We start from the raw sequence: 133264 nt of genomic DNA on the forward strand, positions 1-133264 counted from the left end.
CGAGGTCTGTGCTCTGTAGCACTGGGGAGCCAGAACCAGGACCCAAGGGAAGAGAAAATTCAGTTCTTTGCGACAATGCAACGGGAGGAAGTTCACACAGCAGCTGGGCCCACCGTGAAAGAAGACTTGGTGGAGATGAGTCTTGGAATAACTCATTCGGGACAGGTCGTCATTGAATTTCTTTGTGCTCTGGGATTGGTTAGTGTGCTGCTTCCGAGCCGAGGTCATGCCTCCTGCATGTGTTTTCCAGGCTCTGCTCTGATGTGTGTCATTTGTGTCTGATCCAGGGTAGGGGCATCAATACATCCTTTGTCTTCCTCCAACAGAGGTGTGAGCAGGAGATCGAAATACCCTGTTTTCCTTTAAGCGGGGGTGAAAATCAAGTATGTGTGCATCGGAAAAGAGAATATCCTGATCTGTCTCCGGGAAGAGAACTCCTGGTGGGCTCACAGGGCAGAATGTGTTTCCGTGAATACTTGTAGATTCTGATGGGTGTGACACCGTGAGACTTAATTTCTAGGAATGATGGCATCATAGCGTGTGAGCAGGACTCTGAACCACCTCTGTGCCGGTGGGGAGGCAGCCTGTCTTCAGTCGCTCCCACAGAGGTGTGGGACTGATGGGCAAATGTCTAGGACGGCAAATATATCCTCGTGTGGGCCCACCGCAGGAGGCCTTGCCAAATGCAGGGGGTATGTTCTCCGAGGTTGATGCTGTTAACAGTGATGAGGTCAAAGAAGTTATATATAACACATTTACAGGGGCCCTGACTTGGAAAGAGCTAATTAGATAAAATTCTTCAAAGTGTCCCCTCTAGGGATTCCTGGGTGGCTCTGTCATTAAGTATCTGACTTCAGCTCAGGTCATGATCCCAGAATCCTGGGATCAAGCCCTGCATCAGGCTCCCTGCTCAGCGAGAAGCCTGCTTCTCCCTCTCCCACTCCCCCTGCTTGTGTTCCCTTTCTCGCTGTATCTCTGTCACATAAATAAACAAAATCTTAAAAAACAAAAACAAGGGCGCCTTGGTGGCTCAGTGGGTTAAGCCGCTGCCTTCGGCTTGGGTCATGATCTCAGGGTCTTGGGATCGAGTCCCGCATCTGGCTCTCTGCTCAGCGGGGAGCCTGCTTCCCTTCCTCTCTCTCTGCCTGCCTCTTGCCTGCTTGTGATCTCTCTCTGTCAAATAAATAAATAAAATCTTTTAAAAAAATTAAAAAAAAACTTTTATTTTTACATAATGTCCTGATTAGAAAACAGTTGCAACCTTGATGTTTTGAAGACTAAGGTCAGTTAGTGTGACCCCACATTGTGTGGGGTGTCCCTCAAGTTGGGTTTGTCTGGGGTTTCCTTGCGTTTAGATTCAGGATGTACATTTTTGGCAGGAAAAGTAGACATGCTGCTGTGTTCCAGGGGCTTGGTGTCCCTGTAGAGGCACGTGCTGTTTGTCCTGTACTTGTGGTGTGAACTTTTGTGACTTGGTTAGGTTATGTTCTCTCCATCATGAAGTCACCATGAGTTTTAGCCTCCATTGAGGATTCTTGGTGAATCAATTACCAGGATGGTTGCAAAATTATTTTCTGTTATACAGAGGAAACCCTCTTTTCTCTCCTGTTAAAATAGTTTTTGTTCATTCAGTGATCAGGATAGACTTAGATTCTCATTTTAGTCTATGAACGTTGGAACTATTATTTAGTTTGATGTTCAGACTGTACCACACTTGGCCATTCTTAGTTCCTTCAAACTAGCTCCTGTATCCCCATCATTTTGAGGGTTCTTCCTTTCTGGCCCAAGATATTCCAGCCATCCTGTACTTTTCCTGCTGTAACCCTGGAATCAGCCTTTTAGCCAAGGAGGCCGAGAAGATACCACAAACGATGGGCCAAAACCAGGAAGTGAAACACCATCCTGACAATTAGACGGAATCTTTAGCCGTGCTCAGGCAAGCATAGTGTTCAAAGCAGATGCTGATGGCTGTGTTGTGAATGGCTGAGACTGCACCAGGGGGGCCATGCTAGGCTCAACTTCACTTAAAAACGATGCTAATCACAGTGGGTTGGTTCTGGAGCCCCACGGCCGTAACTGCACCTTGCAAAATTCTTGACAAGGGAGAAAGAGCTAATGGGATGAGCATGTTCGAATCGGGAGAAACTGCTTAGGGCTGGAACAGGTCTATCAGGGCCCATAGGAGCCTACTATGAGGTACCATTTGGAGAGGAGGCTTTCTTTGTGTTGGAAGGAATGGGCCCCAGGCTGCTGAGGACCAGGTAGGGCCATGTGCTATTCTAAGACACAATGCTGGCTTGTGTCTAGTCTGGCCACACCCTGTCCACCACTCCCTGTACTCAGGACCTCCTCAGGCCACTAGGGTAGGGGCCTCAACAGGATTTGGAGACCTGGACAAAGCTGTGTTGCTCTTTGTTGTGCTCGTACACTCACACCAGTAGGCATCAATGTTTGGGCCTAACTGGCCAGCAGGAAAGGCCAGGGAAGCCACAGTTTAAGCGGTTTGGGTGTGTGTGGGGGGGGCAGCTGAGACCTACTGGGTGCTGGGCCAGGATTAAGCCTTCACCTGTGACAACCCAGTGGAGGGGGACCCTTACTACTGCAGTCTGAAAGCAGTACCCTTGGAGAAACACAGTACCCTTGGAGAATCCTATCTTCAGATCTGTAATTGCTACCCAGAGAGCTGGGAGGTCCATCCTGAGATGCAGGACAGGACTCCTCCACTCTGCCTTTGCGCTCTCCCAGACACAGCCAGAGCACTGGAGTGGGTCTCGAGCAGTGACCAGGGTGGTGCGATGGTCTGCAAAGTGGCACATACAAGAGGAGGCCGGGAGCAGGGCAGCCCCAGCAGGCATACGGCTGCTGTCTGCAAATCTTTAGAGGGTTGTCACACAGGGAAGACGGTCCTCCAGAGGCTCCAGAAGGTAGAGATGCTGGGAGTGGGGGTGGGTTTATTTGTTCATCCATTCCTCCATTCATTCATCCATCTACCCACATATCCAACACTTAGTGAGTCTTGGTCTGTGCTGGGCGTAGAGGATCAACAGGGCTTGATTTCACAGGGCATGGGGTAGGGGATCAGACAAATCAACGGATTTTTGCAGTATGTAGGGTTCAGTGCCATCATGGGGTAACATGGGGAGAGGGGGACTACCGAGATTTGAAGGGATCAGGAATGGACTGATACTGAAGTAAGATCCTGAAATATGGGTATGGTTTAGCTAGGGAGATAGATTTTGGCTCACTTGAGGGGACAAAAGAAATTAGAACAGGTTCTCTTGGGCAGGTGTGGGCTGCTGTGTGGGATGGCTAGCCCCGCCCACTCGTGCAGGCCGCTGCAGGGCAGGCTCGCTCCCACACTGCTCTCCCCACCCCCGCCCCAGGGAAGAGCAAGGATGGGTGTCCCACCACCACATCACTTGGGAGGAGATGGCACCATGCGTGTCTCTGCTGTTCTTTTTTTTGTTGCCAAAGCTTTAGCTAACAGCTCTACCCACCCCTCTCCTGCCTACAAGCTCTGAACATTCAGCAGTGAACTTTTACCTGCTGGGCCTTAACAAGCATTACCATTCAGAGCCTTAGTTCCTTCGGTAAAAAATAGGGCAATGACCTCACCCAGTCAGCATCTGGCATGCTGTTGATACTTGATTTTTTTTCTAAAGATTTTATTTATTTGACAGACAGAGATCACAAGTAGGCAGAGAGGCAGGCAGAGAGAGGAGGAAGCAGGCTCCCCGCTGAGCAGAGAGCCCAATGTGGGGCTTAATCCCAGGACCCTGAGATCATGACCTAAGCTGAAGGCAGAGGTTTTAACCCACTGAGCCACCCGGGCGCCCCGATATTTGATATTTCAATGCATCAAAATACACGAGGTTTTGCCGGTTAGGATAAACTGCACTAACATATTTCCCCCAAATGTCTGGTTTCCATGGAGGTTTTTTTTTTCTTTTTTTTTTTTAAGACTTTATTTACTTATAGATTGATTTTCTGCTTGGATGATCTGTTACTGATGTGTTAAGATCTCCTACAATTAATGTATTCATATCAATATGACTCTTTATTTTGATTAACACTTGGCTTATGTAGTTGGGGGCTCCCATTATTTACAATTGTTAGATCTTCTTGGTGGAGAGTCCCTTTAAGAATGATGTAGTGTCCTTCTGTATCTCTGACTATAGTCTTTAGCTTAAAATCTAGTTTGTCTGATATGAGAATCACTACCCCAGCTTTCTTTTGAGGCCTGTTGACATAAAAGATGTTTCTCCATCCCTTTACTTTCAGTTTGGATGTAACTTTAGGCTCCAAATGGGTCTCTTGTAGACAGCATATGGACAGGTCCTGTCGTTTTATCCAGGCTGCGACCCTGTGCCGTTTCATGGGAGCATTTAGGCTGTTCACGGTGAGAGTGATTGAAAGAGAAGTTTTTACTGGTGTCATGTTGCCTGTGAAGTCCTTGTTTCTATAGATTGTCTCTGTAAATCTTTGTCCTTGGCCACTCTTGGGTTCTTTCTTCTTTTATAGAACTCCCCCGCCTTAATAATTTCTTGTAGTGCCTGGTTGGTGGTCACATACTCTTTTAAACCTTGCCAGTCTTGGAAGCTCGTTACATCTCCATCCATTTTGAATGTCAGCCTTGCTGGATGAAGTATTCTTGGCTGCATGTTCTTCTCATTTAGTGCCCTGAATATGTCTTGCCAGCCCTTTCTGGCTTGCCAGGTTTCTGTTAAGATTTTACTTACTTATTGAGAGAGAGTGAGAAAGAGCATGAGAGAGGAAAAGGTCAGGAGGAGGAGCAGACTCCCCGCGGAGCTGGGAGCCTGATGCTGGACTCGATCCCGAAACTCCAGGATCATGACTGGAGCTGAAGGCAGTTGCCCTCCATAAAGGTTTATTTGCTTGTGGCATTATATTTTCATTTTAATAGTTTGTTTTATGTGTGCATTAGAAAACAGTAACTTTGCATTTAATAGTGATGTAAACATTTTAGTTCAGCGAAGAAATTCTTGGCTAGGATCCTGGATGGGAAAAGGACATTAGGGAACAAGCACTTTAACTTCAGGTAATAACGAGTCCGTATCAGTTGATTTTGACAGACACCACGAGAGACTGTAAGATGGTAAAGCAGGGAAATGCCGGGTGGGGGAGGGTAATACGGGGACTCTGTACTACCTGTCTGCTCACTTGTTCTGTAAATCCAAAATTCTTCTAAAAAAGTTAATTTAAAAAGAGGATTTGAAGAAAAATATTAAGTACCACCTTTCCCCTTAGGTGGCATGCAGAGACGGGGAAAAAGGAGTTCATGATCTCAGAACGTTCTGTACGCTGTCAAGTTCTCTCCTCCAGGTACTGTTTCTGCTCATCTCCACACAGTCCACGGCACGGAGGGGCACAGTGCCATCCCTGACACGTGGCCATCCAGATCCTGGGACCCAGAAGCGTGGGCACGAGCTGAAGGGACAGGAGACCGTGGGCCTCGGTCTCCTTCAGCCACAGGAGCAGCGCCTCAGGAAGGCCGAGCAGGTGCCTGCACCCAGCCGCCCAGGAACTCTAGCACATACCCAGACCAAGAAAAGTCCCCGAGAGGGTTTCTTTTAAAATATAGAACTTTATTTTGGTTGCAGAGATTTTCATAAGCATAAGTTCACAGAAGAGTCATTACAAAATAACAAAGGCAGCATTTTGTACAGCCATTCACATTGGGGCCACCAGAGAAGTGCAAAGGACCGTGCTGGGACAGTGCGGGGATCGGTGCTCGCGTGCCCACAGTCCTCAGGGGGAAGCCAGTGCTTCTGGCTCCCTCCAGCCACCCCCCCCCCCCCACCCAGGAGAGCAGCACCGAGGGCCTGGCAGAACCAGCCTGGGAAGCCACTGGCAAGGTGCACAACAGTGCCCCCAGCAGGCTGGTGAAGGCCCCGCATGAAAGGCCGAGTGGGAGGGGGGTTGTTCCCTCTGAGCCAGTCCTGCAGTCAGTCCCCATCCTCAGGCAGGTGCCTTCTGAGCCCACCTGGCTCTGGAACCCTCACACATTCACAGTATGGTTCAGTAAAGCCCATCTGACTCAGGCTACTGACCCTACCCCAACCCTGGACTGGGAACCCTGATCCTACTCTCTGGGAGTTTACAGGCAAGTAGGTGGGACAGGGATGGACTTAGAAAACCCCGAAGCAAGGCAGAAAGTGCTCAGTACCTGAGAGGAGGGCAGAGAAAGGGCAACAGAGCCTCAGCAGGGAAGAGCATGGTCACTGCAGGGAGGGGGGCTCTGTGGAGGTAATGTCTCCGCTAAAGCTCAAAGACTAGGCAGGACGTGACATGTGCAGACGGCGAGAAGAGCATGCCAAGAAGAGGACAGTGTGTGGGCCAAGGCACAGAGTGGGGAACCGTAGTGGGGTCAGTAAAGGCAGACAGTTACCCATGTGAGAACACGGACACAGACAAGGGGCCCCAGTGAGGGTGTGCGCAGGACCTGAACCCTTGCACGGCACGCCCGGAGCCAGCATCCCCGAGTGTGGGAGCTCCCTGAGGGCAGAGTGGAGTCTCCTGCGTCCCCGCCCCGCCCAGCAGCAGTGCCTGGGCTGCTCAAAGGAAGCCTGTGTTTTCAGCATGTCCCTTGTCATCCCTGGGGCAGCTCTTCCAGAGAGGCTCCCTCCCCATCACAGTTCAAGTTGAAGGAAACCAAACTCAACTCCTGCAGCCTCTGCAGTCAGCTGGGAGGGTGTGGCCCAGCACAGATCAAGAGAGGCCTGGGAAAGGGGACAATTCTGGGGCTCTTTCCACCTCACTAGGCTCACCTCCTCCCTCAGGAGTCAATCTGCTCTTCCTTGACTCGAGTCAGGGTTTGGTGTGTAAAACCACACTTCCCTGTCAGTCACACAGAAAGACCTGACCGAAGCTTTAGTATCAATTTTCCCCAAACCTTCATCACCTCTATGAGAGCTCAAGTTACAGGAAGCCCACCAATCTGTATCTTTTTCTCAGTCCCCAGGAAGTCTGGAAGCCTGTTTTCTCTGGGCTATGGTGAGTAGGAGGACCGAGACGGGGCCCAGAGCCCCTCAGATGCTGCTTCTTCCATCCCAACGTTGCCTTTACCTCTCAGCTCAGCTGAACACCCATCGGAGCCTGAGCGCAGGGTACGGGGTTGCTGCTCTGGGAGTCTGGACAGCCCTCCAGCCGCCCCACGCCGCGGCTCCCATCCTTACAGAATGGTGCAGAAGACGCTGCGGTTGCTGTGGTAACCACCTTCCACGCGGGCTGTGATCCTAGTCGCCATGGCTGTCCCCTTCTGCCCACTGTGGGCTGCAGAGGGGCCTCGGAGAGAGCTCTCAAGGTGAGGCCGTGCCGGTGGGTTCACCAGGCGCCACGTGTCAGACCTGGAGGTGCAAAAGGACAGTCCATGAACTGAGGGCCTGGGGCGTTTGCTGAATGCCCCACACAATCTCACCTCTGGTTCAGGATCACTGGATCCAGGTGTAGGTGGTGGGACACGTGTGATGCTAAGAGACAAAAGTCCTGGATTCTAGTTCCAGCTATACTTGCGATTCTGCACAAGAGTCTGGAGCAGTTCCCTCTAGAAGCCTGAATTTCCCCATCTCTGTCAGGACGTAGAGAACATCAGTGACTTCTCTTCTTTTTCATACCAACCCCCTGCCCAAATGAATGACATGCATATATACAGAAGCTTTATTCCTAATCACCCAAAACTTCAGCTGGTGAGCAGATAAATGGTGTGGTACATCCACATAATGGAATGCCACTTGGCAACAAAAAGAGTGACATGTGACACCATAGGCACATGTCAGGTACACTAGGGTAAGTGAGAGAAGCCAGACCAGAAAGACCACATTCTGTATGATTTTTTTTTCCATGACATTCTGGAGCCTGTAAATCTATAGGGGACAGAAGCTGGTGAGTTTCCAGTCCCCCAAGTTCTTATGGAGATTATGAAGGGTCGGCGAAAGCTTTGCTCAGGGCTTCCTGTCATCTGAGTTACAAGGAACGACCTCTTAACACCATATTGTATTTGTTTTAGCCAGTGACCATGCCTTCTGTGCATTTTTATGACGATTTGCAATGAGCAGAACTGTAAAGGCATGGAGAGCTGGAAGCTGGCTGCTGTGGGTGAGCAAGAAGCCTGCAGGTGTGCTCCAGGAGCTGCTGGCATTGGAGTGCGGCCGCAGCCAGGAAGCCTGGAAAGAAAAATCAGGGCCCAACAGTGCCTGGGGGATAATGGCCGGCTGACAGCTCTGTGCTTTCTGTATCCTGGGGTCCCCAAAGGGGCAGGAGGAAGCAGACCTCAAGGAGTCCACAATATGATCTGCTGGGACATAGGTAAAAAAGATTAGAACTTCTATTTTTTTCCTACGTCATAAGTTAAGAATATATAAAACATACATATATGGTGTTTCCTCAAAAACTATTTTTATAGAAAATGTATAATTAAAAAAGGAACAGAGGAAAAAGGGGCTCCATCAGATGATTCTGACCATGGGCGTGGCAGGACCAGAGCGGACAGACAGAATAACCTGGTAGGATGCACAGGACAGCCTGCGGAGGCGGGGCAAGGACACAAGGCAGGAAGCTGGCGCTGCAGGCCAGGGCCATCAGAGTGCAGGAGTGAGGCCTACAGCAATGGCTGCCTTCTGAACCAGCACGGCAGCAAAGCAAGCAGAACACGGTCCATCCATAGACCAGTGCAACAGCACCCTGGCAGCAGGGCCACAGGGTCAGGGTGATGGGTGCTGAGATGGGAACAGGGGTGATGGCAGTTGGGAAGAGGAGGGGACCTAGTAACTGACTGAACTGAGATGTTAGGGAGAAGTTGGTCGCAGAGGTTTTGCTGCCAGAACAGAGTGGAGGGATGGTGAGGTCACTGAAATGGGTGCAGGGAAGGACAAGGAAGATTAGGGCAGAAGAGTGTGAAGAGTGCTACATGGAGGCAGAGGTATTAAAAATAAGTGACAGCAGTTAACATTTCGGGACTACCTCCAGGTATTAGGTCATGTGACCTGAGTTTCTCTCAATTTGGTGCTACACTGCAGACATTGCTAACTGGATTTTTTTTTTTTAAAGATTTTATTTATTCATTTGACAGACAGAGATCACAGAAAGGCAGAGAGGCAGGTAGAGAGAAAGGGGGAAGCAGGCTCCCCGCTGAGCAGAGAGCCCAATGCGGGACTTGATCCCAGGACCCTGAGATCACGACCTGAGCAAAGGTAGAGGCTTTAACCCACTGAGCCACCCAAGTGCCCCATAACTGGATTTTATTAAGGCTCCAGGTGCCGAGTAACTTGCCCAAGGTTCCACAGCCAGTGACCGGCGGAGCTGAGATCTGCACCCCCATACCCCGGACTCTTAAAGCCTCTTCCCTCCCAGGGAGGCGGGTGCGGGGCCTCAGCATCGGCCTGAATAACCCGACCAGGGCTGAGAGCTGGCGGGACTGAGGGGAGCAGGGGCTGCCACAGTCACGGGGCCTGGCTCCTTCCATGACCTCACTGTGGTTCTGGAAGATGGGTGTCGGCAGACGGCAGACACTTACTTTTTCTTGAACACCAAGAACTTGTTGTTTTGCAGGACACATTCCCTGTTGTTGGAGATCTGCTGAAAGATGGTCTTGCTGGTCTTGCCCTGGAAGATGATGTTCTCCTGCACCAGGGCCTTGGCGCGGCCCCGCACTGCAATGCCGTAGGCCCGGAATGAATGGATCCGGTTCTTGATTACCTGGGAGAGACCATCAGAGCCTGTCATACCTTGGGGACTCCCTGACTGGTGAGGGGGCCAGGTAAGGGCAACAGCAGTTCTAAAACGGAGTGGTAAGAGCATGCTCGGGCAGCACTGCGCCATGGGAGCTCAGGGAATGGCGATCGAGATCCAAGTGGGGAGAATCAGGAAGGCTTCCTGAAGGAGATAACAGGTAAGCTGTTGGAGCTTACCAGATGCAGAGCAGGGGACAGCTGTTCCAGGAAGAAGGAACAACATGCAAAGGCCTGGCACAGAGGGGAGGTTGTACCAGAGGCAAGAACCATTGGCAACCTGAAGCCACAGCGTGTCTCCCCCAACCCCTCTTCCTCTGTTTCCACAGTTTTCAGATGTAGAGCCAAGGAATTCTTTCCTCCTTGCCCAAGTCACTACTCAAGAAGCTGCAGAGCCAAAAAAAAAAAAGGCTTTGGGATGGTAATTTCATGAGTGCAGGGACTGAGTCAGTCCGGCTCAACACTGAAACCCTAGCACCCAGCGCAGTGCTTTGCAGACAATTCTGGGGGAGACAGATAGGCAGAAGAGCAGGTGCAAAGCATTGTGGGAAGTGCTCTGTGAGGTGGGGGTGAGCATAAGCACCCCTGATGTCCAGAAAAGGGGTACCTCAGACAGCCTGGGGGAATTAGGGGAAGCTTCCTGAAGGAAGTGATAGCCCAGGTGCAGGACTGAGGAGAGAAGGGGAGAATGGTATGCAGGATATACAGGAAATAGTGTGCACATAGGCTCTCCACATTAAGCACCTACTGCATACTCAGTCCTGTGAGAGGCAGTTCTGTGAGTGGAAGGGCTGAAAGAGCTCTAAGCTTGACCTGGAGACCACAAGATGCCCCCAGTGGCACCCCCACCCCAGCTTTTGGCTGGCAGCTCCTGTCCCTCCTTCAGGGTTCAGTCCACCTGCCCCCTCCCGTGGGAAGCCTCACTTGTGTCTGGGCAGGAGGAAGGATGTCCCTGATGGTACCGAATGCTTTGGGCTTCTCAGTGGACAGAGTGTGAGGACTGTCCTAGGGTTGAGCCCTGTGCGGCCACCATGAGTCAGACACACGTACACATACACACCTTCGTGTCGGACCTGGGCAAGAGCTGCAGCCCGCTGCCCCGGTTGCCAATGATGTCATTTTCGATGACGACGCTGCTGTCACCCTTGGTGATGATGCCATGGCCTCTGTTGTCATAGATACCATTGCCCCGGAGCTCCACCTTGCACTGGGCCTCGACCTTGACCCCACTCTGGCGGTTGCAGGAGATGCTATTGTTGGCTACACGGGTGAGCTGGCTGCTCTGGGCCACCGTGATACCTCTGTCCCCATTAGCATGGATCACGTTGGTGAGGACGTGCAGCGCCTCACTGCTCTGGACGTAGAGGCCTGAGGCTACGGGTAGAGGGGTTGGGAGTAGGGTCAGCCCTGACAACACCAGTCAGGAAAAACCTCCATGCAACTGTGCTGTGCACCCTGGGAGAGAGGTGAGGAAGAAGAGGCACCCACACTCAGAACCACCTCTTGGGAGTTCCATCTTTTAAGATGTAGACAAACTGAGTAGGCGGAAACCCAGGAACATCAAGGAAGCTCTGTTCCTTCTAAACTAAGTGCTCAGTAAACAGGGAAAGGTGACACAAGACTCCCTGAGCTCAGGGGCTCACAAGACCCAGGCTCTCCTTCCCTGCTCACATGTGTCCCCTGTCACCATCTTACTGCTGTGCATACCTCCTGTGACAGGGTGCACACTACCTGTTACACCTGCCCATTCCACCTCCACACAGAGCTACCAGCTGGACAGTTGCTCAGTTTTTCTAAGCCTCTCTATTGTTTTGGGACATTTCCTTCACAAGGGAAATCCCGTAATTTTTGAATAGAAAAATTTACAAGCTAAATATCTAAAATATGTTAGAAATTTTGGAAAAAAAATAGTGTTTGGGGTTGTATATACTTAGAGACACTACATACTTTTAGAAAAAAAGTATAAAACTCAGCAGGTGTAGAGCCACATGACTTGGTCAGGAAGAGATAGCAGGGCAGGGGGACCTGGGGATGATGAGGAGAGGACCCCCCAGTGGTGACATCTGCCCACCACAAGAGCAAGAGACACCAGCAGTGCAGGGAGGAGGGTGGGCGGAGGCCAACAGAGGCCACAGTGGGCCGGGAGTCTGCAGGTTCCAGCTTCTTGGTGCCACATGCCTGCTGCTTCTCCTGGCCTGGTGGGAAGGGCGAACATAAATCAAGGATCTGTGAATTTATGTGGCTTTGCCTGTCCTACAGACAGCAGGGCCACATGGAGAAAGCCCTGAACTGGGAGGGGACAGAACTCATTTTTGGTTGGCTCCCACTCTCCTTGCCCTCTGCTAGTCCCAGGGCGAGAGCTCGCCTGTGCCCAGGAGCCTCCTTTTAACAAGACTGCCTCCATCAGCCACTACAGTGGTCCTGACGGTCAGCCAGGTTTGGGAACCCTGGACTTATATCAACTTCATATGCTTCTTAATTCAATAAACACTGAGTATTTATCAGTTGTTATCCAGTTTAAGATAACCAGTGGATTTAAAACACACTTATTCTCGACGTAAGAAAGAAAAATCAACAATTAAACCATGATATGCCATCAACTACAAATGCATGTCCTTAGATGTTAAAATGTGGATAATGTATCTCGGAACGGATTAGAAACCTGATGCCGGGTGTGGGATTTGGTGGGGCAGCGGTGCTGACAGGAGTGGGGTTTGGCTCCTTGTCTCACATTCATACCCTGTCCTAGTTGCTGCAACAGCCACAGAAACAGATCCCATCCGAGGCCCTGTAAGTGCCAGTGGGACGAGAGTAAGGGAGAGAGAGCACATTCAGAGTGGGCTTTGAACTTCAAGTTCTTTGGGATGTGTGGATAAGGGGAAAGGGAATTTCAGGGAAGAGAAACAGCATGAGTTAGTGGAGCTAGGGGCAGGACAGAATGGATTTAAGTTCAGGGAAGATGATGTCCCGAGGGCTGGGGGAGTGGCTGAAAGTAGGCCACAAAGCGAGAAGAGTGCCTCCTAAGGCAGGCGGTGGGAGCACGGAAGGCTCTGGAGCGGGCAGGCACTCACCTCCATTGTGATTAATACTGTTAGACTCAACAAGAGCTGTGGTGACCGGCCGGCGCAGGGGGTCTTCATCCTTCTCCAGCTCCGTCTCCCAAAGGACGGCATCTCCGTCCTCGCTGAAGTTCTCCTGCGCCCCGTGCCCTCCAGGCAACTCCCCAGAACCGTCCTTCTGGCTAAACACTGCCACTCCGTACAGGCCGTTGTAGCTGACGTGGTTGCTGGTGACGTGGGGCAGGCTGGATGACATCATCCACACGCCACAGCCCTTATTAGCTGGGACAGGGAAAGGAGCTGGTCACGGACACTGAGCCGCAGAGAGGCAGCACCCAGTGTCTCCCCGAGGGGGGGAAGTACTGGCCTGGGAGACGGAGGCCCTGATGTGCTAATGACCTCAGACAAGCTTCTGTATGGCTGGAGGCCTTTCCTTCATACAAGAGGGATAACTATCAGGTCAGTTTCACAACCAGGATCATACCATAGGGTTTAAAAGTGCTTGGGGCACCTGGGTGGCTCAGTGGGTTAAAGCCTCTGCCTTCAGCTCAGGTCATAATCCCAGGGTCCTGGGATCGAGCCCCATATTGGGCCCTCTGCTCAGCAGGGAGCCTGCTCCCCCCACCCCGCTTTGCCTGCCTCTCTGCCTACTTGTGATCGCTGTCAAATAAATAAATAAAATCTTAAAAAAAAAAAAGTGCTCTGAGAACTGTGTAGGCCACACTTCCAGGTTGGAAGACACAAACCCAGAGGGACAGCACCAAAGGGTCCTCAGAGTTCATCCAGCACAACCCTGTCCTGCAGAGAGAGGGAGGTGGCCTCTGTCTGAGTCCCAGCCGTACCCCTTCCTAGCTGCGTAACCTTGAGTGGGTTACTAAACCTCTCTGTGTCTCGGTTTCCTCATCTTTAAAATGGAGTTAATAACCGTATCTACCTCAGCAGGCAGTCATGATGACGGAATGTGCAGCTAAAGCACCTGGCCGAGAACCCACGTTAGCTCTCGTGACTATTAGAGATGCAGTCCAGAGAGTAAGGTTTGCTCAAAGGCACAGCATGAGTGAGAACAGTTTCCTTTCCAGGGCTATCCTAGTTCTCCCATTAGATTTCTAGTTCTCGGGAGCAGAACAAAGGGTAAGAGGTAGATGCCCACGTGTCAGAGCCTACATGGCCCTGTCCTCACACAACCCCTACCTTTTGCTATTTTAAATCAAGATGAAGCTCCCTGCTTGGCTGACCCCATGCGTCACAAGGGGGCTTAGGAGAGGCTTCTGCATTCTGGGAGGGGCTGTGTGTCTGTGGCCTGAGACTGACACTGTCCTTCAGGGCGTCTTTGAGGCCCAGGGACAGGCAGTGACTTTCTCAGGATCCACCAGCTAGAGATGGAACCTGGGCTTCCTGCCTCCCTGCCTGGGCCGGACTCCGGACCCCACCCCCCGGGAACGTGCCTCACCATAGATGGTGTTTCCTTCTATTAGTCCTTTGCCTTCATCCCCCACGACCACACCGTCTGAGTAGCCAAAGCAGATGAGGTTGCTCCTGAGGACCGGGACTCCTCCGCGGCGAATGTCTACGCCTCCCCACTGGTTCTCACGGATGACGTTTTCTAGGAGAGGCAGAAGAGAGATCAAGACCAAGGGCCACCCACACTGGCCAGGAAGACTGGGACAGCTGAGAGAAAGGACCTTCTGAACCAGGACACCCAGGCTGCACTGTCAGCAGTCACCACTCTGAATCTTGCCTGTTGTGTGACTTTTCAGGGACCCAAGCGCTATGGGCTTTCCTCAAGGGCAACGTCTCTAACTATCTTGTGCTCTCTTATATCTCTAGGTTCCACTGTATCTAGTGGCCTTCAGGACCAATGACTAAAAATAAACTGGCTTTAGAGCCCCTGGACCAAGGCCAGGCAGGGTTGCCTGTCCTGGGGGCTGTTTCTGGGAGGGCTGAGGCAGACTCCAGCCATTTCCCCCACCAGCCTGGGGAGGCACAAGCTGGTCCTTCTCAGTCTCAGCTCTGGACTGACCACAGCTTTCTTCTCCTCTCCTCATCCACCACTTCTCTGGGAGTCACAAGTCGGGGGGCTTATGCTGGGACCTTGATGCCCCTGACACGATGGCTGGGCAGACTCTCAGGCTCTTGGGACTGGAGTGCAATGGCCCAGGAGACCCTGTGTGACTGGTCCCTTCCTGCCTCTGTGACCCCATCCCACCCCTTGCCCCCTTCACCATACCCAGTCACACGAGCGATCTCCCTGCTCCCCAGGCGTGCTGACGGTGTTCCACAGGCAGCCCTGCATGGAATTCTGATTCTCTCCCTAGGCTTTGTCCCATCACTCAGGTCTGGCTTACATGTCACCTTCTCAGGTCAGGCCTGCCCTGACCACACAATCTTAAATACCCACATCACCTTATTTTAATTAATTTCAATAAATTATATATAGCTTACATATTATATATTTATAAATAAAATATATATAACATAGATTTATGTAAATATATAAAGTTAATTATATAGAGATTTAATCTCTAAAGCACTTATCACTCAGATATGTTTCTTTTGTGTGTGTATGTGTGTGTTGTTTTGTTTGTTTTCCCCTCCTAAAATATCAGTTCCTGACAACAGGAACCCAAAGGCAGCAGTTTCACAGATTCTGTTTTGTTCATTGCTGTATCCCCAGCTCCTGCATACAGTGTGTGCTCAATGAATGTCTGATGAATGAAGGACATGTGGGTGCAGTCAGAGGGATTCACTGGACCGGTCTCTCATGCCCCAGGTATGCCTATGCTCTGTGCGGAGCCTATGGTCATGTACCACATAGACCTGATCCTGGTCATAGAGAATTTGCTGCCTTACAGAAGAGGAGACTGACCTTACACAGACCACAAATAAAGTAAGATGTCCTACAGAGCATGCCTGCTGGGTACAGTGAGTGTGTGCGCAACAGGAGGGCAGGGCAGGTTTCCTCGAGGAAGGGACATGTAGGCTGAGACCTGAAGGAGTTAGCCCGGCAGTGGGGAAAAGGGGCTGGGGCTCCAGAGCAGGCACAAGTCCATAGAAAAGACAAGAAGAAGGGTTCGGTCTGTGTGTCCTAAGTGTTTCTGACAGTGTTATGTGAGCCATCCAGGGAGATCTGTAAGCAGTGGGCCTGACAAAGAGCAGACAGATACCCCCTCTCTGGGACAAGTGGGGCCAGTGCATGGGGCCAGCGTCCCAGAGTGCTCGTTCACTAGCCAGAGGCAGCGGCCAGTCTGTCAAGGGGAAGGACTGGCTGGCAGCAAGGTCAGGGATGTTGGCTTGGCTGTTGGTTGCTCAGCTGGCTACAGCTCTAGGCAGTTCCCACTCCTACCTGTGATGAGGCCTTTGCCGTTCTCATTCACTGCTATGCCAGCTGCACGGCCCTTGAAAATGTGGTTCCCACTAAAATGGAAGAAGAAGAAGAGAGTAAGGCCAGATCGATGTCATGTGTCAAAGCCAATGCCTGCCCAAGGGGACTTCTCTCTCTTTTTTATTAAAGGTTTTATTTATTTGATTGACAGAGAGAGAGCACAAGTAGGCAGAGTGGCAGGCAGAGGGAGAGGGAGAAGCAGGCTCCCGCTGAGCAGAGAGCGTAATGCGGGACTTGATCCCACTGGGATCATGATCTGAGCCGAAGGCAGAGGCTTAACTGACTGAGCCACCCAGGCAACCCTAAGGTGACTTCTTTCTTTTGTGGCTTTCCCCAGATGACTCAAGTCCACAGGGGCATAAAGCATTTTCTCAAGTCCTAAAAGCCAGGCATTTAAAAAATTGTCAGTTATCCTAGAGACAACCTGATCCAGAACTAAACCTACAACTAGGCGATACAAGCACAATGATATTCACGTTTCTGTGGCCTCTCCTGACTATCACTCACATTTAAACACCAGTTGAAACACAGGTCATTGTGGTGCACAGGCGACAAGTCATGGTAGTGTCATCAAAAATTCCTAGGAGACTGTGTTAAGCTTCTCTGGGCATGATTTGTGTCCAAAGCCTGAATCTGTTCTCTGCGTATAGTGACCCTACCATCTTCTGTTTGTATCCACCAGCTACTTGTGACCTTTCCCGTTACCTTAACCATCACCTCTATGCACCAAATGACAACATAAAATGATGACATGCCTTAAAAGAAGAAAAGCAGGATTTAAAAAAATGGGGTTTTAAGAATACTGGACAATGTGCGAAAATAAAAAAATAAAAAAGAATGTGTAACCAACATGAAACCTCATGGGCTGGCTCCACATGAGGAAGATACAGGAAAACACGCTCCTGTTCAGAGAAACGCACAGCCCTCACTGCCATGGAAAGGCCTTGTGAATGAAAAACCCGAGCATCTGAAGGACATGCACTGCTTCCCAGTCTCTGCAACTTGAGTTTCCTATTAAAACAAGGCCGGTCACACCCAGACATCAGCACAGTTGGGTTATCCTTGGAGAACACACATTTGCTGTTATTTTTACTGACAGGAATGCTGTGACCTCTTTTCTTCCTGGAAGGGTACCTGCCTCCTATCTTGGGAGGCAACCCTCCCAACTCCTGTCATGTGGCTGGATTTAGGTCCAAGAATTCACCTGGCTCTTTAGAGCCTGATACAGGGCCTGGCACCCCACAGAACTTCATGGAGCAGGATTTAGCTAAGCTTTCCATTTCTGAGGGCAGAATCCAAATGGTTTATGTCCTTGGAAAAATACCCAGCAAATTATGTTGATGCTGGGTAAGCCAAATGTCAACTGTGCCCACACCATGCATTTGAGTTGAACAAGTGAAATCCTCTGTTAAAAACATCGCCATTTTTGCCCTTAGATCTGGAGTGTACTTTGATCTGGTTACAATTCAATCAGCAGATGGTTACTGTGGGCTTCTGGAATTCATAGTCAGAGACTGTCCCTAGGGTAGGGCATGCCTCATCCATATTTCTGCAAGCTGTGCCTTAGAAGCAAATGCATGGGCAGTGGGTTCTCACTATAACTCTCACTTACCTTCAGAAAGACCCCATGGCCACTTGGAGAAACAGGTATGTGTGTGTACACAGGGAGGACAAAATAAAGATAAAAGAGGTATCAGAAAACGTTTAGGAAAAGGGGACAGATGATTGTTCTAAGAACCAAGGATGGGATATTTACTGAGGATGAGCCCTACTGAGCCCTGAGCTTCCTTGCAGCCAAAGCAAAAAGAGAAACATAAGAGGTAACACAACTCTCGCAGGCAAAGAAACTCCTGTGGTTTGCCTTATCCAGGCCACTTCAGGGATCTCAAACTTGATTCTTACCCTCCCCCAGACCCCCACCCTCTATCACAAAAAAACAAACGTATTCTCTCAAAAAGATTCTGTCATTGTTGCTGTTATTTTTTTAAAAGATCTCATTTTTACTTTTAAGTGTTCTCTATACCCAGGGTGGGGCTGGAGCTCACAGCTGTAAGACTGAGATCACACTCTCCCACCATCCCGCCAGCCAGGCGCCCCTCACACAGATTCTGTCTGAAAAACCAGGACACCAATCTGACTGTAACCAGTCCTTACTCAAAATTCTTCAACTGTTACCAGCACCCACAAGGTCAAGTCCAAACTCCCCAGATTGGTGTAGGGATGCTATAACAAATTACCACAAATGTAGTGTCTTAAAACAACACTGATTCATTACCTTCTTGTTTAGGAGGTCAGAAGTCCAAAATGGGTCCTACAGGGCTAAATCAAGGTGTCAGCAGATGTGTGTTCCTTCTGGAAGGTCTAGGGAAATCCATTTCTCATCTTTCCCAGCTTTCTTGGCCTCAAGCCTCATCCCTCTGACTTCTGCTTCTGTTGTCCCACCTCCTCCTCCCAGCTCATTCTCCTGCTTCCCTCTAAGGATCCTGAGGATTACGCTGGGCCCACCTGGATAATCCACGATACGCTCCTGATTTCAAGGTCCTTGATGAACACATTTGCAACCTCTCTTTTACCACGTAAGAGCACATGTTCACAGGCTCCACGGATCAGGAAATGGATGATCTGGAAAGCCATTATGCTGCATATCCTACTCGATATCTGAGGTTCTGTGTTCCAGGAGGAGCCTGTTTTGTAGGCTGATCTACTCACCCCCACCCCCACCGCTGCATCTTGTGGAAGACACACATTTGTTCCCATTTTTCCAGGACACACGCTAAATTTCACTGCCGCTGGGCCCAGAATACCATCTCCCTGGCCACAAAATCCGACTTACCCACAGCTCAGTGTCAGCTCCCCTCATGCCCTTCCCCGACTCGCCTAGCTGGAATTGTGCCGGGTTCCTCTGGTACTTACACGAAGGCCTAGTGAAGCACCCATTTTAGTGAGTCTCCCCTCCTGGTTATTCGTATGTTTGTCTTCAGCATGAGACTAAATTCTATGGAGCAGAGACTGTTCTTACACACTACGTCACTGTCCCCTTACATAGAGAGTAAACACTTAAATGTGTGTTAAAGGAATAACAACGGACAAACACACCTACACATGCAAAGATGGAAAAAGGGCTCTGGGACCACTAACTGTTTTTAGAAGCTGCTGTAACAGTGGTGAAAATAGCTGCCTAACAGTACTAGGACTGGTCCAAAAAATAATGGAATATCAAAACAATGGAATGTTCTGAAACTTTCTAAAACTGATGGAGCCCACACAATAATATGGAAGAATGCATATGGAATAATCAAGGGAAAAAAACCCACTTCAGAATATATTTGCTGCACACCTGAGCCAGTTATTTTCCTAAAGCAAGACCTAACACGTCGTGTCAGACGTGTTCTCAAGCCACAGTGGACGGTTAGCTAAGCCCTGAATCTGGTCTCATTGCTTGTGTGGTTTACTTTAGTAGGAATGTCCACTCCCCACTTCCGTGACGGTCCATGTGCTACCCAGATGTCAGAGTCCAACTCTCATGCACTCCTGGAAACGAGGCCAGCCCACACCCCCAGGTAGAAGGATTCCCTTGATAGCATCTGTCACAGTCTGCCGCATGCGAGAGCTGGGATGGCAGCTCCCTGGTGCCGGCGGTGCCCCTGCCCCTCGCACCTACAGCTCACCCCACTGATCAGTCACAGCATGCTTCTGTGCTGAGGCCAGATCCTAACAAAACATCCTAGGTGGCCACTTTCAACCCAACAGACTTGTCAGTCTGAAAGCTCAAACCTTTATGCCATCTCTATCTTAGAGTTATGTCTGGTCCCACGTGTCCCCCATGCTAGAGTAAGCTCCGGGGGAGGGGGACACCTTCGTTACCATTATCAGAGGTGCTCAGTAATGTCTGCTGAATGGAATGGCTACACCATGAACTGGAAAGGAATGCAAATGAAAGCACTTGCGTTACTACAGTGGGATGAGGGTGGGGTCTGGTCTTCGCTTGTTCTCCTAGACAGCCATGTTCGTAAACAGAAATGTTTTCAAATGGAGGAAAGCCAGGGAGCAGGAAAGAGAGAGACAGGAGAGGAAAGAAGGGACCACGGGTGAGGATGGCCCAGGTACAGCACACATACCTCACGACTGGATTTCCATGGTACAGGATATAAATGCCAGCCTCCTTATTTGAAAAGATTTGATTGTTCCGGATGATACCTTTCCCATTGCCGAGGACGACAATGCCAGAACGAAGGCCGTGGTGGATCTGGTTACACTGCAAGGGAACACGAGACAGCAGAGAAGACAGATCAGACAAGTCGGCAAGAAGCTGAGTGCCCAAGCGCCGCCCCTCAGCTGGGCCAGGGTGAACACACACTACAGAGAGGACAGCGCCGCTGAAGACCCCTCGTTAACGTGGGACTAAGTGAACGGACCATGCTGCTGGCCCCTGCACACACGCACAGCTGTAAGGGACAATCTGGACACAGGCGCCTTCAACAACAAGCCCCTTGCTCTGTACCCGCAAAGCATGCCACTGAACGCTGCTGAGCCTCCAGAGCACCCTCCACCAGCATCGCCTCCTCCCATCATCTGGCCAGCCTGGACCACCCCGGGGCCAGGGAGCCCACCTCTCAGGGAAGGGAGCACCCCACTACACGACAATGTTGGCCATGTGTCATCCCAAGTAGGCCACCTTCAAGGAAAGGGGAGAGCCATGGCTCCTATGCCTCACTTCCCATTCAGGGAGCCTGTGGAATGGTGCGGCTCTGGGGAGCTGACTGTTCCACGGGGCATGAGATCACAGAAGGTGTATGCACTACAAAGACCCTTAGATTTATTTCAAATATTTCTTTGTACGAATGGGGAAGCAGGCCCGGGGTCACACAGTGCGCAGCAGAACCAGATATGAGACTTAGCTTCCCAGTTACCTGCTTCTGCACAGGGACAAAATTTTAGATCATAAAAAATAACAAAATGCTAATTTACAGCCTAAATACATTCCTGTACTTAAACCAGGAAGTTAGCGGTTTCTCTTCCAAAATGATTTCACAAAAACATAGTTCTAGCTTGCTTGAAAACGTTCCACACCGTAAGCTCTCCTATTCTTAATCACTTTCCAGATTTTCTCCTGAAGGATTTGGCAGACTCAACCCAGGCAACCACTGTCTAACAGAACTCCCTCACAGGGTTGGAAAGCTCGGAGAGGGAAGCGTAAGCAGTGGCATTTCCATCCCCCACACCCTTTCTCTTTCTCGAAGCCAGGGCAGAAACAAAACGCCCCCTCCCCCTGGCTAAACCTGCCTGTCCCCTCTGTCCCTAGGAGGCAAGCTCCTCTCATCTCTCTGGCAACAGTGGCAATAATTTCCTCAGCCAAGGCTGTGCATCAGACGTCAGCTGCACAGCAGAAGCGCAGTGAGAGGAGGGGCTGAAAGAGGACACTGGCTAGGCATGTCTTTAAATATAGTTAGGAATTTCCTTCATCTGCATTTTGCAAGGGCAGTCTGATACAATGGGTCAAGAACATCAGCCCTGAGTCAGACCGACTGTCAGCTCTGTCATTTGTTGTATGATTTGGGGCAACATCCTTAGTCTCTTTGTGCCTCAGTATCTTCATTTGTAAGGTGGGGATAACAGCAATTCTACCACAAGGCGTTGTGAAAAGATTAAGCCATAAATAAGTAAATATATACAAAGTGCTTAGAGCAGTATATGGCAAACAATAAGCACTACGCATAGGGTGGCTATTATTTTTTCAAGCCCATGAGAAGTAGGACACATCTCCTAGTTCCTAGGAAATGTGTCTCTCAGGGAAGCCCAGAGTAGAAAAAGGGGCTGTTCTCTCATTTCACTGGCCCCATATTCTACCATCTTAAGTGGCTTTCGCGATGGTGTAAAATCAAACTTATATGACCTCACAGTACCCATGAAACAAAGAATCTTCAGAACTAAGTATCTTAAATGTCCTTCTTATAATGAAAAATGACCTAACTTGGTGCTTGACTTTTGATCCAGATGTCTGGTGGGGCAGATATATCTTTATTTTCATCAAACTCAAAGCCAACCAGAGCCTGTCAGGGCTGAGAACGTGCTCTGTGAAATTTCCCTGTCTACCCAGTCCTGTTTCTTACTGACAAGGAGACTGAAGAGAGGTGACATATTCAAAGCCATTCCTAATACAGAAAGAGCGAGGCACAGAGTCACAAGGACACATAGAGAAAAAGGTATGAGCCACTTGCAAAGAGGAAGCAATATAAATTCAAGATAGTGGGGCCCCAGGTGGCTCAGTCAGTTGAGCATCTGCCTTCGGCTCAGGTCACAGTTCCAGAGTCCGGGCATCAGGCTCCCTGCGCTCCCTGCTCAGCGGGGAGTCTGCATCCCGCTCTGACCCTCGCCCCTTTTGCACTCTCTCAAAGTCTTTAAAAATAAATAAGCTCAAGATGGCAACATTTATTTAAATAATTTTAGAAAAGGTTTGAGAACCAAGCGCCACTCCGAAAAGAGCATGAAGACAGAGAGGAGTACCAGTATGAGTGGGTTGGACTTTTTCCGGATGTCTACGCCTGCCTCCGCATTGTGGTAAATGTTGTTCCCAGCGATCAAGCCTCCGCCCTCCAAGCGAAGAAAGATGCCTGACGCTCGGCAGCGGTGAATGTCATTCCTGAGCATGACGATCTAAGCAGAAACGAGAAAGTCATTTGTTTTCTTGTCATAGGTTTTTTAAAAAAAAACACTTGGGGAACACTTGAGTCCTTTTCTTACCATCTGCTGTTCTGCCCGCAGGCAAGGACTGCCTCTTCCCACCTTGTGTGTTCCCAGGAGCAGAGTGAGCTCTGTGCCCTGCTTAGCTTTGCCCGGCAGGCTCCTTACCAACCAGAGCTGTGTGCTTGTTTGTTTTTTAGGAAAACCTGGACTGAAGGTTGGCCTGTGCCCTGTATTCACAACTTGCAAGCAGAATAACTGAATGATGGGATGGAAGGGGCCCTCAGAGAAGAAGGAATTTGGTGGTCTTCAAACTCTATGTGGATTGGGGTTACATGAAGATCTCCCCAGTTTCCAAGGGCACAGCTACAATGAATGGAATCAAGTTCCCACATGTGTCTTTCCTGAAACTCACGTGCCTGAGAAAGCACCGAGAATAACCTCCTACCTTCTCTTCCACTCTGTAAGACAGAGTCCTACTCTTGTCCACTCTGAATCTTTCTTGGGTGTATGATCCAGGGGTGGAAAAACCACCGATACTCTAAACTACAGGACATTAGGAGTACTGGTATAGAGAGGCCTCCCTTAAATAAAGTACCACAACCCAGCATACAGCTCATTTAAGGGCATGTACTGCCACTTGCATTTCCTTGCCCTATTTAATAAGCATATTAAAAGAATAAATTTGTATTATTTTAAGCAACTGTGTATTCATAGTAAAAATATATCATATTAGGATAAACCGTGTGCTACTAACGATAGATTACACTAGAATAAAAGACTGGGAGAGATAAAGTAGAACGGAAGTGTGATTCAAGAGAAGCCTTCTGTTTAGGATAGAGAAAGGCGGTAGAGCATTCACTGCTCCCACACTTCCAAGGATAGAATCAGATAATGTACAACAGCACATACTTTCTGGAACCCATCAGAGAACTGAGGTGGCAGGACAACCAACGAGCCTGAAATCCAAGGACCACAGGCCCCTCCTGGGAGACTGTGAGCCCGTGCTCGCCTTCGCAGATGCAGGTGCCCCAGGAACCAGTAAGAATCCAGCCACGCGTCTTAGCGAACTAGACCAAGTGTGAACTAGAGTGAGGGTGCGGAAACTCTGCGAGAAGGTAGGTCTGTTCACTTCTCCAAGGGGTCTTGCTAGGTGCTCACGGGGAAAGACTGGGGACAGCCTCCCTCATGGTGCAGGCATGGGGAAAGCTAGCACAGCCACTGTGGAAAGAGCACTAAGCCCCCCTTGAAGTTTTCTCCCCAAGCTTCCTGCCCAACAAGGCTGAAGCGGCTGGGGGAAGGGCACCAAACCCTGCTACTCTCAAAGAAGGGAAAGAAAAAACCCCCACCTCGGCCCTTATCATTAGAGGCCCCTTCACGCTGGGGGTGAGGTAGCTACTTCCAAGACTCACTAGACATAGCACAGCAGTACAGGACAGCAAACCTACCACTGGCATAGAGCCACAACTGAAAGCAGTCTGCTGCAGGGGGGCAAGGCCATGGAGGCGGCCCTCTCTGAGGAGCAGAGCAAAGCCTCCTGGCAAACTGGCAGAAGATGAAGAACATGAAGCCTATGGTAGGCGGAGGATAATGAAAGCAAAACATAAACCAGTGCAATCCTCACTAGACTGACCCCAAACCTGGTCCTCTGAAGGCCTGGCAAAAGAAGAGGTATGTTCATCTCCACATATAAGTGCTACTGACTTCAGTCTCTATACAGGACACACAAAACAGCAAGAAAAACATTAGGTTTCTTTTTGGTGCCAGAAGCAACCGGGCTCTTTCTGCCAGTCTTACTCTTAAACCAGAGATGCATGAATTTTTCGTCAAAAATTCTGAATATCAGTTTCTTAGGTGCTTTTCTAGAAACTCACTAGGAATTTATAGGCTGCACAATTCCTGCCAAAAGCCGCTGGAGACAATAGTTTAAAAATGCTACCAGTAAGGCTCTAACTTTGCATTTCTCCTTTTCGATGACTTCCAACTACCATCTGCTCCCAATTCTGCCTGGCATGGCATTTCCCTCCCCAAAGCTCCAGAACCAGGTAACCAGACAGCATCTCTGCTAGATGCTGGAAATGCCCCAAACTCAGCATCTCTGTCTCCATACCCTAACCTCCTATGTTCCTGCTGTTGCCTCTGCCACACAGGCCAGAAACCTAGGCCTCATGCCTTTGACCACTCCCTCCTAAAACCCTCGTTTCTACCTTTCCAGAATGTCCCGTCCCTTCCTCTCCATCTCTGGACCACAATTTTCCACTGCCTCTCACCGATCTTGCCCCCGGTCTCGTTCTCCTCCATTCCGTCCCCCAGAAAGCTGACAGATAAGCTTTCCAAATACAGATCTGACCACAGATCTCCTCTGCCTAAAACCTGTGGGCTTCCCTTGCCTTCACGGCAGACTCCAGTCTCTGTGGCGAGAAGTCAGTGCTTCAGCTGGCTGACCCTGCTGGCTCCCCGGTCTCCTGCAGCAGCCCTCAGCTCATGCTGCGGCTGCGTGAACGTGTGGTGTCCTTTCCTTCGTCTGGCCTTCAGGCACACCTCCGCTGTCTCACAGCCTCACCTTGCCCAGGCACTGCTCCTCCAGGAAACCTTTCCTTGAGGCTGGGCTCCTACACCACCCACAGCACCTCTCACACGGGACTGTAATAACGCTTTTAAAAAACAAACAGAAACATCTGTTGAGCACTTGCTCTGTGCCAGAAACACTTTCTGTGACCCCAGTTAATCCCTACCCCTCCGTGAAGGCAGATAGTACCGTTCGTCCGAAGGACACACAGCTAACAAGGGGCAGAGCCAGAATTTGACTTGGAAGCCACACTCCTAGTAACTATGTAAGAGGGAAGACCCTTCTGGGGGCTCAGACCAGATCCTATCATAGTGGTACCTGAGGGCAAAACGGTCACCCGTCCTCTGATCTGACCGTTCTCTTTATTTTCCAAGTAGCACTCCACTGTTCTTTCAGGGCAACACCTCCTCAGACCCTCTTTGGAAGCGGCTGGGCAAACGCAATGAAATGTGATTGCTGTTAGCCGTTCCAGCCACCGGAGATCTGCAAGCCTCCCGTGACACGCGTCCGACGCCCTGGAGCTTACTAGGCGCTTCACCAGTATTACGGTATTGGACCCTCACAATGCCCCAGCGAGAGACGCAAGACTGAGAGGCTTCTTTCCATTTGACAGAAGAGGATGGTGATGCTCGTGGTGAGTCAGTGGAGAGGTAAGACTCAAACCCAGGAGATGACCATGCTTTCTTCTAAAAGGCCATGTCTTTCCTTCCAGAAGCCTTTCCTGTGTCGACTGTCCTGCAGCACTCCAAAGAGCCCGCAGGATCATGATGGCACCAGCGGCAGCACGGACCGCTCTCAGCATCAAGTCCCAGTGCCTCTCAAATGGGCTTTCCAGGCCCGGGGCAAGGTGGGTTCTGCTCACCTCCCCTGCCTCATTTTCAACCACTCCTTCATCCTCAGCATACAGCCGTACACCCAGGCCCCAGCACAGAACGTTCTGGCTGCCTGGAATGCCCGCACTCCACATCCTCTCGCCCCATGCACACTATTGTCCTCAGCCATCCTCTACTCATCCTACAAAGCTTCTCCAGTGCGGATCAAAGCCCGTGATCATGTGCCCCTCAATTTTCTCTCACCCAGGCTCAAGAGTCCTTGTTCCTTCTACGAGGCCTTGGGGACACATTTGAGAAGCATCATGACATAGTGAAAGGAGCTGGAAGACCTGAGTTCTAGTCCCAATTCTGCTACTAACTAGCTACGTGACCCTGACTGAGTCACATTTCCCCTCTGGGCCCGTTTCCTTTTCTGTAAAATGGGTAGAATAGTTTCTGCTCTGTCCAAATCAAAAGACGGCTGGAAGGTAAGAATGTGTTGTAGAATGAAGAAGACTTAAAAAAATGCAAAACAGGGCGCCTGGGTGGCTCAGTGGGTTAAGCCGCTGCCTTTGGCTCAGGTCATGATCTCGGGGTCCTGGGATGGAGTCCCGCATCGGGTTCTCTGCTCAGCAGGGAGTCTGCTTCCCTCTCTCTCTCTCTGCCTGCCTCTTTGCCTCCTTGTGATCTCTGTCTGTCAAATAAATAAATAAAATCTTTAAAAAAAAATGCGAAACAGCCCCACCAAAGCCTTCCTCTGTATAGCCACAGGAACCTTCTCTCATTAATCAAAATCATATTCCTAGTGACCCAGGAAGGCCTCACGGTCTGTAGAGTAAACCTTAGGATGGCACCTTGCTGTTATGTATACACCGCACTGCATAAGTCAGGTTCCGGAAGACGTTCCCTTCCATCTTGGCTCGGCCATAGGAGCAAACGAAGACGCCTCCCTTTCCGTCCCGGAACAGGCACTTGCGGATGAGGCAGCCCTGCACAGAGCTGGCCAGTGCCATGGCCTCCTTGTCCTTCTGCAGCTCCTGCTGCAGTGAGTTCAGCACGAGGCAGCTGGGCAGCTGAATGGATGCCCCTGGAAGTGGTGGGCCGAGAAAGGAGCCCCCCAGTACAGGGCGTGGGCCCTGTACTTGGTAGGACAGTCTGTATGTGAGCTGGTCCTCGTCCTCATCCTCACCACTAGGACTCAGGCCTCCATCGCTGCTGTCTGGAGTCTGGGCCACCCTTTCCCCATCACTGCCCACCTCTGCCTCCTGTGAGCCAGCCTTGGAGCCTGGCTTTGGGGAGGTAGAAGCTGGGCTGGTCGGGCTTTGGCTGCCCTCAATGACAATGTCACAGGTCCTTGGACTCCAAGCCTGGTCCCTGCTCTCCAGGTCTAGGGACATTAAAGAGTCCGAGTCCTCTGTGGGGAGTATGCTGGGGGAGGACTTGATAAGCCCTACTAGATACTTGTAGGCCCAGTTCTTGTCTGCAGATGGGTGGCCCTCAACAGTCACAGAGTTGTTTTCACTGCCCACAAATTCACAGTTTTCCAGGACACACAGAGGCACATTGTGCAGGAAAACATGGGTGTTTTTGAAGGTGCAAAACTTCACTTGGCAGGTACCTGGGCCATGGACCTGGATGTGCCCATTCTCGAAGTTGCAGTTGTCAAACTGGACATGACCCGAGGTTGTCTGAGGAATAGAAAAGAGAAAGCAGATGAAACAGGGTAAGAACTGTTTTGCTAGTCAGTACTCTGTGCTTTAAGGAGGGTGGAGCCTGGAGAGGCCATTCATCTGGCTGATCCTGTTCTCCTCCTCCCTAAGGGCATCTGTCAGCCCAGGCATAGTGGGACAGGGACAGGAAGCCGCTCAGAATCAGAGGGAGGAGAATTAGGAGTTGCCTGTTTTTCCCTCCTTCCAATCGCAAAGGGGCTGGAAATAGATAAAGGCAGGAAAGTTCACGCTCTGCAACAGGGCCCTTCCTAAAGACCTCAAGTCTCAGGTAAATTCCCCTAATATTCAGTGAGTGTCTTGTGAGAATATAAGCTTTGAGGGGTGAAGATGGGGAGGAGGGAAGAAGCTGAATGCTCAGAGGGATGCTGGGTGAGATGGAGTTAACACGGTAACACAGGAGGTGAACCAGCAGAGCAAGCATCACTCAAGGGAGATCAGGAAGGACAGGAACTGGCTGGAATTGAGCGCAACTTTCCTGTGTCCCATGAAGGGCGAGGGAGTCCCGGTTTGGTGTCTTGGTTACATGAAGAAGTGTGAGATCGTGAGGGCCCTCACCAGGTCTCACCTCTTCAGCACAGCTTCCCTTCACCACCCTCTCTCAGCCCTGCAGCACCCCACAGAACACCAGCTGGGCATCTGAAAACTCAGGACAGGGCCAGGAAGAAGCCTGAGAGCTGATAGGAGACAGACCACAAGGAGCTGAGCCCTACCTGGGCTGGGGCAGGCAGGTGGGGAAGTCCACCCACAGGTTCTGGGAAAAAGTCCTGCCTGTGTGGCAATTGGCCCATATGTGTATGGGGGAGGGGCAGAACAAAGGAAGCAGGCTGTGTCCCTAAAGATGGGGACAAGGTGTGCTGCCACAGCCGGGCAGTACTGAGCAGTAGGTAAGACGGGCTCTGGAGTCTGGCTGCACAGGAGAACTCCTAGCTCGGCTTCTTTCAAGTGTGTTACTTCTGACAGAACTTCATCTCTCTGAGGCTGTTTGTATGTAATACGGGGCTTGGCGGCTAACACAGAGCGAGGGAGAGAGCCAGGTGACCGAACATTAGCTACCGGGACCTGGGGTCAGAGACACAAAGAGCAGAGACTCAGCTGAAGTGGGGAGGTGCTGAATCCCACGCACCACTCAGCCGGGCCCCTTAGCTCCCAAGCCTGGCTGAGAAGCCCAGTTACTCTATATTCCTAAAAAAGAACTGTTTCCAGATTTCACCCTAAATTCCATCAGAAGGATATGAACCATAAAATGAGGGAGTGTTTTCTGATCCCACTGAGTAATCCAGACACATCCGCCCCTGAACCGTTTTTACATTCTCTAGCAGTGAGCACCCTGGAGAGCTTGGCCCAGAACTTACTCATCTCAACCCCTATAAGCTTCCTTATGGCTGACTTAATTTTTTCCTGCTGCAATTTAAATCCATTTTCCTCTTACTGGGTCCTCTTTGTAGATGAACACCAGCTCTCTGGAGATGCAGAGCCATTGCTGGGGTTTTCCTCAGAAGTCCCTGAAAACCGCTGTGAAATCACCCTGGCCTTTGAGTTCTACAGGCAAGGTCATCCTAGCCCCTTGTCCTGTTTTCAGTTAAAAGATGATCACGGACGGAGCACTACTGTATGCCAGGCCCCACCCCCGAGCATCTGCAACTGTGATTCTGAGGGAGGAGAGGCTGAACCAAACATATTCCTCTAAGAGTGAATGTCGTAGGAAAATCGAAGGGTCTTGAATCAAACTCTTCTTCAGGGTCTGCAGACCAGCGCAGGAGTTGTTCATCAGTCCTTCTGAACATTCTAGGCCTAAAAAACAGGCTTTTAAGTTTCCAAGGAACCCAGCATTATGTTAATTTCAAAAGTACTTAGAATTTGAGTTCTAACCTCACTAATTATCCACCTGAGAAAGTTACTTAGCGTCTCTGATCTTTAGTGCCCTGATCAGCAAAATGGGGATACCAAGTGTACTGTCTACCACCACTGTTTGTTGTGGGGAACAATAGAGGTCACAGATGGAAAGTCACCTAGATTATGAGTATAGGCTTGGGTCCTAGTTCTGTCCCTTACTAAGTCTGAGACCCGGGTATGTCACTTCGTTGTGCTGAGCCTCAGTTTGCTCATCTAGAAAACCAGATGGCATGACCCCTCTCTCTCATGGCTGGAAAGCAGACATCAGGCACATGGTAAGTGCACCGTGGTCATATGATCATATGATGATTACTAACCCGAGAGACCATGTGTTGTGACTGGTAGTCATAGTGGCAATATACTTATTATAACAGGTTAGAAGTCCAGATGCTATAATGTTTCCAGTCAATGTAAAGCTGTAGACTATTCTGCTGGGATCTACCCACATGTCAATACATACTTGGCTTTGAATACAGCTATGCTCTGTGTTCCTAGAAGATAAGTGTAGGCTGGTATTTCCTGACCCTCTCCCCAGTCACCCCTGGTAAGTCTGACCTTCCCTAACCTTCCTTCACAGGGTGGGGCCAACGGGCTAAAGGTCACTGGTCCTGCATAGCCTCCCCTGGCTTTGGGCGTCTCTGGGCACGAAGTGTTCTCTGCTTCCTGTCACCATGTGGCACACTCGAGGACCTGGATTTCCCACCTAGCTACTCCACCCGCGGAGCCAGTTTGTCCAGTGTGGAAGGAAAGAAGTACAAAGCAGTTTGGGTCTTGAGTCCTTGGCTTATTTTTTAATACAGTTTTTCCAAAAATAAAGCAGAATGTTGATCATTACTGATCCCTTACCCATTTCTCATCTGGTGCAGAACTCAGAGGAGTGCGTTATAGGAACAATAACAAAACCCTCAATTCCAAAAAAATGGGGTCATAAACCCATGTGAAGAGGCCCAAGTCAGGCCCAGAGAGGCCACCCATCTGGATGCGGGCACCCACCTTAAACATGAAGGGGGAGAACCAGGCCGGCATGAAGACAAGGTTGCACAGGCGTGTGGTGGAGCAGTGCTGATCGATGCTGGCGAGCAGGGCCACCTCTCCCAGCTTGCCGTGCCCTATGATCTCCACAGGCACCTTCAGGATGATTTCACCCTGCTCTTCGTACACACCTGGAAACAGCACGATTCGGTCATACAGGCTGGCCATGGCCAAGGCACTGCCCAGGCTGTCAAACTCATGGCCTGGCCCAACGCTCAGGGTACGGCGTTCCCTCCTCCGGCGAAATAGAGAAAAGCAGACGGAGGACTCCAAGTCCAAGGCGTTCTTGGTCCAGGTCTTGGAGGCAAGGTAATGCTGCTTGAAGGCCTCCCTCCAAGACTCAGGCTCCACGTCAGGCTGATTGGGCCAGTTGGGGTGGCGGCATTCGGTGCATCCCAGACACAGTTGCCGCCAGCGGGTGCTGTCAAGACTGAGGATCAGCTCATACCAGGCCCTGCACACCAGGCTGCAGCGGCCCAGGTCAGGCAGGTGCAGGTAGGCTAGGATCATGCGCCACAGCTCCAGGGGGAGGCCACCGGCCTCCATGATCACCTGGGAGACAGACACAAAACAAAAGAGGTTTTTGCTGACCCTGCTTATAGCTCTCTTTCTTATAATATTCCCTGCCTTCTCCTGACCCCAAGGGTATGCAAGGGAAAAAGGCTTAGCCAGTCATAGGACTCCAACCCCTCAAACAGAATTCTCCCCTGGGATTTTTCTAGCTGGAGTGAACAGGGAAGACTCTCTTTTCTCTTGGCCAGACACTCTGTTGGTATGACCCTGACCTGCTGTCAGCCATGTTCCCCACTTGTGGAGAAAACTTTGTGGTACTAGAGCCAAGTAGAAATGAGGAGATGAAAGATGAAACGTGAAAAAGATAAAGAAAAATGTGACCACAAGTGAACACAAATCACAAGATCTGGTGGTACAGATTCCAGATTCCTGAAGCTGCCCTGGAATCTTCAGTTCTTTCTTCAATTCTGAGGTATCTAATGACCTTCTAATAAATACCCTTTTTTGCTTAAGCTGGTTTTATTTGGGTTTCTATAACTCGTCACTAAGATTTTGGACTAATACAGAGGGAACCCACCTTTGGCTGTTACAGTCCTAGAGCTCTGGATTTCCTAGACTCTCAAGGAAGGGATCTCTATTTTTTCACACCAATAGGAATAAGAACTGAGCAGTGAATGTCCATCTGTCTGCCTCTCCTGTTACCAGATCAAATAATTTCCACTGTCAATAAAAAAAAAAAAAATTCCACTGCCTCCCATGTAAGGCAGCCTTAGGAAAGACTGATGCTGGATCACAGGCTGTGGGTTTTGGTCTTGGCTCTGCTATTAGAAACTGATGCAACTCTACTGTCAGCATCTAAACACCTACCCTACTGGCTGCCCAGCCATCTGCCCCCTTGCTCTCTCCCCCTTCCAACCAATAATTCACCCCACATATTTGGAGATGCAGGGCTCCCTGGGCTATGTCTGTAGAATACTATACCCCAGACCCTTGGCAGCAAATAGCTGGACTCTGGTTGACTCCAAATGGGCCACTGAGGTCTCCAGGGGAATAGGAGTTGCAATTTTAGAATCAAGTCAACTTCTGGGGCACCTGGATGGCTCAATAGTTAAGTGCCTTCAGCTCAGGGCATGATCCCAGAGTCCTGAGATTGAGCCCTGCATCAAGTTCCTTGAAGCAGAGGCCTGCTTCTCTCTCTCCCAATCTCCCTGATTGTGTTCCTGCTCCCGCTGTTCCTCTCTCTGTCAAATAAATAAATAAAATCTTAAAAAAAAAGAAAAAAGAATCAGGTTGTCTTCTTTCCTGAATAGAAGAGAATGAATGACTTCTTTTCTAAGCTATAAACTCAGGAAAAGTTGCTAGTGACCATTCTCTCTGCCAGGGTGAGAGTGGGGGTGGGGCAGAAGTTAGTCTACATTGAGAGAAGAATGAATCAGAGACAGTAGCAGAGAAAAGGGCAGAAACCAGGGGCATCCCAGTTTCTCTTCAGCACTCCATGTCATGGCTCCAGCCTCTGCCCAAAACTCAGCTTTAGCTTTGCCTTTTGAATTCCATCAGCTAGCTCCGTATTCGTTTGTTTTTTTTTTTTAAGATTTTATTTATTTATTTGTCAGAGACAGAGGGGGAGAGAGCGAGCGAGTACAGGCAGATAAAGAGGCAGGCAGAGGCAGAGGGAGAAGCAGGCTCCCCGCCGAGCAAGGAGCCCGATGTGGGACTCAATCCCAGGACCCTGTGATCATGACCCGAGCTGAAGGCAGCTGCCTAACCAACCGAGCCACCCAGGTGTCCCTAGCTCCGTATTCTTGTGATAAATTCTTTTTGCTCAAGTTGGCTTCTTTGAATTCCTGTTATTTAAACCTAGCCAAAGCCCCTCTAATTTATGAGTGTCCATTTCCCCACCTAAACACAAGGGGACTGTGTTAGATGACCTAGAGCAACTTCCAAGTATGAAACCCTATAAAGTCTCTAGACAAGTAGGAACTAAACTTGGAAATAGGCAGACTTCACAACAGACTGTAATCAAGTTGTTAACCTCTTAAAGGCCTTGGTTTTCCTCTCCGTTTTATGAACATGATGATCATAACTGTCAGCTATCTAGGCTCAGGAAAGCTGGAAGCACAAATGTGTGACTATGTCTACAAGAATTCTGAGCTTCATTGTAACAGGTCTGGCTTTAACTCTACAGATTAGTATTAGGGCCTGGGTATGTAGGTTTCTCTATAATGATCACCTAGTAAGACTTCCCAAAGTCCTTGACAGTGCTGAAGAAAAGCCTCGTTCTGGACTGGTAAACATCACAGAACAAAGGCTGGGCTTCTGGTAGCTGTGACTTCCTCACACGAACACTGCTTTATTCACAGCAGTCTCTGTGATACCCGTGTCTCCTGTTCTTCACCTCCTTCTTTAGCCATACCTTTTCAGGCTTTTTCAGAGAAAACTTGTGGGATCGAGCCCCAGATCAGACTCTATGCCCAGCAGGGAGTCTGCTTGAGATTCTCCCTTTCCCTTTGCCCCTCCCCTTCCCCGGGGAGACACAAACTCTCTCTAAAATAAATAAATGAATCTTAAAAAAAGAAAAAAAAAAAAAAAAGAAAACCTAAGAAAATATGCAACCTCAGGATAGGCAAAGATTTCTGAGAACACAAAAGGTACTAATCATAAAAGACAAAAAATAATGAATTGGTCTCTCAAAATTAAAATTTTCTGCTCATCAAAAGATACCATTAAGAAAATGAAAAGGCATTTGAAAGAATGGGAGTAAATCTTTGCAATGTACATACAAGACAGAGGGCTCATATTCAGAATGTATCAAGAAATCCTACAACTTAGTAATTTAAAAAACCCAACAAAAAATAGGCAAAGGTTTGAACAGAAACCACACACACAAACACATACAAACAAGCAGGCAACAAGTTCAAGAGATGTTCAAGATCATTAGTATTCATTACCTGATTTGTATCAAAACCATAACAAGAGGGATGTGTGTCACACTCACTACAATGGCTGAAACAAAGAACACTGAAGGCATCAAAGCATCAAGATGTTCATGAAGCACCCAGAATTCTCATACATTGTTGGTAGGAGCATAAAACACCACAATCACTTTAGAAAACTGTTCAGTAGCTTCTTCTGCAATTAAACACACACCTATGCTATGACCCACTCCTAGGTGATTCCACTCCTAGGTGATTCCACTCCTAGGTATTTACCCAAGATAAATGAAAATAGACATCTACACAATGGTTTATATGAGAATGTTTACAGAGGCTTTATTCTTAATAGTAAAACAAACAAAAAATGTGAAACCACCCAAATGTCCATCACCAGAAGAACGGATAAATAAAGCATGGTGTACACATGCAATGCTACATTATTCGGCAGTAAAAGGGGATGAACTACTGATATATATAACAGACAGCTAAGCCACAACAATAATGTTAAGCAAAAGAAACCAGTTGCAGAAGACAACATATTGTATGATTCCATACAGGTGAAGTTCAAAAAGAGACAAAATCATCTACACTGAGAAAAATGAGAACAGCACTTCAAGGGGTCACATGGAAACTTCAGGAGTGAAGGAAATGTTCACATCTTCACTGCTGTGTTAGTCACACACATGCAAATATCTGAAAAAACTCACTGGACTGCATGCTTCTGTTCTGTGCATCTTATTGTATGTAAACTGTATCTCAGTTTACAAAATAGTATAGATTATCATCTCTCCAGGCCTGCTCTACATGTCCCAGTTAATGGGACCATCACCTTCCACCTTGCCACCCCAGTCAGTAACTAGGGAAACCTCCCTGATTTCTTCTGTCTACTTCTCTCCTGCTCTCTCCCAGATATTCTCTCACATTATGTGTTCCCACCTCCTTAAGCACTCTCAAATTAGTCCTTTCCTTTCTCCTTTCTCTGTCACAGAGTTGTTGCTGGCCTCACCGTCTTTGGTTTGGATTCTCAGCCAGTCTCCCTGCAACGAGTCCTGCCTCGTCCATCCAATCCACTTCACATCCAGCCACCAAGGGAAGCTTTCTCAAATGTAAATATGGGTACGCCACTTGTCAGCCTAGAATTCCTCAATAGCTCCCCATGGCTTCCAGGATAAAAGCTAGCACAGACGACAGCTATGAGCTGGTCTATTTCTCTAGTTTCATCACTAATCTTCATCCCACCTACCATCACTCTCCCAACAGCGCCTTGCTCACAGGGCCTTTCTTCATCCTCTCTCCTTGGACATCAAGTGCCACTTTTGGCCTCCCAGAGCTACCTGAGAATAGTTCTACCACAGCCTTCTTAAAGTGTGAATCAAAAAGAGTACATGGTGATTTGTATAGTGATTGGTTTTATGAGGGAAACATCCTGCTAACCACTACCGAAATCAGAAAACAGAATTTTGTCAGCTACTCTAGCAGCTTCCCCGTGTGCCTCATTCCAGTTCTCCCCACAAAGGTAAACATGCTCCTGATTCCATAGTATCACTTCCTTAGGTCTTTGTGGTTTCACCACCTAAGTATACATCTTTAGTCTCTAGAGTTTTACTTTTGTCCTCAGGTTTTTAGTTCAGTATGTGTTTGGTTCTCATTCCACCCACAGGGTCCCCTTCCATCCCTTTCTTTTCAAGTTGCCTGTTGAAGCTCAACCATCTGACCACTCTCCGTCTTAATTTTGCTGACTGCATGCTTTCTCATGGGGGAGTTCACCTTGTTGCCCTGGCTTCTGTATTCTCTGCACATTGGCAGATGGATCCAGAGGCTTGATCAGACTCAGGTGCAATCCCTTTAGCAAGGGTACAAGTGGTATTGCATGTTCTTATCATCAAATGTCCACAAGTCTGGCTGCTCTTTTTTTTGATGTTAGGTGTCCACTGATGCTCAATACCTAGATCCATGAATTCCCTGGAGGTAACAAAATGGTGAGAATTCTAACTGTATCATTTGGTTGATTTCTTTGGTGAAGCAATTATATTAGGAGATGCTTCTCCTCAAATACCATTTGGTTACCCCACTGTACTGTACCCTTAGGAAAGGCCTCTTTCATTTTCCAGGTGTCAAGACAATGAATTGGTTCCATGCATCCATTTTCTTTGAAGGTAACCAATCTCTGTGTGTTTAAACTATTATGATGAATTCATGGATTTAAACCCATTTTACAGGTTTAAAGTCTTTGAAACTGCTATATCATACTGAAGCTCAAACTGAGACATCTTTGGCCTCAATTTGGTTCCTCAGTCATTTTGACACAACCTCAGTAATCTTTGATAGCTTCCTTCCCATGTGGTATGTCAAGATACTCCTGGCTCAGGTTTTACATTTCCTCCCCAGACATGGTATTAGACATTTCTCTAAGAAAAAAAAAAAATTAAGGTTTTATTTACTTATTTGTCAGAGAGACAGAGAAAGTACAATGAGGGGGAGTGGCAGGCAGAGGGAGAGGGAGAAGAGGGCTCCCTGCTTAGCAGGGAGCCTGAGGTAGGGACTCCATCCTGGGACCCTGGGATCATGACCTGAGCTGAAGGCAGATTTTTTTTTTTTTTTTAAGATTTTATTCATTTATTTGACAGAGATCACAAGTAGGCAGAGAGGCAGGCAGAGAGAGAGAGGAGGAAGCAGGTTCCCTGCTGAGCAGAGAGCCCGATGCGGGACTCGATCCCAGGACCCTGAGATCATGACCTGAGCCGAAGGCAGCGGCTTAACCCACTGAGCCATCCAGGCGCCCCCTGAAGGCAGATGTTTAACCGATTGAAGGCAGACGCCCTACCCAGGTGTCCCTCTAAGAAATATTTTTAATTGAAATTTTTATTGAGGTAATTATAGATAATTACAGATTCATGTGCAGTTATAAGAAATAATATAGAGAGATCTCTTATATACTTTCTCAGTTGCCCACAGTGGCAACACTTTCCAAAACTATAATCACAACCAGCATAGTGACATTGAGACAACCTACTACCTTATTTGGATTTCTCCAGTTTCACTTGGAGTCATTTGTGTCCGTTTGCATTACATTCTATACAATTTTATCACCTGTGTAGATTTGGGTATCCACTACCACAGTCAAGGCACTAAAAAGCCCTGATACCATAAGATCCATCACATTACTCTTTTATAACCACACCTACCATCCTGATGCCTCTTCCCTGTTCTTTACTTTTATTTTTTTAAAATATTTTATTTATTTTTATTATTTGACAGAGACAGACATAGCGAGAGAGGGTACACAAGTAGGGGGAGTGGGAGAGGGATAACAGGATTCCCATGTTGTTGGGAGTTAGATACGGGGCTCTATCCCAGAACTCTGGGATCATGACCTGAGCCGAAGGCAGATGCTTAACCGACTGAATTTTGTCAGCTACTCTAGAAGCTATTCTAGAAGCTGACACTTCTACTCTAGAAGGGCCACCCAGGTGCCTCTCCTCTTCCCTGTTCTTAATCCTTTACAACCACTAATCTGTCTTCCATTTCTTTTCTTTTTTAAAAAAGATCTTAGGGGCGCCTGTGTTGTTCAGTGGGTTAAGCCTCTGCCTTCGGCTCAGGTCATGATCTCAGGGTCCTGGGATCGAGTCCTGCATCGGGTTCTCTGCTCAGCAGGGAGCCTGCTTCCTCCTCTCTCTGACTGCCTCTCTGCCTACTTGTGATCTCTGTCAAATAAATAAATAAAATCTTTTTTTTAAAAAAGGATCTTATTTATTAATTTGTCAGAGAGAGAAAGCACAAGCAGGCAGAGTGGCAGGCAGAGGCAAAGAGAAAAGCAGGCTCCCTGCTGGGCACGGAGCCTCATGCAGGACTTGATCCCAAGGACCCTCGGACCATGACCTAAGCCAAAGGCAGCCGCTAAATCAACTGAGCCACCCAGGCATCCCCTGTCTTCCATTTCTAAAACACTGTCACTTCCAAGATGTCACATAAATGGAATCATACAGTAAGTACATAATCTCTTGGGACTGGCTTTTTTTTTTTTTTTTGCTCAGCATAGTTCCTTAGAGATTCATTCAAGTTGTGCGCATCACTAGTCCTTTTCTTTATAAAGCTGAGGAGCATTCCATGGTACAGATGTGCCACAGTGTGCATCTGCAGAATCTCAACAAAGGCATTCACACGTGTAACTCCAACCCATATCAAAAATAGGATATTACCATCACCCCAGAAGATTCCCTCATGACTTTTCTGTCAATTCCTACCCCAAATCCCAAAGGGCAAACACTGTTGTGAATTTTCCAGCATACGTTAGTTTTGTTTGTTCCAGAATTTCATATAAATGGAAACATGCAGTACGTATTCTTTTGTGCTAAGGCATCCTTCACTTAGTATTACCTTTCTGAGATTCATCTATTTTGTTGCATGTATCAGTAGTTCATCCCTTTTTATTGCTGAGCAATTATTTCATTGTATACTATATTGATATATTGCAGGCTTAAAAATCAATTCTCCTACAGACAGAAGACTGAACTGTTTCCAATTTGGGGCTATTATGAATACTGCTGCTAGGAGTATTCTTACACAAATGCTTTGTGCACATATATTTCAATTTCCCTTTGAGTGTGTTCACATCTTCTATTTTTTTTTAATTGGGTAATCTTTTTACTATTCAATATAGGACTTTCTAATACATCCTTTGCCAAATATATGTTCTGTGAATATTTTCTCCCAGTCTGTAGCTTATCTTTTCATTTTCTTGATGGTGTCTTTTGATGAGAAGTTTTAAATATTGCTGAAGTCTAACTCACCTTTTTCAAATGACTGAGCCCTTTTAACCGAGAAGGTTTTGCTAAATTCCCTTGTTGTAAAGATATTCTCCTATATTTTCTTCTAAACGTGTTGTGATTTAACTTTTATATTTTGATCTATGATCCATCATGATTTAATTTTTGTTATGGTATGAAGCAGTGGTTGAAATTAAGTTATTCCAGCACCATTTGTGGAAAAGAATCTCCTCTCCCCAGTTGGGTTGCTTTGGTGTCTTTGTTCAAAATCGAATGACAGTAGTGTGAGTCTATTTCTGGATGATTTATTCAATTTCATGGATTGATTTGTTAATCCTTATGCTAGCACCAAATTAGCACTACATTTCTGAAACTTTTCCTTTCATGAGTTGTACTTCTGGTGTCAAGTCTAAGAACTCTACCTCATTCTGGATCCTGAAGACTCTCTCCTATGTTTTTTTCTTAAAGTTTTATAATTTTACATGCAGGTCTGTGACCACATGTTAATGTGGTCATGTTAACTGCGGCCACACAGTTAATTTTTGATTAAGGTGCAAGGCTTAGTTTGAAGTTCATTTTTGGGGGCTTATGGTTGTCCAAAAGTCCCAGCACCATTTGTAGAAAAGCCTATCCTTTCTCCATTGAATTGCTTTTGCACTTTTGTCAAAAATCAGTTGAGTGATAGTACTTGGCAAGATGATGGAAGAGTAGGAGACCTAAATATTATTAGGTCTCAGGAGTTCAGCTAGAGAGTTATCAAACCATTCTGAACACCTACAAACTCAATAGGAGATAGAAAAGAAGAGCAGCAATTCTAGGAACAGAAAATCGACCACTTTCTGGAAGGTAGGACGGATGGAGAAGTGATTCCGAGGCAATACATAAGAAGATAGAATGTTGGGGGAAGGGGTAGGCTCCTGGCAAGTGAGAGAGCTGCAAAACACAAAATCGGAGCTTTTAGAAGTGAGGGATGTTGTTCCAGAGGCTAACTAGGGGGCGGAGCCCTCATGGGGACAATGTGGTCTCAGGACCTATGGGGTCACAAAAAGACCAGGGGTGTCTGAGTGTGGCAGAGCTCCCAGGCATTGGAGCAGGGAGGCCGGCTACAGAGACTGAGCCAAGGAGGGTCTCTCGGCTCGGGGTTACCTTAAACCATGATCTGAGGCACAGTCGGGCCACTACTCTCGAGCAGGGACCCCACAAGTGGCAGATCCAGAGAGACCCCCTCCTTCTCCTCCAGGAGGAGCGACGCGGGAGTGCGTGGGGCATCTGTTTGGAGGGCTGTGCGCCAGAGATAGAAACGCTTGGTCACAGGCCAGGTGAGCATGGAGTGCAGCCAGAGATCAGGGAAACAGGATTGACTGACTGCTTTTCTCTGAGGGTGCATTGAGGGGTGGGGCCCTGAGCTCTCAGTTCCTGTGTGGGGTGGGAGATTTGGAGGCCGCCATTTTCATTCCTGTCCTCCAAAGCTCTACAGAAAGCATTCAGGAAAAAAGCTCTCGAGAATGAACCCAAGCAGATTACTTAGCCTGGCCCCTGGCAAGGGTGGTGCAATTCTGCCTCCTGCAAAGACATTTGAGAATCATGGGGCAAGAGGACCCTCCCCCAGAAGATTAGCAAGAATATCCACACAAGACCAAGTTCACCAATCAATGAGAACTGCGGAACTCCAGAGTTAGGGGAAAGCAACACATAGAATTCATGGCTTTTCCCCCATGATTCTTTAGTTTTTCTTTAAGATTTTATTTATTTATTTGACAGAGAGGGATCACAAGTAGGCAGAGAGAGAGAGAGAGAGAGGAGGAAGTAGGCTCCCCACTGAGCAGAAAGCCCGATGCGGGGCTCGATCCCAGGACCTCGGGATCATGACCTGAGCCAAAGGCAGAGGCTTTAACCCACTGAGCCACCCAGGTGCCCTGATTCTTTAGTTTTTCAAAGTTAAATTTTTTTAATTTTGTTTTCTTTTTCTTATTCTATTTTTTTAAAATCTTGCTCTTTCCTATTTTAATGTTTTTAAACTATTTTATCTTATCAATATCTTTTTTTTTTTTTTTAAAGATTTTATTTATTTATTTGACAGAGAGAAATTACAAGTACACTGAGAGGCAGGCAGAGAGAGAGAAGGAAGCAGGCTCCCTGCTGAGCAGAGAGCCCGATGTGGGACTCGATCCCAGGACCCTGAGATCATGACCTGAGCCGAAGGCAGCGGCTTAACCCACTGAGCCACCCAGGCGCCCCTCTTATCAATATTTTTTAAAAAATTTTTCATTGTTATAGTCATATTTTATCCCTTCATTGCACTTAACCTTATTTTTGAATAGATATAGGTTTTTTTTTCTTTAAAAACTTGAGATACAGTTTCTTCTAATAGATCAAAATATACCTGAAATATAGCACATGGCTTTTAGTCTCCAGCCTGATCACATTTTTTCCTCTTTTTTCAACCAACTTATCAATTCCTTTTTAAGCATCTTTTTAAAATTTTCATCTTTATAGTCATATTCCATCCCTTCATCATGTTTACCCTTATTTTTGTATATACATAATTTTTCTTTCTTTAAAATTTTGGGAGGTATGATCTCAGGGTCCTGGGATTGAGTCCTGCATCGGGCTCTCTGCTCAGCAGGGAGCCTGCTTCCCTCTCACTCTCTCTGCCTGCCTCTCTGCCTACTTGTGATCTCTGTCAAATAAATAAATAAATTTTAGGAGGTAGTTTCTTCTAACAGACCAAAATACACTCAAAATCAAGTGTGTGGGGGCACCTGGGTGGCTCAGTGGGTTAAAGCCTCTGCCTTCGGCTCAGGACATGATCCCAGGATCCTGGGATAGAGCCCCACATCGGGCTCTCTGCTCAGCGGGGAGCCTGCTTCCCCTCCTCTCTCTCTGCCTCTTGCTCTGCTTGCTTGTACTCTCTTTCTCTGTCAAATAAATAAATAAAATCTTTAAAAAAAAAATAAAGTGTGTGGCTCTGTTCTATTCATCAGTCTAAAATATATATTGTTTTTCTTTTTTTTTTTTCTTTTTCTTCCCCCTTTCTTCTCTCCCTGGTATTGGGTCTCTTCAGATTTGGTTAGTGTATATTTTTCTGGGCTCATTGTTACCTTTTTAGTATTCTGTTCTCTCATTCATCTATTCTTATCTGGATAAAATGACAAGGCAGAAAAACTCACCACAGAAAACCCCCCAAACAAACAAACAAGAAAACACCAAGAGATAATACCAATGGCTAGGGACCTAATCAATATGGACATTAGTGATATGTCAGAACCAGAGTTCAGAATGATGATTACCAAGGTGCTATCTGGGCTCAAGAAAAGCATGGAAAATACTAGAGAATCCCCTTCAGTAGAAAAAAGATCCCTTTCTGGAGAAATAAAAGAACAAAAATCTAACCAAGTTGATATTTAAAAAGCTATTAATGAGGTGTGATGGAAAATGGAGGCTCTTACTGCTATGATAAATGAAGCAGAAGAGAGAATTAGTGATATAGAAGACTAAATGTTGGAGAATAAAGAAGCTGAGCAAGAGAGACAAACAACTAATGGACCACAAGGGGATAATTTGAGAGATAAGTGATACCGTAAAATGAAACAATATTAGAATAATTGGGATCTCAGAAGAAAAAGAAAGAGAGAGGGGGCAGAAGGTATATTGGAGCAAATTATAGCAGAGGATTACCCTAATTTGGTGAAGGGAACAAGCATCAAAATCCAGGAGGCACAGAGAATGCCCCCTCAAAATCAATAAAAATAGGTCCACAACCCATCATCTAATAGTAAAACTTACAAGTCTCAGTGACAAAAGGAAAATCTTGAAAGCAGCTCAGGACAAGAGTCTGTAACATACAATGGTAGAAATATTAGATTGGCAGCAAACCTATCCACAGAGACCCAGGAGGCCAGAATGGCATGATACATTCAGAGCACTAAACGAGAAAAACATGCAGCCAAGAATACTATATCCAGCTAGACTGTCTTTGAAAATAGAAGGAGAGATAAAGCTTCCAGGACAAGCAGAAACTAAATGAATTTGCAAACACAAACAACCCCTACAGGATATAGTGAAAGGAGTCCTCTAAGGAAAGAAAGAGCCTAAAAGTAACACACCAGAAAGGAACAGAGACAATATACAATAACAGTCACCTTACAGGCAATGCAATGGTACTAAATTAATATCTTTCAATAGTTACCCTGAATGTAAATGAGCTAAATGCCCCAATCAAAAGATACAGGGTATCAGAAGGGATAAAAAAAAAAAAAAAGACCCAGTGATATGTTGTCTACAAGAAATTCATTTTTAGACCCAAAGACACCTCCAGATTTAAAGTGAGGGGGTGGAAAACAATTTATCATGCTAGTGGACATCAAAAGCAAGCTGGGGTGGCAATCCTTATGTCAGATAAATTAGATTTTTAAGCCAAAGACCATAATAAGAGATAAGGAAGGATACTATATCATACTTAAAGGGTCTGTCCAACAAGAAGATCTAACAACATTAAATATTTTTGCCCCTAACATGAGAACAGCCAATTATATAAACCAATTAATAAAAAAAAATCAAAGAAACACATCGACAATAATACAATAATAGTAGGGGACTTTAACACCCCCCTCACTGAAAATAGACAGATCATCTATGAAATAAAAGGCTTTAAATAACACACAGGACCAGATTAACATCACAGATATATTCAGAACATTTCATCCCAAAGCAACAGAATACACATTCTTCTCCAGTGCACATGGAACATTCTCCAGAACATATCACATCCTGGGTCACAAACCAGGTCCCAACCAGTACCAAAAGACTGGGATCATTCCCTGCATATTTTCAGACCACAATGCTCTGAAACTACAACTCAATCACAAGAGGAAAGTTGGAAAGAACTCAAATACATGAAGACTAAAGAGCATCCTACTAAGAATGAATGGGTCAAACAGGAAATGAAAGAAGAATTTAAAAAATTCATAGAAACAAATGAAAATGAAAACACAACTGTTCAAAATCTTTGGGATACAGCAAAGGCAGTCCTGAGAGGAAAATATATAGCAATACAAGCCTTCCTCAAGAAACAAGAAAGGCCTCAAGTATACCACCTAACTCTATACCTAAAGGAGCTGGAGAAAGAACAGCAAAGAAAGTCTGAACTCAGAAGAAGAGAAATAACAAAGATGAGAGCAGAAATCAATGAAATAGAAGCCAAAAGAATAGAACAGAACAGCAAAACTAGGAACTGGTTCTTTGAAATAATTAATAAGATTGATAAGCTCCTGGCCAGATTTATCAAAAAGAAAAGAGAAAGGACCCAAATTAATAAAATCATGAATGAAAGAGGAGAGATCACAACTAACAACAAACAACTATAAGAACATATTAGGAAGAACTATACACCAGCAAATTTGACAATCTGGAAGAAATGGAAGCAATCCTAGAGTCATACAAACTACCAAAACTCAACCAGGAAGAAATACAATACCTGAACAGACCCATAACCATTAAGGAGATTAAAGCAGTCATTAAAAATCTACAATCAAAAAAACAAGAGCCCAGGGCCAGAGAGCTTCCCAGGGGAATTTTACCAAACATTTAAAGAAGAATTGATACCTCTTCTCCTTAAACTGTTCCAAAAACTAGAAATAGAAGGAAAACTTCTAAACTCATTTTATAAGGCCAGCATTATCTTGATCCCAAAACCAGATAAAGACCCCATCAAAAAGGAGAATTACATTGTAATATCCTTGATGAACATGGATGCAAAAATTCTCACCAAAATACTAGCCAACAGGATCCAACAGTACATTAAAATGATTATTCACCACAACCAAGTGAGATTTATTCCTGGGCTGCAAGGCTGGCTCAACATCCGCCAAACAATCAATGTGATCAAACACATTAATAAAAGAAAGAACAAGAACCATATGATACTCTCAGTTGCTGAAAAAGCATTTGACAAAATACAGCATCCTTTCTTGATCAAAACTCTTCACAGTGTAGGGAAAGAGAGTACATACCTCATTATCATCAAAGCCATCTATGAAAAACCCACAGCGAGTATCATTCTCAACAGGGAAAAACTGAGAGCTTTTCCCCTAAAGTAGGAACAAGGCAGTATGTCCACTATCACCACTGCTGTTCAACATAGTACTAGAAGTCCCAGCCTCAGCAATCAGACAACAAAAAGAAATAAAAGGGATCCGAAAAGGCAAAGAAGAAGTCGAACTCTCACTCTTTGCAGATGATATGATACTTTAAATGGAAAACCCAAAAGGCTCCACTCCAAAACTGCTAGAACTCATACAGGAATTCAGGAAAGTGTCAAGATATAAAATCAATGCGCAGGAATCAGTTGCATTTCCATACACCAACAGCAAGACAGAAGAAAGAGAAATTAAGGAGTTGATCCCATTTACAATTACACCCACAACCATAAAATACCTAGGAATAAATCTAACCAAAGAGGCAAAGAATCTGTACTCATTAAACTATAAAGTACTCATGAAAGGAATTGAGGAAGACACAAAGAAATGGGAAAATGTTCCATGCTCATGGATTGGAAGAATATCATGAAAATGTCTGTGCTACCTAGAGCAATCTACATGTTTAATGCAATTCCTATCAAAATACCATCAACTTTTTTCAAAGAAATGGAACAAATAATCCTAAAATTTATATGGAACCAGAAAAGACCCTGACTAGCCAGAAGGATGTAGAAAAAGAAAGCCAAAGTTGGTGGCATCACAATTCCAGACTTCAAGCTCTATTACAAAGCTGTTATCATCAAGACAGTATGGTATTGGCACAAAAACAGACACATAGATCAATGAAACAGAATAGAGAGCCCAGAAATGGACCCTCAACTCCATGGTCAACTAATCTTTGACAAAGCAGGAAAGAATGTCCAATGGAAAAAAAACAAATGATGTTGGGAAAATTGGACAGCTCACATGCAGAAGAGTGAAACTGGACCATTTCCTTATACCACACACAAAAATAAACTCAAAATGGATGAAAGACCTCAATGTGAAACAGGAATCCATCAAAATCCTTGAGGAGCAACCTCTTCGACTTCAGCTGCAGCAACAGAAATATAGCCACAGGCAAGGGAAGCAAGGGCAAAAATCAACTATTGGGACTTCATCAAGATCAAAAGCTTTTGCAGAGCAAAGGAAACAGTCAACAAAACCAAAAGAGAACTAACAGAATGGGAAAAGATATTTGCAAATGACATATCATTTGGCTAGTATCCAAAGGGCTAGTATCCAAAATCTATAATGAACTTATCAAACTCAACACCCCGAGACCAAATAATCTAATCAAGAAACGGGCAGAAGACATGAACAGACATTTCTGCAAAGAAGACATCCAGATGGTCAACAGACACAAGAAAAAGTGCTCAACATAACTCGATCAAGATCATCCAGAGTTCTGTTTTTCTCGGGCAGCACAACTGGCAACATTTGAGACCATGGCTACTTTGGGAGGACAACCAGCACCACCATGCTAACCTGAAACAGACACACATCATGCATAAAACATAATCCTCTGTTTTGGGTTAAGACACTGAGAATTTAGGGACTGTTACCACAATATAACAAAGGCCTTCCTGACAGAGCATGTGAAACTCTGAACAGCACTAGTAGGAAGCTCCCAGATACCCTGAGATGCCCATTCCATGGTTTGTCTGAAGCTACTTTTAGTGAACTTCCCAAGACTGAGCCAAAACCTAGCTCTTAGTTACTCCTTCAGGTGGTCTCAGTTCTGTTCCCCTGGAGCCACTGGAGTTCTGCTCTCTTATACATGTTGCATGTTGGTATAGGCCTTGGATGCCAAACCTGGAAGCTTGTACTCTGTCTACTATAGGTTCCTCAGGAGAAGAGTGGCCTGATCAGAGCTCTAGTTCAAGGAGATCCATCCATGAGAGGTAGGTCGGATAGAACAGTGATAGCAGAAATTTACAACTTAGCAAATACTAAATGATGGTTTCTTTCTTTCAGGATTATATGAGGGCCTCCAGAGGATTTGGGGCAAAGCTGCCTGGCATGGAAACTACTGGAGCTTCAGTTTTCTTAGGATTCCAAGAAGCCCACCCCACAGTGAAAGCTATGGGTCTTGCAGCAGGCCTGTCAAGGGAAGGAAGATATGCCAGCAGAGGATTTCCCACCCTTCAGTACATGCCTTCCTCTAAACTTGGCCATGTCCCCAACTCTAGCAACACCCTACAGGCTGAATCTAAAATGAGGCTGATAATTCTACCCTGAATACCTCTGAACTCAAAGAGGATTTCCCTTTATTCAGCTGTCACACTCCCTATTGTTTCATTGGCTTTATTTACTGTACCTTTACACTAATCCGTGGGGATCCATGCAGCAACAGGGATTTCTATAACCAGGTAACAGTTAAAAAAAATGTATTCAAGTTTTGCCCTTCCTTTTTGCCAGTGGGGCCTCTGAGCTATGGAATTAAAAGTAACGAATGTCCCCTAGGGCTTGTGTACCTGGAGTGTGAGCCTGGAAAGAGCTGGAGAAACAACAGTGGGAACTTGTTTGGGATGGGAGGGAACAAGGCCTGAGGTAAGCCTCAAGTTGTTCCCTTTGCGTGTTCCCAAGAGTGTGAGAACTCAGGGCTTCTATGTGACATCCTCCTAACTCTCTGAGTCACCGGGTGCCCCCAGCCTCAGCGGGTGGGGCAGAGTGTACCCTCTTGGGATGTGAGCCCCATAAGACTTGGCTCTCAACAAGCAAGCTCTACTGCTTCCCAGTGTTGTGACTTGAGCAAATCCTTTAATCTCTCCGAACCTCTGTCCTCATCTGTAAACAGGCTCATGACGGCTGTCCTACTACACTTCATGAGCATTTTGAGAATTTCCAAAGAAAATCATTTATTCAACGAAGATTCATATATTGCTCACTGTCTCATTAGGCATTGTTCTAAGCACTGACAAGCAGTAAACAAGTTGAAGCCCTACCTTTAGACATAGACAATAAATTTAAAAAACAGTAACAAATGCTATGAGGAGAAAATAAAGCAGACTAAGGGGCATGCGTGTGTGTGCCATTTTAGATACAGTTGTCAAGGAACAGGTCCCTGAGGAAGTGACTTTTGAAGAGAGACCTGAATGACATTTGAAGTCATGGGATGGGATGAGCTCACTAGAGAGAAAGAGAGAGAAGTCTGATGACCGAGTCCTTGCCAGGCTAACATCTAAAGGGCATGTAATGGAAAAGGACTCTCTGCAAAGGAGAAATCGGGAGTGAATACGCTTACAGAAGCGTGCAGGACTCTGGTCAACAGCAGGCACTGGAAAAGAAGCTTTGCTTTGTTCTGTTGTCTAGGCTCCCACTGCTTTCGAGAGAATGGGTCTGTCGGCCAGTCTGCTGAGCATCATGATGCACAGGCAAGGTAGGGTCAGGACTAAAACCTCTTACATCTTACTAGATGTCTAGTGACATCTCCATAGTTCACTTGGGTTTGTGTGGGTGGGTTTGTGCGGCGTGTGGGAGGGACATGCAGAAGTGCCCAGTTACAAGGACTGCTCATGTGACTCGTGAGACAGTGTGTGCAGATGTACAGTGATACCTACTATGAGGAAATTCATGGTGATGAATTATACACATTCCCTGCCCTCAAGAAGCTTATCTTTCTATAAATAATGTTTTTTTTCTTTATTTATTGCCTGGCTCCACGAGCAAGTCCCGAAAAGCAGAAACTTCCTATCATTGCTTTGTATTATGTGTAGAACTCTGCCTTGTCCATGGTAGGTGTTCCATAAACATTTATCAAAGGAATGAATCATCATCATCATCATCACTATTTGGTATATTAGAATAGCTGAGACTGTTTAATCCATTAGCCACGGAATTTGTACTGTGACAAAGATCCCTGTGGAATAAAAAAAGAAACCTGAGTATGTAGTCCACACTATAAGGGAATCAGGAATAAGACGAAGACCCTATCCTCAAGTCTGGTAGGAGACAAATCTATCTCTACTTCCCCAAAGTCCCCAAATCATAATATATCTTTAAGTGAAAAAGTGCTTAGGAGTGCCATAAGAGGGAAAGCCTTTGTTTAAAGACTATAAATGGCACCTCCAGGTAGGGAAATCAGCCCATATTAATAGAAGACAACAAAACCAGCAGCAGCTACCACTTACTCAGCACAAATATCTGAAAGACACCATATTGAGCACTTTTCATGCATAATTTCATTCTATTCTCTCAAAATCCCTCCACAAAGCTTTGCAACTCAGAGTGCTGTTCCTAGAACCAAGGAGTTGGTTAGAAACATCAGTTCTTGGGCACCACCCCATACCCAGTGGATCAGAATTGGCATTTTAACAAGATCACCAGGGATCTTGTGTGTTTGTATGTTTGAAAAGCACCTATCTAAAGTATCCCTGTCTTCATTTTACAAATGAAGAAACTAAGTCTGGGAGAAACTAATGTGGCAAATGACTTACCCCAAGTCACTCTGCTGTGAACCAGGTCTGACCCCAAAGACTAGGTTTTTGTTTGTTTTTTTAAAAGATTTTATTTATTTATTTGACAGAGATTACAAGTAGGCAGAGAGGCAGGCAAAGAGAGGGAAGGAAGGGAAGCAGGCTCCCTGCTGAGCAGACAGCCCGATGTGGGGCTCCATCCCAGAACCCTAGGATCACAACCCGAGCTGAAGGCAGAGGATTCAACCCACTGAGCCACCCAGGCACCCCCACCAAAGACTAGGTTTTTTAACCATTAACCCAAGCTTCATGGACAAGCATGCCTCTCAAGAGTGGCACTCTGAGATATGGGTGGGGCTGGGGCATGCAGAGAATCCAGGAAAGGGGACTGCAGACAGAGGAGAGTGTCAGCAAAATCACAGGGTAAAGAAACCTCTAGTCAGGTTGAGGACACAGTAAGAAGCTCAGTCTGGCAGCAGCTCCAGGAGTTTGAAAGGGTCAGGAAGAAAGGCCAGCTGGATTGATTCACAGAGCTCTCATTAATTTTGCAGGCAGGGGGAACTGCCTTGAATCCCAGTATAAAAAGGCCCTACCCCTTATCTGAGAGGACTCAGATGAAAGGGATTCAGCAGGCTTTTAGTCTGGGTTCTGCCTCTCCCTCACTGGGTAATCTTGAGGGCGGGGCACTTCATAACTGCTGTGTACATTATACAATGAGCTGCCATGTTCTTCATTGTTTACTAAAGAAAATACACGTACATCCTACTTATGGGAGGCCACATCAGTATCAAAGTGGCAGGAATTTTAATTTAAAAAAAAAAAGGGGGGGTAGGGGAGATTCTAGGACAGCTCAGAACCCTATCTAGAGGGGCCCTTGGGTGGCTCGGCCATTAAGCATCTGCCTTTGGCTCAAGTCATAATCCCAGCATCCTGGGATCAAGCCCCGAATCTGGCTCCCTGCTCAGCCCGTAGCCTGCTTCTCCCTCTCCCTCTTCCCCTGCTTGTGTTCCCTTTCTGGCTGTGTTTCCCTCTGTCATATAAACAAATAAAATCTTAAAAAAAAAAAAAACCCTCTATTTAGAATTGATGAAGGGAAAAAAAAATACAACCTCCCATGTTATGAAGCACACTAAACACCAGTGTAAATTACTACAAACTGAATTAATGAAGCAACTGTAACAGGTTAATTTTAGATCTTTCTTCAAATCAAAGTAAATGTCTCTCAAGTTTTGTGGATTTTATTTTGAAAGTACACAGAATAAATTACTGTAAATCAAGAAAGAGCCCTGGGGGCACCTGGGTGGCTCAGTGGGTTAAAGCCTCTGCCTTCAGCTCGGGTCATGATCCCGGGGTCCTGGGATCGAACCCCGAGTCGGGCTCTCTGCTCAGCAGGGAGCCTGTTTCCCCCTCTCTCTGCTGCCTCTGCCTACTTGTGATCTGTCAAATAAATAAACCTTAAAAAGAAAGAAAGGAAGAAAGAAAGAACCCTGTATACATACCTACACACATACTATTGGAAATGAGACAAAATTTAAAACTTTGAAAATGACAAAAATCTCAGCTGGGCTTTTCATAATTTCTTTAAGGCTCAGCCCTCCTCAGCCTGAAAAATAACTAGCTGTTTCTTATTTTAGCTTTGAAATTTGATGGCATAGACCAGAAGGCTGTGTTCTGATGCATGTTTAGTGCCGAGTGTGGTCGGGAGCAGTGAGGGCTTTCTCTCCCTCCTTCAACACCCTGACCATTCATAGTAGTTTACCTATAGAGTGCACTGGGTTGGGAATTCCAAAACCTGGGTTTTAGTCCAGATTCTCATCAACTGGGTGACCTGGAGAGGGCAGGGAATGGTGTGTTGAGGGCTTACTAAATGTCAAGTACCTCTTATATGTCATCTCAGTGAGCAATTACAGCAATGTAAGAGGCAGGAGTCTTCTTATCCCCAATTCCAGGAATAAAGTTACTCCTTTTATTGAGTTAGTAAGCTGTGGTTCCTCACCTGGACTGAGTGTGGAGCCTCTGTTCTTTCTGCTGCAGCAGCCTCCCTCTCAGCTCCCTTCCTGAGCTTCTGAGGTTCCTAAACTTGTGAAAAGATGGAGGAGGACCTTCTAACCTCACCACACAGACACATAAACTCACAGATCATGAAATAAGGATGAATTTAATCCTGCAATTATGCATTAGTGCATGAGATTGCTGGGGCTCCTCCCAGGCATGGTCTGTGGAGAGAACACCTGATCAGAACCTTTCCCACTACCTCCTGACTCCCACGCCACCACACACGGCTCTCATATTTCTCCTTAATTGCTCTCAGCTTGAGGCAATTCCACACCAAGTGATTGTTATTTTACACCCAAAATTACACATTCAATGGAGTTAGACCATCCTGTGTCTGAGCTTATCTATAAAAGTGGGGATAATAATACCTTAGGGAGTTGTTGTGAGGCTGAAATGAGAGAATGGATGGAAATCACTTAACATTGCGCCTGACACATAGTAAACACACAATAAATGGTGATGAATTTCTTCTCTCCTAGGACCTTTCCCTGTCCCTAGGTTCCTTTCTTTCATTGTAATGCATTTGAACCAAACCTCCAATATCTCAGAAAAAAAATTAATTATAGGCAATAATTTAGGGTTTTCTGTTGTGAGGTAAGAACAAGGAGACCACAGAGGGAAAGGAGCTCACTGCCAAGCCCACTGCCCTGCTCCATGGCCAACAATGCAGATACTGACAGCCGGCCAAGCAGTGGGTGTATTATTTATTGTCCTCAAGCCGACAAGTTTTGTAGCTGCTGACCATCCAATGACAAGAAGAGTGAGATTTCTTTTCACAGCAGTCATTAGCAGTAACAGAAATTCACCCACGTGGGCACTGACCCCAAGTTCTGAATATCTGTTCTAGTGAGTCTTCTGATCTCAGCAAGTGCAAAGGAAGGGCTTAGCATATAAACCTATGTGGGCTAGTGAGGATATTATGGAATAGGATCACAGTAGGTTTGGATCTTCCAGAGTGTAGGATGAAAGGTTTGGATCCACAGCAGCCCCATGGGGTTGCCTGTGGGGGCTCATCACGTGACTCAGCCATCCCTCATGGGTCAGCTCCATTCTCCTTTTACCTGGAGTCTATAAACACTTTTCTCTTTCTCAGTGCTTCTGTTTCCCCATAACACCAGCTAGCCAGAACTCTTCAAAAGCCTGACTTTACATATCATTTCAGCCTCAATTTCTGTAGTTAAGCGCTCTTCCACAATCCCCAGTTCAAATTTCTACAAACATGCATCTTTGTTTTCCAGTAGTTCATATCACAGGTCGTTGGTAAGCCTATGAATTGGCTGTTCTTGGGTCTGACATTTGGCTCTGGCCCACGAAATTCTGACTAGGGAGTAGGAATAGAGCAAGATCTTATGGGAGAAAACATGGTTATGTGGGACTGACATGAACAGGAGTTGTGGAAGTAGAAGCTGCTCTGAGAAAGGCCTGTGGGAATAACCAGCACCACAGCTGACATGCTGAATACACGCCCACATACTAGACAGCCCATACTAGCTTTCCCTTTTCTCTGCTACTGTGGACCAAAAACAATGACAAAGCACTGCCATTGGCATTGGTTGGTGGGTGAAGGAACTGCCTGGCCAGATTCCTCCTTCCCTATCAATGGGCTCATGAAGAGGTGATGTCTTCTCCCTTTTTCTTGTACAGATTAACTGAGTTAATTCCAATCCCTCTTCCTTCTGTGTGTTACTCTTCCAAGTCACTACTCGGCACAGTGGACTGAGGTAGCTATTATTTTTGTCTGTCCAGCACACCTTTCCTCTTCTGGTTCCTCATAGGAACTCTGCTCCCACTCCAGTTAGTCCATTTAGAGGTGGGACTATCATATATAGTGCCTCAACCCTCTATCTCATACTTGACCCAAAGCAGAATCAGAAGATCCCATCAGTCCTGCCAGTGGTGGGGACAACCTGGAAGCGTTCATTTGAGGAATGAAGGAATTAAGACACGCAAGGCTGAATGACTGAGAGAGACGGAGCAGGAGATACTCTTAAAAAATCCTAAAAAGATTTTTTGAACCCTTGGATCTACTATGCAGTTTTATTTTTTATTTTTTAAATATTTTATTTATTTATTTGACAGAGAGATCACAAGGAGGCAGAGAGGCAGGCAGAGAGAGAGGGGGAAGCAGGCTCCCTGCTGAGCAGAGAGCCCAACTCGGGTCTCGATCCCAGGACCCCGAGACCATGACCCGAGCTGAAGGCAGAGGCCCAACCTACTGAGCCACCCAGGCGCCCCACTGTGTAGTTTTATAAGCAAACAGATTTTCTTTTTAAAGTCCAGAGAGTCTAATAATGTGATTACTTGCAACCAAAAGAGTCCTGACAAAATCATATTGTTTTCTCAAATTCTTCGTTCTCTCACCTTTTTCCTCCCTCATTACATTTATTCTGTCTGTTGGTCCTTAACTGACTCTAATCAAAGCTAACACATTGTGTTACAACTAGTCTACCACTAAGCAAGATGGAAAAAATAAGAGATCAAGTGGTCTAAGGTCCCGTACTGTCCAAAAGAAGAGTGGGATATTTATCCATATTTATTTATCCATAAATTTATTTATTTATTATTTATCCATAACATATTTATCCATAACTTATCAACTTCGGTTAAATTAAAATTTCAAAGGTAACTATTCAAGAAGAGCAAGTGCATAATATCCAAACTAGAAGGAAAAGAGCAAATGACTAAAAATATTCCAAAAGGAGGGAAGAGCTAAAGCAAAATGGAGTACTAGCAAGACAAATATATTGAAAGGATAAAATATTAAGGCAAGCGTAACCCTAAGTACATCAGTGGTGACATTAATAAGGACCAAATTTTCCAATGAAGAGATTAGAAACAGGTGATAAAAAAGCAAAACGTGGGGTGCCTGGGTGGCTCAGTGGGTTAAAGTCTCTGCCTTCAGCTCAGGTTAAGATCCCGGGGTCCTGGAATTGAGCCCCGTATGGGGCTCTCTGCTCAGCAAGGAGCCTGCTTCCCCCTCTCTCTCTCTGTCTGCCTCTCTGCCTACTTGTGATCTCTGTCTGTCAAATAAATAAAATCTTAAAAAAAAAAAAAAGGAAAATGCACATGCTATTTATAAAAGACATATTTAAAACACACAGCACAAAAAGAATAAAACTGAAAGGATGGGAGAAAATATACCTAGCACAGATTAACCAAAAATGAATGGTGTAGTCACATTGGTATCAGATAAAATAGAGTTTAAGGCCTCCCCCAACTCCCTAAATCAACCAACCAAACAAAAAAAATCCACCATTCTTTAGAGATGAAAAGGGCAACCTTATAATGATAAAAGATTAATTCACTAGGAAAATATAACAAGTTTATATTTGTATACACTTAATATGGCTCAAAGATAGCAAAAAAACAGAAGGTGAAATAAGCAAATTCATAAACTTAGGATATTTTAACACATTTCTCTTTGTAATAGCTAGAATAGGCAAAAATAAACCCAGAAGATGTGAATTAATAAATCTGACCTAATGGAATACAGAACACTGAATCCAGTAACTGCAGAAGTCACATTATTTTCAAGCACACATGCAACATTTATTAAAATGGACCATAAACAAAGCCTTAATAAAAATTTCAACAAATTTCAAAAGATTAAAATTATAGAGAACAAGCTCATGGACCATATAATAAAAGATAACCAGGAAATACTCATATGTTTGAAAATTAAACACACTTCTAAGATAGCTATGAGTCAAAGAGGAAATCACAATGGAAATTAGAAAATATTTAGAAATAAATGGCTAAAATATCACAGATCAAAACTTATGAGCACCTACTAAGCAGTGTTTACAGGAAAATGTGTAGCTTTTTTTTTTTTTTTTTAAAGATTATTTATTTATTTGATAGATAGAGATCAGAAGTAGGCAAAGAGGCAGGCAGAGAGAGGAAGTGAAGCAGGCTTCCCACTGAGTAGAGAGCCAGATTCCAGATTCGGGGCTCCATCCCAGGACTCTGGGATCATGACCTGAGCTGAAGGCAGAGGCTTTAACCCACTGAGCCACCTAGGTGCCCCCAAAATGTGTAGCCTTAAATGGAAAGAATCAAAAGGATACAAATGAGGGGCACCTGGGTGGCCTAGTAGGTTAATTAATAAGTCCTTAGCTCAGGTCATGACCCCATGGTCCTGGGATGGAGCCACACAACAGGCTCCCTGCTGAGAAGGAGACCTGCTTCTCTTTCGACCTACAGCTCCCCTGCTCCTGCTTTCTTTCTTGCTCACTCTCTCAAATAAGTAAATAAATTATAATTTATATAATAAATACTTTATTTATTTATTTGAGAGAGTGAGACAGAGAGGGAACACAGGGAGGAGGGGCAGAGGGATAGGGAGAAGCAGAGCCCCCACTGAGCAGGGAGCCCAATGTGAGGCTCAATCCCTGGTGCCTGGAATTATAACCTGAGCTGAAGGCAGAGGCCCAGCACGCTGAGCCACTCAGGTGCTCCTAAATAAATAAAATCTTAAAAATAAATAAATAAATAATATTTTTAAGAAAAAAAAATATTTTTAAGAAAAGTAGAATGAAAAAATAAAAGAGCAGACCTTAATGAAATAGAAAACCAGCTTACTATGGAGAATATCAATGAAGACAAAAGTTGTTTCGGTGAAAGGAAATGCTACTGAAACTAAGGAAGAGTAAAAGGGAGAAAACGTAAAAATGAAACTAACGAAAAGGGGCACATCACTACAGATGTTGCAGACATTATAATAACAAGGAATATTACAAACAATTTTATATAAATAAATGTGAAACCTTTAAAGGGGCCAACTCCTGGAAAAATATCACTTAGTAAAACTAAAGAACAAATTAAAAACCTTCAGAACCATTAAAAATATTGAATCTGTCATCAAAAATAACACAACAAAACACAACGAACTTCCAGAACCAGGTGGCTTTATCACTGCACTCTCTGAACATTAAAGGGACAAGGAAAGGAAACTAGAATAGACGGCAGATGAAGAAGGTAATGAGCAGGGCGCCTGGGTGGCTCAGTGGGTTAAGCCGCTGCCTTCGGCTCAGGTCATGATCTCAGGGTCCTGGGATCGAGTCCCGCATGGGGCTCTCTGCTCAGCGGGGAGCCTGCTTCCTCCTCTCTCTGCCTGCCTCTCCGACTACTTGTGATTTCTCTCTGTCAAATAAATAAATAAAATCTTAAAAAAAAAAAAAAAAGGTAATGAGCAGTAGTTACATTTTTTTGCACTGGCTGTGGCAGCAGGATTGTAGATTTGTTCCACTACCCTTCCTCTTATAAATTTTCCCAAAAATTGTGACCAACCAGAATCCTGGAGCTGTATCTGGGTGGAGTGAAAAGAAAGAATGTATCTCAGGGCACCTGGGTGGCTTAGTTGTTAAGCAACTGCCTTCCTGCCTTTGGCTCAGGTCATGATCTCATGGTCCTGGGATTGCACCCGCATCAGGGCTATCTGCTCAGTGGGAAGCCTGCTTCTCCCTCTCCCACTCCCCCTGCTTGTGTTCCCTCTCTCGCTGTGTTTTTTTCTGTCAAATAAATAAATAAAATCTTAATAAATAAAACAACAACAAAAAAGAATGTATCTCAATGGAATGTAGAGAATACTATTAGTAACCCAACCAGAGTCTCCACTAGCCAGTACACCCAACCTTCTCATAGGAATGTCAGTTGATAACCCACAAATGTCCCTTCTCTGGAAAACTGCCACCTCACCTGGTTATACCAGTCTTCCCCTCCTCCCCTCACCCTGCTTCCCTCATTCTCCTTTTCCTGAGCACATCCACAATATACCACATGAACAAGAATCCCTATTTCAGGCCCTGCCTCTACAGAACAGGATCTAAGACATCACTATTTAGGACGGTGAAAGAGAATCGCAGAGTAGAAGATATTCTTAAAACATGTAATTGACAAGGGACTACTAATCAAAATACATAAAGAACTCCAACAAATCAATAAGAAAAACTGATAAACAGGCAAAAGACTGAATAGGCAATTTGGGAAAAGAGGATATCCAATTAATTAATTAGTGCCCAACATTAGTAGTAACCAAGGAAAAGAAAAGTAAAATCACAAAAGCTACTACAGACCCATGAGAAGAGTTAAAATGGATAATACTGAGTATTTGCAAGGATGTAAAGCAACTGGAACTCTGACATACTGCTGGTAGGAGAGTAAATGGTTACAATCACTCAGAAAACTGGCATTATCTAGCAAAGCAATTCCACTCCGGCACTTATTACCTATAGAAGTTTCACAAAAACAACAGAAAATGTCTAAGGATGTTCTCTGCTGTTCTGTTCTTGGTAGTCAGAAGCTATAAGCAACACAAGTATCTGTAAACTATGGGACAAATAAGTATATTGTGACATATATCATGAAACAGCAATGAAAATAAGCATGGTAACCTCATGGATGCAGCACACAAACAAAGCAAAAGAAAGCCAACACAAAATGCACACAGTATGATTCTATGTATGAAGTTAAAAAAAAAAACTAGTAAAATTATACTCTTTAGGGATGCAAATATAGGTGACAAAACTACAAAGAGAAATAAATGATTATCATGTAAGTCAAGGTAGTGGCTTCTGGGAAGGAGGGTTGCTACTGAGTACTGGCAATGCTCCACTTCTTGACATGGTGGTGGTTCCATGTATATTTCTCTTAGAATTGTTAAACTATGCAACCATTTGTGAGGTTTCGTTGCATGCACTGTTATACCTCATATTTTGAAAGTTTAAATTAAAGACAATGAGGGGGCAGCTCGGTGGCTTGGGTCATGATTCTGGGTTCCTGGGATAGCCTTGTGTCAGGCTTCCCTGCTCAGGGGGAAGTCTACTTCTCCATCTGCCCCTCCCCCGACTTGTGCTGTGGGGAGGGGGGAGAGGGGGTAGGGTAGGGTGGGGGGTGGTGGCGGCTCATGCTCCAGCTCGTGCTCCAACTCTCCAGCACTATGTCAAATAAACAAAGTCTTAAATAAATAAAGACAATGAAATACACATACCAACTATTGTTTTATTCTTAAAAAAGTTGAGGGAACTTCATTTTAAAATTAAAACCTAGCCCTATATCCCTAACAGAGTACATGCCATTTAAATTTGCAATAGTGCCTACTTTTCTTGGGATTACGGGTGGAGAAAGTCTCCTGGGAACAGTGCTTTGCCAAGAGACACCAGAGGATCCTTCTTCTATATGAAAAGCTCAATGGGCATCCAAAGTTCTAGGGTAGCTATCTGCCATTTGAGAATTCTTGGTAGGCAGAATCCTGGAGAGGAAGTAGAACAAATTTGCCAAAATGATTGGGTTAGGGTCAGGAATGGATTGAGCCTCCAAACCCTGATGAAAGGTATGACAATAGGGTAATCTCCTGAGGGGTCTGCAGTGACCCTGACCAAGGCTACTAGCACAAAAGACCCCAAATACCCCCAAAGAGTACTTACTGGAGGACAAGCTCAACACACTGCCCAGAGTGCGGTGCTTTAGGGGAAAATGGCTAAGCATGGGAGCACAAACTAAAAAAGCTCTAACCTTGGAATCCAAGCATGGGATCAAGCTGGCAGGAACCTGGTCCAATAAGGGCGCTGAGCAGCAGAGACCGCACATCCTTGGAGCGTGCAGGATAGCTCTTCAATAGTGATACCATGTAGCTGTGTCAGAAATAACAATGTGGGTGGACTGCCCAGACCCTGGAGTTCTCTCTCCTTTGGAGAGTGGAAGTCAGATAGACTTCTTTGGATTGTTTAAGCCCCAGGGGAGCTTGGAAGCGGGAGACACTGGAATTCTTACCAAAGAGGGCATTAAAGGACTTGGGAGATTACTTGGAAGAGTAAAGAAGTCTCTGACTACATTAGACCCAACTGGTGAAATGAGACATACAGGTTAAACATCTGAAATAGACAAAATCTTAATCAAATGTCTCTACTATCTACCTTTATAGACACAACACCACGTTTATGAGTAGGAAAGTAATACAACACCCTAAGCTAACAGAAGGAGGGTACTGAGAGAAATTAGCAGTCATTTAAAAGCCCATGATAGGTGACTTAAGAGGAGGTTCATTCATTAAGGCAAACTGAAAGAACATATGCTTCTTGTACCATCTATTACTACTATGTGACTGAGACATGTAAAGGGAGCTTGTTTCTTTTACATCTTTCTTGAAGAGCATCTTAACATGTAATATCTTCTCTCTTTTTCTAAAAGTAGTCTCCATGCCCAGCATGGAGCCCAATGTGGGGCTTGAACTTACGACCCTGAGTTCAAGACCTGAGCAGAAATGGAGTCAGACACTTAACTGATTAAGCCACACAGGGGCGCCTACTATGTGATGTCTTCTTGGTTGCCCAGGACCCTCCCTCCCACCTCTGAGTGCTCTCCCTGGATCCTTGTCTGCACCTTCATCAGAAGCTCAGATCTGCTCTTGCAGATGTAATGCCCTGACTATCCCTCCAAAGATTCCAAGTTCCCTAAACCAGGGTCTTTGTCTTTATCTGTTTCTACTTGGCCCCACTCCTCTTGGCTATGGCATGAATATACGTTTGTTAAAGGAAAGAATGAAGGAGGGGAAAAGGAGGAAGGAATAGTACGAATGCACTGCACTGAAGAAAAAAAAAAAAAAAAAAAACAACCCCAAAGAACAGAGGACCACCACCAGAAACAGAAATCCACAGTGAACTGGGGACTGCTTGACCATGTATTACTTAACAGCTACTTGTGCTATCATAAAAACAATTCGTCTGATAACCATGGAAACCAAAACGAAGGCAGTGTGGCGAGGGTGGCTCTTTTCGGAAATCTAAAAACAATAAGAGGCCTGAAACCAGAAAGACAAAGAAATCCAAGTACTCCAGGCCAGAAGGAAATCCTTTCCTAAAAGCCCTGACAAAGCAGCATTTTCTTCAGTTTCTAGAGGCTTCAACAAGGGCTCAGGGACCTCCGTGACTGATCGGGAAATAATTCAGACCTCTCTGTGTGGTTCTGTCCCTTGGGGCCAGCTGCTAAGAGGAAAGCTCACTGGGAGACATAACTTATTATTATTATAAAATGTACTGAGAACCAGCAGAGGGAGATAAATAGATTTCTCCTCTTGCTCCTAGTAGGTGTACAAGCACACAGTAGGTCTCCATAAATACTTGCTGAATAAATGAATTAACAAAGAAATCAGGGAAAGCACAGAGTCTGGTTAACAGTATGTGTTCTTTCTACCACCCAGTGCCAACATTCTGTCCAGCACTGAGAATTCAAGTCCTGTCCTCATTCTGGGTCCAGTTTCTCCATGTGCAAAATGAGACAGCTGGATTAGACAGTTTCCCAGGCGTCTTCCTACTCGAACAGTCAATCACTGTACTGTGCTTTTCTTGGTGGCAGCACATGCCTGGCACTTTTCTTTCCCCTCAGAGGGAATCTGATACCCATCTGCTCCAGTACATGAATGTTCCCATCCTGCCTGACTCATTTGGTAGGAACAACAGGTTCACATGCCAGTTGTAAATGAGAAGGCAAAGGGGGCCCAAAAAGAGAAAAGGGAAAACGATCCCACTTGGCCTCTTTCGCGGGGAACCCAAACAGTACTCTTTTTAGGACTAAATATATACAAACTGCAGTGTGATTATTCTAAACACCCCTCATGCGAAGCTCTCTCTAGCTTACCAAATAAAGTGAACGGTATATGAATAATTGAGCACTTTGGTGCCAGACACTGTGCTAAGCCCTTTGCAGTGAACCTCACAGCAACCTCATGAGCTAAGTACTATTATTATCTACTTTTAACAGATGAGGGTTTTGTGTGGCTCAAGGTCACACAGCTGGCAAGTGGCAGAACTAGGACTTGAACCCAGGTCTAACTGACTCCAGAGTTCGGCTCTTCAAATGGCTTTCCCCCTTGAACTCCAGTGCAGTCTGATGAGGGAGGCAAGGCAGGTGTTAACACTCTCCAGGTGTTACCACCTGGAGAAACAGACTCAGAGACTTGGGATTTGCACAGAATACACAGGGCGCTTACTAGTAGGTGCCCGGCCCCAGATGCCCCTGCCTTTCTGGGCGAAGGCTCTTCCCACCCCCAGAAATCTGCTTCCTCCTCTGTGACTTCACTTGCACACTCGTAAAACCTCAAGGCTGAAGGCAAACGCGGAGCTCCACTTTCCTGGCAGGCTCGTTCTACGGGCTGGGAAAACGAGGCACAGCTCTCCACCGGCGCGGCGGAGGCTCCAGGTGCCAGGAGAGTGCGGGAGCGCCGGGCCGCGGGCGCCCTGAGGGCACCCTCTCCCGGTCCCGCCAGAGCCAGGTGCTCAGCCTCCGCCAGGACCGAGAGGCGCCTCTTCGGCGAGTGGCCTCGGAAAGCGCCCCACGTCCCCCCCACAGGCAGCCTCCAGGCGCCCAGGCCGCCCCCTGCTCGGGGCCCCGGGCATCCCGCGGACGCGAGCGGAATAACTTCGCCGTCAGCCTCCGGTAGCCGACCGCCGCTTACCTCTCCGGGGGCTCTCCGGGGCGCTCGCCCACAACGGTCCGGGGCCGCGAGAGAGGGAGCCGAAGCGCAGCCGAGCGGAGACGCGAGGACTGCGGCGCGCAGCCAGGGGGCGGGCGGACGCGCCGCGAGCCCCGCCCGGGGGCGGACAGCTGCGGGGCTCTTGCGGGCGGGCGCCGTCACGTGGCGCGCGAGGCGGGGGATGCCGGGAGCCGGGGCCGGCGGCCGGGGCGACGCTCCCAGACCACCGCAGAGGGAAAACGAACCCGGAGTCTCTGCAGGGAGGGAGCGGGGAGGGGAGCGAGAGGGAGACGCCAGGGAGACGCTTCGGATGCTGCCAAGTCGAGCTTGTGGAAAGGACGGTTACGGCTTCCAGTGCGTGCGTGGCCCCAGAAGGGCAGAAATAGAATCAGTGGGTGGAATTTGCAGGGAGGTATGCGGGGGTCAATACCAAGAAGACTCTTCCAGTCACCAGTTATCTGTGAGGGTAATGGGCTGCCCCAGGAGGTGGTGAGCAACTCGTGGGTGTGCACGCAGGAGCACATTCAACAAACTGACCGCTGGCTGTAGGCCAATCTATTGGGAGTTTATATTAAATTATTATATGTGGGGCGCCTGGTTGTTCTGTCGGTTAAGCGTCTCCCTTCTGCTCAGGTCATGATCCCAGGGTCCTGGGATCCAGTCCCCTTGGGCTCCCTGCTCTGCGGGGCGGGGTGGGGGGTGGGGCTGCTTCTGCCTCTCTCATGAATAAATAAAAAAATCTTTAAAAAATAAATTATTATTTGTATAGTGTTTAACGCAATGCCTGGCACACAGTAAATGTTGCACATGTGTTAGTTGTTGGTGCCAGTGTTGATTATTATGGGCACAGAAATGAATGAAACTTCTATGGTTCCTGTCCTCCTAAAGTTAATTCTTGAGTTCTTGAGTGGATAAGGTAGTCATTAATCACTATCATTTTTAAAAAGTGTATTTAAAATCATGGTAAGTTCACCAAAGGAACCCTAATTTTAAATTATGGGGCAAGATGAGGTTGGTCAGGAAAGATTTCTCAGAGGAAGGTTAAGGAGTGAGCCAGATGTAAAAGAGGCACAGAAAGCCTGAGTGAAGGTTTTTAGCGGGGAGGTGGGGGTGGGGGTGGGGGGGGGTGAGTGAGGCAAGGCAAGGCAGGGCAGAGGAAAGAAGATTGCTTTTTGGGTAAATTGAAGATGTCCAGTTTGTCTGAAGCTTATTGTATTAAGAGAACACTGTAAGTGAAGTTAAAGAGGTAGGTAGGTGCCAGATCATGCAGCACTTAGTAGGCCATGATAAGGATTTTAAAATTTTATGTAAAAGGAAGCCATTGAAGTGGTGGAGAGGGGTTTGATAACTTTTTTTAAAAAACGGCCAGCTACTGTGTGGATAATAGATAAAAGAGCGGAAGCAGGGTTAAGACCTGGACCGGGGTATTGGTAGTGAAGATAGAGAAATGAATCTGAGATACTTTTTTTGAGGTAGAATCAAACCGGTTTGATGTGGGCCCATGGAGCTGCTATTTATTGAAATGGTTAACTACTGTAAGGAGAACGTATTTGGAGGTGGGAGATCCAGAAATCAATTTTGCATTTGTTAAATATAAGATACCTGGATCACCAAAATGAAGTGATCAAACAAGCAGTTGGATATAGACCCTTGGATTTTAATTAATTTTTTAACGCAGGGCTTGAACTGACGGCCCTGAAATCACGACCCAAGCTAATAGCAAGAGTCAAATACTTAATGGACTGAGCCACCCAGGCTCCCCATAGACCCCTGGATTTTGTAGGAGAATGTTAGCTATAGAAATCTAACATGAGAATCCTGTGAAAACACAATTTTTGCACTGGACTGAGCTGACTCTTTGGTCCCATTGATCTCTCTCCTGGTTCTATAAAATGTATTTCATAAAAATGTGTTCCATCTGTTATTACCACATGATGAATTTGGTATTACAGATTCTGGATGAGGTCCAAGTGACCATGCAGCCGCTTTTCTTTATAAATTGAAACAAAACAAAAACCACCCTAAACCTAAAGCCAACAATTTCTTTTGAGCAGAGACACAAAGCTGTACACATAGTAGCCAGATAGAGTAGAAAGAGCACTCTGACTTGGGTCAGATCAGAACAGGGGTGGTTCCCGCTACAGTGAGCTGGATGATTTATCTTATTGATGACTGGCGAAGCTATGACACATTTAATCCTTTGAAAATTGTCCCATTGTATGAAACTGGCAGTCTAGATATATGTCAATAAGCAATCAAAAAGCCTGACTTTCTGCATTTGTGCCAGCCAACATTGTTTTGGTGTTTCTATAGAACAGCTAAGCCCTTCAAGAGTGCAAGAGCAGCTCTCTCCCAAGAGTGTGCTATCCACCATTAATGGCACAAGACTCACCTGTAATGTGGAAAATGATTTTAAATTGAAGTACTTAAATAAAAGAACATCATTTGTAAACTGCAGTTGGGCTCTCCCTTCTTTCTGCCTGCACCTCTTTTGTGTATGCCTCTGTCCTCCCACTTGCTGGTCTCCTGACTTCTCTCCTCCGTTAGACTAGAGAGGATGTGTTCACCTTTGCAGCCCAGCATAGTTGGTAATTATTGTAAAATGAATAGGTAAACATATAGCATTTCCTCAGCCATGTGAACTTCACTGACCTTACTTTACAGAAAAGTAAGGCTGTGTGATTTGTCCAGGGTCAATGTAGTAGATGTATCCTCCTTTTCGGACGCCCGGTTATCTGAACTCCCTACACTTGGGAATTCCCCATCCTCAAGCTTGCTGGGTAGGAATCAGAGCATGCCTTTCACTATAAAGGCTGAGATCCAGGTATTTTCTCTGCTTCTCCACGTGACCCTGACACTACAAATATTCCCTGGACTATGAATGGGGTGCCAGAGACAGCAAAGTGGAGACCTGGCATAATTCTCTTTGGTAAGCATGGCAAACACAGCAAGATGAAGTTCTTACAGCAGCACCGGTTGTCGTAAAACTGCAGGGTTCTGGGCCTGTGGCTTTGGTTAGGTCGTGGCAGCTAATCCTCAGCAGAGACGGTGGCATCTTCACTGCACCAGACTGTGTTGAGTGACCAAGTAACCATGGGTGATGTTCCAGGTGCCTAGTCTCTGAGACCGATTCTCCAGGCCTCCTGATGATGCTAAATATCTATAATCCTTTCATTGAGTTCTTTTTCTCTCCAAATCTACCTAAACTGGATTTGGGTGTTTCAAGTTAAAAAAATAATAATAATAATTAAGAGCAGAACTGAAGCTATTACCTAGGACTTTTAACTCCTGATGCTAGTGCTTCTTCCTAACACATAAATCCTTACCCTCCAACAAGCCGTTTTTTACGTTACATATTGATATCGTTCAATCACCCTTTGGTTCACCAAGTTTATCCTTTTTTTTTTTTTTTAAGATTTTATTTATTTATTTGACAGAGAGAGATCACAAGTAGGCAGAGAGGCAGAGAGCCTAATGTGGGACTCGATCCCAGGACCCTGAGATCATGACCTGAGCCGAAGGCAGCGGCTTAACCCACTGAGCCACCCAGGCACCCACCAAGTTTATCCTTTTTAATGCCAGTTGATTAATGGACATTTCAAACGACTGCGTGGTAAGCCAGCTGCCAGCACAAGTTTGAAATGCAGCAGTATCATTGTCAGTACAGCTGCTTATGTAATATTGTTTTTATTTTTGTGTGTGTGTGTTTTTGTCCTTTATAGACATAAGTGGAAAATGAACACACTATTACTAATGTGGCTGGGAAAAAAATGAAAATTATCAGACACGCTTAAAGCACATCTTTAGCCTTAGAATGCTTACTGCATTAAAGCCAGCTGTGTTTTATTTGTGAAGATAACAGTTTGAGAATGTTTCATAAACCATTTCATCAGATAGTGGGTTTATAAGACAAGGTGATTTTGTAATGTTTTTCCGTCTCTATATACATGATTTCTATGTGTTCGTGAACTTGTACAAGGCAAGTGGCACCACCTTTGTGTATCCATAATACTGAGTTCATGCAAGTAGACTGTAAATCACAACTGTGTTGTCTCCTATATGATGTCCATAATGCAGAACAGGGAAAAGACGTGGTGCTTTATTTTCATTTCTTACTGTAGACTTCAAGAAAATAGGTTAATGATGGTTGTTCTGGTGTAATTTGCAACTGCAGTATATACATTAGCCAGCAGATGTCAGGGTGTGATCTCTCTTAAGACTAAAGTGTGAGAATAAAATAAACAGGAGTTTCTTGAAAGGACTGCAGGTTTTCTGGCTCCTCTATGCTCAACACACTTGGGTCACACTGGCCTTCTTTCTTCCTTAAATAGGCTTTAATACTTTTTCGAAGTCTCCCCATTCTTTTATCTGGCCAATTGCTAGTCATCCAATCTTACTTGATGAATCACTTCCTCAGGGAGCACTCCCGGCCTCCGCCCAGCCCAACAGGTCAGGGCTCCCCTATTTCAAGTTCTCACAATTACCGCCGCATCAGCCTGCAGCAGTTTATAAAATATGCAATTATTGATGAAATTAGGTTATGTCTGCTTCCCCTGCTAGACTGTAAGCTTCTTCTTCTTTTTTTTTTTTTTTAAGATTTTATTTATTTATTTGACAAAGAGAGATCACAAGTAGATGGAGAGGCAGGCAGAGAGAGAGATAGAGGGAAGCAGGCTCCCTGCTGAGCAGAGAGCCCCATGCGGGACTCGATTCCAGGACCCTGAGATCATGACCTGAGCTGAAGGCAGCGGCTTAACCCACTGAGCCACCCAGGCGCCCCTAGACTGTAAGCTTCTTAAGGACATGTACCATGACTGAATTCCCTTCTTCATCACTCAGCAACCAGTGCCTGCCTGCTCCTCTGTAGTCACTGAATAAAATCTGTGCATGTGAACACCTCCACCAAACAGAATGGGAATTATTTTTCTGAGGCCTATACAAGAGGTATTGCCCAGAAAGCTCCTAATTTTTCCACCTCCAATCCAGCAGTCATTTATTCAGTCCCTTCTTTGTAGATTCTATGTGGGACAGAAAAACGTGAGATAGCTCTTGTATTCAAGTAGTCTTTCAGGAAGAGAGAAAAAGACAACAGAAACCTTATTTCCCCATAATAGCAATTCCTGCTATAGAGTATCCACGTTCAAATTCTTACTCGCTTCCAGTGAAGAGTCCCATCTGTGACTCAGCCCACCTTGGTCACAGTAGCTGTTAGGGACTTCGAGAAAGAATCCTTCTTAGTTTCCAAACCTTTATCCTAATCTGCCTGCCCAAACAAGTCTTTTAACAATACACTTTTCGTTTAAAAGAACAGCAATCAGACTCCCCGTTAGGTCTTCTCAAGGCTAAATACCTATAGTTCTTTCAACCGCTTCTCTCATGGCAGGCTTTCTAGTCATCTCTAGTACTCTACCAAACTCGACTCTGGCAAGCTGGCAACTCTTGAAGCTTCTGTCAGATCTGGAGACCTTAATGTTGTCATTTACAAATGCAACCTAAAATTGATTTTGTTTTCAGTTTTGACTCTTATTCCTAAATCAGTCCAGAATTTCAGAATTGGAAGAGGCCTTAAGGTCAACTCACTATGTGTTACCCAAAGCAGATCCTGGACCAATGAAATCACCTGAATGCTTTAAAAAAAATAGATTCTTGGGCTCCATCCACAGCCAATTCTAATTCAGTAGATTTTTTTTTTTTTTAAGCTTCCCATGTGATTTGGTATGGAGCTTGTTTTGGAAAGCACCTCTGTACACAATGCCTGGCATTGCCTTACAGAACATACTCACTACCAGTGTTCTTTCCTGTTATACTTGAGCCTCTCCTGTGGCAGGAAGCCCACCACCAAGAGGTACCTGTGTATGAAAATCCTTCCAAACATTCTTAGTATGCATCCTTTGATTCCCAGGTATCTGACACCCCGCACACATTTACTCTTAAAATTGCACGTGAACAGATCAGTTCCTCATGAACAGGAAGACACATTTACCTTAGAGTCCCAACACACAAGTATTAAAAATGTGTTACTTTACCATCTTTTTTAGACACAAATCAGGAAGAAGGAAATAAATAATATTTGATCTGTATTAGCTAACACAAAGTTTAGTTAAGAATGCTTGCTGGGGGGGCGCCTGGGTGGCTCAGTGGGTTAAAACCTCTGCCTTTAGCTCAGGTCCTGATCCCGGGGTCCTGGGATCGAGCCCCATGTCGGGCTCTCTGCTCACCAGAGAGCCTGCTTCCCTTCCTCTCTCTCTGCCTGCCTCTCTGCCTGCTTGTGATCTCTGTCTGTCAAATAAATAAATAAATAAATAATCTTAAAAAAAAAAAAAAAGAATGCTTGCTGGGACACCTGGGTGGCTCAGTGGGTTAAGCCGCTGCCTTCGGCTCAGGTCATGATCCCAGGATCCTGGGATCTAGTCCCGCATTGGGTTCCTTGCTCCACAGGTAGCCGCCTCTCTCTCTCCACTTGCTTGTGTGCTTTCTCTCTTTCTCTTCCTGACAAATAAATAAATAAATAAATAAAATCTTAAAAAAAAAAAAAAAAAGAGTGCTTGCTAAGAGAAGTGTAGGCTAACATAAAGAAGAAAAATATGTTGAACTCAATGCCTTTTCCCTCAACATTTTAATAGCAATCATTATTTCACTAAGCTAGTAACAATATTTTATTAGTAACTTTTTAGATTCAGTAGGCTTAAAATCTTACTTGCACTTTCATGTTCAGTGAAGATTCTTATTTGCTTGAAACCAATGAAAACAATGGTTATTATGAAAATTGAGTATAAATTTTAACTGATGTAAAGATGCAATAGTAAGCCTATTAAGTTGTACTCAGAAGTATACTGAAGTTATATAAAAGCTGAAGTTTACAAATATGAAGATGAGCAATTCATTTGATCATTTCCTACATTCCCCTGCTCTAATTCTTTTTTTTAAAGATTTTATTTATTTGTCAGAGAGAGAGAGGGAGAGCGAGCGAGCACAGGCAGACAGAATGGCAGGCAGAGGCAGAGGGAGAGGGAGAAACAGGCTCCCTGCCGAGCAAGGAGCCCGATGTGGGACTCGATCCCAGGACGCTGGGATCATGACCTGAGCTGAAGGCAGCTGCTTAACCAACTGAGCCACCCAGGCATCCCCCCTGCTCTAATTCTTATCTACCACATTTCTTAAAACATTTTTGCAATATTTTTATTATTTTAAATTATCTATGTATTGCTTCTCTCCCATCGGCTCAAATGATTACAGGCAACGCAATTTGATTTCTGCGAAGAAAAGCATCTTATAAACTCCCCACTGCTGTAACACACGCAGTAGGAGTCTCCATGTTTCCGCACTGTCCCATAAAAATTAGTCTTCAGTCTCCTGGTATCATGAACATATCTGCAATTGGAGATTTTCTTTCCTCCTAAATGAACATATAAATTGGGGGAGAGTAAGTTGTGGTAGTATGTCAGATGTGGTCCTAGTCAGACCATGCCATACATACTTAGTCGTGAAACCAACAAACTCTAATGTACCATCTCTTGCGCCAGCAGCCTGAAAAGCCACACACTGGTGAGATTTCTCCCTTCAGAAAACAAACAAAAACAAAATGAATGGATCTTATTTTGCAGAACAGGACCCTTTACCTCCATGGAAAGTAGAGGAAAAACATCTGGGGCATACAGAGGGCTTTAGAGCTACTGCTCTGCCACTCCCACTTTTGCAGTTGAACTCAGCAGCACTATTTTTCTTCTGTCCATCAGCTCCTTCCCGCTGTTTCCTCCTGATCCCTTTAGATGTTCTTGTGCATTATTTCAATCCCTCCCTGACCCTGTCATTTCACCTCAGCCATGTGGCGAGCCCCAAACCTGGACGAACCCACCTCTCCACCTTCTCCAAGCCTGCCTCTGGAGAGCAGAGCAGTGCTAGACAAAAAGCCCACATTCAGGCACTGCAAAGGCATAATCTCCTATCTTAATTGGGGTACTAATCTCATCTGACAAGTTTAGCTCTTTCTTGTTAGCTTGCTCTTGCACTTCCCATAGCTACTTAAAAACTTCTCCACTCTAATTCTATTATTTAATGAACACGGAGTGCCTATGAGGTGCTAGGTGGTCTTCTATGTACTAAGATACTACAGTGAACATAACGGATGAAATCCCTATCCTTACCAAACATATATTAAATGAAGGGAGACAGATAACTAACAAAATAAATAAGGAAAAATACGTTAAGTGCCATTAAGAAAAATAAAGGAGGGGCTACGGAGTACTGGAGAGGTTATAATTAAAAAAAGTTTTTTGGGATGCCTGGGTGGCTCAGTGGGTTAAGCAGCTGCCTTCGGCTCAGGTCATGAACCCAGTGTCCTGGGGTCGAGTCCCACATCAGGCTCCTTGCTTGGCAGGGAGCCTGTTTCTCCCTCTGCCTCTGCCTGCCGCTTTGTCTGCCTGTGCTCTCTCTCTAACAAATAAATAAAATCTTAAAAATAAATAAATAAATAAAAAGTTTTTGAAATGGTAACTATGGAAAAATCACATATCTTAAATATACAACTTGCTGGATTTTCACAAGATGAAACATCCTGTAATTTATAAAGGAGTTGGGAAAGGTCTCACTGAAAAAAAAAATGCCATTAAGCAGAGACCTGAAAGAGAGGGAGTGAGACACTTGAAAATCTAAGGGAAGAGCATTCCAGACAGAGAAAATAGTGCAAAGGCCCAGAGGCAGCATGTCTAGTTTGTTTGAGGAAGCAAGGCCAGTATAGCTGGAATGCAGTGAAAGAGGGAAGAGTCATTAAAGATGATTTCAGAGGGGCGCCTGGGTGGCTCAGTGGGTTAAGCCGCTGCCTTCAGCTCAGGTCATGATCTCAGGGTCCTGGGATCGAGTCCCATATCGGGCTCTCTGCTCAGCAGGGAGCCTGCTTCCCTCTCTCTCTCTGCCTGCCTTTCTACCTACTTGTAATCTCTCTCTGTCAAATAAATAAATAAAATCTTAAAAAAAAAAAAAAAGATGATTTCAGAGATACAATGAGGACCAGATTGTACAGAACCTGTGGACACCCAGAACGACTGTGGCTTTTCCTCTGAGTGAGATAGAAAGCCATTAGAGAATTTTAAGCAGGAAATACAGTTTAAAAAAAAAAAGAGAGAAAGAATTCTGAGGAATGAAGCCTAGGGTCCTTTATGTTAGACATAAAGAGGTCCTACAAAAGAATCTGAAGAAGAGAGGTTAAGTGGGATAGAAAGGGGGGAGAGAGGAAAAATGAGGAAACTAGTGTTCTGGAAGGTCTGCAAGGCGGTTACAATAACAAAACAGTGTGTTGTGTGCTACAGACAGAGTGAGACAGGTCAGTGTTAACCTTGACAAGAGCAGTTTCAGAGGATCGTTGGAGATGTAAACCTACTGGGATTGGGTTCAAGAGATCACCAGAGAAAGGATATGAAAATAAACCACTTTACTGAGGCATTTAAATATGAAAGACAGCAGAGAAATGGCATGGTAGGTGGGGAGGGGTGAGGATTCAAGAAGACTACAGTGGATGTTGTGGTAAAAGACCCAGATCTCAGCTTTAGGACCAAGGTACTCATTCCCCCAGCAACTAAGAGATTTGGCTGCTGACAGTGCAAAGCTGCACTGGTTTACATATTGTCTATGGCTGCCTTCACACTGCAGGAAGAGTTGACAGAGCGCAGAGCTCACAAAGTCTGAAGTGTTTACCATCTGACCTTTCACAGAAGGTCAAAATGTCTAGCTGTCCTATCTACAACACTCTGGTGCCTGATCTTATAGGTAAAGAGATATGCTTAGTCGAGCAAAGGAGGGGGGAAGTTCACATTCCCCCCGCTTTTTTTAAAGTTGTTTTTTAAAGGATTTTATTTATTTTTCAGACAGAGAGAGAAAAAGAGCGAGCAAGCGCGCACAAGGAGAGGGAGCAACAGAAGAGCAGGCAGAGGGAGAAGCAGGCTCTCCGCCAAGCAAGGAGCCTGAAGCAGAACTCAATCCCAGGACCCTGGGATCATGACCTGCGCTGAAGACAGATGCCCAACTGAGACACCCAGGCATCCCTAAACGTTCACGCTCCTACACTTGTTCTTCCTTCCAAATCTAGCCCAAGTTTGCCCAGCTGTAAACTACTGAATATACTGTAACTGAAATGCAAGCTTACTTCTCCGAAGAACTTCAAAGAACAATGATTAAGCAGTTTAAAAAATGAAACTCAGGGTGCTTGGGTGGCTCAGTGCATTAAGCCTCTGCCTTCGGCTCAGGTCACTATCTGAGGGACCTGGGATCGAGCCCTGAATTGGGCTCTGCCCAATTGGGCCTGCTGCCCTCCACCCCTACCTGCCTCTCTGACTACTTGTGATCTCTCTCTCTCACTCAAATAAATAAATAAAATCTTAAAAAAAAAAAAGAAGAAGAAGAAGAAAGAAACTCAGTGGTAGCAGGAAGAACACTACCCTAATTGAGGAGCAAGATTCTAAGATCAGACCCCTCTACAAAACCTGTTTGTGGGTTAGCATTTTCTCAATTATCTGCATTTCTTTCTATGCTCCATTTTAAGTTTACAAACCTCAAATCTGCTATGGTTCTTTACTATTTCACATCACACATTCAAACCAAATATATACACAAGGCCAAATGTTTTCTGATGTACTGTGTCCAAATTGTTTATTACAAGTATTGGATATCCCCCCTACCGAATTTTAAAAAGTCAGCAATAAAAACTGCACCATCACATTTTCCCTTATTCTAGCCTGAACATATGCTAGAATCCAGGATAACAATCATACAACCCAAGAAAAGCACTTAAAGATAGGATACAATAAATAAAAAATTAAAAGCCCCTAAATCTTGGACAGCTACTATTTATTAGCTACCAAATCTTCCAGAGTCTCAAACTCCTCATCTGTAAAATTAACAATTATTAGTGAGTTTAAGTGTTTGCTAATGTTGAAGTCTGTATACAATTAAAATATAAACATGCTATCTCACAACATCTGAAAATATAAATGAAACCTACTAATGCAGTGAATGCTAGCACAAATCACTTCTAATCACCTTCTACCAAACACTAACCATTAACAATAAATAGCATTTGGGGCGCCTCGGTGGCTCAGTGTGTTAAAGCTTCTGCCTTTGGCTCAGGTCATGATCCCAGGGTCCTGGGTTCGAGCCCCACATTGGGCTCTCTGCTCAGCGGGGATCAGGTTTCCCCCTCTCTCTGTCTCTGCCTGCCTCTCTGCCTACTTATGATCTCTGTCGAATAAATAAATAAAACCTTAAAAAAAACCCCACAATAAATAGCATTTACCAAATGTCAGGCACTGCACTCATGGCTCCACTTGTATTCTTTTACTTTATCCTTACACATTCTGAAGTAGACAAATGTTCCCCCCACCCTAATTTTACAGGTGAAGAAAATGAGATACAGAGGTTCGGTTGCTAAAAGTCCTCCATCTACTACGTGTTGGAATCAAGACACAAAATCACATCTGCTTGTCTTTAGAGCCAATAACGGTGACCATGGTGCTATATAATACAACTCCTTAGGACAGGAATGAATATAAATTACCAAAATGAAATACAGCATCACAGGGTAAAAATACATGCTATTTGGGTAAAGATGGTAGATCACCTGCTTCCACTGCCTCCTGAAATTCCATTAAATGACAGCAAAGATTTTCGTCTTTTTTAAAAAATATTTTATTTATTTATTTGACAGACAGAGATCATAAGTAGGCAGAGAGGCAGGCAGAAAGAGGAGGAAGCAGGCTCCCTGCTGAGCAGAGAGCCCGATCCGGGGCTCGATCCCAGGTCCCTGGGATCATGACCTGAGCCGAAGGCAGAGGCTTTAACCCACTGAGCCACCCAGGCGCCCCAAAGATTTTTGTCTTAAGGCATAAATCTAAAAGAATGGAAAAAGAAAGGAGATAATAGCAGCAAAAAGCTAGAAGCTGGAAAGCAGATGGACAATTAAATAACATGGTAGCTCCAAGAAAACATCTGGAGTCAGCAGTAGAAAAGCAAAACAAACAACCCAACTTACATCAGAGAATCCCTATAAGGTTTAGGAACTGGTGTCTTCCACTACCTTTGGAAGTAGGAGCAAAGGGGTAGACACTACAATAAGGACTGGTGGAAGATTTAAGTACTCATAATGCTCTCTGCAACTCTATGTAGCTAACTAAGCGGCCTCTTTTGCCCACCTCCCTCCCCAAATTAGACATTTGTTTTCTGAAAAGGGTAAAATAGAGGGTTCTCTGGATTGGGGATGCTAGGCAGTTATGAGCAGAGGTACTGTACTCAATACAGAGACTCAAATGCATTCCGGATGTGAGATAAAGTAAACAAGATACAGAAAAAGAGATCCAACATGGGAGAAGAGGAAAAGGAATTCCTGGAATTGCCAGTGAGTGGAGATCACAGAACACAGCACTACACCTAAGGCATAGGAGACCACAGTCCAGACTGGGACAGGTCAGAAAGCTCCAGGAAAGACTTATGTGCCAAGATGAAACAGGATGCCTAGTGAAACTGAACACTGAGATCAATTTAGATATATGGCAAAGGGTCTAGTTGATTTAGTTTAAGCTTATAGAAAACAAAGCCGAGGAAAAATAAAACTACGTACAGGAAAAAAGAAAACAAACAGCATTTAGAGTCATCATGAAATTGATTCACACAAAAGCACACTAAGTACATCGGAAGGAAGAAGAACTGAGAAACGGTAAGAATGACGTAGGTAAGGAAAGAGTCCTAATCCCTCCACACATGGAGAAATCAGTAGACAATGTCTAAAAAGAAAAATCATAAAATAACAATACAATCATGCTATTCAGAGACATGAAGGTAAATACCGATACAATTAGCTAAAAAGAGGTGACTGCAGTTGTATCCGGGAAGAATGTTAAGGACTGTCCTCTTCCCCCAATAACTTTAGAGAATGGACATAAAACAACATTTTTTCCTTTGGTGGTGGTACAGATGGATTCCCAGCATCACGGAGCAATGCTGCCTTTCACAAAGACTGCTTAACAATAAAATAATGTCAGTCAACCCTTCAGTCCAAAACAAGAGGAACTCAATTTAATGTAGTTTGTAATAATTACAATATTAAAGAGGTCTGCAGCAAAAAGCAGGTTAAGAGAAATAAAATCCCAGTTTTTTCCTTAGTCGCTATTTTAATTAAAAATATAGACTGATGGTCCTGTGCTCAAGTGTTGTTGGGGCTGTGTGCTGGCTTCTGTAAAACAAAACTAATCATAAGGAATTCTTCAACATACATACTCCAGGCAGAAGAAAAAAGGTAAACAGAAATGACTAACAAGACAGTGCTATTGTACACATAATTCCCTTATAATTAATACTTGCTAGAAAATGGACTTTGACATTACTTACAATTATATCAACATTCACAGAGGCTGAACATCACAGGCATATGGGTGTATTATGACCCAAGATGTCTTTACTTCCCAAGTAGTTTTAAATTTTAGCTATGAAGGTCAGTCACCAGAGCCGAACTTGTTCTTAACAAGTAGAATTTTTATGTCCATTCAATCCAAGAGTCTCTTACATATTTCTGGGCCTATTCATTTGAAGATAGGAGTAGAAATTGTAGCTGGGTTCCTCATATCATGCATTCACATGTGTTGCCCATCTTCATATGCTGTCCAATTTCTTTAGGATAAAAGGTGCTGAAAGAAAAATAAACCCAGAATTTCAGATCTATTAGCCCACAAGTTACATTACGGAATTTATAAGACGGGGGAGGAGGGGTGTCTTACAGGTTTAGTTCACTACATTTTTAAAATGACTCCAAATTATGGCCAAGCCTCTCCCTGCATAACTTAGCAAAAGAGACTCACTGTCTTTCCAGTGTCATGAAACTCTGACTATTTTAAGGTTCATTCTTACACCATATACAATCTTTCCTTTAGGTAGTTCTCTCTCTCAGGACCACTAAAAGTAAATTCAATCCTCCTTCAAGAGACCGTACTTTTTACTTTGGGTGATTTAACTGTCAAAGAAACAAAATGCTAGGAGAAACAAACTGGCATTTTTTCACCTTTTTAAACATATTTAAGGGGTGCCTGGGTTCAGGTCAGTAGAATGTCCAACTCCTGATTTCAGCTCAGGTCATGAGCTCAGGGTCATGAGATTGAGCCCTGCATCACACTCCCTGCTCAGCAGAGTCTGCTTGGGATTCTCTCTCCCTCTCCTTCTGCATCCTGCTCCTCAAATAAATAATTAAAAAGAAAAACCCATAATCTCACAAAACAAACTGAGGGTTGCCGGGGGGAAGGGGGTCGGGAGAGGGTGGTGGGGTCATGGATATTGGGGAGGGTATGTGCTATGGTGAGTGCTGTGAAGTGTGTAAGCCTGGCAATTCACAGACCTGTACCCCTGGGGCTAATAATACATTATATGTTTATTAAAAAATTTTTTAAAAAGAAAGAAAACCCCACATATTTGAGAAAAGCAGAGGGTGGGAGAAAACAGCACTGCACTGGGGAAGCAGAAGAGCTAGACACAGATTTTGATTCTCCCACTAATTAGCTATGCATCACTTATGCAATCCAAATCACATTATGATACAGGCCTACTTTAGTTCTTACAAGGGTCTACTAGGATACAAACCGAAATGGCTAGAAAATAAAAATATAGTCATAGGGATCTAATGAAGTGTTATTATTGTCTGTTTGAAAGTGCTATCACTAATCACTAAGATAATGCAAATTAAAACTACAATGAGATACCACCTAACAACCATTAGGATGGCAACTAACAAACTGTTGGAAAGAATATGGAAAAACTGGAACCCTGGAGCACTGCTAGTGGGAATGTAAAATGGTACACCTGCTACGGATCACAGCATGGTGGGTCCTCAAAAAATAAAAAATAGAGGTATCTGCATATTCATGTTATAGCAGCATTATTCACAGTAGCTAAAATGTAGAAACAATTCGGATCCAAAGATGGATGAATGGATAAGCAAAATGTGGTATATGATGGAATATTATTCAGCCTTAAAAACGAAAGAGATTCTGACATATGCTACGACATGGATGAACCTCAGGACCCTATGCAAAGTGAAACAAGCCAGTTACAAAAAGACAAATACTATTTGATTTCACTTCTATGAGAGCCTTAAGAGATGTCAAAATCATAAAGTTTCAGAGTTACAAGATAAAGAGCTCTGGAGATGGATGGTGGTGATGGTTGTACAACATTACAAATGTTTTTAATACCACCGAACTGTACACTTAAAATAGTTAAGATAAATTTTGTTCCATGTAGTTTACCACAATTTTAAAAATTAGATAATAAAAGGGGCCGAGACCAAAAAAGCTGCCAGAAGGATCCCCTTTCTCAATACACATACTAAAGTAATGAAACATACTGTTGACATTAAACTGAAGATACTGAGATCTGCTGAAAGCTGACAAAGTAGAAGTATGTCCAGATATTTCTAATTCTTATCAGATATTTCTAATTCTTATCAGATGAAAAACGGTAACACCCATCAAATGAATGGATAAACAAAATGTGGCATATCCACACAATGGAATTACTTGGCAATAAAAAGGAAATACTGACACCTTGAAAACATAATGCAAAGCGAAACAAGCTAGACATAAAGGTCATATATTCTAAAATTCCTTTTACATGAAAAGTCCAGAATAGGCAAATCCATAAAGAAAAAGTAGATTAGTGGTTGCCAAGGGAAAGTGAAGGGGAAAATGGGGAATGATAGCTAATGGGCATGGTGTCCACTTTGTAGGTAAAGAAAATGTTCTGAAATGCATTAACTCTGACTATACTAAGAATCACTAAATTACATGCTCTTCATTTTTTAAATTTTTCTTCTTTATTTAAAAGAACTTTTAATACTTTATTTAAGTATAATTGACATACAGTATCCTACTAGTTTCAGGTATATGTCCTAGGGATTCAATATTTTTAAAACGATCCCCACAGTAAGTCTAGCTACCACACAAAGTTAATACAGTATTGTCTATATTCTCTATGCTGCACATTGCACTCGTGACTTATTTCTCTCACAACTGGAAGTGTGTACCTTTTAAACCCTTTCCCCTATTTCAATATCCTCCACACTACTCCCCACTGGCAATCACCAGTCTGTTGTCTGTATTTATCACTCTGTTTCTATTTTGTTTTTGAAGATTCCACATATAAGTGGAATCATATGGTATTCATTTCTCTCTGACTTATTTCACTCAGCTTAATAGCCTACAGGTTCATCCATGTTGTTGCAAATGGCAAGATTTTTATGCCTAAGTAATATTCCATTGTATATACACACCGCATCTTCTTTGCCCACCTATCAAGAGACACTTAGGTTGAACTGTACACTTTAAATTGGTGAACTGTATACTATGTGAATTACACTGTCATTTAAAAAGTGGTAATGTGGGACAGTATTCTGTATGTTTGGTTTTTTTTTTAAAGAAAATCAATTCATATGAGATACAAAGATTGAAAAGAAGCAAATATTTTACTGGCAGCTAAGTCAACAAAAAAGGAAGAGGAGAAAGCTGGGAGTTGCAAAAAGCCGTTGAAGGAGGAGGATTGGTGTTTCTGTTCAGCAGGGCTCCCTCTCCTGGGGACGCAGGGTAATACCATAGCCAGGGACAGGGTACCAGGCTTCAGTGAGCTCTGGCCTAGACCCAATTTGAGCCTTCTACGGGATGACCTTGGTATGGCCTTCCTTTATTTCAACCATCCCAGCCTCTCCACCCAGACTTGTCAGCAATACACTGCAAGGTGCAATGAAGAGTACTGAACGGAGAATCGGGGATTGGGGCACAGGTCACTTCTGAGATTCGTATCAGTAAAACTACATAAGTGACCTACAAAGCTGCACCCCTCTCTAATATTCAGTGTCCCTTTAAACTCTGATATTTTGTGTTAAGACCCCCTTTGAAAGGTGAGTTCTCATTCGCAAAAAATGATATACAGAATGCTAAGCCCGGCCTCCCTCAAAGCGTTACCGTCAAGACCGGCTAACTCAAATAAGCTTCTGCCAAACGTAAATTCAAATAAAACTTCAGCTATTATTATTAATCCTACAGCCTACTTCTTTCTTCTCATTCCTTCAAAAAATTTTTTTAAAAAGTAAGAAACAACTATTTACTTCACCCTCTGTTCAAGTAAGCAAAAGAAGCAAACCTTGTATTTCAGAGAGATCAGCACTGAAGGAAGGAAACCTGGTATTAAGAGCTCTGGAGTCTAGACCAAGAACATTCACTGAATCGCTGAATGACCTTGAGCCAGCCATTTCTCTACTCCAGCTCTCAGCTTCGGTCGGCAAAACGAGGGAGCTGCTCGGGAGGGGAGCCGAGGGGAGTGCAGGGGAGGGGATAATAAACCCTGAGTGAGGCTCTTTCAATTCAAAAGCTCTTGCCGCAGGGCGAGGCGGGATGATCACCCTCGCAGTCCCGGCCGCCGCGTGTACTTCTGACCCTGACCCGCAGACCCTAAGTCGCGCCTGCGCCCGCTGATCTCGATCCCCATCTCCCATTCTCCCCGCGACGACTCAACTAGCTCAGCTCGCGGGCCCCCCGAGAACCAGAGTTGGGTGGGTGGCGTCCGCGAGCTCCCCGCGGGTCTCCTGACCGCAGCCTAGAAGGACACTCACTGACTCGCAGCAGGGCCACATAGATGAGGAAGTTCCGTATGGACGAGAGCACATCCTCGCGCATCTTCCGTTTCATCTCCTCGGGGTCCAACTTCGGCGCAAGGCCCTCGATCCGGAACATCTCGGCTTTGCCTCCCCGGCTTCCAGGTGCCACGCTCCGCTCTCCTCAGAGGCTGCCAGGCACCCGGAACCGGCCCCATCCCATTTCCTGTTCCCGCCCGTCGTTTTCGCGCGCGGCGACGGGGAGCTGCGAGGGACAATCCTCATTCGTCCCAGAGGTTCTGCAGCGGGCTGCCTGAAGGGGGCGTCGTAGTCTCAGCCACGCAGGACTCCGGTTCTTCCAGGCTGTTGAGTAAGGTTTGTCTTGAGCAGGGCGCGGTGCGCTGCAAAATGCTTTTACGCCTTGGACGGGGTGATGCTCGAAGACACCACCATAAATAACAATAGCTACAGTTCTGTGCACGGGTTAGATATTCAAACCTTCATTTCCTAGATGACAAAGCTGAAACACAGAGAGCTTTAAAGCAACTTGCCCAAATATACTTTAAAATACCTTAGGGGAAAAAAGTGTTGAGGAAGGGAAATGAAACAATATTACCAAAGTGTTGAAAATTGCTTAAACTGTTGACTAATATATCATTTTAATGATCCTAGTCTTTTTATTTTGAACATGTTTGAAAATTTTCCAAAAGTTAACACAAAAAGATGAAGATGATGAAACTTGCTTGTGATTACACAAGTAGTATATGCAGTATTTTTTTTATGATTTTTTAAAAAGATTTTGTTTATTTATTTGACAGAGATCACAAGTAGGCAGAATGACAGGCAGAGAGAGAAGAGGAAGCAGGCTCCCTGCTGAGCAGAGAGCCCGATGCAGGGCTCGATCCCAGAACCTTGAGATCATGACCTGAGCCGAAGGCAGCGGCTTAACCCACTGAGCCACCCAGGCGCCCCATGCAGTATTTTTTTTTAATGTTATTGTCATCCCCATTCTAATTTATATAAATATATATACACACATATATACTCTATGCCCTACCTGGGGCTTGAACTCAGGACCCTGAGATCAAGAGTCTCATATACTGACTGACCCAGCCAGGCACCCCTACAGTAGGGTTTTGTATTTAGATTTGTGGGACCCAGACATAAGAAAGTTTTAAACTCCATATTATTATTGTATTCTCATTTCTGGCATTAACGGATCCTTATAGATAGGCCCAATAATACAGTATATAAAAAACAAGTTGAGCTCCTTTCAGCATTTTACAGATGAGAGGGGGCTGAGAAGCCAAGTGTACTGCTTATAGTCATTCTGCTAGTGATGGGCAGAGGCAGGGTTCTAATGCAGATCATTATAATGCCAAGATGCACTCTCTTTCCCCTGCATGCCTCTGCTCCTCTGTTAGTCTTTTAACCATTAGTGCCTGCCTGGATGGGCATCACTGGAGTCAAGAGGTAGAGGTTTAGTACAATCAGATTTCCGGTCACAGAATCATCAAAACAGTGCAGCTCCAAATTTTGCATGCCAACTAGCCATATAAAATTTTTAGACACAAACCACATGACTGAATTGCTCACATAATTCAAGACCAGAATGTACCTGGGGCGTCTGGGTGGCTCAGCCAGTTAAGTGTGTCCGACTGTTGATTTTGGCTCAGATCATGATTTCGATGTTGCTGGATTAAGCCCTGCCTTCAGTTCCATGCTGGGCCTGGAACCTGCTTAAGATTCTCTTTCTCCCTTCTCTTCTACCCTCCTCCCTTCTCCCACTCTCTAAAAAACAAGAAGCAAAACCCAGAATGTGCCTTCCTGACTACATACTGCATAGCAACAGTGGGTTTGGATAACTTAGAACAGTCATTTACTGCAATAACTGATAACTAAAGTATTGCTGCCCACCTTCCTGATTGACAGAATGCAAGACGTTGGGGCAAGAAAGAGAACTCATCTCCTTATTCAGGCTTTGGTAATCTCTTCTATCTATAATTCATGCAGTGGAATACTAGAAGCAGCTCTGGAATGGAATGGGCTGTTCCCAAGGAGCATCCTCCATTCAACACTTTGAGAGTACTGCACTGACACTGGAAGGCAGCAGGGGCCGTGGAAAGAACCTGGACAGGAAGACTGGAGACATAGCTTTCAGATTTGGCACTGCCATTCTCAAGCCATGTGACCAAGGATGCATCTCTGTTCAGTACAACTCCATTTCTTTAGTCGTAAAGGGAGAAGACATGATTAAATGCACTTTAAAAAAAAATATTTTATTTATTTATTTGACACAGAGGGACACAGTGAGAGAGGGAACAGAAGCAGAGGGAGTGGGAGAGGGAGAAGCGGGCTTCCCGCAGAGCAGGGAGCCCAATGTGGGGCTCCATCCCAGGACCCTGAGATCATGACCTGAGCTGAAGGCAGCTGTAATGACTGAGCCACCCAGGTGCCCTTGAAAGTCTGGTTCAGTTCTAAAAGTCTAAACATTTTGAATTCTAATTGTGTCATCTAGGGCATTCTGGTCTGGAGTGTGTGGATGTCAAAATATGATCAAGTGTGATCAGACATCGAAACAGCCAGCATGTAGCCAGCAGTAGGAAGACTGTAACTATTTTTTTTTAAAGATTTTATTTATTTATTTGACAGAGAGAGATCACAAGTAGGCAGAGAGGCAGGCAGAGAGAGGGGAAGGGAAGCAGGCCCCTGCTGAGCAGAGAGCCTGATGCGGGACTCGATCCCAGGACCCTGAGATCATGACCTGAGCCGAAGGCAGCGGCTTAACCCACTGAGCCACCCAGGTGCCCAGAAAGACTGTAACTATAAGGCATATCTCATCCACCTGAACAGTGAGGCAAAATGAGCTGGAAAGGAATGAGTTCTTAAGTGATTCCAGTAACTAAGATCCCGATGCTGACAAAGTTTAGATAAACAGTTCTCATATAGAACTGCTGTTTTTTTCTTTACTGAGATGCTTTTGAGTAACTTGTTTGGATTCACAGGGAACCAATGAGGGGAGAAATTCACAAAAAAATCATTTATCTTGGTAAAAAGATCCAATTTTTAGCACTTGGACTTCATTCATCCAATGCTGTATAAAGCAGCACTTATTGACTGGACAGGTGATGGGTGGCAAATAACTGACCTGTTAAAGGGCAACATTTTTCTCCTAACAATTTTCTTTGAAAGGTGTAGTGCTTGCCAGCCTACCTGTAGAGAGACAGGAAGGTAGCGGATAGAAATAAGGAGCAGTCGGTCTTGAGGTGAGGAACTGGTTCTGGATACAATCTGGGAGGGTGAACTCTTTCTGCTCCAGAAATGTTCATCCCGATCAACCATCCTCCCCTTGCGTGGCTCCTCCTCCGGTAATGGAGGAAACTCATTAAAAGAGCTTAGGCTCCTTTCTTTCTTTGTTGGGTGCTCCTCCTTTTACGGCCTGTAGGTGGTGGTATTGTCCACTGGCCCTCCATTTAGGTGTGGCAACTGGGAATCCCACACTTCAGGAAGTTAGCACTGGGGTGAGCTGTGCCACAGCCTGGACTCTTCGTTTTTTTTTTTTTTTCCTCATTGGAATAACGAGGGGATTGGGTCTAATCTTTAAAATCACTTGAAACTCAAAAATGCTGAAAATATGTGTTCATCTTTCCTGTTCTTCCTTCATCACCTTGCTAAAAGGTTAGAAGCAACGGATTCCCTATGGTTGTGCCATGAAAGGCAAAAATGAAAAATAGGCACACATAATTTAACATTGATATTTGCAGTCTGATCATAGAGGAAATGGTAGCTGATGTCATAGCCTGTCTTGTTTTCCATTTTGATCCCAGGAGGGATTTAGGAGCTATTTCCTTTGCCTCGACTTCCCAGACAGTATTGCACACAAATGTTCGGTGAGCACAATTTACCCATAAGAAAATTAAGTGTTTTAATCCCATCATTGGAAAGGAATTTGTATTTAGAGGGTCAGAGATTGACCAATGATTCATGACTGGGAAATAATTCTTACACGATCACAGGAACCTTGTGGTTTCTAATGCATTGGGAGTTATAGGCTTTGGCTATTGAACAGTTCAAACCCTTCACTTGACAGATGAGGAAACTGAGGCCCAGAGGGAATCTAGAGGTATAGCTAGTTGGGACTAAGGTAGGTCTCTGGGCTCCCAGTCCAGCACTTTCCCCCATGACCTTGTAGATTTCAATACTTTGTGATTATTCTCGTTGATGATCTTCAACTCAGAGGTAAGGATTGGAAAAATGGGGTGTTGTTTGACCTCGGCTTGGGAGGGACAGGATAAAGGATGGCTGCTATTCATTAAGAGGCTGACAGCAGTCCTTCTTTCCATGTTTTCACTGCCATCAGCAGTAGCTAATCTGGACAGTGTTGTTAACAACTCCACGTGTCTTCTTCCTTACTCCGTCAGGAAATGAACATGGTCTGGTGTTCCCCAAATCGGCTTTGTTTTGAAGTCCCCTCAGGACCCACCATGAATGAAATAAAGGTTAGGATCAGGGAAGGACTGCTCTGTGATCCTTAACCAGAGTCCTCACCCAGCAGAGGGGATAGCTTACTTCTAAAAATTACTGCCCAGCAAGAGGAAGTCCTTTCGCACTTTTTAAAAAATTTATTTTCAGCGTAACAGTATTCATTGTTTTTGCACCACACCCAGTGCTCCATGCAATACGTGCCCTCCCTATTACCCACCACCTTGTTCCCCCACCTCCCACTCCCCGCCCATTCAAGACCCTCAGATTGTTTTTCAGAGTCCATAGTTTCTCAAGGTTCACCTCCCCTTCCAATTTCCCTCAACTCCCTTCTCCTCTCCATCTCCCTATGTCCTCCATGTTATTTGTTATGCTCCACAAATAAGTGAAACCATATGATAATGGACTCTCTCTGCTTGACTTATTTCACTCAGCATAATCTCTTCCAGTCCTGTCCACGTTGCTACAAAAGTTGGGTATTCGTCCTTTCTGATAGAGGCATAATACTCCATAGTGTAAATGGACCACATCTTCCTTATCCATTTGTCCATTGAAGGGCATCTTGGTTCTTTCCATAGTTTAGCGACCGTGGCCATTGCTGCTATGAACATTGGGGTACAGATGGCCCTTCTTTTCACGACATCTGTATCTTTGGGGTAAATACCCAGGAGTGCAATTGCAGGGTCATAGAGAAGCTCTATTTTTAATTTCTTGAGGAATCTCCGCACTGTTCTCCGAAGTGGCTGCACCAACTTGCGTTCCCACCAACAGTGTAAAAGGGTTCCCCTTTCTCCACATCCTCTCCAACACATGTTGTTTCCTGTCTTGCTAATTTTGGCCATTCTAACTGGTGTGAGATGGTATCTCAATGTGGTTTTAATTTGAATCTCCCTGACAGCAAGTGATGATGAACATTTTTTCATGTGTCTGATAGCCATTTGTATGTCTTCGTTGGAGAAGTGTCTGTTCATATCTTCCTTTCGCACTTTAAAAGAGGAGTAGAATTTTGATAACCTTAACCTCACTGGCATTTGCTTTCTGCAATATGCTATTCTCTGTTCTAATTTTTAGGGCTTTGTTATTTGGATGATTCGTGAGTGTTTTATCTTTCCAAGTAGACTAGAAGCACCTCAAATGCAAGGAACACAAGCTTTAATCATCCAAACAATGGAACAGATATTTATACACAGTAAAAACTCAGAAAGTACCCCCTGAGTGGATGAATGGATGAACTTCATATCTGCTAACCTTTAGAATCAAAGAATTGGTATCTTTGTATATCACACTGAAAGGAAATTATCCCCCAAAGAAATTTACCCCAAGTTCTACATAATATTTTTAGCAATTTATTTCCCCCTGTTTTTGTATACCTTGTTTTTGTTTACCTAAATAAAAATCATTAAATAATGAATTTTAAATACATTAAATAATTTTTTCACATCAGAGGCAAGATTAAAGAAAACTTTAAATTTGACTTGCTTTAATTTATTTATTGCAATGTAATTATATGAAACCATATATGATATAATTTAATATATTATAATATAACCACATTATACTTTTAATAACTTCTTTTGTCACAAAAGTACATGTTTATTTTTATACAATTTAGAAAATAAATACTTTTTTAAAGAGATTTATTTTTATTACTTATTTGAGAGAGAGAGAGCATGAGCAGGAGGGCCAGAGGGAGAAGGAGACAAACTCTCAAGCAGACTCCCTGCTCAGTGTGGAGCCTAAGGGGGGGCTTGATTTCACAACCCTGAGATCATGACCTTAGCCAAAACTAAGAGTTGGACGCCCACCCAACTGCACTACCTAGTGCCACTAGAAAATACATAATTAAGGGCCAAAGAAGAAAAGAACAATTCCTCATGATCCCACAACCACTACTGATATATTGGTGATCATTCTATCTGCCTTTCTTCTTCTAGTGTATACTCATGTAGCCCCCTCTCTCTCTCCCTCTGTGTGTGTGTGTGTGTGTGTGTGTGTGTGTGTATCTACAGACCACAGATATATGCGCTTTTTTGTTTTTTACAAAAATGGGCCCTATAGTATATGCTATTTTAGTTTGCATGTTTCATTAAAGTTATATTGTCCGTCTCCCTAAATCTTTAAACAGTCTTCTAAGCATCATTAATTGTGGCTATATGGTATTCCACTATATAGATGTACCAAAATTTATTTAGCTAATCCTCTCCCTTTAGGCATCTAATGTGCTTTCATATTTTTTCCATAAATAAATTCCAGGGAAAACTGATTGTAACACTATCTTTGTGCACATATTAAAAAATTCTCTAATCATTACAATCATTACCTTAAGTTCAGAGTTCTCATTTCTTCCTAGTGACCCTCTTTTTTTTCCTGAGGAAAAATCTCTCTATGGCCAAGAGTGTAGGTGTCAGACCTCTAGACCTTTGAGAACTACAAGCTGGGGGTGGAAATTTTTGTTTGTTTTTAGAGGAGGTTTGCTTCCTCCTTTTATAAGTTCTAATTATTCTGCAAAAGGAAAAGTAAAACATACTGAAAGTCTTAGTTTGCATTGACATTATTTAGAACACATAATAATTATCGGACATCTCCCTGTGGAGATGAGAGAGTTGGTTTTGTCCCTACTCCCACCCCAACCCCAGTACACAAAACACATATATATGCTATGGAAGTGTGTTTATACAGCTGGGTAGTTTCTTGTTCCTTCAATATAGTTTCTTTCTTCTTTCAATAAAAAGCACCTGGGGTGCCTGGGTGGCTCAGTGGGTTAAAGCCTCTGTCTTCAGCTCAGGTCATGATCCCAGGGTCCTAGGATCAAGCCTCACATCGGGCTCTCTGCTTGGCAGGGAGCCTGCTTCCCCCTCTCTCTGCTGCCTCTGCCTACTTGTGATCTCTGTCTGTCAAATAAATAAAATCTTTAAAAAAAAAAAAAAGCGCCTGTTTCTTTCTTTCTTTTTTTTTAAGGTTTTATTTATTTGACAGACAGAGACAACAAGTAGGCGGAGAGGCAGGCAGAGAGAGAGGGAAGCAGGCTCCCCGCCGAGCAGAGAGCCCGATATGGGGCTCGATCCCAGGATCCTGGGATCATGACCTGAGCCGAAGGCGGAGGCTTTAACCCACTGAACCACCCAGGCACCCCAAAAGTGCCTGTTTCTTAATAGTAGGTGCCTTATTAATTTTTATAAAGTGAAAGGGAAAAAATTTTTTTATTGATTCAATGATTACAGGTCCAGTCCTACACTGATTGACAAGTTCTCACTCCATGTTCAGATCCCTTTGAGAAAGCAAGAAGAGAAAGCAAGAAAGCTCTTTGAGTCCAGCCTCCCCAGGAAATAAAGGTAAATCTATCAGTATCCATTCTCCACACCCTGTCCCTGACATTTTCGGGATGACAGACCTGCCTGATGAAAGCCAGTGAGTAGATACCTAGAAATGTATTTTCTCATTTTAGAAAGAAAGAGCTTCCTTAAAGTAGGAATACATTTTGTTCTTGCTATTAAAATCAAATTGCTATGTGTTGCACCAATTGTGAATGAAAGAATGCCCATCTTCCCATTATGTAACATTTAGACTTCAGTTGGGGAGAATAAGAGCCATGTCTTATTAGACATATTCTGTGAGATCTTATCCGAACTATCTTCTCCAGAGCATTTCTCAAAGTCCTTCTCTGATGGTTGGCCCCAACCTCCCACAACCCTGCTCCTACTTGAACATCCGCAGTGGCAGGGAGCTCACACTTTACTGGGTGGTTCCATCCATCTGTGGACAGGCAGTTCTTTTCCTAGGAGCCAAAAGCTGCCTCTCTCTACCATATCCCCCCTGGTTTTAGTCATGTCTTCCTGAGTGTCTGAAGCAAGTCTGATCATTCTTCCTTATGGTTGTGTCAAGGAAGCTTGGCTCCTCCTTTATGCTTGTTTTATCCAGGCTAAAAATAAATTTTGCAGAATCCTCTTAGAATTTTCCAGTTTTTCCCTTATTGACAACCTTAACTTTTCGAGTTAGCCATGATGGACTGATTTACTCTGAGCTGTCTGGCCTCACATCCTCCCCACAAACCACTTCCCTGTTCCTCTCCCCAACAAAGGGGACATACTGAGTCCCTGGCAAGGACCTACATGATTCAAAACCAGAGACTCTATTCCTCACTCAGAGATTATCCTTGGACAAGCAGTGTGTGCCTGGGTTATCTGTCGCTTCCCTCAGGGTCCTCACAGCGCAGGATGGAATTCCTGGGCCATCCATTTTAGCTCCTGGCATTTGCACTGTAAAATGAAGGCCGGCTGTAGGGAGTAGTGTTCAGGAGAGCTAGTGTGGTTGCAGTAGGAAAAATCCAGACTCTGGAGTTAAGGTTAGGTTTAACTTCCAGCTCCTCCAGGAAGTTGTTTTGAGACCTTGTGCCTGAAACCTTTCTGGGGTTTTGTCTCTTCATCGGTGACAAGAGAGATCTAATATCTACTGCAAAGTATTGTTTCAAAATCTAAAATGATATCATTAAAGTCCCTCGCTTATGGGGGGCATTCTTTAAATGGTAGCTATTACTAGTCGTAAGATGTAATTTTTCTCTAGAAAAATCACGGCTTTGGCGATTTCCAAATGGAACAAGTAGTTTTTTTTTTTTACTGCCACAGTACCTACTCTGATTCATCAGCTTCATTTCAGTTCTCTCTGGCCTCTGGTTCACAGTGAATCTTTGTCACATTATGACCCACACACCTGGTTCTTTCGTCCTTACCTCCTATTCATTTTGTAGCCCGAGGACAGATTGGACTTCTGACTCCACCGATTCTCTGAAACTGCTTCCTTTAAGGGAAGTCCTTATTGCCAAATCCAGAGGGCCCTTATGGGCCTCTACCTGTCTGCAGAATTTGACACTGTTGGCCACATGACTCGTTCAGGAAAGCTCTCCCCACCTAGCTTCATGGATACCAACACGTTCTTCTCGTTTTCTCTAGATGCTCCTCATCCTCCTTACACAGCCCTTCCTAAGGTCAACTCCTAAATGTCCACTTTCTTTCTTTTTTTAAAAAGATTTTTATGGGACGCCTGGGTGGCTCAGTTGGTTAAGCAGCTGCCTTCGGCTCAGGTCATGATCCCAGCGTCCTGGGATCGAGTCCCACATCGGGCTCCTTGCTCAGCAGGAAGCCTGCTTCTCCCTCTGCCTCTGCCTGCCATTCTGTCTGCCTGTGCTAGCTCTCTCCCCCTCTCTCTCTCTGATAAATAAAAAAATAAAAAATAAAATAAAAATAAAAATATTTAAAAAGATTTTTATCTACTAATTTGATTTTTTAAAAAAGATTTTATCTACTTATTTGGGAGAGACAGAGATAGCGACAGAGATAGTAAGAGGAGCAGGATGGAGAGGGTGAAGCAGGCTCCCTGCTGAGCAAAGAGCCTAGGGCTGGCTTGATCCTAGGACCCCGAGATCATGACCTGAGCAAAAGGCAGACGCTTATTGACTGAGCCATCCAGGTGCCCCAACCTCTTTCTTAAAGGTTCCTTCCTGGACCCTCCTCTCTTCTATTCTCATGGACAGTCTAATCTGGCTTCAGCTGCCATCCTTCAGCTAATGATTCACCACATATGTCTCTACCTTGTAATTCTCTCCAGAAACAGACCTGTATACCCAACCAACCTACTAACTTCACTGTTTCCTTGCATGTCCTGTGGGTACTTCATACATCACTGTTCAGAGGGCAACCAGTCATCTTGTCCTCTTAATCAACCTTAACTCCTGTGCTCTGTTGCCTAATGCACGATATCACCATCCAATCCCTCTTGCTGCCAAAGCCAGAAATCTCCAAGTCACTCTTGAGCCTGCCTTCTCCCCTTGGCTCTATATCCGATTAACCAACAAGTTCTATCAATTCTGTCTCCTTACCATCTCTAAAATTCACTATATTCTTTTTAGCCCTTCCAAACACTCCATTTGCTTGGGTCACCCACCAACTGCCCTTCTTTCTCTCTGCAACTGTGTTTTCTGCCCTGCAGTCTAACTAAACTTCTCAAATATAATTTTTATACTATCAACCTCCTGGACAAAATACCTTAATTATTCCTCATGGCGCGCAGGAAAAAGTACAAATGCTTTGGCCCTGTTGAGAAGGCCTTTGACTGAACTTGTTCCCATCTTCTTCACTAACCTCAGTGCTTTCCACTCCTCTTCCCGAACATGGTACCTCTTCTTTGCTCTTCCTCTAGTCTTCTCCCCACCACCTCCAATTTCCCACCTCCACCTCCACGTACTGCAAATGACTGTTCTCAGAATTCATCAAACTCCTACTTCTAGGTCTTTGCATATGTTTTTCTTTCTGAAAAAAATGATCATTCCTATCTTTTCATCAGGGTGACTCTCGGCATCATTCAGAAATCACCTCAGATGTCACCTCCTTCAGAAAGTCTGTACTATCCAGGAGCCACATTAAAAGAAAAGTCTCTACTAGTTTAAATGGAACACTATGCAGCCATAAAAAGAGAAGCCTTGCCATTTGCAATGACGTGGATGGAACTAGAGGGTATTATGCTAAGCGAAATATGTCAGTCAGAGAAAGACAATTATTGTATGATCTCACAGATATGAGGAATTTGAGGAACAAGACAGAGGATCATAGGAGAAGGGAGGGGAAAAAATAAAACAAGATGAAACCAGAGAGGGAGACAAACAATAAGAGACTTAACTTCAGGAAACAAATTGAGGGTTGCTGGGGGTTATGGGGGAGGGATGGGGTGGCTGGGTGATGGACACTGGGGAGGGTATATGCTATGGTGAGTGCTGTGAATTGTGTAAGACTGATGATTCACAGACCTGTACCCCTGAAGCAACTAATACATTGTATGTTAATAAATAAATACATACATACATACATAAAAAGACTTAAACCATAAAAAAAGTCTCTACTAGTTTAGTTAGAAGTCATATGCCATGTTGTTGGTTCCTCAGTTTTAAGAAACGTTTCACAGTAAGATTTGTTCACAGGATGAGAAACCAGGTGAAGGATAGAAAGGAACCCTCTGTATTATCTTTGCAACTTCTCTATGAATCTTAAAACTATTCTAAAACAAAAATACCATTTTAAAAAGTCTTCAGTAACCCCCCCTCTGCTTGCTTAGCTTCTGCTTCTGTGTTCTCTAAGACTTGCACATGCTGTCCTAGAGTCAAAGCACTTAGCACAGCATCTGGCCACTGTGTGTGTGCCTGTCTCCTCCACTGAAGAAGGATGCGAATCATGCTTTCCTGTTTGTTTATTCCTGATAGCAAAATGCCTCGCAAATGGGAAATATTCACTAAGTAGCTCCTGAACAAATTTTTGTTGTTAAATAAATTGTTTTGGGGGGGGGGCAATACCAAGCTTTTGTTGGAGGGTAATCTGAAATTATAGGCCTAGAAAAAAGGACTTAAAAGCATCAGACATTGACCTGTAGGTTCTGCTTGTTTCTCAGCTTGACAAACTTGGCAGACATTGTTGGATACACCTGAACATCACACGTGTCCCTGCACACTGCATATGTTTCCAAGGGAGTCACGTGACATTCGCTCCTCTGCAGGTAGGGAGCCTGAGGCCAGTTGGGCTGGGTTAGTTCACTCTGGGTGAGCCTCACAGGCTCCTGGCACATCCCAGGAGGGTGTGGACGTGGGGCAAATGCATGAAAGCCAATTAGGGCAGAGAGCACAAGAACCAGTGGGAAGAAGAATGATACTGCAGGGAGACGGATCTCCAGTTTGGCAATTCGAGTCCCAGCTCTTTCGTTAATGAGCTGTGTGACCTCAGCCAAGTGTCTTCCTCTTTGTAGGCTCTAGTGTTTGTAAAATGAAGGCTTGGATTAGCTGGTCTCCAAAGTCCCTTCCAGGATTGGTGCTCTGGGGTTCTGTGATCAGCGTGTGGAGTGGACACGAGTGGAAGGAAGCAGGTGAGTGTGTACCAGGAGCATAAGGGCAACTGAACCTTTGCTTCCTGGCCAGCCGCATTCTTCAGCAAAAGGAAGGCAAGCTAGTACAAAGATTTGTTTAAATTCTCCCTTAAGTGGAGACCTCTGGGGCACAACAGCACACCATTGTGTTCTTGAGGATCTAACTCAAATCTGTCCAAAGGAAGAAATTCCAAGGATTTCTTGGAATTCACCCGGGTGAAGGTGGGTGGCAGAGCAGTGGCGATTTTCGCTTAATAATCAAATGACCACATTTGGGGAACTTTTTAAATGTTTATTGGTGAATAGTTTTGATTATTTCCTTTGCATTGAAATTACCCAAAATGTTGGGGCGCCCGAGTGGCTCAGATGGTTGAGCCTCTGCCTTCAGCTCAGGTCATGATCCCAGGATCCTGGGATCGAGCCCCACATGGGGCTCCTTGCTCAGCAGGGAGCTGGCTTCTCCCTCTGTGCCTGCTGCTCCCTCTGCGCTCTCACTCCCTCTCTCTCTCTGTGTCAAATAATAAATGAAATCGTTAAAAAAATTTTTTTTAAATTATCCAAAATGTAAATGTTAGAGGTGATGCAAGGAATACCACCAGGAACATGGCTGGGGCAGGCCGACATAACAGCAACATGTCTTTTTGAATGAAAACATTATTTGGAGTGTGAGGCTATCAAGTCAGAAATTCAGAATTGCTTTAACCAAATAAAAAAAATCCAGTTTATTTTGAAGTTTATTTGTCTTCAATGGATAGTAGTGGCTTCAATAACTAAAGATTTCTTGGGAAATACAAGAAAAATTATAGTATGTATCTGCCTAATTGAACAAATACTTTATAACCAACAATTAGTAGTTAAGAAGATTTAGTATTCAGTGGAAAGCTTAGAATGAGTAGAGAAGAAAATGACATTATGATTCAGAAAAATTCCTGGGAAGATTCTTTTTTGCTGACCGTTCGCTGGTATCCACATTTCTGAGGGGTGTGTGGAAACTCCTGCCTGAGAGAACTGAGAGAACTGGAAATACGTGGGTACAAGGTATGCTCAGATTCCTGGTTCAGATGACTCCTTTCAAATCTGGTTGTTCCTCTGTGTTGACCAAGAGTTTCCTTTCCTTCTTGGAGAAATACTTACATAATGATTCAGTTGGGTTCAGAGAAGGTAGATGGTCCCTTAACCTCTTAAAGGTTTTGGATTTGAACCCTAGTGGATAAGGCACCAGCCAAGGGTTAGTGCGGAGATGAGTCATTCTTGGCCCTCAGGATTGGGATGGGCCCAGAGCAAAGAAAAGCCCCTCCTGAGAGATGAGAAAACCTGTCAGATGCAGGCAGAATTAAGGGAAAAGGGCCAAGCTTTAGGCTTTTGGGGAAGAGGAGCCAAAAGTCACAAATAGTAATAGTTAAATTTATTAAGTATTTGTTCTGTACCAAGCATGGTTCTAAATCATAATGATCATCATCAGAATTGTAGTTATAATTCTCACACCAACCCTTTGAGGCAGGCTTGTATTTCCATTTTCTAAATGAAAAACTCAGGTGCAGAGAGAGAATTCACCCCAGTATTCACCCAAGGATAATCAGGTAGTGAGTCGTAGAGTCAGAACCCAAACCCAGACAGCTCCACTGCAGCCTTTGCCTTTAACTGCTCATCCCCTGGTGCATATACAGCATTTCAATGTCATGTGTGACTCACATTCTCTGTCTCCAGCATCCATCCTGGGATGAGAAGGTAATGGGTTCTGTTGAGTGTTCCTGACCTGAAGGGAACCCAAGAGACTCAGCCTGAGCCCACACTTGGTACCTGGAGTCTGTGGGGAGACCCTGCTTGGCTCAACACAGTACTGAGAAATGCAGAATGCTAGCTGGTACCTGAGGGCCGGTGGCAGAAGCCCAGTCCAGCCAGCAGATGAAGGATTATGGGCAAGATTCTCCCTTACTGCACAGGAAGGAAAAAGAAAACCAAGGATACTCCAGAGCTTGTGGCGAAGGGATCTGAGGAAGCAGCTGGGTCATTCCGTAACATGTCTGAGAACTCGCTCTACACCAGGCCCTGCGCTGGGCAATGGCACACTCTGTGCTCTGGAGGGGCCCCATGAGAAGGGCTGCCTCTATCTGATAGGACCCCCCAAATTGCCCCCCAGATTGCCTTAAGATCCCTATCCTGTTTTGGAGAGCCAGACAAAACTAGTTCAAAATCCCACTCTTTTTTTTTTTTTTTTTTAAGATTTTTATTCATTTATTTGACAGAGATCACAAGTCGGCAGAGAGGCAGGCAGAGAGACAGGAGGAAGCAGGCTCCCAGCTAGGCAGAGAGTCTGATGTGGGGCTCGATCCCAGGACCCTGAGACCATGACCTGAGCCGAAGGCAGAGGCTTTAACCCACTGAGCCACCCAGGTGCCCCCGAAATCCCACTCTTGGTGGGATTTTATATATTCAGCCCAGGGTCCACTAACAGAATTCAAGAGACGTATAATTTTCAGATGAACTTTCTGGATTAAGGATGTCGCGGCTGGGGGCCTGCTTCCTGTCTCTCTCTGCTTGCCTCTCTGCCTACTTGTGATCTCTGTCTGTCAAATAAATAAAAAATATTTAAGGACGTCGGGGCTAAGGTGGCAGCAAGCCTGGGTAGTCAGAACTTGTGAAAGGACTCTGCACTGAAAATGGCTGGAGAGATTGTTGAGTAAGAGGGAAGCTGGAAAGAAGAAAGAAGCCTGCTCCCAGAGTCATAAAACTCAAGGACCTACTTATCCTTTTAGGGACACAAAGGAATTGAATCTTAGTGTTAACCATGGAGACTTCTTTTGGTATCAAGACTTCTCTTGACTACAGGAGAGATATTGGTAGGCTGGGGACTCATCTGGTGATCAAAGTGATGTCTGGTTGCCTGAGCAGTCCCAGCTTATGCTTGTTATGCTGGTGTAATCATTTATGTTGCCTTGTTGTTTCATTTGGAAAAGTATCCTGGTTTGGATGATTAATTTTATGGTCAGGCCATCCATGCACAGCCGCCCCCTCCCACCCCCGTATTATTCTAGTGAGCCTGGGTTCTGAATTTTAAGCCCAATGGCTATTGGAGCATAAACACCTCTCCCTAGAAAGCTTTTTCCTCTATCACCACCATGTCTGAATATGGACAAAACACTTTCCTTTTCCTCCTCAGCTTGGCTGGAAAAATATAAACCCAAAATTTATTTTTAAAAAATGAATTGGGAACAAAAAATATTTCCCTTAAAATAGAAAAAACACACAGGGCACAAAATTCATTATGTTCTTGTCACAGATTGACTTGACTGGCTCTGGTTAGAGTCACCAGTTCTTGGATCTTTCAACTCTCCGGCACCTAGAGCTCTGGGGCACACAGCCAGAGAGAGGCTGGGGTGGGGTTCCTGTAGGGAATGCCCACGTCCCACTGGGCTATGGGACCCTGAGGTATTAGTCCCTGAGGTGTCCTCTCCTGACTCCTGGGGGAAAGGAGAGAAAAGAGTTATTTTCTCCTGCCCAGCCACCCCCCCGGAGGTCTGCTTAAAGCCTGGTCACAATGAATGTAGCAATTATTAGAAACTTGCAAAAGGATCAGGGAGAAGGAATGAAATTGGTGTTTCATGGAGTTTAATTGAGCATTACCCTGCTCATTAGCGGCAATCAACTCAGTTTATGTGGCCTCGTTTACAGATGGAAGAAAACAAGGATTCAGGGAAAGAGCCTTTCTTTTGTGTCCTTTCCTCTCTCCCCTCTCAACAGGGCATCCACCCGTCTGTGGTGGTGTGCTGCTGTTGCTAAATCCATCAAAGATCCGTGATTGTACGTGACCTTAGTCATCTATTTGTTATAGACTCATTTTTGCACTGTTTGAACCGTTTCATCACCTCTTTCCTTTGGATACAGACGGAGATTAGGCGAATTATTAATAGACAGTTATGGAGCACTAGTTCTGTCATCAATGTAGAAGAGAATTACAGGGTCAAGGATTTACAGTTACAATTCAAAGAGATATAAAAGGAATGAGAAACCTCAGACATTGTTTAGGTTTTGACGCCAGAAGCTCATTGCTTCAAAGATCGGGAACTGTGTAATAAAAACCACACTAGCTCTGTTTCCACGTTCTCAACATAAAACAGCTAAAAGATCACTGAATAAATTTACACGAGATAGCAAGGGTGTGCTTTTCTCCAAGAAGGTTCCTCTAAGAAGTTTGCTATTTCAGGAAGACAGGAGTCGTGGCCTTTGTGAATCAGTTTTAAAAGGAGCCAGATGAACTTGTGGCCAATGATTCCATCTATAGCTCCTGAAGTCAAGACATAATAGGTGGTCATTTATTATGTGTCCTTCCACTTGAACCTCCTTTGTCACAAGGGCCACATGAGTGGCCTGGGAATGTCTTCCCTCCAGGGTCCTTCTGGGTGTTCAATTTCTTCTGATAAACTGCTTCCTTCTCCACATCAGACCCTCTCTGAAACCTGAAAAATTTCTTGGTCAATGGAGTAACATACTGATTATTTAAGAAATGTGACATTAAGCTAACTAGGAAGACTGTTGAATGCAGGCAAAAGCCTTCCAGATTTTAAAATCTGAGGGCTACAGACTCCAATGGCACTACCATTGCTCCAGACTCTTCTTCTATAAATCACCCAAGAACTGACACCAGAGACAGTGATCAATCTTACAAGCAACCACAGTCATAACTTTATAGTAATGATAGAAACACTGACTGAGAGAGTTTAAGTTTCTGCTAAAATAATGGCTAATATGTCTCTAGGACATATTGAGAACTTTACATGCATTGTCTTGTTTCATCTTCCCTGTAGGAACCATTATGGAGGCATTATTATATTATCATTCCAATTTCACATGGAAATATTATTACAACCCAACCTCCAGAATTCCAGACCGGATATCTCTAACTATCTACTCAGCTTCTCTTTTTGGATGTGTAATAGGCATCTTTTTTTTTTTTTTTTTTTAAGATTTATTTATTTATTTGACTGAGATCACAAGTAGGCAGAAAGGCAGGCAGAGAGAGAGGAGGAAGCAGGCTCCCTGCTGAGCAGAGAACCCAATGCGGGACTCGATCCCAGGACCCTGGGATCATGACCTGAGCTGAAGGCAGAGGCTTTAAACCACTGAGCCACCCAGGTGCCCCTGTAATAGGCATCTTAAGTTGAAAATAATCCAAAAGTTGGCTCCTGATATTCTGCCTCTTATTGCCCTACTTCTAACAAACTCACACCCCTTCGGTATTCCTCATCCCAGGCAATGGCAACTTTCGCCTTTGGGTTGCACAGGCTAAAATCCTTGGAGTCAGTTTTGACTCACCTCTTCTGCTTCCACATGACATCCAATCTGGTCAACAAATCCTGTAGCTTCAGCTTCACACTGTATCAGAATCTGGCCACTTCTCCCCCCTCCACTGCAACTTCCTAGGTTCGAACTACCATCTTCTGGCACCTGGATGATTGCAATGACCTCCTTCTGCCTTTGCCCACTTTGTGTCTCTTCTCCTTACTGTCGCCAGAGAGTTCCTGTTAAAATGAAAGTTCAAAACCCTCCAGCAGCTTCCCATCTGACTCAGAGTAGAAATCAAAGACCTTGCAATGGCCACAAAGTCTCATCAGGGGCCAACTTCTTTTTTGATCTTTACCTTGAATTTACGGACTCTGAATTTTATGAAATCTTTTGTTCATATTTGAATCTGTGTGTTCTTCTGGGGGAAGCCCATGTGGCTTGTTCCCAGATTCCTGAAGGAGTCAAAATCTCCCCAAAGCTTAAGAATCACTGCTTAAAGGAAGCCTCACTCTTGAAAATCCAATTTAAAGAAGGGATTTATTAAAATTGTAACATGATTTGGAAAAGACTCTCTGTTGGATGAAAGGAGTCGCTGGAAATGTCTCGTGTGTTTGCAATATGATAAAATTGACAAAATTAAATATATGCACTTATTTTAGGAGAATCTTGGTGACCCAAGTGTATCATTTCTAAGAGGATTCAGAATAAATCCCTCTTGATAAAATCTATGTGTAACAAAAAGATGTTTGAGCCTCCAGCTAACAGATCTCTAATTTCAAATAGTCTCAAACCTACATGAAGAGCTTTGGGCCAGTTATGTGTAAGGTGATGTATTGGGAAATATTTTTTATATATTTCAGTACCCAGAAGCTAATGCGGAACATGGCACACAGTAAGCCCTTGATTTCTCTCTTCTGTATCCTCTTCTGCCTTTATGTCTCATCCTAGAATTTGTAACATTTCACAGATCTGGTTTTAATGAAGTTGAACAAAGTGATTCTGTCAGCCAAGGAGAGAGACCAGTGATGATTCGAGGTGGATCAGCCTGGATATTGGTTCTTGAGCCACTAAGACCCTAGCAATGCAATTCCCTCCTCCACGGACACCAGTATGTGTGCAAAAATATGATGAGGCCCTTGTCTTTTGCCTGATTCCTTTGACTATTTATAGGCATAGAAACCCTGACCTATATCCCAAGGGTGTCATGTAGATTAACCAGTGAGCCATAATTAATTGCAAAGTAAACATTAATTGTTGTTATCACCGTCAGTTCCGGTCCGGGTTCCTGACCTTGAGGGAGAACTTGCTCATACAGTGGCTGTCTGTGGGACTGCAGAACACCTCACAGACTTATGAGGGATGAGACCTTCTTTGAAGTATGTTGGGAGTACTCCAAACTATTTTAAAGTACTTGAGTTCATGCTGGAGAAATGCCCTGTTTGTAAGTGACTGCAGGGAACCAGGTCACTGTCCCTAACATCAGAAGGGCTGCCATGGGGCAGAGGATGTGGATTTACCCTTCATGGGCCCCAAGGGTGGAGTTAGGACCAGTGGGGAGACAAAAGTTAGCCCAAGAGTGGGAGAAACTTTAATATCTAGAGAAGTTCAACTGCAGAACCAGCTGCCGGAAAAAGCAGGGAGTTCAATCCAGTCAGTCATGGAAAAAATCAAGCAAAGTTTAAGAAAATCAGTTACCTGCCATGTGCCTCGCATTGTTTTAAGTGCTGGAGGAACCCAACTGTGAACTAGGCAAGTACCATGCTCTTAGAGAGCTTCTGGTGTAAGAAGGAAGATAAATCCATCCATCCATCTGTCTGCCTGCCTGTCTATCCAACCGTCCAACCATCTTTCCATCCATCCATCCATCCATCCATCCATCCATCCATCCAGTCAATGAATATACATTGAGCATCTACTATGTGGCAGACATCTTAGCACTAGGGATACAGCAGTGAACAAAACAAAGATTTTTGTTTCTTCTCATGGTAGGTGATATTGACAATAAGAACCCCTAAAGCATGAAGTTAATGTTGCCCTTTGAGAATGACTTTTGGAAAAGTTAACATGAAACAAAATCACTTGGTGAATGGGGATATAATTATAACTAAAAAAGGTTAAATACAACATATAAGATTATATTTTTGTATGGCATAAAGGGGGTGATCTGCCTGGAGCTAGAATACAGGGGTCAGAGGAAAAATATCTGTGAATTTGTTCCTAGTGTTATCTGAAGACAGATAGTTGACCAGAGACTGAAGACACTAGTCTGTCACAGGCCAGTGACATTGGCCATGGAGATTATTCAATTTATACTCTTTCAAGCATCCCCCTCCCCATCTCTTCTGGCCAAGTCCCAGCTCAGGTTTTGACTTAAATTTAACTTTCCCAGAAAGACCTCATCTGTACTCTCACAGCACTGTGTACTTCTCCTTCTCCTTCTTTTTTTTTTTTAAAAAAGATTTTATTTATTTATTTGAGAGAGAGAGAGAGAGAGCACAAGCAGCAGGGGGAGCAGCAAAGGGAGAGGAAGAAGCAGACTCCTCCAGAGCCAGGAGCCTGACATGCAGCTTGATCCCAGAACCGTGAGATCATGACCTGAGCCAAACGCAGACACTTAACCAACGAGCCACCCAGGTGCCCTTGTACTTCTCCTTCATGGCACTTATCACAGATTTGATTTATTGTTTCTTAGTGTCCATCTTACCCACTGGATTGGGAGCTGCAGGAGAGTAGAAGCCTTATCAGTCTTATTCACTACAATATCCCACTGCCTAACACATAGATGCACTTAGTAAACATTTGTTACATGACTGAATAAATAAATGAAAGACTGAATGAATCTGATTTCCCAGCAAGATTTTCCTAAAAGGGAAGGATGCTTTGAGCCAAGAGAATGACATTTCTTTCTGGAATTCCTAGAGCCCTCACTCTTATGGCAGAATTCTCAAATAAGACAGAAAATGCAAGTGCAGAGGAAATGAGCTATGGCACTTCAGAGATGTGATAGCAATGATGGAAATGGTTGTGGAAGAGCGGGCACCTGACCTGAGTCTTGAATCAAAGATGGGATTTGGTCTGTGGAGCGGAGGGATGAAAGGAAAGAAGTAATTCCAGCCAGAGATAGACAGCATGAGCAAAGATGTCAGGTTTGGAATTCAGAGCCTTGCACTGCATGGCAGTGGTGGTGGTGTCCGTTCCTTTTGCAGTGTTCCAGAAAGAAATGGTGTCAAGCAATGACCAGGATGGGAAGACTCCAGAAGAAGTTTACCTGGCTGTCTCCCTAATGGTCTTCAAAGTATGGTGTTACCTCAGTGAACTAGTAGGTTCCAGGTTCTGGTCCTCTGCCTCTGTTAGGCTCAGAAATCTCATTTCTCAGCATTCAAAGGTAGATCTAAGCTCACAATGCTGCTGTATATAACCTAGGATGCCAATTTAGTAATTTATAAGGAAAACTACAATTGCTGAAGGTATGGAATGTTCAAGTCCTATGACAAGACCATTCTAGCCCTGTAAGCAGGCTATATAAGAAGTCATATTATATTTACATCAGTTTATTAACTCACAATAAGAAAGAAAATTGCCAAAAGCTGCCCAAGTTCAATGGCTAGTGTATTCATTTCCTATAGGTGGATGTACATGGGAAAGCAAACTCAAATCAGATTGCTCAATAAACTTACCATTAGGACAAGGGGAAATCATTAAAAGGATCTTTAGAGACATCTGACCTAAACCTCTACAATGGGAAGATACTTCTCACCAAAATTCCCTGGGTCACCTTCTTTTTTTTTTTTTTTTAATAGTTTGCATTTTAAAGATTTTATGTATTTATTTGACAGAGAGAAATCACAAGTAGATGGAGAGGCAGGCAGAGAGAGAGAGAGGGAAGCAGGCTCCCTGCTGAGCAGAGAGCCCGATGCGGAACTTGATCCCAGGACCCTAAGATCATGACCTGAGCCGAAGGCAGTGGCTTAACCCACTGAGCCACCCAGGCGCCCCCCTGGGTCACCTTCTTAACCAGAGCCTCTAATACCTGGATGGTATTAGATTGGTAATGCCAAAGTTTGCTTTTCTGACCTCCTTTCCTTATGTTTTCAGGACTAGTCAATATCTCTTTTGACTTATGCCTTCCTTCTTCAGTAGTATTAATACTTTCAGTCAGGGACACCTGGGTGGCTCACTTGTTGAGTGTCTGCTTTCGGCTTGAGTCATGATCCCAGGGTCATGGGATCAAGTCCCGCACGGAGCTCCCTGCTCAGTGGGGAGTCTACTTCTCCTTCTCCCTCTGTTTCTCCCTCTGCTTGTGCTATCTCTCTCTCTCTGAAAAATAAATTAATAAAATCTTTTAAAAAATCTTTTAAATTATGTATAGCAAGAGTCGGCTGTGGCTGGAAAAAAATACTTTAAATCAGATTTTGTCAAGTTGTCCCGGTCTTGAGAACCATTCTGTTTCTTTAAGGGGACTTAGCAGATCTCTGCTATAGTCAGTTATGTGTTGGTGTCCTCATTAAACTCTCAGAGGACAATCTCATTTCTAATTCTTTCAGGATCACTCAGGGTTGCCCCTGGTACTGACAACACTTGCCAGAGTTGAGATTCTAGGGCACCCAAGCCCCAGATGGCTTAGAAAATCTTATTTAACAATGTCAGAATCTCACCAACTTGATATAACCTCAGCGATAATAGCCCCTGCCATTCCATTCATGTGTTTCTTTGCAATCAAAACACATGTTCATATCTGTTATTTTATTCAATCATTCCAAGAATTCTTGAGGTAACTAGGGCAGGGGTTGGAGTTGTTCGTGATCACCTAGTTAATAAGAGGCAGAGACAGAGCTTAGACCCCAGATTACTTCTGCGTACATCCTGCTGCTTCACCAAGAAAGAGAAGAGAGTTTTCTTTTAAATTCCACCTGCATTGAAAAAAAACCAATCCAATAACACTATTGTTTAGTTTTTCCACTGGAAGGTCAGGCACAGAAGTCAGGTGTTGAGGCTTAGCGTGAAAACCGTGATTGAGGTTTTAGTATCCGAACTAGGACTTGATTAGCAGTAGACATGCCCAATCCCACCCTTACCTCAAGGAAGCAGAACAGTGGGGTTAGATGGACCCCTGCGGGCAGAGCTGGCCGGAGCAGTAGGAACAAAGACCAAGTCACAGACTGGAAGGGCCATCAGTGAGTGCAGAGCTGGAAAAGAGAAGGCCTGTGTCCCTGAAGGATATTGCTACCAAGCTGCAGGGAAGATAGAGTAAATGGCCCCTCTTAGCCTTTCTAGAATCAAAATCTTCTTTCCCCAAGCACAGCTGGGTGTACAAGGGTACATTTTCACTCTTTGCTTTCTCGTCCCAGATTTCACAGAGCCCACATTTTTTTGATAGTTACTGTTAATGAGTACCCACACTGGGCCAGGCTGGGAACTAGGTACATTATTTTGCTCATAACAAGCTTGAAGATTCTATTGTCTCTATCCTACACCCAAGCAACTGTAAGTCTTAGAGGTTGAGTAAATTGCCTTAGGTCATTCATGAACATGTGATGGAAACGGGGTTCCAAGGTAGGTCTGTCTGGATGCAAAACTTGAACTTTTCTCATTGTGTTGTGCTGACCCTTACTTAGTACACTCGTGTCTCAGAAGGAAGTGTCACAGTTCAGGCCTCTTATGTCCTCCATTCCTGCTGGTCAGAGTAATGAGAACAAGAGACAAGAGAAAAGCAGCAAGTGTTGCAGTCAGTATGTGCTAGAGCTGGACGGCCTGGGTTCAAATCCAGACTCTACCACCTGCTGGCTGCATGACCTGGGGCAAGTCTTACCCTCTCTGTGTCTGTTCCCTCACTTGTAAAATGTGGATAATAGTCCTTACTTTAGAGAGCCATTGTGAGCATTAAATATGGTATTATAACAATAGTGCTTAGAAAAGCGTTTGGCACATAGTAAATGCTCAATAAAATTAACCACTGTCTTTTGATTAAATTGAGGTCTTGGTCTCAGTCCAATCTGACCCCTTCATTGGATTTGCAAGACACCCCCCCCCCATTAATTCTATAATTCTAAGCCTTCTCTTGAGGTGGTTTGCTTTCTAGGTGGGTCCTCTTAACCATTTTTTTTTTTAAAGATTTTATTTATTTATTTGTCAGAGAGAGAGAGCGTGAGAGCGAGCACAGGCAGACAGAGTGGAAGGCAGAGTCAGAGGGAGAAGCAGGCTCCCCGCGGAGCAAGGAGCCCGATGTGGGACTCGATCCCAGGACGCTGGGATCATGACCTGAGCCGAAGGCAGCTGCTTAACCAACTGAGCCACCCAGGCCTCCCCATTTTTTTTTTTTTAAGATTTTATTTATTTGAAAGAGAGAGAGAAATCACAAGTAGGCAGAGAGGCAGGAAGAGAGAGAGAGGGGAGAAAGCAGGTTCCCTGTGGAGTAGAGAGCCCGACGCGAGGCTTGATCCCAGAACCCTGGGATCATGACCTGAGCAGAAGGCAGAGGCTTTAACCCACTGAGCCACCCAGGCGCCCCCTCTTAACCATTTTAATAGATCTCTACAATGTAAATATCAGACCTCATCTAGAATTCAAGGGTCACACTGTGGGTGGTCCCTACAGTTTGCCATCGCTATACCCTCCTCCTCCCTTTCCTAGAAATGCCTGACTAATGTGACTGTGGGTTTACTGGAGAGTTACTCTAGCGAGGGTCCCAGCCGCCTCTGGTCTTTTGCATTCTCCATTCTTTGGATGCATTGGAGCTCAGCAGGCTCCCTGAGTCTTCTTAGCCAGTGATGTTCCAGATGCCAGAGCTGGCAGGAAAGGGTGGGGCAGCCCCAGCTGACTCCAGGGAGGAAACCAGGCCTGTCCACCCAGACAACTGCAGACCAATTAAAATGGTGCATGAGCTAATTAAGGACCGAGAAGCAGGCATCAGGGCTCTGAGGTGCTCCCAGATTGCCAGCTTAGCAGAGCCTTGGGCAGAAGCCGTCTATGACTTGAAATTGGATGACTTAGGTGACAAGATTAAAACAAAAAGAATGAAACACCTTCAAAACATAGATTCATATATTAAAATGGAATCTTTAATACAGTTAAATTTTAGACATATTTGCAAAGCCTTATTAGGGCAGGGAACAGTGCTGGACATTGTGTGGACACAAATGGGTGACTCTTGGTCCCTGACTTGAGGGTATCAGCTCTCCATCCCTGCTGCCACTTCTTGCCAGTACCTATGGGCCCGCCTGGACTATTGCATTCATCCTCTTACTGGTCCCCCATCTCTTATCTTTTCTCAACCACAATTGTACCAGATGACTTTAGTCACGTACTCCCCACTCAGAGTGGCTTCCCACTGCCTATACTTTAAGTTCAAATACCTCACCAGTAGTTAAAGCCCCACAGATTGGTCCAATTTAGTCTTCCAAGGTTTTCCTCTGCTTATACGGTTCTCCTCCACCATGGATTCCCTACATCTCAGTCTTACTGGTCTACTACAACTCCCTCAAACATACTGCCTTCATTTTTTTTTTTTCCATTTTCCTGCTGCCGCTGAACATGTTCCAAAGCAGAGTGTGCCTTTTTTTTCGTCTGACTAGACAGAGCTTGCTAATTTTTCAAAGCTCAACTCAATGCCACTTCTTTCCATAATGTTGGCCTTCTGTACTGGGATGTTGTCCCAAGGAAGTTGGTCTGGGATGGGCTTTGTCATTTTCTTCCCCCACAGTGTAGCTAGGACAGTACTCATGTGGGGTGAGTTATACTGAATGGAATGGAGGAAATAAACCCAACCTGAAGTGACTGATGGAAGCCAAAATGCCACAGGGTTCTCTGACAGCTCTAAGGTGGGACAGAATTCAGGCTGGAAAGGAGATGAAATATATCCAAACAGGAAAGACTGGAAAACGGTTTGTTGTTTTATGTAAACCTTCCCTGATTCTCCTCCTCTGAGGCCTGCCAATCCCTCCTGTTCTGCCCCCAACTGTGGTATTCACAACCCAGTACAGTAATTGTATGCTAATTCATCTGATTTATTTTCTAGACTATAAGATCCTTGAGGGCAGAGACCAAGCCTTGATTTTTGTGACAGCTTTGTATCAACTTCCAGGCTTGGCACTTAGTAGGTGATCAACAAAAATTTGTGAGGGGGTGGGGAGGAGGGTGGGAGGGAGGGAAGGGAAGATTTATTTCTGTAGAGATGGGACAGGATGAATGCTATGGAGAATTGAAGCCAGAGGCATAATCGTAGGTGAGGATCCTGCCATGTTGTCTTTGGAGATAAGCGCAATACAAGGAAGGTGCTCACATGTTGCTTTCTGTAGGTGCTGATCCTGAGTGATAAGAGAAAAACCCTTGTATTCCCAGGTCCTTCCCCCACCCCCACCTCCACCCCCACCCCCAATCCTGGAATTGGTGCTGGTACGTTCCACAATAGAAGAAAATGAGGAGGCTGTTGGCAGCTGCCCTCCATCCCTATTTTGTAACAGAGGGTCCTTGTGATTGCTGGAGATTTCACCAGCTCGAAGACCCATCAAATGGCCACCTAAGATAGTTCTTTAAAGAAAAAAAAAAATCAAAGGCTTCTAGATGAAGATAAATTTCTTTTCTCTTGCTTCTACAGAGATAGGCAGAATTAGGAGTGGAACACCCACTTTTCTCTGCCACCCCCTCCCTGCCCCCCGTCAGAACACCATAGATAGCACAAGGGAAAGAGCCGGGCGTCTGACATGCCCGAGAGCCAAGCATAACTAGCATTTTCACGCTTAAGGCACACAACTCAAGACGAGTCCCTTAATCGCTTAGGTTCGTCTTCCTCATCTATGAAATGGGAATCAATAGCATCTTTTTCACAGGGCTGTTGTGGGAATATCACATGCCATAAATAACTTAGTCCAGTGCCCAGCATAGAAAAAGCCCTAAGTAAATGATAGCTATCGATCATCACGATTATTTAAAAAAACTATTTAGGGTGAGGATTCAAGGGCTTAGTGAAGTAGACAGCTGTTACATGATATTCCAGAAATCCTGTGAGATGTTCCAGTTGTCTGATAGAGCAGTTTCCAAGTCCTTTCAATTCCTCTTTTTATTTTATCCTGTCCATATGCCTGTGTTTATATGCTAGAGGAAGTACATTTTTGTTTTTTGCTTTTTGTTTTGTTTTTAGCAATAAGTCAATTCCTTGCTGGCCCCTGTTTATCCTCCGCTTGTTTCCTACTACTCCTGGTCCTTATGTCTCGGGAACACATGACAAAGCACCCCCTGTTCTAAAACATCTAAAAGACTTGTGTTTGCAATAGCTTTGCAAGAACTTTGCAAACTGAACTTCAAGGAACCCAAAGCCAAACAGACAGCATTCTATGCTTTGGGTTAAAAAAGTTACTATGCTACCGAGAGAATTTGACTCTAATATTTTCATTATTTACTATAGCTTTTTATTTTATGTTTAGTCAGTTTGCTTGTTCTTCCTTTTGGTACAGAGAAAGTAAAAACCTGGGTTTCCTGGGTGGCTCAGTTCTGTGAAGCATCTACCTTTGGCTCAGGTCATAACCAACCCACACTGGGCTACCTGCTCAGCGGGGAGTCTGCTTCTCCCTTTGCCTGCTGCTCCTCTCTGCTCTGCTACTCATCTTCGGTCTCTCTCTCTCTCAAATAAATAAATTAAAAAAGAAAAGAAAAGAAAGTGAAAACTTTTTTTTATCTCACCTGGCTCTGAGGACCACTCAGAGCTTGGGCTCTTTCCTGCAGTTGGGAGGCCTAGGGGTCTAGGTCTGAATCCCACCTTGGAAATGGACAGAAAAAAGAACAGGTCTGGCTCTTGTTTTAGCAGTGAAGCAAAGGAGGTTGCTGCGACTTGCAGACTGGCCAATACTCCCAGAATCTGTTAGCTCCAAGATGGGCCCCTGCAGGGGAGGGCCTGGGTGTGATGCACCTGAGGGCTGTTTATTACCCATTCCGTTGATAGGCCTTGAGGAGAAGCCAAGGGAGGACTGCCTGATTTCTAGGGCCAGAGGCAAGAGCTCCTGCTTGAATGGATTGCTTTTGTTTTATTAAAGAATCCTCAGTGAGAGACCACCTGGGGCGGGGTGGGGCTTGGAGGAACTCCCAGTAATACCAACAAGACAAAGTCCTTTCTAGAAAACTGCTACCCGGAGAGAGTGTGATGCCTTTTTACTAGGCTCCCAATCAGACAAGTGCTTTCTGCCACCTTCCCTCTCCTCTTCTCTTTCTCTAGGAGGGGGTCAGCATCGCAGTTAGGAAGATGGGAGTGTAAAGAAGGGAAGAGAAGATTCCAAGCCTGGTTTCCCATCTGCCGAAGGTCCCTTGAATGAGATTAGAAGTTTCTGTTACTATGTGGATGTGTGCATTTTAATTTACTGAATCGAAACTGTGTTTATCATTGAAACGTCAAGGGAAGGAGAGACTTTTGGGCTCCTCGGGACAGATGGCCTAAGCCCAGGGGGCTGCTGGAGTTCCTGTCTATGGCAGAGGAAGCTCTCTCGCCATTCCACCCCTGATATGTTGAAAAATAGTGTTTTTGTTGTATTTCATGAGATCGGGTTGTTCAAATTACTGGCTGCAGAATGGGTATATTAGTGTTGTTTATATTGGGATGAACTGTGATTTGAAATTTAGGCCCTTAAAAAACCGAATTCTTTGGGGGCCTGCATAGCATAGTCTGCCTTCCCTGGGGTCATGATCCCAGGGTCCTGTGATCAAGGCCCTCATCAGGCTCCCTGCTCAGCGGGAAGCCTGCTTCTCCCTCTCCTACTCCCCCTGCTTGTGCTCCCTCTCACTGTGTCTCTCTGTCAAATAAATAATTAAAAATCTTTGAAAAATGACCAAAAAACCACACACAAAACACAGAATTCTTGTCACATTTTATTACCTTTGGAAGGGACACAGTTGTGAGTGGCAGCTTATCCTGTAGCTCTTAGCTATGGTAAGATCCTACATTGAAATACACCACTCTCCCTGGTTCCTGTTACCTCCAAAGCTGGAGCGAGGGGAGTGTCAGCAAAGTCTATTCGTTAGGCCCCTAAGATTTTACCCTTAGTGCTTCCATGACCTGCTTAAAACCTCGGCCAGCTGTTGGGCCGAGAAGGTGCTGAGAAAGCATTCATACTCAGGTTTGTAACTGAGTTACAGAACTGGCTGTCTGCTTATTTCCAGGGACAGTCTTGCTTTAACAGTAAAAGTGCCTGAGTTCAAAGAAGGATTTCCTTCATGGTGAAATTTGGGCATCTGCAGCAGGCCAGTGTCCTCAGAGATTTCCTTGCGAAGGGGCATCCCAGCTCCTTGGGGACCATACACGACATGTCCCTGAGCTCTGGGCACCTGGGCAGCTACCCAGGTCTGTACCGTACTCCAGCTTCCCTTGCCTGAGAGACTGAATGTAAATTTCTTTGTATCCCAAAGGGCTAGAAGCAACTGTCACACATCAGGCAGACACAGTCTAAAAATCAAAGGTCTAGCCCCTCACAGGGCATCTCTTCTTTCTTCTTGTCTACTTCCACCTGCCGAGAAGCATGTCTGCTTCAGATCCTATCGGTCCCATCTTGCAACCGAAGCAAAAACTCTCGCCTGGCCTGAGCTTTTTCTGTGGGTTCGAAATGATAAGAAACAGCTGTCCTCGGATTAATGCCATCATCCCTGTTATGATTCAGCCATTCAGCTTGTGGCAGCAATTGTGTGTTAGATGAATGTCTTTCTAAATTCAATCACCCCAAAATAAATACATTGCAGTAGCCTCATTAAACAAAATTGGATGCAAGGAAAGGATGGGGCTGACTGATAGGAAATGAGAAAGAAGTAGAATATTTCAAAGCTGCACGCATCCAAATGCCCTTCAGATACCTCTTCTAGGACCTTGTTCAGCTTTGGCATCTCTTGTTTGTTTTTCATCATTGGTGGTGGTGGTAGTGGTTTTTTTGTTGTTGTTGTTGCTGTTTTGCTTTGTTTTTAAAACGCTTATGTACGTGGTACCACTTTCTCCAAAGAGATATTTTTTTAAAAGAGACCTATTAGGGGCGCCTGGGTGGCTCAGTGGGTTAAAGCCTTTGCCTTCGGCTCAGGTCATGATCCCAGGGTACTGGGCTCGAGCCCCGCATTTGGCTCTCTGCTCAGCAGGGAGCCTGCTTCCCTTCTCTCTCTCTGCCTGCCTCTCTGCCTACTTGTGATCTCTGTCTGTCAAATAAATAAATAAAATATTTTTTAAAAATAAAAGAGATCTTTTAAAAAATGATATGGTATATATTCATATTAAGAAAAGGTTATAGGGGCGCCTGGGTGGCTCAGTGGGTTAAGCCGCTGCCTTTGGCTCAGGTCATGATCTCAGGGTCCTGGGATCGAGTCCTGCATCGGGCTCTCTGCTCGGCAGGGAGCCTGCTTTCTCCTCTCTCTCTCTGCCCGCCTCTCTGCCTACTTGTGATCTCTGTCTGTCAAATAAATAAATAAAATCTTTAAAAAAAAAAAAAAAGAAAGAAAAGGTTATACAAAATAGGCAAATATGCTGATAAGTTTATATGCAGCATCTCGTATGTGACGTTCAGCATTCGTTATCCAGCTTGTTCACCTTATTCCAATGATTTTAAGGTCTCACCACTATAGACACTGTGTTAGGTGCTGAGGGGATATTGAATCCATTCATCCAAAAGGTATTTACGGAGACCTCCTCTGTGCTATGCCCTGTGCTCATCATTTGGCGTACCACCATGAACCAAACTGCCGCTGGTTGAGAAAGGGGTGTGGGATGCTTGGAAAGGGGTGTGGGATAGGACTGACGCAGATAAGTATACTGAAAGGTCCAACTTCCTAAATGCCATAAGGAAGAGATGCAAAAAGACCCAGGAGAATTTAAGAAAAAGTGGTTCTTTATCTCTGTAAGGAAACAGAAAATCTTTAGGCAGGAGGCAACATTTGGTCTGGACCTGGAAGCCTATGGACAGTTTCAGAGTTAAGGCCTTGCTAGGCTAAGGGAATGGTGTAAATAAAATTAACTATCATATATTTTGGTGAGGGGCTGGAGAACAGAGAGCACAGATGCGCGGGGGTGTTGTAGATAAGTCTGGACACACAGGTGGGAGCCCTGCGTGCTGGCTAAGGAGCATGAACTTTATGCTGTGGTCACTTGGGAGCCTTAGCAGAATGACAGGATCAAAACTGTGCACCAGGAAATTTAATCCAGTGGATGGCCGTGGATAGAATTGATTGGAGGTGGGGAAGCGTTAGGGATGGAAATTCACTCAGGAGACCATCGCGAAAGTTCAGGCCAGGGATAAACAAGGGCCCAAGGTAAGATTGTGGCAAATAAGCCCTGGAGAAACATACATTAATTATTAAAAGGGAAAAATCAATGAGTTCGTGACTGTGGATGTCTTAGGCTCACTGTGTTCCTCTGGGTATTAGATTTATTTTTACAGGTTAGAGCTATGGGGGAGAGAGATGTGCATGATTCAGGGTCCTAGTAGGGAAATAGAATCTAAGTGAGGTGGTTCAAGAGATTTTAAGGAAGGCACCATTTGCAGGGGTGTGGGTGGGATTAAGGAAACACCAAAAATGGGAGGTGGGGCACCTGGACATTAACAAGAGGAGAAAATTTAGCCCCCCTGAGGGGCAAGGGGAGAAAATGGTATTACCAGATTCCAATGAGAATAGGAGTCATGGGGGTGCCATGGTCTAGAAAGGACAGTCAGGAGGACAGGAAAGAAATACCCTTACCTCTCTCTCTGTTGTAGCCCTTCGGGGTCCTGGTTCCTCTCACTGACCAAACTCTACTGAAAAGGTGACTAGTTTCAGGGATCGGCCTTTCAGGGTGCGGAGCAGGGGGGGGGGGAACATGGGCAGAAATATGTACAGGGCAGAGGGGAAGGGGGAACAGTTGGAGAATAACCAAGATACAGTGTTAAGTGGTGCCATATGTTAGGTATCTTTAATGCCTTGGGGCTTCTTAAATCCTAGGGATTTCAAACCAAGGGGTTTCATTATGAGATCTGATTCTAATTGATAGTTATCACACACTTGATCATAAAAACGAGTAATAAAAATATAAATAATGAAAGGTGGGGGCCAGGCTTGGGCACATAATTTCACTGCTGAATCTCAGTTTGCCTGTAAAACGATGCTATTAATTCCTGCTCTATCCACCCTGTAAGGTAACTTATGAAAAGAAAGTGATTTAAGGATTATAACAGTGTTTTTCAGATTAATTTTTGGTGTAAATCACTAGCAAGATGTGTAGGATCGTTATTGTCATCTGGGATAATTTCTTTCTATTTGTGGCGCCTCCCCAACCACCCCAGCACAGTGTCTGGTCCAGAGGGCTGCTCAGTCCCTGTCTGTGGCATTGAATTAACTTCACTTCTGACCACATACCCTTTCTCCCATGATTCACACATGACCTCTTTCATTCAGCTTCGATCCTGTGAGGGCTTTCTACCTCTTCAATGTATCCCACCGCCCCAATAACCTGGCAGGAAAAAAACTAAGACCCCTCAGGATTAAAATCACTGGAAAATATTGAACTTCTCTTCATCGAGGGAAGGTTCCATCCCATGTTCTTGGAGGGAGGCCTTGTTATGAGTTTTGACCATGTGCTCTGGGTTCGAGCGTGGGCTTCATTCCCCGAATTTACCAGTTGCCTTCTCCAGCTTAAGACTGCTACGTGCACAGATTTGGAGGAGGGGGCGGTTTGAAAGTTGAAAAGCCCTTGGAAGCTGTATGAAATCTTGAAATCCCATGGGTAAGAAGACTGGGTTCTTGTGCTGTAATTGCTTTTCTTAATCTGGCCTTCGGGGACAAGCCCTAAATGAAATCTCTGGCTGGTTCCATCTCCAGTACTTATGATTATGCTTTCAGATCTCTGATGCTGCTGAAGTATGTTGGAAGAAATGCAGGCAGAGACCTAGCTCCCTGCTGGGAAGTCATTTGAGGGAGTCCTGTGCTGTGCTCACTGCAGCAAGCCCAGGGAGACTCCTGTGTGGTCAAGAGGGCGCCTTATTTGGTCCCATGGCAGCATGGACACATGGGGCTCTCCAAGGGCATCTCTCTCCTGAACTTTGACTGGTTCTTCAATGTTTTAGGAGATCTACTGGCCACAGACCTGTGTCTGTGTAATATGGAAACAGTCAATGGAACTGCAGGTGTAGGGCAGGGAGAGGCCACAACGAGGGTGGGGAGTGTGGTATGGGTTTCACCCTGCAGCCATCTTGGGGAGTGAGGGGCTGTCTCCTCCAAAGAAGGCAGCTCCTTGTGTCCATGGCTTTGCCCCTCCGTGCCCAGCATGCTCCCCCTTACTGGGTTGGCCGTGTGAGCGGTGCTACCCAAAGTGTGGTCTGCTGACTGGCAGCTTCAGCAACACCTAGGAGCCTGCTAAAAAGGTAGATGATATACCTCACTGCAGATCTACTGAATCAGAACCTCTGGGGGTGACAGTCTGGAAATCTGGGTTTCAGCAAGGCCCCTAGAGGATTTGTGCACACTTTGAAGTTGGAGAAGTACTGGTTTTCGGTACAGATATTGCCCTGATTTAGAGGGTGCAGATCTTGAGAGGAAAATCATATGCAGAGAGGTGACTATAAGTTTGTATTCATTCCCCTTAGAGTACTACAGATTCACACGGAATGGGCTTCTAGAACAACTGTCAATTCCTCTGTCTTCCAGGCGACCTTTGCTAATCCAGTTTTTCTTACATTTGCCCAGAGCTGTTTCTGTCAGCGCTGATGGTCTCAAACTCCAGCTTGAAACAGCAGTCTTCCCATTCCCCTGAATTCAAGCCCAGTCCCTTTACCTCAGTTCCCCGAGTTATTTCGAACTTCCCTTGTCTTTCTCTTTCCTGGATCAAAGGCCTTGTAAAATCCCAAAAGACCGCTTTGGGTTTTTTTTGTTTTTTTTTTTTTCTCCCCATCTTTTCTGTTTTTCTGTTTTGTTGTCTATGTTCTTTAATTTCTGAAATAATAACTCTCCTGACAAAATTTTATTTCTTCTTCTATCCCTGGCATTTTCCCACATCACTGTCCTCTGTGGGTCCTCCCCTTTCCTCCCTGGTCATTGTTGGGTTTCCATTTTAAACAACTCAGTTTTATTTCATGATGCCTTCCTCCGAAGTGGGTTACTCGTACATAATATCTTTAGTTTGGGATGCTGGGTAGCATAGGGTACATTCCCAGGCGCTATGATAAAGTGTCCAGATTTGGGCTGGGAAAATCTACAGCCTATTCTGGCTCTAAGGTAATGGGAAGAATGGGAGATTCCTAAGAGTTCTCAGCAGGATCCAACCAGGCTTCTGTTCAGCTCAGTTCCGCTAACATTCATTGAGAAGCTACACACGGAGGAGGACGTGTATGGGGTGTTCAGGAACAGGACCCCGATGTTGAATGGCAGGATGAGGCTCTAACAAAAAAGAAAACCTAATCCTGGAGGACCCCAGTTACAAATGAGACATGCTCCTTTTCACATGTAGACACTTAACATCTTTGTTTAGTGAAGAAAATAATTTCTGGACTAACAGGCCTTTGATTTTGTGTATTTTTTCAGCTAATCGCTGTGCATTTGGGTTTCCACAGAAAGTTCTTTTTGGGAGTGTTTTCTGTTGTAGGGGTCTGTGCACCAGCACGTCCAGTCCTACTCGTCTTCCTTGTGCTTCTGTGATAATGGATGGGGCCGCGGCAGGATGCAGGATGGAGTCTTCCTGGAAAATGTGAAGAACACACTTGGACTCAAGACAAAAAAGAACTTGTAAACATATTAGTCTTTGGGGAAATCTTACTGCAAATTGCTCTGAAGAATGTAGACTGAGAGAAAAAGGACAGAGACAAAGGAAGAGTGAGGAAGGAGAAATCCGGTTTTAAAAGCAAACAGAAATAATGGCTTAGATTGGGTGGATTTGTGGCACCAAGAAACCTAATGACCCAAAGAGTCTCATTTGATCGTTAGCAACTATGTTTAAAATTTAAACATAAAACTTAAATTTTTAGGTGTAAAGTGCTTATTGGACCATTCACCCTTCCTCTCTGGGTTGGCAGCTCCTCTAGCTAGCCAAGAGGAGGCCACATGGTGTAGCGTCATCAGGAGAAGGGACTTAGGTCTCCTGGGTCAGCATCACCATAATCTTAGTGTGTAATCTTTGGCAAGCTTCTTCCCTTCTCAGGGCTCTAGTTTCTTCTCCGTAAAATGAGTAGTTTAGACTAGGTCAGTGGTTCTAAATGCATGGTCCCTGAACCAGCAACAACAGCATCATGTGGGAACTTGCCAGAAGTGCAAAATTCCTACCACCTCAGAAACGCCCTCCAGGTGATTCTGGTGCATGCTCAAGCTGGCCACTCCTTGGACTAGTCATTCTGGGTTTCTATCAATGAAGTTACAGAAGCCCATGCAGAGCAGATGCGGTCAATGGAGACAGGTGTCCATGTGCTAGGCCACTGAGACACTGCTGCTTGGCCGTGGAGAGTAGTGGACCTGCTTTGCATGGAGTGGGCGGAGCCAGAGTTCCCAGCCTTCCCTTGTTCCATGCCATATGGCCCATAGTAGGCACACTAAGTGCGTGTCCAGGACACTAGCAAAGCAGAGCGACCCACCAATGGTATTTTTGTTTGGAAAAAGTGTGATACTTGATGTTTTCCAACAGACATTCAAGTATTCCACATGGGAAACATCAGACTGCTGTTAGACACCTTTATGTTTCGTTTATAGCTTAGTGCTTTTAAAGTTTTTTTTTTAAATTTTTACTTATTTGGCAGAGAGAGAGATCACAAGTAGGCAGAGAGGCAGGCAGAGAGAGAGAAGGGAAGCAGGCTCCCTGCTGAGCACAGAGCCCAATGCGGGGCTCGATCCCAGGATTATGACCCAAGCTGAAGGTAGAGGCTTAACCCACTGAGCCACCCAGGAGCTCCAGCTTAGTGCTTTTATTTATTTATTTTAAAAAAGATTTTATTTATTTATTTGAGAGAGAGACAGTGAGAGAGAGCATGAGCGAGGAGAAGGTCAGAGGGAGAAGCAGACTCCCCGTGGAGCTGGGAGCCCAATGTGGGACTCAATCCCGGAATTCCGGGATCATGACCCGAGCTGAAGGCAGTTGTCCAACCGAGCCACCCAGGTGTCCCCAGCTTAGTGCTTTTAAAATGTATTTTGAAATTCTCAGGACAGGGATAGGGACATGATGGGCATTATATAGCCTTTGCAAAGTTAGGGTATTGAACATTCTCTGTCCTGCTCTGCCTTTCTCCTTGCTCTTCCCTGAGGCACACAGTAAGTAATTCACCATATTTCATAGACTCTAAGAAGCTCCTCTTTTTTTTTTTTAGCTTTATTTATTTATTTATTTTAGCTTTATTTATTTATTTTATTTTAAAGAGAGAGTGCATGAGAGCTAGGGGAGGGGCAGAGGGAGAGGAAGAGTATCCCAAGCAGAGTCCCTGTTGAGCTCATGGTGGGACTTAATCTCAGGACCCTGAGATCACAGCCCAGGCCAAAACCAAGAGTCAGACAGATGCTCAACTCACCAAGCCACCCAGACTCCCTTAAGAAGCTCCTCTTTTTACCTCTGAGACTAGGAGGTATTTTACAATTGGTGGTGCCTTAGGTCCAATGAAATATGGTATATTGTTGACAATGTTGATGTTCCTTAGAAACCATTCTGTGTCAGGCTGTCACCCTTATCCTTTCCTGAGGTCTAAAACTCTTGTTTAATCTTTGCATCTGGAATGAAAGTTCATGGCCAAGGCAGACCATGGTTTAGGCATTGTGGCACACTCCAGCAGACTTGGTTCTTAGTAGAGCTCCCACCACTGTGGTGTCTCTTAGGTTATTCAGCGCTGGGGATCAACAATTTCCCTGAGGCAGCTTGACTCCTTTTGGGCAATGATTAATGTTGTGGAAGACAGTGTAGTGGTGGAAAACGTCTTAGATGCACACCTGTCATCAAGGAGCTCCCATTGTAGTGGGCAGAACATAAAAGTCAACAAGGAATAATAACGTAATATGCTAAATGCCATAATAGAGGTAAATAAAAACTTCTACAGGAGGGAAAAAATGGAGTCGGTGTGGGTTAGTTGGGTGTGACATCATGGAAGGGTGACAGAGCCTCACACTTAAAGAAGGGTAGATGGCTAAGTGGAAAAGGAAGACAAGAATAGCATGCCTGAATGTACTCAGGATACACTTACAATGGGTGAATTTTGGGGTATGTAAATTAGACCTCAGTGAAGTTGTTTTTAATACCTTTTTAAAAATAATTTTATTTTATTTATTTATTTGACAGACAGGTCACAAGTAGGCAGAGAGGCCGGAAGAGAGAGGGGAAAGGAAGCAGGCTCCCTGCCGAGCAGAAAGCCCAATGTGGGGCTCGATCCCAGTACCCTGGGATCATGACCCGAGCCGAAGGCAGAGGCTTTAAACCACTGAGCCACCCAGGCGCCTCTTTAATAACTTTTTTTTTTTTAAAGATTTTATTTATTTATTTGACAGAGAGATATTACAAGTAGGCAGAGAGAGAGAGGAGGAAGCAGGCTCCCTGCTGAGCAGAGAGCCCGATGCGGGACTTGATCCCAGGACCCTGAGATCATGACCTGAGCCGAAGGCAGCAGCCCAACCCACTGAGCCACCCAGGCGCCCTCTTTAATACCTTTTTAAAGGAGAGAGCTTCAAGCCTCGAGTGCGAGGTCCATTTGGGAAGTCATGAGCCAAGAGGGTGCTGTGAGTGGTGAGGGATGAGGCAGGAGGGTTTGGTTGTCATCAGATGGCTCAGTTTCATCTGTCATATAAGGCGTTGAAGAAATTTAAGAGAGGGTGTTGAGTAAAAAACAGAGATTTGGAAATCAGCACGATAGACTGTGAGGCTGTGAGACTTGGCACTATCAGCCAGAAAAATTTGCTGTCATTTAGCAATAAATGTAATTCTGATTTCCTTGGCAGCCCAGGCAAAAAGAAATGTGTGGTGAGTTAGATAGCTTTCATTAAGTGATAAAGGGAAGCTAGTCAGTTTGTCCAAAGAGACAAATTATTTTCCTAGTGCTGAATTTTAAGGAATTTCTAATGTGCACTTTCATACTGGGATCTTTGAACAGCACAGCTTCAAATAATAATTTCACATTTCTTTCTACTAACTCCGGACTCCTTGACGATGGTAACTGTTGGACTCATCTGTGTAACTCTAGAAGGCAGAGATCAGTAAGTCCAGTGGAATGACCTAGTGACTCTCAGAGGCAGTGGGAGGCTCTGTGCTCAGGACCCTCTGCTTCCTGGAGAGGAGCCTGACCCAAACTCTAGCAGCTGGTGCTGTGCTTAGTCATTAAGGACCCACAGGGCAGGCAGCATGGTAGTGATAGTGTGGAAAGAGAACACCCCGCAATTAACCCATCATGGGACTTTGGATTAAGGTCAGCCACATGCAACAGAAAATCTAAAATAAGTGTGGCGTTAGCACAACATGGATTAATTTTCTCTCGTGTATTTTCACAAAGTGAGCCCACGCACGTGACCAGCAACCAGAAAGAACAGAACATCAGTTAGAAGCCCTCTTGTGCCTCCTTCTGGACCCTAGCCCTTCCTAAGGGTAACTACTGTCTTAACCTCTAACACACACGGATTAGTTTTGTCTGATTTTGAACTTTGTTAAATGAAATCATTAGTATGTACGATTTTCGTTTGACTTCTGTTTTAACTTCTTTTATTGTAAAATCATATATAGGGGCACCTGGGTGACTCAGCTGGTTAAGTGTCCGACTCTTGGTTTCAGCTCAGGTCGCGATCTCATGGGTGGTGAGATCGAGCCCTGAGTTGGACTCCACACTCAGCATGGACTCTGCGTAAAATATTTTCTCTCTCCGTCTGCCCCTCCCTTGCTCATGCATTCTCTCTCAAATAAATAAATCAATCCTTTAAAAAGATAAATAAGCAAAGTCACATATAGATTTGGAAAACTACTACAAACAAATATGTCATGTAATGAGTTCTTACAACCTAGATCAGGTAACAGAACCCCGCAGCCAACCCAGGGCCCTCCAGGTGCCTGCTGCAAGTCTCAAGTCCATTCCAGGAAAAAGTGATCACTCTTCTGCGTTTAGAATGACACAAACTTTAGAATGAGTTTGTTTATAGTTCTATCACCTAACTCTGCCTTCCTAGACACTATATTTTAATTCTGCCACAAAAGATCTTGCCCACAGAAGTTGATTATGTCCCTTAAATCTCTTTAATTCACCACAAGTTGCAAGATGGTGATATTCTATCATTTCTCTCTTCCTTATAAGTTGGAATACTTTTGATTAAGAGATATTTCCCTTTGCCGACTGTTTTGTTACTCTGAGATATTGTTAGCACCGTACGAGCTCCCGAGAGTCAGGTGTGTGCATTTCTTTCCAGCTCTGTGTTCATCGATGTCGCATTGGTAACTTGAAATTGACCACGGTAGGGGAATTTACACCATAGGAGTTGGCAGATGATATGAATAAGGGCTTTCCCACCCCATTCTCCCTTCAGAGAGTCAGTTGTTAGACACCCACCAGCACACATCTGGGTATAGTTTATGTGGGAAAGACACGTTAAACACTCCATTCTTCCCCTTTATTTACCAGCTTTCAAGGCAATGAATTGTTTCCCTAACATTTTCCAAAGATGACCCAAAAGGATTTTTATATCATTATGAATTCATGGATTTAATATATTAGGTGAGTTTCAATCCAGTGCTCTTATATCCTTATTGAGGCTCAGAATGCTCCCCACTTTGGCTAGTGTGTGGCTATGATAGCTGGGGCTCCCACAGCTAGTTAGGCCTGTGATTTGTTTGGGCTGATAGCCACCACCTTACTATTTCTTTTCCATTTGCCTCACATGTTTTGTATTCTTTTCCCTAGTTTCCCTCACCTTACTTTGGCTTAATCAATTATTTTTTATTATTTCTTTTTCCTCCTCTCTGAACTTCTTAATTATACATTCTTTTATTATTATTTTAGTGGTTACCCTAGAGAGTACAACGTATATCCAGGCTCCTTTTACCCTTTGCTCCCCGGTCTCTAGCACAGGTTTCCATCTTCAAGGTCACCTCATGGTCCCAGTGGCTGCTCCAGCTCCAGCTATCATAGTCACATCCCAGACAGCTGGAAGGAAGAAATGGGAAAGGGCAAAAGGGGGCACTTCATTAAAGAGCTTTCCTGGAAATCTCTTCCCATGACTTCTTAAATCCTAACAGGCCTCTTTATCTACGGTGCAGGCTAGGAAATGTCAGGTTCCAGTTGGGCACAACACCCAAAGCTATGTTACTAAGGAGGAAGTGCAGGATGGATACGAGGTAGTCAATGCGCAGTTGCTACCTTGCTCTTTTTCTTTAGAACTCATCTAAAAAAGTAGGCAGCTAGACTGGAAAACAGCGAAGGCAATTTAAGAATCCCAAGCATAGTCAAAAATACATTTACGCCTCTGCCTCCTTAGTAATTTAACGACAAATCAGCAAACTTTTTTCCTTAGTGAAAATTCTGTGTTACCTTTCTAACCTTTCTAAACACATTTTTTATGTTGTGAAGAAAATTCAGTGTCAAAATCTAATAGAGAAGTACGCAGTTGAACAAAGCTCCCCATCTGGTTTCAGGAAAACAGAGTGTCCTCTGCCCTCTCTCCCTGATTTGTACAATGATCTGTATTTTGTCATCAAACATTTTTGAGGCAAGAGACTCTTTGAATACTCTGGACAAAAGATTGACACTCCTCTAAAGATTGTTAGAGGAGTGTTGTTCAAGCATTTCAGAAATGCAGCTGAATGCGAGCAACGCAGTGATGTGTGTGTAGACGGGGATGGATGGTGTAGAGGCAAGTTTGCAAAATTATAAACTAAGAACTGTAGGGCCCAAAGGGACCTCACATGTCACCAGTTTTCCTTGTAAGGGAAGGAAAGAGAGAAGTTAGGGCTTTTTGGAGAGTCAGGTTTGAGTAGAGCTGGCTACAGATCAAGTTGTTCCTGTCTGAGGGTAACACTGAGTCACATCCCCCAACAACACCACATTTGATGGGTCCTAAGTTCGCTCTTGTTGGTTGTAAAGTCAGGCATCATTACCTTTGCCAGTGCAGGAGGGGAAGAACCCTAGCCTAACATGGACGTGTGACTTCACTCCTGAAGTCTTCTTCTGTTGCCTCCAGCTCTTTTCCCCAGCCGTCTCCAGGCCCTTTGGTTGTGGCTCTGCCCCATGAGGCCCACAGAATAAGCCCAATTTTTCTTGTACCACGCGGACCTCCAGAGAATTGAAAAAAAGCCATCATCTTCCCTCATATTTCTGACTTTTCCCCCCTCTAAGAACTCCAGATCCCCATGGGGGACTTGTAACTATCAATAACATCTTTCTGTAACAGAGCCTATCTGTGGATGTTCGCCTCAGAGTGACCAGGCATCTGCAGTGTTGACTGATAGGAAGCTGTCCTGTTACACACCTGCTAGGAGCTTGTGCCCAGATATGGCTGCCTTGTGTGTGTCCTAGAGCACATTCCCATGAGCTGAGAATGCCGGTGCTGTGGCAGCTCTGCGGAGGCTGGAGGCCCAGGGATGGAGAGGCCCCATAATTTTCTGGGTTTCCTGAACAGACTGCCTTTGCTGACTTGGATCCAGATTTTAAAGTTGTGGGACAGTTTGTGAACAAACTAAGAATGCTTACCATATACTACGAAGATGGCCACCATGAGACAAGCAGAAACTTCCATTTGTTTTCCTGGTAATGGCAAGCAGCCTGGTCCAGCTATCCAGAGGCTCGTTCCTCCAGAAACCATAACCTGTGAAGTGTCTTATCCAGACTGGGACTGGGTGTGTGTCCTAGATACAAGATAACCTTGGGGCGCCTGGATGGCTCATGACCTGAGCCAAAGGCAGAGTCCTGGGATCAAGCCCCGCATCAGGCTCTCTGCTCAGTGGGGAGCCTGCTTCCCCCGTCTCTCTGCCTGCTTGTGATCTGTCAATTCAATAAATAAAAACTTAAAAAAAAATAGATACAAGATAACCTCCCCATCAGTGACTCACAGAGTAACAGAGCTGGGAAGAAACCTGGGGAATTACGTAGTGGGCCCCTCTAGGGATGAGCAGATGATGCATACTTATATCCACTGTTCCCGTCCAGCATCTACTCTAACGGGTCATGCAGATCAACAGTCCATTCTTCCCCCTTTACAAAAGACCTGTTTCCATGGAAAAGAAATCCATAACCTTGGTTAAGAAACTCCCCCCCCCCCCCCCGAACTCTGTTTTTTCATCTGTAAATTGAGGGGGGGTGTCCTCAAACTATCCAAGACCTGTTTCAAGTTCCATGGCAGGTGAGACTAGAGTCAGAGATTTGAGCTAGGGACAGGATCCAGGTGTTTCAGGCCCCAGCCCAGGGCCAAGCCTATACCCCTTGCCTCCTAGTCTCTTCTCACCACGCACCCCATCCCCGACACACACAATGAAACAGAAAGAATCTTTCCTTGTCTTTTCAGAACTGTGTAATACAATTATTCTGATTACTACAGAGAGCACTTACCACTAAACACAAAGATTCATTTTCTGTAATGCTGATATTTCATATCAGGATCCTTTTAGGCTCAATTAGCCTCATGGAAGATAATGGAGGGCAGTTGCAATCTGCATTTTTAAATATACATGTGGTTGTTTAGACATCTTTTGTTTGTTTCTCAGTGCTGTTCCATGGGAGAGGCACGTATAAAGGTGCTTATAAAAAACTCAGTAATGAAAATGTTGTCTGATTAGCTGAAGTACTGATTGCAAGACTATGGGGAAGGTGCTTTATATAGGACACCCCTGAAATCTGAGCAACATTCAAAGAGGACCCACGACCACAAACTTAAACTGATACATTTATCAATAAATATCGATAAACACCAGAAGGCCTATCTTGGCTTCACTTTTTTTTTTTTTTAAGATTTATTTATTTATTTATTTGACAGAGAGAGAGATCACAAGTAGGCATAGAGGCAGGCAGAGAGAGAGGAGGAAGCAGGCTCCCCGCTGAGCAGAGAGCCCGATGTGGGACTCGATCCCAGGACCCTGAGATCATGACCTGAGCCGAAGGCAGCGGCTTAATCCACTGAGCCACCCAGGAGCCTTGGCTTCACTTGTAATCAGACAAATGCAAATACATTTTTTAAGTAATGAGATATCATTTTGTTACCTTTAAAATTAGTAAAGAAGTTTTTTTTTTTTTCATGATGCTTAGTTTGGCAAAGGTGAGGCAGAATGGCAGCCTGTACATGCACAGAGAATCTGAGCATCCCTCCTGGAATGCAATTGAACAGTACGTATGAAGGGCCCTTTGACTCAAGAATTCTACATCCATCTATCCATCTGTCTATCTATCTATCTATCTATCTATCTATCTTTTTAAAGATTTATTTATTTATTTGAGAGAGAAAGAGCGAGCTCACAGAAGTGGGGAAAGGGGCAGAGAGAGACAGGGAGAGAAGCAGACTCCATGCTGAGCAGGAAGCCGGATGCAAGGCTTGTCGTGGGGCTCGATATCATGAACCCGAGTGCAGGACCTGAGCTGAAATCAAGAGTTTGTCACTTAACTGACTGTGCCAACCAGGCACCCCAAGAATTCTACTTTTAGAAATTTACTCCAAAACCAAATCAAGGATGCAGATGTCGATTTATGTACAAAGGTGTCAATCATAGTATTCTTTAGGGGGAAATTGGAAACAAAATGTCTAAAAATAGGTGAATGATTACATAAATTACAGTATTTCTTCATGAAAGACCATTTTGAAGCATTACCGATCATGGTTTTGGAAACAGTTAACATGGAAAATGTTAGGCTATCATGTTCATTTAGAGGAGTAGAATACAAAATTGTATGCCAGGTAGTCAACTTTCTAAGAAACCAACTAAACAGAAAGAGGAAAAGATGATGTTTTGTGGTGAGATGATGGGTGTTCTTTTCGAAACTTTTGTGTATTTTCTAAATTCTCCTACGGATGTGTATTATTTTTTATAATCAGGAAAAACAAGCATTATATAAAAGAAAAGAAAGGCCCAGGGCTAAGGTAAATTCATGATGGTGTCTAGAGTAGAAGTGCTTGCTGAGACCAGAGAGGTCCACCTTGCCCTTCGCAGAGCAGCTCAGAGACGTCGTTATTCTGACAAGGAGCCCTGTCCTTGACGTGGGCAAGGAATTCTAGTACGCATGAGCACAACTTCAGCTAGTTGAGGCTTCACCCAGCTCTTCCCCAACACCACGTGGGGCTGCTTTCATGAACTCACCGAACCACTTAAGCACTTCTCATTCTTCAGTGTTTCACAAATGTTTCAGGAACACTGTGTTCTAAACTGCCCCTTCCTTCGGCCCCTCTGAATCCAGACTCTGCCTCTGGGAAGAGGTAACAAAATACAGGACGACCCCTGCTCCCTCCCAGAAGAAAGAAAATGCATCAGGTTTGCCTCACCTCCATGGTCTGGAGGCAGGGGCACCTCAGGGGCTAATGTGTGCCTGCCATTCCCCACTGGCTTGACTCCCCCCATCCAAGGAAGAAACCCCAGTAGGGAGCAGGTTGTAACAGCAATAGAGAGGTGAGAGCAGCCTGCTACACTGCCTGGAAAGCCACTTGCTGAGCTTTGGGTAGTGCTCTCCCCAAGAAATCCTGGGGACCAGGGAGGGTCCAAAGACAGGGACTAGGATGAAGAAGGACCTTTTCTCGAACAATCTGGGACTCTGATGGAGCTTGGCCAGAGAAGTGAGGACTTCGAGTATTCAAATATCTCAAGAGCATCTAGAATGAGAGGGGTGAAACCTACTTTACCTGTGACCCTAATGCTAGAAGCTGAATCAACAGGCAGAACCCACAGAGAGACACCTTTTGGCTCAATACAAGCACATATTTGGACATAATGTGCTGAAAACATTTTTGTTGATTATATAATACTTGCACATGGTAAAACATTCAAAAGCCACAAAGGGATATGCAGTCAAAAGGAAGTTGTCTTCCCCTGTCTGTCTCTCAGCCACATGTCAGTCCCAAGGTCCACCCCTGCCCCCAGTCAAACTATCCACTGTCCCCTCCACTGCAAATATCTCAAGAGCATCTAGAATGAGAGGGGTGAACAGCATTGGCAGTTTCTTATATATTTTTCCAGAAATAGTCTATGGTGTTCTTTGGTCTATATACAAGCATGCTCTAAGCACACACTACAGATTATTCTTTATATATCTTTTTAATTCAAAACTGTTTTAAGATTAGTCTCTATTAACCCATAGAGTACTATCAACTTCTTTTCTTCTTCTTTTAAACAACTATATGCAACTCTTGGTGTGACTAAATTGTCATTTACTAAGCTCTCTTCTTAGTATCTAGGGTGCTTCCAATTGCTAGCCATTATAGGAAACACTGCCGTGAGTTTCTCTGTATGCATGGAACACATGTGCAAATACATTTGTAGAATTAATTCCTAGAATTGGAATTGCTGGGTTAAAAGATCTCTTCAATATAAAAATTTAAAGGCATTTAATACCATTATGCAGTTCAAAATTCAGAAGACACAAAGGGTGTATGTGAGAAGCTAACTTTCATTCCCATCATTCGGCCTTCTGGTTCCTTTCCTCCTAGTCAACCAGTGTTATGAGTTCCGTGTATATTCTTGAATAATGATTTCCTTTCCTTTCTGAAAGTACAAATGGTAGCACATTGTAATCATGATTTTGTGCCTTGCTTTGAAAAAATTAACAACATATCATGAAAATGTTCTTAGAAGTAGTAGCCAAGAGCTGTTGTTTTCTCTTTTTTATAGGTATATGGCATTTCATCAAATGCCTGTGTCATAATTATGATGGGCATTTTGGTTGTTTGAAAATGTTTTGCTATTGGTACATGTTTACAATTTTTTCTTTTTTTTTTTAATATTTTATTTATTTATTTGACAGACAGATCACAAGTAGGCAGAGAGGCAGGCAGAGAGAGGAAGGGAAGCAGGCTCCCTGCTGAGCAGAAAGCTGGATGTGGGGCTCAGTCCCAGGACCCAGGGACTATGACCTGAGCCCAAGGCAGAGGCTTTAACCCACTGAGCCACCCAGGCCCCCCTTTAAAAATTTTTCATAGCTCTTGCCAAATTGTCAGAAAATGTACCAATACCAATTTACCCTCCTGTCAACAAAATATGGATTTTTTTCCAACATCTTCAACAACACATGTATGATGAAACTTCTAGTCTTTGCAATTGTGGTAGGTAACGCGTGATATCTCAGTGTTGTCTCTATTTCCATATCTCTTATGAGTGAGGTTGAGCACTTCTGTAGCTGAACGATTTATAATTGCTTTACCATAATAAGTTAGCTATTCCTATCTTTTGCCCATTTTACTACTGGGTTGTTGGTCTGTTAATTATTGATTTTTAGAAACTTCATATATATATATATATATATATATGTATACATGCATGCACACAATGATACTATTCCTTATTTGTCATCTATATCATAAATATTTTTCTTAACTTTTCATTTATCTTTTGACTATGTCTCTGTTTGTTTCCCTCATGCAGGATTTTTAAAATTTTATGTAATAATGTCTATTCATCTTCTATTTAATATTTATGACCTTACTTGCTCCAAGATTAAATTAGTCTGTATTTTCTTGTAGCACTTTAATGGTTTCACCATGAAAATATTGGATTCATTTGGATTTTATTTTAAAATGAAAACTAAGATATAGGAATAAGATAGGGATTCAACTGCTTTATTTTTTTCAGATTGTCATATAATTTATTTAAACTTCAAGAGTGCCTGGGGGGGTTCAGTTGGTTGGGCATCTGCTTGGACTCAGTTAGTGGTCTCAGGGTCCTGGGATCAAGCCCCACATTGGGCTCCGCACCTGGTGGGGAGTCTGCTTCCCCTCTCCCTCTGTGATCGCTCTCATTTTCTCTCAAACAAATAAATAAAATCTTTAAAAAATACACTTCAGAGCTGTTTGAGGGTCAGGAGTATGTGTGATTCACCTGTGTTTGTCATAGCACCTCTTACTAGTAATAAGTAGCAATTGATGAGAGCTTACTAGGACCAGGATGTCCATATATCTGTGTGCTGAATGACTCCAAAGTTCTTGAACCTTCCAGGGCACTACTCCCATTATAGCACAATGCCTTACCCATATTTTGCCAATAAATATATTTAATTTGGGCCACATTAGGCTAGCAAAGCACAGCAATTCATGGAACCCAGTCAGTCCAAGTAGATTCCTCTAGGCGTCCAGCATGGGGTTGGCCCATTGCTTTGAACTAAGCATAGCTCTGCCACTTAACCTCTGATCTTGAAGCCATAGTTTAAATATTGTGCACCTCTGTTTTCCTCATCTATGAAATGAGATAACAAAACCTAGCTCAGAGGAGTGTTGTGAAGGTCAAATAAGATACTGACTGCATAAAGTTTTTTTTTTTTTTTTTAAGATTTATTTATTTGATACAGAGAGAGAGAGCATGCAATTTGGGGAAAGGGCAGAGAGAGAATATCTTCAAGCAGTCTCCCCACTGAGCACGGAGCCTGACATGCGGCTTGAACTCACGACCTATGAGATCATGACCTGAATGGTAGTCAAGAGTCAGAGACTTGACCGGCTGCACCACCAGGCACCCCCTGACTGCATAAGGTTTTGAAAGACATCAAGATGCTGTGCCTTAAGGGATTATGGTTCAAGTGTGGATAATGCAAATACCATTAGTGGCACATGCCTAGTTATATGTCTCTCTGGTAGGACTAAAAGAAAAGGAGGCTGGACAGAGGACAGAGTTGTTGAGAGGTGGGGGCTGTAAGTAGCTATTTCTGTTCCTCAAGTGACCATTCTCTAGGCATAGACTGAAATTCCCTCTGGAGTCCCACTAATGGACACATTAGTATCAGTTGACAAAGTACCATATGCTCTAAAATGTTCTCTCATTAAGCTTCATGGAATGAGGCAGGAATTCGTGGACCATTATAGGAAATCTTCTATGACTTTAGCCTCTAGTAAAACCATAAGCTCTGGAAGGTCAGGCTGGGCCCCCAACTATATGATGATGCACAAAACAGCTCTTATTTTAAGACAGAAGTTCTATAAAATCAGATTATTCTTGTCTTGTCAATACTAGAATCAAAAAAAGCATCTTTTATTTTTGAAAAAATGTATGTTTTGGGGCACCTGCATGGCTCAGTTGTTAAGCGTCTGCCTTCAGCTCGGGTCATAATCCTGGGGTCCTGGGATCGAGCCCTGCTTCAGGATCCCTGCTCAGTGGGGGTCTGCTTCTCCCTCTCCTACCCCCTCCCGCTTATGTTCTCTCTCTCACTCTGTCTCTGTCAAATAAATAAAAAATCTTAAAAAAAAAAAAAAAGAAAAAATGATTGTTTTAATAATGGATTATTTTGTGAACACTTGCTATTTGGTTTCAAGCTAATCAGCAGGTGTAAACAGTCACTAATCAGGGTCTAGATTATAAGAATGCATCGTTTCTCCAGTGTCATTGTGGTTTTTTATAATCCATACCTTAAATTTCAGTACTTTCAGCATTCCTTCACAAAAGGTATTATCTCTTTTTATATTAATCAGTCTACATTTTTTTAAAAAGGGAAAAAAGAAAAAAAAAGAGAAGAAAGACTGAAGTTCCACAAATTGTGAAAGAAAAGGCAGATTTGAAGTCTTTTTGTTTTTAACGTCTTATTTATTTATTTGACACAGACAGAGATCACAAGTAGGCAGAGAGGCAGGGGGAGAGAGGGGGAAGCAGGTTCCCCACCGAGTAGAGAGCCTAATGTGGGGCTCGATCCCAGATCCCCGAGACCATGACCCGAGCTGAAGGCAGAGGCCTAACCCTCTGAGCCACCCAGGTGCCCTATAGATTTGAAGTCTTAAGACTTGGAAGTTTCTTTTCTCTTTCTTTCTTTCATTTTTTTTCCCCCAGAAAGAGAGCGGGATTTGGGGATGGGCAGAAGGAGAGAGAGAATCCCAAGCAGGCTCCACACCCAGTGCAGGGCCCGTGTGGGGCTTGATCTCAGGATCCTGAGATTGTGACCTAAGCCGAAATCAAGAGTCAGATGTTTTGTTGACAGAGCCACCCAGGCACCTCACGATCTGGGAGTTTCAAAGTGTGTAATAATAGTTGCTTTTTATCAAATGTCTACAATACCCTGATTCTCTGCTAGGTGCTTTATTTATCCTTATTTAATTTAATCCTCACAACACTTCCCAAGGTCAGTATTATCTGTTTATTATGATGTGAAAACTGAAAGATTACATTAGTTGTCCAAAGTCACAAAGCTAATAAGGGCAAGAGCTGGTATTCAAGCCACATCTGACTCGAACGCCCAGATCCCTCCCAGAACATCCCTGAACCCCCCCAAAAAAAAAGACTAAGACACAATGTCTCCGTACGCAGTCCACCATAACAAAACATGAATAAAGCCTTGTTTTTAACAAAATCTAGGTCATCCCTCTCTCTCCCTATCCACTGGAGATGGGAGAGAAGCCTCCAACATGCTCCCCTGTGGCCAGGGCCTCTCCAGGTCCTATTTTCAGAATTCAGGGTTGTAAAAGAGTGTTTTAACTGAAGGCTAGCAGTACCCCTAGATCTCCCTTCAGTCAGTCTTTCTCTGCTTATCCCTGTCTTCTACACTGGGCTTCTGTTTAATAGAATCTGAACTGAGTAAAGGATTCCATGAGTCTGCCCTTCACCAAAGTTAGAAAAACACTAGGGGCACCTGTCAGGCTCAGCGGGTAGATTGCGCAACTCTTGATCTTGGGGGTGTAGGTTTGAACCCCATGTTGAGTAGAGACATTACTTAAAAATAAAATCTTTAAAAAAAATTCCTTCAGCTTCAGATACTTAGTAAGTCAAGGTGCCATAGGGGCATCTGGCTGGCTCAGTCATGAGACTATTGATCTCAGAGATGTGAGTTCAAGCCCCACGTTGGGCGTAGAGGTTACTTAAAATAAAATAAAATAAAATAAAATAAAATACATTTTAAAAAAGAGAAAAACTGGTGTAGCCTAATGCTTTCCTTTATAGATACTACTCAGACCCTGTGGGCTTGAATAAAATCACCAAGAAAGGTAGAACAGATCCTTTTCTCTTTAAGGTTTTAATGGCTGGGTCACTATAGGGAAACTGTAGAATGATAAAGACAATCATGAGAAATGTGTTCCAAGAGCCCTTCTGGTTTGTTGACCCAGTAGTGGATGGTGGCTAAACTAGATTCAAATTCTGGCTATATGACCCAGTACTGGATTATTTTGAGCAAGTTACTTAACTTTGCTGAATCTCTTCATCAAAAGTGACACCCTAGGGCGCCTGGGTGGCTCAGTGGGTTGAGCCGCTGCCTTCGGCTAGGGTCATGATCTCAGAGTCCTGGGATCGAGTCCCGCATCGGGCTTTCTGCTCAGCAGGGAGCCTGCTTCCTCCTCTCTCTCTCTCTGCCTGCCTCTCTGCCTACTTGTAATCTCTCTCTGTCAAATAAATAAATAAAATCTTTTTTTAAAAAAAGTGACACCCTAACGCCTGCTCATTGGGGTTTTGTGGTAATTAATAGTGTATTTAAAATACTCAGCATGTCGGGTGCCTGGGTGGCTCAGTGGTTAAGCATCTGCTTTCAGCTCAGGTCCTGATCTCTGGCTCCTGGGATCAAGCCCCGCATGGAGCCCTGCATTGGGTTCCCTGCTCAGCGGGAAGCCTGCTTCTCCCTCTCCTACTCCCCCTGCTTGTATTCCCTCTCTTGCTGTGTCTCTCTCTGTCAAATAAAATCTTTAAAAACAAACAAACAAACAAAACTCAGCATGTAATAGTTTTCTTCCCCATCCTAATAACTCAGCATGTCATTCTCTGAGTTCTCTTTTCATTCTCCTATTCAGGGAGCTAACTTGTACTCACTCTAGTTTCCTTCATTTCTTTTCCTGGGTTTGAATCTAAAGTCTTAAATTCTTATTAATTAAGTGACCTCAGAAAAGTCTTCTCATGTGTAAAATGAGGATCCTAATAACATATACCCTGTAGAATTATAAAAGTAAGATGACATGAACTGCTTAGAACAGTGACTAATAAATATTAGATCTCAATAAATTTTAACAAGGGCAGTTTGTGGGGTCCACAAAATAATTCTGGAAGACTCTCTTGCCTTCATAAGTAAGCTAGTCACATTACCTGGACGCTTAGGATCTTTATGCTTTATTCTTGGAGTTCAGGAATTTCACCAGGGCATATTTTTAAAAGCCTATCCTACCAATCTCTCACTCTCTCTCCTTTAAAAAAGATTTTAGGGGCACCTGGGTGGCTCGGTTGGTTGGGCCACTGCCTTCAGCTCAGGTCATGATCCCGGCCTGGATCGAGTCCCTCGTCAGGCTCCCAGCTCCATGGGGAGTCTGCTTCTCCCTCTGACTTCTCCCCTCTCATGCTCTCTTATTCTCTCTCTCTCTCAAATAAGTAAAATTCACCGATTTTTATCCTTTGTTACCACCATTCTACTATTGAGTTTTTCCAGGGAGTTTTTAAACTCCTTTTCTTGTAATTTCCAGTTACATAATATCCATGTGGTTATTTTTCATAACATCTATTTCTTTGTAGATATTTCCTATGTTTTCATCTGAGAACTCATGATTGCTTCTTGAAGCATTTTTAGGATGGCCACTTTAAAAACATTGTCAGATAATTCCAACATCTGCAACTTCTCCATTTCGGTGTCTGTTGACTGTCTTCCTCTCATCCAAGGTGACATTTTTCTGGTTCTTGGTATGATAAGTGATTTTTTAAATTGCATCCTGAACCTTTTGGGTATAATGTTATGAGATTCTGGATCTCATTTGAATTCTGTTTTAGCAGGCCTCAACTGACACTGTACTAGTAGGGAAAGAGAACCCTGCATTGTGACCCCTGGATGGGGATGAAGTCCAAGTCCCCACTCCATCTCTGATGACACCACCTGGTACACAGCGGGAGATGTGTGTTGTGAGCTCAGGACAGGGGCGAACATCCAAGTTCTCTACTCAGCCTCCACTAAGCAGTGGTGGGAGAGTGGGAGTAGGAACGTTGTGTGAAATCTTCTACTCTGGGGTTTGGCTGGAATTGGGTACCTGTTGTCACAAAGGCTCCTGTCTTGTTAGGCTGCCCTTTCCCATTCCTTTGGCTACAGGAATCAGACTTTTCTTGAGGACTTTTTTTTTTTTTTAAATAATCTGTGTCTGTTGGCATTTCCTAGTCGTGGGTTTCTCTAGTGCCTGGTCTGGGATATATAGCATGCAAAAAGAAAACCTAGGGAATTGTTGCCACGTTGTTCTTTGAGTCCTGAGGTGCCTAGCTGGTCTGTTTTATCTCCCCATCATTCAGAATTTTCTTATGTTTGTTTTATACATAATGTCTAGAGGTTTTGGCTATATTTAGTAGGAAGAATAGGGAGAAATGCGTTCCTCTATCTTGTCCAGAACTGGAAGTCCTAGGTATGTGATTTTATTTTATTTTATATTATTATTAAATTTTTTTTAAATTTATTTATTTGATAGAGAAAGAGATCACAAGTAGGCAGAGAGACAGGCAGAGGAGAGGGAGAAGCAGGCTTTCCGCCGAGCAGAGAGCCCGATGTGGGGCTCGATCCCAGGACTCTGCGATCATGACCTGAGCCGAAGGCAGAGGCTTAACCCACTGAGCCACCCAGGCACCCCTATTTTATATTATTTTATTGTATTTTAAAAAATTAATCTCCACACCCAATGTGAGGCTTGAACTTACAACCCTGAGATCAAGAGTTGCATGCTCCATTGACTTAGCCAGTCAGGTGCCCCCCTCCCCATGGTATGTGTTTTTAAATTAAGACTGGGTAGCATTCAGTGAGTCTCTTCTATTTAAAATTTCCAGCTTCTTAAAGTCCCTAAAATGTTCTTCTATCACTTCTTTGGTGATTGCTTCACCCTCTTACTACTTTTGCTCCATTTGCTACTCTATCATGTGTCTATCTGAGTAATTATGTTTAATACTATGTGTAGATTATATGTATATTTCATCCACTTTTTTAACCTTTTCACTCATAATTTCCATTTATTTGTATTTTTTGGTTTGGTACTGTGAGATTGTTCTCCTTTTTCATCTTTCAGGTCATTAAATCTATTTTCAGTGTTGTTCATTCTATTTTTCACTTCCACAATGAAAATGTTTAAATTAAGAAATTGACTTTTAAACTTCTCAAAACCATATGTCTTCGTTCTGATTCTGTCTCTCTAATCTCTACTTGAATATCCTTAAGATTCTTATTTTAAAAACGTACCTTTTCTTCTTTTAAATCTGTCTCAATACGAGTCCTCTTTTCTAGCTCTTTAGCTTGGTCTTCTTCCTTCAAGCTATGGAGTCTCCTTAAATAGCCTCTGATCTGCTCTGGCCACTCATGTTGGCCCCTGGGCAAATCAGGATACTGTGGCCTTTTGGGTAGCAACAGGGCAGGAGTCATGAAAGCAAAGGAAGCCGATACTTCTCTAGTGGCCTCACGTTGAATGAGGCTGGTCAACTGGGCCCACCATGCTGAGGTAAGGTGGGAGAGATCTTCAGATACCCCATATGAATAGGGAAGATTGGCCTGCTGTGTGCCATTGTATAGGTTGTCTACAATACAAGGGTACCAGTTGAGAGGATCAGCAGGACCTCAAATCCATTTGCTGAGCTGTGTACCATGGTATGGCACTCTCTCTGCCTGAAGGAAGGGAACATTCTTTTCTTATTTTCACAAAGGCATTTGAGGAGGGGATGCTTTTTTGCTAATCCACTGCATGTACTAGTAGTGGCCCTGGGAGGGGTAGTTTGGCCCAACTGTGACATTCCCCTCTAGGGAGACAGACCTCAGCGGAATCAGGGATCTTCCCTCAGGGCCGTGTGCAGGAAGTGGCCAGGGGAGTTTCTACTCATCTGAGAAAGGACCCACTCCACTGGGGCCAGCTGGACCTCTCAAGTGGCCCCAGAATCCAAAGGCTTCAGTGTAGGCCCAGGCTCCTGA

At 44.6% G+C, this 133264-nt stretch overlaps 2 protein-coding genes and 1 long non-coding RNA gene across 8 annotated transcripts; 1 reads left to right on the plus strand and 2 right to left on the minus strand.

Annotated features, from left to right (window-relative positions):
* Positions 1 to 5585: 5585 nt before the first annotated feature.
* On the minus strand, positions 5586 to 75569 carry FBXO10 (F-box protein 10; the record flags this gene model as incomplete). 5 transcript variants are annotated; one of them, XM_082694816.1, is made up of 12 exons in its annotated part: positions 62057 to 62229; positions 59119 to 59237; positions 30866 to 31456; positions 27104 to 27937; positions 22692 to 22841; positions 20306 to 20442; positions 16149 to 16219; positions 14256 to 14408; positions 12818 to 13087; positions 10807 to 11120; positions 9533 to 9714; positions 5586 to 7367 (listed from the first exon to the last, which is right to left on the minus strand). In XM_082694816.1, exons 2-12 carry the CDS (start codon positions 59191 to 59193, stop codon positions 7193 to 7195), a joined length of 2952 nt encoding a protein of 983 aa, XP_082550942.1. In that variant the 5' UTR covers positions 59194 to 59237; positions 62057 to 62229. The 5 variants fall into 5 exon arrangements, with proteins under 5 accessions (XP_082550942.1, XP_082550946.1, XP_082550944.1 ...); XM_082694820.1 differs by having other exon boundaries at positions 30866 to 31035; positions 62057 to 62210; XM_082694818.1 differs by lacking the exons at positions 59119 to 59237; positions 62057 to 62229 and adding an exon at positions 75446 to 75569.
* LOC309846135 lies at positions 62317 to 75364 on the plus strand. The gene is made up of 2 exons (XR_014301742.1): positions 62317 to 62486; positions 71935 to 75364. It is a non-coding gene; the product is annotated as an uncharacterized lncRNA (long non-coding RNA).
* Positions 69228 to 79918, minus strand: TOMM5 (translocase of outer mitochondrial membrane 5). Of its 2 annotated transcripts, XR_014301733.1 has the most exons (3): positions 79707 to 79918; positions 75446 to 75741; positions 69228 to 69470 (listed from the first exon to the last, which is right to left on the minus strand). XR_014301733.1 is itself a non-coding variant. In XM_082694919.1 (2 exons), the coding sequence occupies exons 1-2, from the start codon at positions 79825 to 79827 to the stop codon at positions 75707 to 75709; spliced, it is 156 nt and encodes a 51-aa protein (XP_082551045.1). In that variant the 5' UTR covers positions 79828 to 79918; the 3' UTR covers positions 75112 to 75706. The 2 variants fall into 2 exon arrangements, 1 of the variants encoding a protein (XP_082551045.1); XM_082694919.1 differs by lacking the exon at positions 69228 to 69470 and having other exon boundaries at positions 75112 to 75741.
* Positions 79919 to 133264: the final 53346 nt, after the last annotated feature.

The sequence above is a fragment of the Mustela nivalis genome (assembly GCF_964662115.1).
Source record: "Mustela nivalis genome assembly, chromosome: 13".
NCBI classification, from domain to species: Eukaryota; Metazoa; Chordata; class Mammalia; order Carnivora; family Mustelidae; genus Mustela; species Mustela nivalis.

What these genes read in the sequence shown, in the direction of transcription:
- TOMM5 (XM_082694919.1), bottom strand. Translation starts at nt 79,827, where the DNA reads ATGTTCCGGATCGAGGGCCTTGCGCCGAAGTTGGACCCCGAGGAGATG. An exon ending in TGTGGCCCTGCTGCGAGTCA is followed by an intron (nt 75,742 to 79,706) that starts GTGAGTGTCCTT and finishes TTTTTCTTTCAG; the next exon opens with CACCTTTTATCCTAAAGAAA.